The sequence below is a fragment of the Argentina silus genome (assembly GCF_951799395.1).
Source record: "Argentina silus genome assembly, chromosome: 16".
Classification (NCBI taxonomy): Eukaryota; Metazoa; Chordata; class Actinopteri; order Argentiniformes; family Argentinidae; genus Argentina; species Argentina silus.
In genome coordinates this window covers 15097566-15241744 of record NC_139670.1, presented here as the reverse complement: position 1 = coordinate 15241744, position 144179 = coordinate 15097566, and the positions used below count along the sequence as shown (strand labels likewise).

Below are 144179 nucleotides of genomic sequence, written 5' to 3'. Positions count from 1 at the left end.
GAGCTGCTTATGTTGTGTATTGTAAATGTGTTCATAATACAGATTTATCATGGGATGTCAAAGGTTGTGTATATCTTCTGTATTTTCTGTACGATATGATAAAATGTAATATAAAGTGATAATTTAGAAAAGTAATTCCTAAAATCAAATCATTTATATTACCACATTGTTAAATCAGTACCCAACAGTACCCAACAAACATCTGTTCTTGGTTGTACATGATCTATACTCAACTGTGAGAACACATTTCTTCTTAGAATATTATCTTTGCATTTTTAAGGCATTCAAGTTCAAAAGAAATGTTATGTTTCATGTTTAAGAAAAATAAATATATTGGAAATCATTCACAGCTTACAATGATAAAAAGACAAGACAGATAGAAAGTCAGGCAGGAAGACAGACAGACACACAGAGAAAGCTGATGGGCTATAGAAACTAAGCAAAAGTGAATGTAAGATACTTCCAACACTATGGGCACTAGAGAAGCACAGCTAGTTGAACTGTTGAAGGACAAGAGCACTCAATAAGAGACTATGCGTGCGTATGCAGCCATGGGGGCATTCATACCCTGTGGTTATATATTATATAAGGTTGTGAAGGATCCACAAGGTCCTTCATTAATGTGAATAGAGATATCACAAAACATACATTTTGTTTTGTCTGTTTTATTTGTATTTTTATTGACAAGGTTTTCTCTTACAAAGCTATTCAGCACTGAGTGGCAACCCTATTATGATGAACAAATGAACATATTACAACATTTACAATAGAAACTGTTTGGAGATTGATTACTGTTACATAAGGATAAATCTGATTGTCAACAACATTACAATGATTCATTAATTTCACCGTTATGATTAAAGATGTGTTTAATACAGACTACTACTAGACTATTTTGCAGAGCCCAGTGGCTCTTTTGCTTATACAGTATTGTCACATGCTGCTTTTGCCCAGGAGAAAGAGAGGTGGTATCTTGATCCTACTCACTGTTTTTACCAGTGACAGTACTGTCCCTCGAGTCAGGAACACTCTTCAGGCCTTATTTCTAGGTTAGTTTAGTGACCTTAAAAGAAGAAGTGAACTGAGATGGTTTCATCTGTCTTTATAAAGGAAATACGTTTATTTTTAAATCAAAATATAATCACATGTAGTCTAGTAAAATCAATAGTACAATACAAGATAAAATGTTCACTTACAGAACAACAATTCAACATCAGCTAACAGCCATTCACAAATAATCAGTTTAGGCTTGCTTCCTGGTCCCCTCAAATGCAAATCAAATGCTTGCTGCTTCAAATTGTGAAGACAATTCTATCTCTCATTGAACTGCCTTCGTTTATACAACCATATCATTTCTTATTACGTCATTATCCCAGCCCCCAGAATTAGAAGATTCTTGTCCATATTGAAAAGAACAACCAAGAGGGCCAATGGGAAAATATGAGATATTCAATATTGTATTAATTTAGCACCTTTTCGCTAGCTGTAGAAATGCTTATACATTTTCAGGGAACTCATCTAATCCACTACCGATCTATAGCACCCACATGGGTGGTGCGCGGCAGACAATTTCACGCTGCAATGCTCACCACAGATCAGCTATCATCACAGTAGGGAGGTGAGGAGTGACAGCAAGGGATGATTAGGTGGCCATGACAACGTTGGGAGACCTGGTTTGGAATGAACAGCAGTGTTACCTTACTCTTGGGATAGGTGCTACAGGATTGTTAGGGACCACACAGAGTCAGGACCTTTGGTTAAACAGGCTACAAAGATACAGAGACAGAGCACTGGTCTTCCACACTAACATACATTTTGCTGACCTTGGTGTATTATGAAAACTTTCAACAAACCAAAATGCAGGTGAACCTGGAAACGACCCAATGGAGTGACAACACAACGTAGAGTTGGTTATTGTGTACTGTAGGGTTCTGTGCAGAAATAACACCTAGCCTGGACCCCTTAAGCAAGCTGGCTAAGGATTAACCCAGTTTATCAGAGGACAAGATAGAGCTTGTACTATCTTGCTTAGCTATACCTATCCAATCTTGTTATAGTAGATCTACACAAGTGTCTGGGGCAACAGGGCCTAATGGTGTCCTGCAGTATCATTCTTTGACCAGAGGAGGCCTCTCTTTCACAAATAAAAAAAGTAAATCAGTTTCAATACCTCAACCTAAAATGTGGAGGCATTCATATAGCATGAAATCGGGGAGGGGACTGTGGATCTGTCTCCGTCAGGTCGTATGTTCGTATGTCACACGCAACATCTCAGGCACCACTGGGACAATTTTGACAAAACTTGGGTGAATGATGCGTCTTGCCATAAAGATCTGTCATTTACAAAATGACACTGCTTGGCCCAAGGGGGGTGCTATAGCAAACAACTGAAATTCCCAAATTACACTGATTGGCCCAAGGAGGATGCTATAAGGACTCACACCGGAAGCTTTAAAATCCCGGAAATCTGAAGACAAGCCCCTCTTCTGGGGTACAGAAGTCGAGTTACCCTATTGTCCCCACTAGGACATGTTTCAATACACTTTTTCATGGGTTTGGGGGGTTTAGTTAGCAGTCATCACCATCACTCACCTGCATTATAGTTAAAAGACAATTATAGTCCACTGGAAAAGGCATTGGAAAACCCTATTGGAAACCTCACTTCCGTACCGCAATAGAGGGGTGTGGCCACTGTGGAACATCACCCTGTGAAGGTCTATAGTAACAACTGAAATTCCAAACTTTGAACAAGCAATTCACGCAAGGTGGGGCTACATAATTTGTGGGGATAACATGTTTGCTGTAGACTTGTTTGAGATGATATGAACAACACATAATTGCCAGTACTCTTCACAGTGTCATGGAATATTTGACTAATTTGTGAAAAATGTTGTGTCTGAAAACCCATAGCACCCTACCCAGCTTAAGGTGTCTGTTTGCAGATCTGAGGGAAAGTGGATAGGCATCAGCAATGTGGTTAAGGCACCTCCACCAAGTCTTCTATTGGGTATAGGAGAGTATTGTCCGTAATTGTTGATTGCACTTACAATACTGACATTCATACATCACATTGATCCCAGGTCATTCCGACATGTGTTGGGGCCAGGGTAGGGTATGGAGCAATATACACTGGTGTAATGGTGTGGGGAATGTTTTCTTGGCACACCATTAATACCAATCAATCATCGCTTGAATGCCACAGCCTATTTGAATATTGTTGCTGACCATGTGCATCCCTTCATGGCCATAATTTACCCATTTTTTAATGGCTACTTCCAGCATGATAATGCACCATGTCGCAAAGCAAAATTCATCTTAAACTGGTTTCATGAACATGACAATGAGTTCAGTGTTCTTCAGTGGCCTTGCCAGTCACCAGATCTGAATCCAATAGAACACCTTTAGGATGTGGTAGAACAGGAGATTCACAGATGGAAACTGCACCTGAAAAATCTGCAGGAATTGTGTGATGCAATCATGTCATCATGGACCAGAATCTCAAAGGAATGTTTCCAACACCTTGTGGAATCAATGCCACGAAGAATTGAGGCTGTTTTGAGAGCAAAGGGAGGCCCTACCCAGTATTAGTATAGTGTTCCCAATAAGGTGAGTGTAGAAATGCATTTTATAGAATGGAGAACACCACTCACCGCGTGAGAAAAATAAGATTTGTTGCTCTACTCATTACTTTTCTATCTGTGAAAACCTGCACTGCATGAATATCTCTAAGGGAAGGAACCTAGACATTTTCCTCCAATGTGTTTTGAGTAGGAAGCATGTGGACCCAGAGGGAAGGATGCAAGGAATCATGTCTCTAACAATTGAGAAAAGGCCTCCTTCAGATGTGTGAAGTATCTTTGGTATCAATGGCCATTTTTGTCCTCCAATCAGGATGAGAAACGATTTCCAATAAGTCCCCAGGTCTTAAACTTCAATGTATTAAATCTCCCCTAGATTCTAATAAATGCATTTCACTGGCACAGAGTGGATGGGTACAACGTGTTAATGAGAACAGTCTTGCTTGCAGTGGATAGGGTTTGTAATGGGATGGGACATCATATCGATCGGTCACCTTGTGAAATGTCTGATCATAAAAGAAAACAGGCGAGAGATGGACGGAAGAAGGATGAGAGTGGAACAGGAGAGGTCACATGACACACACACTGACACATCTACAAACACACACACACACTGACACATATACAAACACACACACACACACACACACACACACACACACACATACACCAATGGTTTCAGAGACGGACACAAATTTGAATGCTTTATTTTACAGAGCCAAATTCTTCACTCACTCTCTCTCTCCCCCTCCCTCTCTCTCTCCCTTCCTCACACACACACACACACACACACACTCCTACCCACCCATTCAATCTCAAGAAAAGGTCAGCTCTGATTAGTTTTTGATCCAGCCACATCCGTCCAGTCACGACAACGCCCACCCTGTCTGGATTTCAAACCCAAACATTCCCACATTTCTGTGACATTTCCATGATCGGGGCTACTTTAATTTAGCTCCATCATATTCACTTAATGTAATGCATTACTTGCGGCACATGGGTATCTCACCTCATTGCATCCACTAGCCTCTACAGTGAATCATAAAAGCTCTCCGATTTTAATAATTTAGAATGCATTATAAAATGACCTTCCTCAAATTAGATGACAAAGCAAGATGAGCATGGAGCCGTTGTGAAGTGCCAACTGACCCCTTAGCAGTTCTATGCATGGCTACTTTCGCAAACATATACACAGCTTGAGTTACCCTATAATGCTGGCATATGTGATTTGCTAGCACGTATCGAGAAACGCTAATGTATGGGATAATAACTGTTATAGGCCCATGTGGTGGAAGTGGTGTCACTGTGGCACAAAAAAAAGCTGTTCTCACACATGCCTGATTAAAATGCAGGACATTCATTCATCAGGGCCTTCCACTTCCACTCTTGTTCATTAGCATTTGGGGCTCACATTTTTAGATCTTATCCAACACAATGTGTCCAATCATTCCCAAATTCCTCACTAATGAGCACTAGGCTGAGGATGGTTTCCGCTCTTAAAACAAGTTAAGCAGCAACACCGCTGGACCCAATATTAACTATACTTAGAAAATAAGACGTATCGATTTCTCGATTTGTTCATTCAAATAAACATGAATGACTTGGCCTTATGGACAACTCTCTCTTTCAAAAGCATGTGCATTACTTAACATTAATACATCAGGTTTTTTCTTTAACACAGGTCTACCACTTTCCTTAGACCTTCATGTCCAAATAGATCTTCTGGGCAAGTAGGTTAAAAAAATAAATAAATACACATACACAGGCTAGCATGTCACCAATACAAACACATTTTTATTTTTTATATTTATTTATGAGACATATTAAAACATATTCCCCAACATTTAGTCGGACAGACATACATTGGTTATATGTTTGCGGTAAGATAACACTGAAATGTGTTGTATAGCCAACCATTATTCATTTCCATAGCCATCTTTTCCTGCTAGGCTAATGTGTTAGCCATTAGTTAGCACTGTAGTGACACATTGTGTGTTCTTTTAGTGTTAGCCTTGTTAGCCTCTGTCATCCACTCGCTGAAGCACTTCTCCATGGCCTTCCTGTTACCCAAGCTACCAACGTTGACTGTTGGGATGATCTTGAGGGGCCGCAGCCACTGGACGAAACGCTTCATCTCCAGAAAGCTGCTGTGCTCACTATAGGGGATATCTGCAGAAAGAGAGTTCATGTGTTAGTGAGACTGAAGTTCGGACCCAAACCAACACCAAACCCCTACCGCCTTTTTACTTGTGGAGATCTGATATAACTGGATAGAGTACAGAGGTGTGTCATCATTTCTGGGTCCGCACGAACGTTTCACATTCATTTTCTCTGTGTGGATTATTTAGAATAGTTATAATAAATTCAATGTTTAATGAATGCTTTCAGGAATTCTCCAGATTGTTATTCTTGCCAGTATATTCAAAATGTGAAAAAAAGAATCCACATGGCCTCGTAACTTTACCATTTTAACAGTAGCTCTTCAAGAATACGAGTCAAAACAAATTAGTGATTAATCTGGGAAGTTGCTGAATGGGTGGGTTCATGCCTTCACATTTTATAAAAATCACCACTGATACCATGCCTATGGCAAAATTCAAGAGAAATTTGAAAGTGGACACAAAAGTATGTGAGCTCCTCGGTCCTCTGTAGGTATAAGCAATAAGATTTAGTGAACCTTACACCTTCAAATCCAAGATTAGAACAGAGTGCTTTAGGCCAAGCAAGAAGACCAAAACAACATTTCTCATAAGAGCTCACACTCCTCATGCCCAGTACCTTCTAATCCCTGAGGCCATTGTTGACTCCCCCCTATCTGAAAGATAAGTATCAGCAACCTTCTGGTTGGCCATCTTGATATCCCGCCATGTTCATGAGGCCCACGGTGCTTTCAGAATCATGAAGGAGAAGTCAACAAGCCCCTAGGGCTAGGGACTCAGGATCATTTTGGAACCGGGCTCAGGGTTCTTCAGACTACTCAATTATGAATGCGTTCAGACGAGTAGCTAGAAGATCGCTTCCATAATTTCCCCATTACATGCCATCAAGTCAAATGAATAAAAAAAGTGTCTCTTTGGTTGGAGGTAAAAACCTGTCAAAAGGCCAGATGTCTAACATATTAAAAAATACAGAAAAGTAGTTTTACTACTAGGGGCTAAACCTCAATGACTCTAGACAGCAATTCAAGCAATCCTTCCCTAAGTGCAATCTGTTCCTCTCTGTGACTACACTGCTGGCGGGTGGACGTGGTGTGATTTTCAAATGACACTCCCCAAAAAACCATTAAAAGTGCAGTTTAGCTTCAAAGTAACATCCAATGTTGCAGTTTCAACAGGAACCTTCGATTGCAACCTCTTTTTGGGTCGGAGGGCAGGGAGGGGGCAGAATTTGTGAATTTGTTATTGCTATTTTGTAAATTTTTTGTTCGTATTTTCTTATCGTTTATGTTCCATGCACCAACCTCACCAAGTCAGTTTCCTGTATATGCAAATATACTTGGCCAAATAAAAGAATTCTGATTCTGAAGGGAAGGGTGACAATCTGGGTAAGAGTTGCCCTTGGGATCAGCTCACCCTCCCAAAATTCCAACCTTAAAAAGGAGCTACACACTGTACTACAGCATATAATGGCCTTGAACAATTGTGGAATGGTGTTAAAAAGTCATAGCTCCCAACAAATGTTTTGATTGGCTACAGTATTAGCACATTGACTTCTCCTGGCTGGTCTGGCCACTCGTCAGATCGTAGCTCGTTACAGACAGTACACAAATCAAAACTATCCATAACGAATATTTATTATTACCTGTTCACTTAACAGGTCGGGATCTTATCCGGATAGCCGATTTTGTGATGGAAGCTAGCTAGTACCAACGACTAGTGTAAACAATGCTCATTGTAATAGCAGTTTCAACATGGCCACCGGGGGGGTATCAGATTTCATATACAGCTCCATAGAGGGAGGAAACAGAGTCTGCCACCCACTAAGGAGAGAAATAGGAGCTCCTGTTAGCTGCAGCATCATACGATGGCAGAGAGGCGCAGAGAAAGAGAGCACAAGAGCAACATGGAGAGAGAGAATGCTGAGGAGAGGAAATTAAATCCTTGGGTTTGCAGTACTGCAGGCAGGTGTACTGTATGTCTCTCAGGGTCAAAGCCCACAGCTGCTGATGCTGGACGATGGGCCGGACGGCTAGTGTTGTTAATTGAGATATTCAGCAGTTTTAACAAGGAGAGAAAAAAAAAAGGCCATACCAATGATATCGGATGAAGTCACGGCCTATTTAACACAATGTCTGAACACGATACTTGTCCCGTGGTACTGTCCAATGTCAGAGAAGAAGTGTGTGTGTGTGGAGGGGTAGAACAGGATATATACACTCATCAAACACTTTATTAGGAACACCTGTATACCTTCTCATGGTGGAGGTGGTGTAATGGTGTGGGGAATGTTTTCTTGGCACACTCACGTTAATACCAATCAATCATCGCTTGAATGCCATAGCTTATTTGAGTATTGTTGCTTCCCTTCATGGCCACAATTTACCCATCTTCTAATGGCTACTTCCAGCATGATAATGTACCATGTCACAAAGCAAAAGTCATCTCAAACTGGTTTCATGAACATGACAATGAGTTCAGTGTTCTTCAGTGGCCTTCCCAGTCACCGGATCTGAATCCAATAGAACACCTTAGGGATGTGGTAGAACGGGAGATTCACAGCTTGAAAGTGCACCTGAAAAATCTGCAGGAATTGCGTGATGCAATCATGTCATCATGGACCAGAATCTCAAAGGAATGTTTCCAATCAATGCCACAAAGAATTGAGGCTGTTTTGAGAGCAAAGGGTATTAGTATAGTGTTCCTAATAAAGTGCTCAGTGTGTATATACACACACACACAACCTCCCACTGTCTCAACAACATCACAGATTAGGCTACATTACTGTGCAATCACATACATCACATACCAGTTATAAGTGCTCGCGTCCTAGCCGGTCCATAGATGTAGCCGTCCACATAAATTGGATACCGCAGCCCTCAACATGCCAAGGCCTCTCACATAACCCATAGATAAGGCCTAGTTTCAGTATACCCATTTACATACCATACATGCCATGTATGCCAATGTCCTCACAGCACACTATGATGCTGTTAGCAGAGGTGGACATAGACTGTGCTTAAACACAATTTATATCGTAGGTGACATTATGTTGCATCCCGGATGCTGCGGTACACTGTAGATAACAAACATAGGCACCACATTATAACTAGCATCCCAGCAACCTTACCTGCCGACACAGATTCCCTTATTAAAGGACCTCAAATACAATAGCTAGCTTCTTTGATAACCTTCCATGTCTAATGTCATCTCGGAACCCAGAAGCTGTTGATTGAGATTCTGGGGGCATAGGAAGTAAAACACAGGGGGATTCAATTCCATGTCCCTGCAAAATCCATGCCTCCATTTGCAGCACCTACTCAACTCCTCTCTATTCATTATTCATATATAGAATCCATGACGCTGGTTCACTGGATGCATCATCAGCCTCCCAGACCCACCTGCATTACCGTTCGCTGTACCGTTCGCTCCATTTAAACGAGAGTCTGACTTAGTCCCACTATGCAGATGAGTTGAAAACCCCATAAATACAGTAAACATAGGTAATGTACTATACGTACCATAGATGCTGATGTTGTCACGGACCTGTGGTCGGATGTTCTCCACAGCCTCCACACTCCGACTGAAGGTCCAACCAGTGGGCTTGAAGGCCAACAACTGGTCATATTGACTTGAGAACCTCCTCAGGTGAGCCTGAAGATTCTGGAAATCACAAGAGACAAAAGAGGGTTTACTGGTTTAGTTAGTAATACATCTGTTGTGCTCAAGGAATTCTATTCCCTGAGAGCAGCATTACTTCTTCAAAAAAAGATTGATTGGACAAGGTGATTTGAAGCAATACATAATTTGTTGAGAGAATCTCCTCCAGTACGTCAACAGAAAACAATACAGAAATAAGTTCCTATTTCTTTGGTTCTGCAAAAGTACAACACTTGTTCTACTCTGATGAAGGCATTTCGGAGTCATATTATTCATAATCAGGGAGTACATTTAATTTGTTTTTATTACAAAAAATTATTATAAAAATAAAAGAAATCACTGGTGGCTGCTTTCATTTCAGAAGCGAATAAGAACGAAATTACATTTCAACATGTACAAATTCTAAACCATCATTACCTTGCTCCACATCTTACACATTATTTCCCCTCAAAGAACAACTGCAAACTTTCCAAAAATGCTATGTGAATCTTGCCCAGGGATTGCAGAGACACCAAAACTACCATACTCGTACAATAACTCTTGACAGAAAATGAAACAATTAAGATGAAACATTCATATTTGACTTTTACTACATCAAATACAATTCTAATTAAAATGTGCCAATCTTACATTGGCGAACATTTGCCAAACATGAAAGCCTCTTACATACATCATTTCACAATACCAAATGAATATTCAGGAAAATGTGGAAGAGTCCCAAAAGATATATTTCAAAGCTTCTTTCAAATTCTATTTTGGGTAACATCTTTGAGAAAACTGCCACTATATCCAAGGGTATCTCAATGAGATGCTTATATGCAGTATGGAGATTTTTCTTTTTCTAAAACTGGTCTGGTTTCAAATCAGCACTACTGTGGAAAGTATCTCAGGTAATGTGGGTCTGGTATGTACTGCGCTAGCTTTGAGTATTATCACATTGTGAATGGTAGTTTTACTGTTTTAATCCTTGAGAGTAAGGATGCTGTGCTTGCACTTGGTCATTGTAATTAGCATCTTAATTATTTGCACTTCTGTCCTTGGATTTGCATACACAGTCAGACATACGCAGAATTGGATAAGGTTGTTTTGCAGTGACTGCTAAAATAACAATTAGGCAAAGGAGTAGCAATAATATATCATTCGCCTCTGGATGAAAACCCCAGAAGTTTCCTATTCTTGCTTTGAGCTCGTCCTTCATGAAGATAAAGCAATACAATTTTGAAAAGTAATACTTGTAAATAAAGTTTTTGGGGTAAGGTAAGGCAATATTATTATCTGTAATAAAGTGTGTCTGAGTGCCTATTTCAATTTCCCACCCTTTTCCAGTCTAGCAAATCAAACATGCACACTCACTGAGCAAATGGGACACATTTGTCCCAGCAATAATGTCTGGTCATGGCTATTGATTTAACAACACCCCTTTTGCACTGTAAGGACACAGAAGTGTTGAGGACTTTGTGACAAATGGATCTATAACATCTATAAAAGCTCCTTCTGATACATTTTTTGATTGAATTAGGAGCGGAGAGTGGTGACATGGGACAGGTATTTACTTTGAAGTTGAGTTGCATCATGGATAGCACGTGAACCTGGGCCGCCTTCAAGTCTGTGGTGATGAGCTGTCTGATCTGCTCCGACTCCAAACAACACATGGTGTTGAACTTGTCCCGAGACAGGCCCACTTTGGAACCCAGAACCTCTGCCAGAGCTATGGGTGAGAGATTAAGAATGTATTATTCAGGTCAGGAGTCCATTACAAACATGGACCTGGTCCAGAACAAATGTTCTATACACTCAGAATAACATGACAATGCATACACAACGAGAAGCCTATTCTAGTGAAGCAAGACATCGGTGTGTTTTCATACACAGCTAGCTGAGGCCCAGGTGGTCGGTTCAGATTTCATCAGGGTAGCCTTGGTTTGTCAAGTGTGTTTTTGAAGTAGAGAAATGGTTGTGGTTTTTTTTTTCTTACACCCAGGTTGAGATGGTCTTCATCAGTGTATTTAGTGTGTGTTTTTTTTCCCCCTTTTCAATACTCAAAAACAGTTAACACGGTTCTTTATGTATGTCTAACACCCAAGTAGAGATGTTCTGAAGTATTGTGTGTGTAGCAAGGCAACGAGGCAGAATTCTCACAATGGAGGACAGGATATAACTCATTCAAACCAAGGACATGCTAGGAGGAGGAGAGGCTCAGCTTTGACATTTTCCTCTAATCCACAAATTGTCCACACTCCTTTCAAAAGAACTCTCCAGAAGAGCAGAGAGAAAGGAGAGTGTGATGTACAACCACAAAGCTGTCCCTAGGCCAGAGGTGGGCAATTGGTGTAATCAGATGTTGATGTAAATGCTGGTGAGGAACAAAAGTATGACGACCCATCCTCCCTCTAGGACTGGAGTTGCTCAGCACTGCCATAGAGGCTGATCTAAGGTCAGTTTAGCATTTTCAACCTAATGGAGAAAATTAAATTCAGGTAATCCTAGATCTGTGCCCATGTAATATAATATACCATTTAGCTGACGCTTTTATCCAAAGCGACTTAGATTGCAGTGCATACATTTCAGTATATATGGTCCCAGCAGGAATCAAACCCACAACCTAAGCGTTGTTAGAGCCATGCTCTACCAACTGAGCCACAAAGGCCCGTGTGTCACTTCTACCTGGAGTGAAGAAACCACACTTACCCAGGAAAACCTTCTCTTTGCCCACTGAGTAGGAACCACAGACCACCAGTGTGCGAGGGTCAAGGGTCACGCACTCAAAGGCTGTGTTGGCCGCGAAGGTTATGACTTCCTGCTGGGTAGGGAAGGTATACTCAGGACTGCAGTAGCTGGAGCGGGGGAAAAGACGAAAAGATTAGTGCTTTTGTGTGTGTGTGTGTGTGTGTGTGTGTGTGTGTGTGTGTGTGTGTGTGTGTGTTGGGAAGAATAGTCACGCAGCAAGATGGGTTAAGGACAACAGTGGCTGTGGAAGAAAGATGAGTGAGAGGTTCCTTCAGGGCCACATCCTGTCTGTGTGTGTGTGTGTGTGTGTGTGTGTGTGTGTTCAGGAGAATAGTTATACAACAAGTTGCATTGCGGACAGCAGTTGCGGAGGAGGGAAGATTGAGTGAAAGTCCTTCAGGACCTTCGGAGTGTGTCAGTGTGTACATGATTGAGTATAAGAGGGGTAATTGAAGCTGGAATGCGTGTGGTACTAACGTGGTGTCTAGGTATAGTGTCTGCACCCTGCAACTTAGTAGTTCAGGGTATTTCTCCATGCAGGGGTCAGCTCTGAAGTCTCCAGTGTGAAGGACAATCTGTCCATCAGGCAGGAAGAACAGCAGCATAGCAGAACCTGGACAGCTGGGGACGAGAGAGAGAGAGAGAGAGAGAGAGAGAGAGAGAGAGAGAGGCTCATACATAGTACCCTGAAAAAAAACATTCATCCCCTTGCATAGTCTTCACATTGTGTTGCCTAAGTGAGTGCAATTTTAATGCATGAAATATTTAATGAAATGAAAATTGTATTCAGTGTAATAAACTTTGGGTGCCCGGTAATAGAACAGAACTTATGAGGCAGGTGAGGTGTAGCAGGTACTCACTGATTGGCCTCCAGCAGTAAGACTCTGACTCCCTCCACAGTAACCTCAGTGTTCATGGGGAGAATGTGGACGTACTGCTCTTCCACCTTCAGTTTACTCTTCACCAGGTTCCCCGTTATCTGACGATAACAGACATCTGTCAATCAACCTGGCTGCTCACATTCACACCAACAAGGTAAGGATTATAGTACGGTGAAAGGCTACCTATAGCCCATTGGCTGGGTGGTTCCATCACCAAATTGCACCCATCTAGTCTCTTCAGTGGTTCCCAAACATACCTGTGTTGAGATCCACCTGAGGCCATTTACGTTTCCCAGTGACCTACCAAATAATCAAATATTTTTAGCCGCAACCCAAAAGGGAGTAGCTGCGGGTCCCAACCCATTTTCTGGGAGACAATGACCTACATCCCATCTTATCCAGGAAAGACGGGATGCTTTAACCAATCACAGACAGGACAGGGATCTAGGGCAAAGGGAAGAAACTAATTGACCTTGTACAGGAACAACGCCTAGAAGGCGGTGAAAGTCCAACCTAGTGAATCAGAGGGCATATTGCTTTATCCAATCAGTTTAGAATCTACACAAGTGTCTAGGGAGACGAGGCTTCTCGGCTGGGCCCAAAAATATTGGAATTCATCCCTTTCTTAAGTGAACTCAGAAAACTTGGACTCATTACCTTTAGTCCATGCAGCGTGGCGAGATAAGGAGGAGTATTTACCAAACAAACAAAATGAATATAATTAGGCATTCTGAATGCATAGAGCTGACGACGGACTGTATCCATGTTGTGTCTGGAAATTCAAAACAGAGGCTTTTATTAAAAAGATCCAGCTAACCTGCTAGCAACTTAAGCTAACACAGGGCTGAGGAAACATACAGCACACCCCATTACAATACAAGAGCTATAGTAGACTTCATTATCATCAATATGACATGTCTACCATGATATGATCATGGCAGAGATAAATATACTGTAAGCATTTACATTTATGGCATTTAGCAGACGCCTTTATCCAAAGCGATTTACAACAAATACATTGGTTTAAGTAAGTGAATCATCTATCCATCAGTCATCATAAGATAAAGTAATCAATGCTCAGACCAGGGGCCATTGGCAGTCACAATGCTAGGAGAGAAACTTGTACAGGGGGGTAGTGGGGGTGAAGAGGTCTTTAGGAGGGACAGTTAAGATGTAGCCTGAAGAGATGGGTCTTCAATCTACGGCGGAAGATTGGTAGTGACTCTGCAGTTATGACAGCAGTGGGAAGCTCATTCCACCAGCGGGGCGCCAGGACAGTGAAAAGTCATGACCGAGTAGTGCAACTGCTGCATCCACATAGAGGTGGCGGTGCCAGGTGGCCAGCTGTGGTGGAAGAGCGGAGTAAGCAGTAGCAGCAGGTCTCCTCACCCCCACCCTTGTGTGACTAGCCAAACCTGGGGTCTTCTGACTCAGAATTCTTTTATTTGGCCAAGTATATTTGCACATACAGGAAATTGACTTGGTGACTCTGGTTCTGTGCACCAGAACACACTCAGTTAGCCCACTGAGCTAAAGCCCATACATCAGCCCACACTGACTTCAGGTCTCAGCAAAGAACTGATCAGGCAAGCGAACCACCTACGGTACATCAGCAGTCCTGGATGTTGCGTCAAGGGCCTTTGCACTTCCACCAAAGTAAAGAAATAGGGAACCTAAATAAGAGACTGGTTGACAGGCTTACTCGGTTGCAGTAGATGGGGACGGTGGAGCTCTTCTTCAACCCCCCGTAGTGGTCAGAGTGGAAGTGGGTGAGGAAGTAGGCCGTGATGCCCTCTACCACCCCATAGCTGAAGGCGTCCACGGAAAACTTGGTGCCTGAACAAAAAAAAAAAAAAAACATTATAAACAAGGCATGACTGAATCTTCAGCAGAGTGTCAGCAAAGTTAATGGCAGTTTAGCTATTGTCTCCAACTTAAAAAGGTGACTTGTACAGCATTTACAGATGCAAAAACAACTATAGTGCTTAGCTATAAAAGGTATTTCTGAGTTGGATTCTTAAAAAAAAAGATCAAGGGAAAGTCTCAGGTAGCTTTAAAATGCTACATACAGTAGTGCACCTTTCACAGCAAAAGTGGAGACAAGGGGCTTACTAAGTACTCACAATGGTCACACTCACCTGGAATCTTTTTATAGAAGGGACAGTGCTTTGGCTCTCCATCCGCTCTCCCCCTGTTCCACCTACTCCTCCCTCCACGTCCCCTCCCCTCTCCATGAGTGCTCTGCGTACTCCCATCACCAGAGGTCCCTCCTGCATTATTAGAGGCCTCAGCAGCATTGGTACGCCTGCCTCTCCACTGACCTCTTTGGCTCTCCCCTCTGCCTCTGGAGTTCTCCCTGGACACCGGAGCCTGCTGGGGGTTCACTCCGGGCTTTACACTTCCTGCCTCCTTCTCCTTCTCTTTGTCTTTCAGGGGCTTGAGCCCAAAAAACACCCCAATGTCTGTCTGTTTGAGCCCAGAGGCCGCAGCCTTGCCTTGGCCCTTCCTGGGCGCCATGTTGGCAAGAGAGGGTGAAGTGGTGGAGGTTTGGGAAGATGAAGGCACTTGTTGAGATACTGTTGAGGTCACCTTTGTCTTAACAGGAGTGGAGCACTCATCAAAACTGTTGGAATGGCAGATACTTTTGTTGTTTGGGCTGGACAAACACTTCCGGAGTTGTTCTAGCACTACACTCTGTGGGGACTGGAGTTGAGGACGAGCACTGGTGGCATTCAAACAAGCTTCTGTTAGCTCTTCTCTTGTGGCTCTGAAGGAGGAGTTGAGCTTATGGGGCTTATCATCAACAGCTGTGGAGCTAGCTAACTGATTTCTAGGGGCTAATGGGATAATTGACAACACTTGGGTGTCACGGAAGGCTGGAGCGTCCACTCTCTCCTCTTCAGACTGAGCTAGGTCAGCGAAGAACTCGTTGTCACACGAGAGAGCATCACTAAACAATATCCCTGAGTCACTGATCTCATCTTCCGATGCACTGGCTGGAAATAGTGTTTTCCTTGATTGAACTGGGGACTGAGAGAGAGGAGAGTAGGAGATCTCCTCACCACTAGAGGCGGAGGACTCAGCTTTGATAAAACTGTCCTCAAGGGCTTGACCCACACAATATTCTTTCAGGGGGGTTGAAAACCCTGTATTACCCTCTTGTGAGCTGCTGGTAGAGCTCAGGCCTTTAACAGAAGGAGACCAGCCTTTCTTTTTTCTGATGTCCTCTGGACCAGGTGACCGTAGTAATAGGAAGGCATTAGACTTTGAGGGGGTTGTAGTTCCACTATGTCTGTAAATGGGAGAGGCATTCTGACTGGACAGAGTGGAGAGATTCATTGCACTTTCCTGTGAGCTCTCTAAGACTAAACAGGCCCCATCATTGGTAGCTGAGTCTGCCGGGAAGCTGACATTGGGTGCCTCATTGGTCGTTGTCTCCTGAGACAGACGGAAGAGCACTGTGTCATCGGTGGCTCTGCTGTGGGCCAGAAGAGAGTGGCTGTATCTTTTGAAGTGAGTCGGAATGGTGGAGGAGCACCGGAGACCGTCAGGACATTCTGAATATCACACACACAAAATATTATATATATATATATATATTATAAACTGTTTTGCAGATTTTTGGAAACGAATGCACATTGTGTGGTTAGGGATCCAAAAATAGGCATTATGATGTAATATTTTAATTGCTGTTACTGTAATCACTTACCTTTGCTGTCATCCCCAGGGGTGTCTAGACATTCTGCAACATGCCATCTATGAGACTGCACGACCAATATTGAGAACGGCATTTGACATACTGGGCAGAAACCCCCAGAGGATGCTGTCTGGACCAGGCTCTCTTCTGACAGTGTCCCATCTTGTGTTAATTGTGGACAGTCGACGTTCTGGCTTGAAAGTGTCCTTAATACCTCTTCGTTATGAATATACTCATGTCGAGGCTCGTTTGCTGTAGAATTGGCCTCTGTTCTTTTAATTGGATTAATGTCACACTCAATTTGTGTTCTCTTGACTTGTTGAGTTTCTCCTTTTGAAATCCGTTTATAGGCACGTACCGGTCCAGGTGGTGTCTCCTGTTTTTTCTTTTTCTTGAGAGGCTTGTATTCCCAAATGTCATCTTCAGTGTCGTTCTGTGACATTTGAAACAGTAGAATGAATTGCCCTAAAAAACTAATTCTAAGACCTCGCCTGTGCATGCATCAGCTGTTCTCTGTTTTGTAACATTCCGTGCGGCACGCATTGATGTTGACATTACAGTGCTACTAGTTCCGTGTCTTGCTTTGCTCACAATCCAAAACAACAATTATATTTCATAATGTCTGTCATAACACGACTATACTAGATACACGTTACCCTTTTACAGACTTGCCGCCATTCATTGTAGCCTACTGTTCTGAAATAACATAAGCACTTTCTAAACCAATGTTAAATGAGATGTTTGCATTGTACAATCTCCCAAAAAAATGTATGTTTCATGAAAAGCATAGGGGACAATAATGTGACTGCAGATGCAAATTTCGGGAATGACATACCTTGCACACGATTTTACAGGTTCCGCTTTGTGTGGATGGTGAAAATACGGATGCAGAAAGTTCAATTGGCTTTACCCAGGCGGTTTGTTGTGGAAAAGATGGCGTCCCAGTGCAGCCTCCCTGACTTACTTCCCATTCAGAACCAACTGGACTGCGCCCTAGATGACGCTGCCAACCAGCAAGAGAAAGAAAACCTTGTGTACCAATACTTGAGAGACCTAGACGAAAGAGAGGATTTGAAGATTCCCGATTTTGAGCAAGGTTTGTACAGTTTACAGCAGTGGAGGTAGAAGGGGGGAGGCGGGGGGGCTCATTGTAATACATGGAGTGGAGTAGGAAATGTTCTACTCTGATGACTGCCTCCACCAGCCTCCCCTGGTTGACAGTGATTATTGGGCTACTGTGAGTGTCGATTCGGGCAGCACTTGCTCTGTCCAAAGTTGTGCATGAACCGGCTGTGGTTGAACACATGCCTTTAGTCTATCCGCATGTCCATCTATATGCACGGGCAGGACAGTTACTGCTCTTATTGTGGCATGCCCAGCATATTTGAACAGGAAGCAACTTGTTGAGCTTGTTACTGCAACATTGTATTTAACGCTAGTTCTTATCTCATAAGATCGCATGTTATAGAGAGGCATAGAACCTAGGCAGTGCAATAAATGGTACATCCAGGTGTTTAGGGTATCCACATTTAATTTAAATACATAATTGCGTTTATTATTTGTTTTGCTGCAGGTCTGGAATGGCTGAACACAGAGGGTCCTCTTTCTTTGGCGAAGGAGCTCTCTGGCAAGGTGGTGCTGTTGGACTTCTTCACCTACTGCTGCATCAACTGCATGCACATCCTGCCTGACCTGCATCGGCTGGAGGAGAAGCACTCTGTCAAAGGTACACAGACCCCATCGACACCTGCATTAAAATGCTTCCTGTGTCCAGATACTGTCCACATTGTGATTGTGTCCAGAAGGTGTGAATGGAAAACATAGGCATTGTCATGGCACTGTGTCAAAGAGGACTACATATGTTTTACCTAGCTAATTGTATACCTTTTATTAATTTTGTTTGAAATGTCTTTCTTGCTTTGGTTCAGATTTTTGTTTCTCTTGTGCCTTGTAAGCAGGGCTCTCCTGAAAAAGAGACCCTGGTCTCAGACACACTCCCCTGTGCATAGATAAAGGTTAAATAAAATAAAACAATTAAATGTGATTGGAACCACCTCTGGGGGTGTACAAGCTCGCATCGCGGATAAGTGTAATTGCAATGCGGACACAGAGAACGTTAATCCCATTCTGTTTAACTTTATTTCAATGGCACACATGACAGCGAGCTGAATAGACACTTAAAGAAATTCAATGACAATGCAGAAGACACAGATATTTCAATGATGGCATAAATACAAGTGGCCAGGTCCAAGAATAGGTTCATAGGCACCACGCTTTCTGACCCAACTCATACCGTGGTGGTGGCACCAGCTGCTGTAGCCTAGTATGGATGCTGGTTGACAAAAAGGTAACTATTAGTTAGTAACTATTATAGTATCAAAACTAAGTGTAAAATGCTGCAAACTTTCACCCCCTGAATTCGCCCTGTGTGAGAGTCACGTTGTACAGTTTCCATTCCTGCACAATAGAGACACGGAGAGCTCAGGGTAAGATTCTGTCTTAATTTATAGTTTAGGATTGCCAAAATTGTACACTGTCGATTGCACGTTATCCAGCCAGCTTTATGCTCAAATACACACACTCACACACACACACACACACACACAGTGATACATTTCCATACTGTATATACTTGAGGGGCAGCAAGGAATAGTGAAAATAGTGGAGTAGCTGTTTCAATTTGAAGTCAGATTTATTTTCATGCAAATAAAGGTTTGTTAGGTTAAAAAGAATAAAAAAACAAGGATAAATAAATTCTGCAGCTGTCCAGGAGGAGGGTAGGTGACAGTGGGCCTGTCGAGAAGGCTGAAGTCTGAGACAGGAGCAGTAAACGGAGAATGTGTCTGACAGCATCACAGGCACATGCGTAGAGTTCACTAGGGCAGAGAGTGCTGACCTATCTCTGAGCGTTCATTTGTTCCAAGAACGTGTAGTCCTTATCGCAACACTGAAGTGTGGGAGTAGCTAAGAATATACGCTCACACACTCTCTCAATGAGCAGACGGACGAGTACTGTACCTTGCTGCGTCCCATTCTCGGTCAGTGGCTTATTATAGCATGTCCGTGCGAAGCGCTATCATGTTCTTGCTGTCAGTTGCCTGTTGCTAGCCCCCTTGCTGGGATCATCTGAGGAAACCAAGTGTCCAGCCCTTCATAGCCTGGCAGGCAATGATCCACTCTCTTTCCCCCCCCCCCTCACCCCATGACACACACACACACACACACACACACCACACTATCTCCCTCTGTATCCCTGGGCCTATCTCTGGCATTGCCCTGGGTACATTCTGTATGCTGCTCTGGCCAGTGAAGTGTTGAAGCCCGCCAGAGCGGCCTCCCACACACCAACCCCCCGTCCTCACTGCAATCTGTGCTACTGGTGGGCTCTACCACAAGATAGAGGAATCTTTTGCTTGTACTAAAATGGCGTTGGTGTTCCTTCTCCAAAATCTGTGGTGTTGGGGGTGGAGTTAGGCTGTCTTGTGAGCTAAAGCATCCTGTATTTTGAGGCTAAACGAATGGAAAAACAAGTCAATTTACTGAGTCATGTGCTGAATTTGTTTTTGTTTGTTTTTTCCACGGGCGGTGAGGGGATGTTACTGTAGTCATATAATTAGAAATGTTATGGTTGTAGTCATGTGACTATGTCTGAACCAAATGTTGTTGAAAGTTGCCACAGTTTGTGGAGTAGGCCTCGTTGTTGAGGAGAACCCATTCAGACAGGCCGTATGAATTATAAATTGAACTGACAAAACGCAAAGCTTTCTTTTTGATACTGAAAAAAACATTTCCAATTTGATTTGCAAAAAAGTGTACATGTTGCAATATGCAATAAATTGGCTACCTTTCTCTGCAAATGTGGCTTTGCACTTTTTGCTGCTCAGGTTATGAATTTTAATGTTTGATGGACCGCAGCAAATATGTTTCCGTCTGTCCTCTACATCTATCAGCCGTCGTGCCCCAGGGATAAATAAGGGGGTGAATGACAAGGCGCGAAAGTGATTCTGACATTTCAGTTAATTTAGACAAAGCGTGGTGTAGGGAGCGGCGGCCATATTGGAATAGGTTGGAAACAAGCTAACTAACTCTGAGACGCAGCCCGTCCTGAGAACGGTCATGCCTCGAGGCATTCATTCCCCAGCCTTTAGTCACGAACCACAGACGTCTGGTACTCTATGTTTTTGCCAGAGACTTCAGTTGGTATTGCTCGTTTAAGATGGCGCTATCTTGATAGAATGGCAGTTGTTCAAACAGTCCATACTATCAGTGTTTCAACTAGCCTACAGTAGATGTTGCATCTTGGGCCTTTGCCCCCTTCCTGAACTAGAATTTGAAGGAAAAACTGACAACGCTGCATTTGTTTACACACCATGCTGAATTTCATACTGATAGGCCCAGGCCCTTTTTTTGCACCTGCTCCTGAAAAGTTTGCAAGGCCTCTCTACTACTAATTAACAAATCTGTTCTTGTAAAGTATTGCAAAGTATCCCCTAATGCCAGAATCGGCTATCAAAGAGAAGTTTAAAAAACTACTCACGATCAAAGCATAGTACCCTGAATGTAAGGGGTTAAATCTGGAGTCAGACACTCTCGTATTCTACCTTCGCTTTGCCAGCCTGTGAAATTAACTTGATCAAATGTTGACAGGCAGAGATGTTGACAGATGTTGTCATACTGAATTAGCCTGGATATTGTCATCTCTAACCATAGAGTTATATATAACTCTGTCCCTAACGTAAGAACAACAAGTAATTGGATGATTGAGATGACCTCAGCTTTTTGCTACTAGAATAGCTTAGCTTCTGGACTCTACTTGGGAAGTTTATTAGTATTGTCAGTTTTACACACTGCACTTGAATGGAGTCTCGGCTTTTTAATTTTGTGTCTAAACCTGTGTCTAAAATGCTTTTCCTTTTAAGTAACCTGTGACCTTGTCCTTGTTTGCTACAGACTATATCTTATTAAAACAATGAAAAGCCACATGAGCAGAAAGGAAGCTTCAAACAAGATGTTATCGTCAATATGTGTCCGATGCCAAAATTAGTTCTTCACCACAAAATAGCCCCCAGTAACTTATGGTTTCTACAAACAGCCTACCCTCCACACAACGTTTGTTGCGTAACATTTTAAGAATATGTAATGATAAATCATGCATTTAAAATGATTATGGCATCCCAACTAACAGAAAAGGTCTGTTGTTAAGCACTGGCTGCTGACTCACTTGGACAATACACTGAATCAGAAGGGGACCAAGGGAAATTCTATATTTATGGTTTCATCTTGAACACTTGAAACCACTTCCAGAATATCTTTCTTTTACATGGAGGGGCCCATATTCTCTTCCAGGTAGTGTGATAATGATGACTTTTGAGACCCTTCAGGCTTTGAGTGAAACGTCTCATTTTGATTTATCTGAAACCACAGTCGGTTGACTTCTCACAGAGCTGAATGCTATGAAATGAGTGCTGTTTTCAGATCATGAACCTTTAATGGAAAGTTGTTGTTTTTAATAACATGTTACTTACGGAACATACTGAGGCTTGGGAAACGGATGATTCTTACATCTCGAAATTTAAATTCGGACCAGAAAAAACCTGGGCACTAGTTGTACGCTATAACTAGGGCCCCAATGTCTTTCTTGGTTAAGTCACATGTTCAGGGACATCTCAGAGCCCCCGTGATAACTGTTAGTGCTGTGGTCCTGAAGAAGAACCTTAGTTGGTAGCAGAGCATAAATAAAATCATTGAAGAATTGGTTTTCAGTTCCTTTGGTCTCATGCTCTTTATTTCCCTCTTGTTTTCTCCCTTGTTCCCTCCCTCCTTTCATCTCTCTATCAGATGGGCTGGTTATCGTGGGCGTCCACTCGGCCAAGTTCCCCAATGAGAAGGTAAACTTCTGTTCTCTTTCAACTGCTACAGGGTGTGCAGCCCTTCAGTTCCAGCCCAGCTCTAAGCCCACCTGCCTCTACTAATCATCTGCTCATTAGAAAACGTTCCATGATTGCAAAGTGAATTCAAACTTTGTTGAAGAACATCAAAAACGTAACCACATGTGAACCATTTGTTCGTGTTTCTTTGATTTTAGTTTTGAGTAGTTTGTATTCTTGTCTTTGCCACTTATTTTAAAGCCGATCTAGGGACTGATGTAAAAAATGTGTGCAAGCTAATGCATGATGGTGCAATCCATCGGACTCTTGATGAGTCATTGTTTTAATTGTAATTGTCCCTTACAATTAAATACATTATTTATTATTATCAAGGCATTGATTAGCTGAATCAGGTGTGATTGTGCTGAGAAAACCCCACACTTTAAACCTGATCTGGGGAACACACTGGATGTTAAGGTGCAAATCACTCCTTTTGAAGGTAGACGCACCCAAGCAAGACGTTTCGCTAGCTCTAGCCATTCTGTCACGGCAGTGCTGCGTGATTTAAAAAAAGGTGGATTATCTTGATTTCCACAAACTATCTCTACCGGTAGTCGCCTGCTATTTTGTGGCCACGTCATTTTGAGGAGTCTATTCTCTTCCATCCCAGGTCCTGCAGAATGTGCGCAGTGCCGTGCTCCGCTACGACATCCGCCACCCGGTGGTGAATGACGGCGATGCGCGGCTGTGGCAGGAGCTGGAGGTGGCCTGCTGGCCCACGCTGGTGCTCCTGGGGCCCCGTGGCAACCTGCTCTTCTCCGTGGTAGGTGAGGAGAACCGCGACCGGCTGGAGCTCTTCACCGCCGCTGCCCTGCGGCACTACGGGGACCAGGGCCAGCTGAGGGACCACCTTGTGGGGACCAAGCTCTACAAAGACTCCCTGCCACCAACCATCCTGTCGTTCCCTGGAAAGGTGGCTGTGGATGCCAGCAGGAAAAGGATGGTTATAGCGGACACAGGGCACCATAGGGTGCTGGTGGTGTCCATTACTGGGCAGGTGCTATACGCTATCGGAGGTAAGGGCAGACCGGGGGTCACATCGGCATTTGTTTACTAGGGGTACGCTTCCATCGGCATGCTTTGCATGCTGTGTGGGCAGGGTTTGCATTATGGGGACTATTCCATTTGATTACACTGGGCAAGCTAAATCCAATCCAATAACCGCATCTAAACTAATTAAAAGAAAATCATTACATAATATATTTAATTTTGACCCAGGTGCGTACGGGCTTGATAATAGTATGACCGAGCTGGTGGAGATGATAAGTCTTTGGGGAATATAACCTGCTGTATATGTGATATGCTGACCCAGTTGAAGCCAGGTCTGAATATGACTTTACCTATTTGTCCACACGGAGCATGCATTTATTTATTTTTTGCCCAAAAGAAATAAATATAATCAGAAAATGTTTAAATACATGTTGAATATATTTGCCTTAGCTTCAAGTCTTATGGTGTCTTGGCATTCATGGTGTGTAAGGTAGTCTACAATTACTTTCTTCCTTTTTCATTTATCTGAAAGCAACATTGCTGCGACCTACACAGAATGTTCTTGGTATAAATAATTTATAGTAGCTCAAATGAAGGATGGGCAAGACCAGAGGAGGTCACTTTAGATTATTCTGGCACCATTTTGTAACAGACCCAAGAAGTGAGCAAAAATGGCTATAATAACTCGTATTTCTAATAGACCTAAAGGGACATAAGACAATGGGTGTTTCGAATACTGCAATTATAGCAATTGTACAGTGTGGTGTGCACTGCATGTTCAAGTCATGATCAAGCATCACACATCATTCTGTAGTAAAAGTCAGAGTTGCCAGGTATTTTCTGCACAGTTCAGCACTGTTGAAGCACAATGGGGCCCTTGGGGTGCGTGCCTAATGACAAACCTGTCCCACCTGCCCCCTCACAGGGCCAGAGAGCGGGAGGCAAGATGGCGACCTCTCTGAAGCAACCTTCTTCGCCCCTCAAGGAGTAGTCATCAAAGGAGACTCAGTGTTCGTGGCTGACACGGAGAACCACCTGATCAGGAAGGTAACATGCACCCGATTAGACCCTGAATCTGCATCACCACTTCAGAGTTAAGCTCAACTGAAGGTAGTGGAAAGAGATGGACAACTGAGACTGTTCTATTGAGTTGTCATTACTGGCTGAATGAATAAGGTGTGGATTTTCTTAGCACAATAAGCACATCAGTTAAAATTAGGGCTGTCAGTAAATAAAATAAAAAATATTCACAGTATGATATCTTGGCATTTTACACATACTCAATTTTGTAAAATGTCATACACTGAAAACTCCTACTAAATAGGCGCCCCCCCCCCTCTTTCTCTCTCTTTCTCTCTCTCTCTCTCTCAGATTGACCTGTTGGAGGGGCGGGTCAGCACTCTGGCTGGAGTAGGAGTTCAGGGCACAGACAAGGAGGGCGGAGCCATGGGACCCCAACAACCAATCAGCTCCCCCTGGGACTTGGCTCTTGGCACAGCTGGTGAGTGACAGTCTTATCCAATTACCCAAGACACGTGTCCATGTCGATCTGAAAAGATTGGATCAATATGAAGAATACTAAAATAGCCGTCTGTTTTCATATTACTTCACCTATCCAATTCTTTCAGGTCGGATGAATTCTTGTCCCTCATCCACATCTTTTCGTATAAAACTTTTCAGTGGGGGCTGAATCTTTACTCTACTAAAGCATGCACAAGTAATTGACTTTCAATGCTACACAGCCATTTTTTATTTTTTTTGCTTAAACCTACTTCTAAATCGGTTACCCCCTCCCTCTTTGATCTACTTCATGAAATGTGTTACCTTTCTCATAAAGCTTCACTTTCATTATTCTGCCCGGGGCAATTTAAGTTCCTCTCTCATAATGTTTCTTTTGAGCAGTTCGCCACAAGTCATCCCGATCTAGCTTATCAATCTGACGGTTCTTTTTCTGTGTCTATTTTTGCACTCCCTTTGAAGCTCTTAGATCCTTCATCGTTGAACGTGTGAATTATTTTGATTTACATTTGTTGTCAATGTCAACAAAGGGGATTTTGTTTAGTTCATAATAAGCCATTGTTTTTGTCAGTGTCCCCAGTGAAAATGGTGACGTTGGGCAGTTGCCAGCCTGAGGCAGTCTGTGTGAAGATGAATGTCTGTGCGTCTGTGTGTGTTGTGTGTGTCTGTGTTTGTTGTGTGTGTCTGTGTTTGTTGCCTTAGCTGAACTTACCAGGTGATAAGATGACTGCCCTGCCAAATCTTGATGGCTTCTTGGGGAGAACCATTTGTGCAACCTCCCCCCCCCCTGCTCCCCCCGCACATTGATTGGCTCGTTCGGCCCTGGTGCTTATCCTGTGAGACATTCCTAGTGACTGACCTCATTCGACTTAAACAGCATTCTGTCTAAATGTTTATAGCCAGGCTCTAATGGAAAGCCAAAATGCACATAATGCATTTGAAGTAGAGGAGTGCGTGCTTGAATGCGCGCATGCATTCCGTGTCTATACTGTTCAGTTGCAGCTTCAGGGAGGGGATGGTCTTCTCGATTCGTCAAATAATTTCTCTGCTGAGTTTCTTGCTATTTTGCCTGAATAGAATAAAACATAATGATACTAATCTTAGATACATGAAACTCATAGATTATTCACCAGTTTGGGAAAGGAACCTAACAGACCTGTTCATATGTCTTCTTGTATAGTGTCATATAACTACTTACGAGTGTATCACGTTCTCCTTCAGTATGTCTCAAATCTGTTAGTTTGTAAGGCTGCTTGCTTGCGGCTCCTTGCTGCCTCTCTCTCTGTTCCTTATCCTTCTCTATTAAATACACACAGGCTCAAGACAACTGATCCCTGATAAGGAGAGTAACCATTAGAGCGCCATTGTTAGCTGGCTGCAACACCAACTGACCCCCCCCCCCCCACACACACACACACACACACACCATACTGGGTAGGGCCTCCCTTTGCTCTCAAAACAGCCTCAATTCTTCGTGGCATTGATTCCACAAGGTGTTGGAAACATTCCTTTGAGATTCTGGTCCATGATGACATGATTGCATCACGCAATTCCTGCAGATTTTTCAGGTGCACTGTCAAGCTGTCAATCTCCCGTTTTACCACATCCCAAAGGTGTTCTATTGGATTCAGATTCAGTGACTGGGAAAGCCACTGAAGAACACTGAACTCATTGTCGTGTTCATGAAACCAGTTTGAGACGGCTTTTGCTTTGTGACACGGTGCATTATCATGCTGGAAGTAGCCATTAGAAGATGGGTAAATTGTGGCCATGAAGGGATGCACATGGTCAGCAACAATACTCAAATAGGCTGTGGCATTCAAGCGATGATTGATTGGTATTAAGGGGCCCAAAGTGTGCCAAGAAAACATTCCCCACACCATTACACCGCCTCCACCATGAGAAGGTGTACAGGTGTTCCTAATAAAGTGTTCATCTTGGGAGTCTACAGTGCGTTCTGCTCCATTAATTTAAGCATGCATATGAAAACACCTCTATATCTTAGGGCTTACAACCTTTCTTGGGCAGTTAGCGTACTGGGGGGCGAAATTAATTTGGCTCACTGGTACAAAGTGCTTTAAGGCTGTGTTCGGATTGTACAGAAAAGGCAAACTTTTTCCTTTCCTTGTAACTTTTCCTTACAAGGAAAGGCCAGGATTCTCGACCATCGGAACACAGCCGTGTATTTTGGTGCCAGAGTTTGTTCCTCCATGTGTAATGCTGCAGATGTTGGCTATTTGAGGTCCATTCAAAAGGCTGAGATGGTTGTGGTCATGTTAAGTGCATCGTCAAACGTGCGCTTTGATGGATGTAAGGAGTCGAGGCTAGCGCTGTGTCAAGGGAGTTGTTATAACCTGACACAAGCTGTATAGACTGCTTATGACGTTGGTTACGTCACGCTTATGAAAGCTTTATAGCAGAAGGCTCAGGTACTGAGGTCTCTAATCAGGAAATATTTGAAATTCCTGTAATGTAACTTTTTGAAATGGACCAGAAAGATTCTTTATTGGAATTTACAAGATTGACCAATTATATGTCCATTTAGTGTCTTGCATTGGCTTGTTTTGCACTATTGTGCACAAGTCTTCACTGAGCATTTGGATGAAGAGCAAATATTGTAATGCATGACTTGTGGTCAAGAATGAAGATTTGTGTTTCTGCGAGCAAGAGATACAGTATGTTTGCCAGAGACTAAAGGTGTGTGTGTGTGTGTGTGTGTGTGTGTGTGTGTGTGTGTGTGTGTGTGTGTGTGTGCTCGTTCGTTCGTTCCCAGCCGGTGAGGAAGACAACGTGCTGTGGATCGCCATGGCAGGGACCCACCAGATCTGGGCTCTGTTCCTGGCTGACGGGAGGCTGCCCAAAGGAAGGTGAGAGACTGTGTCCTCCAGGTCCAGTCAGTATAGTTTTCTCCTAATAGTTGAATGAAGTAATGGGATCAATGGGTTATCAAAGGCAGCATGATGTCAGGCTCATGGTGGGGTTGCAGTCAGTTAAATCAGTTAAACTAAGGACATACCCCCCCCCCCCCCCCCCAGTGAGTCCAAGGCGGGCACGTGCGTGCGTTTCGCAGGCAGCGGCAATGAGGAGAACCGGAACAATTCCTACGCCCACAAGGCGGGCTTCGCCCAGCCCTCGGGCCTGGCGCCCGCCCCAGAAGAGCCCTGGGGTTGCCTGTATGTGGCAGACAGTGAAGGCAGCACCATCCGGACCCTCGCACTGAAGGATGGAGCTGTGAAACTGTTGGTAGGGGGCGAGAGGGACCCTCTGGTGAGTACCCTAAGGGGGGGGGGGGGGGGTTGGGGTTTCACTCAAGGGCAATGAGTAACATTTATCAGGCTATACCCTCTAGTTTCTAATTGAAGGTTGTTGACTACTAGGCAACCATATCAAGATACTCAAAGTGGAAACCAGATTAGCGTTCTGATTTGTTGTAGTCTGTACAGAGGGACACTAAGCCACTAAAACTGATACATTTACACCGGTGTCAACTGGCAAATTATTCTCATAGGCTCAGGTGATGCAGTAACAGAAAGCTAGGATGAAGTTGCCCCTAGAGACTAATCCCAGTTTGCAATTAGAGCTGTGTCTGAGGCCAGCTTCTTGAAAGCACTCTGTCTTCCTCTCCACAGACATATCAGGTTCTATAGAACTGAAGGAGAAACCACACCATTGTGCTGAACAAGCAAACTACGGAAGTTTTGAGTGATTTTATTGGAGCAGTAACATAATTATTACAGTGATTGGCGTGACAAGATTAGAAAGCCATTGCTGAGCTCTGCGTGAAACTGTTACAAATTGAGTTGGCAGTCGTGGAAGTCTCCAAGCCTATTAGAATTACGAGATGTTCTCTAACAAGATTGTTCTCCCATTGGTATGATTTATTGAGCTGGGTGAGATGGATATTTATTTTAATTCCCCAAATTCCACTATGCAATTTAGAACTTTTGTTATACATATGAATTGAGTTGTTGCTTGTTTTCCGAAGCGAACAATGAAATTGAATTGGGGTCTCATTATTGCTTGAAATTATAATTTGTGTTCTTCCGTGTTTATTACTTTACGTAATTAGTAATTCTACCACTCCTGTTATGACTCACCATAGTAGATGAGGGAAGCGAGACCCATTTTTTCTTCCCATGAACTCTTATTACTTCCTGACTTGTCAGCAGTGCAGCCACTTGAAATAAAATGCCAGTCATAGAAATACATTGAATAGTGGTTCTTGCCTTCACATGATGATTATTATTATTGTTAGTTGGCCCACCCAATTTGCCTGCGCAAGTGAATGCTTCATTAGTACATCATTGAATACAATTGATTGGCTTTTTTTTTTCTTTCTTTTTGTTTTGCTCCTGATAAGTACACAACGGATAACTGCAAACTCACTAACTTTTTTTTATCCTAGTTTTTTTGAATCCCAATTACAAATACTTACTTTTTATTTGTGTTTTATGCACAACCCAGTGAAGCACACCAATTCATGACAGGTCAAATGCATATATTATGAGGAATCACCAAAATATAATTTGATACTACAGTATGAAATATCAGCTCAACAAAGTGTTAATATAAGGAGGACTGTTCTATTCTTACTCCTCCAATTCCATGTTGGCAGCTACCAACTACACCACAACTCAAACATATCAGAAACATACTGTGAATTTCTGCATGAATCACTCAGCCATACAATTTAGCTGTTTTCTGATGAAACAGCTGTGTTGCAAGTTCATGTGAAGTTCAGTCACACAATTCATTTATGTATCCACCGTCACAGGATTCAACATTCCACTTCCATCCGGTTCTAATTTGATACTAAACACAACATGGTCATGCGTTCAACCCTGTCTCAGTGACCTACTGTGCCCCAACCTCCCTACAACAACGTTGACAGAATGTTCGTTCAATGTTTGGGGAGTGTTTTTTTATTACACAAGTAATCTGCCTCTGGAAACTGTAGATGATTTGTGTGGGAAAGGCTCAATGTAAGATCACTTGGAATAACAGCTAATCTTAATAGCAGCTTCGTTGTCAGGTCAAAATATGTGACTTGATACACTGAGTCAATTGTAGGGCAATATTGTTTTATATCAGATCAGAACCTAATACTCCAACCATACTTTCAACCATGTTTTGATGCAATACAGTGTTGGAGGTAAGACTAAAATCTCATGAGGCATTTATACGTTATATTCTTCAAGAATCAATGGCTACTGTATATATCATATTGCCCCTAAGGGGACTAATAAAGTAGTATTGAGTGTGAAGGCTGGTTTCATTCACAAATGCACATGTGTGTTTTGGGGACAGAACCTGTTTGCCTTTGGGGACGTGGACGGCAAGGGGGTGGAGGCCAAGCTGCAGCACCCTCTAGGTGTGGCCTGGGCTGCTGGTCAAGGCCTGCTCTACGTGGCAGACTCCTACAACCACAAGGTCTGTTGTTACTCTGGGCTCAACTGTTAAAGTGATGATGATGATGATACTTAATACATCTCAGTAGGATATGTGATAATGGCCACAATAGGAAGTATAACTGTGGTCTGAAAACCCATGGACGGTTGTTCTAATGCATCCATTATGTTAATTTATTCATGTTCTTCACCTTTAATGGTCCAGTATGTAACTTTGATAAGCTTTCTAAAAGCTTCCTAATGGTTGTGATGTTTAATCTGTAGTGCAGAAACACAAAACAGCTAATGTCCGACACTGCAAGTCCATTTCGGGGGGTTTATATTAATAGGGAGGATGTTGTTTGGAACTTCGAACTGAATCTTGCCGCGGTGGTCAGAGGTGGCAGATTTCTAACGATCTTACACCCTGCTCCTTTAATTTATCCAGGAAATCAGGTTGAGGTTTTCCATATCCAGCTGACCTTGAGAGCAGAATAGATTGTGTTCGATTGATGCATTGTTTGTTGTCTGTCATCTTATCTCGAACCTAGATAATAGACAATTGTCACAATTGATTTACACAGCAGACAACTCGTAGATGGGAAAGGCTTCAAGGCGTGTGTGTGTGTGTGTGTGTGTGTGTGTGTGTGTGTGTGTGTGTGTGTGTGTGTGTGTGTGTGTGTGTGTGTGTGTGTGTGTTTTCAGATCAAAGTAGTGGACCCCAAGACCAAACAATGCAGGATGTTGGCTGGGACAGGGGAGGCAGATGACACGCTGGGCCCAGGGTTTTTAGAGACCAGCTTCAATGAGCCAGGGGGGCTGTGTGTAGCCGAGGGGGGCAAGATGCTGTACGTAGCTGACACCAACAACCACCAAGTCAAAGTCCTGGACCTGGACACACAGACTGTTTCTCTGGTGAGGAGTGGGAGTGTGTGTGGGGGAGTTTCTTTATTATGTGTGTCCTGCCCTGTCCTTTGACCACTTGGTAAAGTGCCACATGCAATATTGGATTGTATTTATGTGGTGATATGTAATCTATTCCACAAGTCTTCGTGTTAAAAACTTGTTTTTCATTTTTTTCCATAACATTTTGTTTTGAAAGGATCCAGCATCTGTTCACTGATATTTTCTAATGAGAGAAAAACAAGAAAGCCCATAGCTGTTGCTTTTCCTTGGGCTAAGAGTGTGCTTTGCACACAGTTTCTTTTTCAGCCAAACAAACTAAAATAGTTTCCCTCTCTCCAAGTTCCCCATCGTAATAGGGGAGACTGTGGTTGACTCTGCAACAGCCATGTCCTCCATTCCTTGTAAGGCCCCCAAGCTCCCCAAATCAGCTACCAGGGTGGAGATGCCACCACTTGCCGTGTCCCCTGGGCAGACTGTCTCCATGGAGGTGACCCTAGTGCTACCAGAGGGGACCAAGCTCACAGAGGAGGCACCCAGCTTTTGGACCCTGTCAGGGGAAGGTAAGATCAACCGTACTTGCACCAAGTGTTCAGTAGCAGACAGTGTTGGAATGTGAACAAGGAAGCTGTCGCATTTTGTTTTCCGAAGCCTCCAACCTGTTGACTAATGTTAAGAGTTTGTCGCCAATCGCTTTGAGATAAAAAAAGGAACAGTTTTGACCTCAAATGTTTTGACTGGCAGAGGTTAATGGGTACAGTAGGCCCAGTTCCAAACCAAACCTTCCCTCCCTGTTTGTATGCCCTGGCTGACTTGCCCTCTTAATAGCCCAGCCCACCCCAGTACAGTAGGCAGAGTGGGGTTCCCATCATATCATGTCCAGTCAGATTCCTTTCGTATTGGTGAACCAGGGCGTGTGGGGTGATGGATTAGTTTGGAACCGGGCCATGATCTCAGTGAGAATGTTCGAACGGAATGCAGCAAAAAGAAGGCATTTTTTTCTTTTCTCACTCCCTCCCTCTCTTTCTCTCTCTCTGTTCTCATACTCACTCGCTCACTGTAGACAGGCTTTGTTTAGCCTGCGTTCAGCGGCCCGGGGCCTCATAATGAATGATGCCTGAACACCCGTCTTGGCTGCAAGACTGGGTAGAATAGCCTAACATGGAGCTAAGCAACACAGTACTTACAGCATCACTGTCGAGCACCATGCACTCCACTGGCCCAACCCTTAATTAACCAAAATGTTGTGAGAGTGTTGGAGGGACGTCGGGGGAGGGGTGTTCAGAGCTATTTGTCTATGACGCAAACGTGAAGTTGTTAAAAGTTGCGGCATTCCTGTTACACCTTTCTGCTCGCCTTTCTCAATCAATCATTTAGTTAATTAGAATGAATACTCATGCGTGGCTTCCATCATACATGCTTACACAAGTAATAAAGTAATTGTTGTATGTGTATGGCCCCCCCAAGTGATTAGAAAATGTCAAATGTTGAAAATGACAAACCCAGATTGTGTTGATGGGATCAATGCAGGTGCAGGAATGTCATTAAGTCAAGTTAGCCGTGCGCGCTAATTCGAAACTAGCATTTAATGGATTTGGATCCAATTTAAAGTTAAAGTAAGCCTCTGCTGTAGAGCCCTGTGGGCAGACTGCTGTCTCCACAGATCCCCCCCCCCCTCTCAACTAGACCGAGAGGGTACACAAGGTAACAGAAGAAAGAATGAATGTGTTCTCGGTGACTCAGCACTAGATTATCAGCACATCACGTTTTCCCTGCATAATACCCCTCAGCACAGTCAGCTAGGCATCTCTGCATCTCCATCTCAATCAGTGGGTGGAGGGACTTTAATGCCATCGTTAAATTTGATTGACAGGGCTGTCCCAAACATTGAGTCACAACACTTACGCACGTTTTGTGGGTGGATTTGTTTAAATACGCAACGTGATTCTTTTTAGCGTCCACCTTTTTACCTCATGCCTATGTTATGTGAAAATTCGACGAAAATAAATGGTTTGTATGAGAACATAATGAATTAATTCATATAGCGCACTATATGAACATATATGAACATATATGCATTTAGCGCTTTGTACAATAAGTTTCAATGCTGGCAGCTTTGTACAACAAGCGAAAAGGAGACACCTGAATGTGGAGTAAACAGCGGTTACATGTGTGCACTTTGCTACGGAAGTGGGGAATATTGATTTTAATTCAATATGCTCTGAACCGCATATGAAATGCTTGCTCTCTCCATCTGTCTCTCATCACATATCAGTGGGTGGAGGGACATTTGAAAGTTGAATGCCATCATTACATTTGATCGACAGGCTGTCCCAAACAAGCGAGTCAACGTCTTAACTCGTATGCAGGTTCGTGGGTGGATTTGTTCACATTTGTTAGCGCAATGTAGACAAGGTCACTGGAGATTTTTTTTTTTTTTAAATGTTGTTCACCGGAGATGTGGGTTTTCTTGCATGAGCTGTCTTTTTTGTTTTCTCGCTGGAATTGGAAACAATAACCTGTTTTTGTCTATAGGTGTGAGTGTATTCTGCATGCGTGTTTGGACAGCCCTAAGCCTGTCCAGATGTAGATTTGTTTGTAAGAATGCACTCCCTTCGGATTACACAATATATCCAACAAATTCCTTGTTCCCCCCATTGATCAGTATCAGATCCAAGTGTGATATTTGATTGTGCTAAATGCACATTCCACTGTTGTCTAATGTTCTAGGGTCAGCTCTAAATGTGAGAGGTTATCTGACTGTAGTGTGTTGGCAGGACAAAACAAGCCAGTTACCCTCGACCTGACCTCACCTGTCTCAATGGGGGTTGTTAGGTTAACCTAACTCTTCTGACCAGTCTAGGCACATGTTCTATGGGCTTGCCAGGGCCTGCCAGAGCTGTGTCCGCTCTGGTCAAGCCACATGGTCCCCAGCACAGCCGGAGCAGTGCCCCTCTGCCCACTCACAATCACTATTAGATACCATCTGTAGCTCTGCTGTAGCGATGTGCATCATGCATACTGAGAGAGGCCACACACACACACACACACACACACACACACGTGTACTTTGTACTATGACAATTAACTGCCATCACAAAGGGGTTATGGTTTTTGACGTCAACGTTTTCCCTTGATCTGGTAATACAATACAATAATCAATATTACCTCAGGATTTGCCATCCTCTTGGATTGAAAAGTTTCATGCTAATTATAATGAATCTTGGTCTGTTTGTTGAACATTATAAAGGGACTCCTGTAATAAAGCTGTGTGTGTGTGTGTGTGTGTAAAGTTGTCTATTTCCTGTCCTTGATAGGTAACGAGTGGTTGCTAGAGAGCAAGACGATTACCGGGGACATCCTGGACCTTTCCAAGCCCCTCCACGTCTCAACCACACTCCCAACGGTTACCAAGGCGATGGAGTCCACTCCCTCCCTCACACTGGCCGTCTGGGTGTACTGCTGCCTGACAGCGGGCGGAGCCTGTATGATGAAAGCCGCCTCCTTCACTCAGCCTCTCCAGATTGGCCCTGCCCCTGGTAACGGAGTGGTTACCGTGACGCTGACTCACACCTTCTGAAACCGCACCCCTTTAGCTCCCTCCACCCCTCTCCGGGGCAGTGGAGGATCAGCACCTTGCTTCATCATTTTAACGGCCTAGTTCCAGTTTGGCCTCTAATCTCTTCCCCTAGCCCGCTCCCCTTTCGAGAAGGACTACATGGTAGACTGCATGTAGAACATGAAGGTTCAAATGGAGGGTCTGAAAAATGACAATTGCCATGTTAATATATGCCATTTAGCTGACGCTTTTATCCAAAGCGACTTACATTGCAGTGAGTGCATACATTTCAGTGTATATGGTCCCAGCGGGAATCAAACCTAAGCGTTGTTAGCGCCATGCTCTACCCACTGAGCCACAGAGGACCACCATGTTCAACTCTTCAATGAAACATGGCATGCAACTGGGTGAATCCAACTGAATAGGATAAATGTGGGGGTGTAATACTCATTAGGGGAAGGCGCTTAGGGGCCAAGATGGAACACAGTCCACTTTCACACTCTCAAGCAGGAGGGAGTACTGTGTCTGCTATGCACAAGTAGTATTATAGCACTCCTTTGTTTTGGAATATGTCAGCACAAAAGTGTCCAATCTTGTCTTCTTCATTGTGTATTTATGAATGGGGGGGGGGGGGGGGGGGGTTACTGAGTAATGTTTACATTCATGATGTTTATATTACTCCAAAATGCCTTCATATATTCAGCATAAATATCTGTAAATGCTTATGGCTCTCTGGAAAACCCGGCCATACAGCTGTGAGAGGGTAACAATTGTAAAATTGATGTTTAATGTGTGACGGAAATGTAATTTGTTAAACAAAGCACTTTGCTGTTAGGTCTACATACAAGTGCCATAGGTCTAAACCATGGTTTAGGGCTTGACTTATTTGCTTGGCTTAGCTTGTGTACCTACTGAACATTTATTTTTGTCATGACTTATGTAAAGTCATTTGTAATGATCTAACATTGTCTGTCATGACGTATGACCTTTGATATTTCATCCTTCTGGTAAAGTGTTTTACAATAACGTTTTAAGCTAAATGATGAACAAAGTGCCTTACATGAGCAGCTGCTTATGACTTAACTCACTTGTTAAAGTCTGGCTCATTGCTGTGTTGTAGGTCGAAGGAACATTGTATGACAAAAATAAGCATTATAATGCTTTTATTAAGCATGTCGTCACCCGAATCAAGAGTTCACTTGTTTTTGTCACCGTCCCCTCTCAGCTCAAAAAGGGAACAGATTAAAATGAGGACAAATATGCTCTGTAACATAATATTAATATTGAGTTACTGTAATGTCTACTACTACGGATAATAATGTTATGAAGTGCTTGGCAAATTGGCAACTGTTTTACCTTGTGGTTTGAGTGTGGCAAAGGTATGAGGTGTTCTCAGAAATATTGTTATGATTATGGTTGCTGTCATTTGACTACATGGCCCAAGTGCCTTTGGATAGGGATGAATGGGAATGGTGTGAAGTATTTGCATAATGGTGTCAAACGCAATAATAATTTAATATATTCACATTAATACGGGAGAGGATTCTCTCACTCTTCTGTCTCTCTCGGTTCGCACTCTTTGCTCAGACTTGGGTAATCAATATCTCTTGGATGAGCAGCAAAAGGAGTTCCTTCTGAGCAACACATTGGCTAGCACCCAAATATAGCAGCTAGCGAGTGGGTCCTTCTCAATAGATAGTTGAATAGATAGTTTATATTCTTGTCGTACTACATCTCGTCACTCAACCGAAGCGTCTCTTGGTGCCTCCTCATGTCCCTTACTTCCGTTGGGACATGAGGATGACTACATTTGCAGCCGCTTCGTTCCTCATCGCCGAAACAATGTCACCCCAGCGTGAACGGGGAAGTAACACAGATTCACCTCCCAGTTTTAATTGCCAAGTGTGATTTTATACTCTCCAAGGGCAGCGCTTTTAGAAACCGGCCTCGAAATGCTGCACTTTGAGAAACAATAGAACAAGGAAAATGAAATAAAGCGCATTTTAACCAGCTTTTTGTGTGCTTGTCCTTCTCTCCTTAGCTGAAATCCATGTTAACTAAGGCCATTGAGTTTGCAGTCTTTCTTTCTTTCACTGTATGAGTGTGGATAAACCAGAGAGACTGCAAGTCTACATAGACACACAAAGACACTGTTGAAGGTGAAGTTGACTTGACACTGCAGGGCTCCAGAGTGTGTGGCTCATGTACACATCGCTGATCACAAACTGCAGCCATACTGGTCAGAACCACGGAGTGACTCAGGACACTGAGGCCAGACATCATCCACCTGCCGTCTGGAAGACGGATCTCCTTGGCATGCAAACAGTCTGGCACAGGGTCATGGCTCCAATGAACCCTACCTGGCTGGTTGCTCCTGCTAGACTGCTCTCTCTCTTGGTAGCCTAGGCTGGAAGACCGTGAGGGGGTAGAACCCTCTGGCAGCTCTGGTTCTCCCTCAGTCACCTGCTGGACCTCGGAGGGACCGTCTACCAGTTTGGCTTACAGGGACCTGAAAGGGGGGAATGTTATTTTGTATTTAAACTCATGGCCCACACAAGTATTTCTTTAGTATTTATACAATTCTTTTAGGCAGCTGGAGGTGCCTTCCCCCTTCTTATGTGCATCCCACTGCACAGTGGCTGCCAAATTTCTCAAGGCAAATTGTCTGAATAACGACTGCTGTTTAGAGGAATTGTCACTAAATTGGAGTGTTATGCTTTTTCATAACAGTTCTTGTTAAATGACGCCCTTTTCTGGGAAACTTTTCCCAGATGCTTATACGAATTCTATCAAGCTGTTAACGCCTTGCTTAAGCCGTAAACAAAGATCCAATTTTCCATTTTAAAAGCTTTACAGGGACATAACACCTGTTAAAAAGACGATTAGAAATCAGTATTGGCTCAATTCTTATCTTTAGGCCCACTTATAGGGGGTGTATTTCATGAAGGCCTTTTTAATGACTGAACAAACACATCTAAATGCACTTATCACTTAATACATTATGTACTACAGTGACAAAGGGGAAGTTCACTCCAAAATAACTTTTGCATGTTTCTAGACTCCAATAAGTCTAATTTTTGAGGTGAGTCCACATCCCACGCCATCTGTTGTTAACATCCAGCTATATGCTAAAAACCCAAATGAATGGAACAGGTTTGCATGGTCTGATTTCATGATTTTTGTTCTTCCATTCATCGTGGATCTAGGTAGGCATATATAACGATCTACGCAACAGGTAGCGAGGGACGTGGACTCGTGACATTCATGTATGAGGTCTGAAAACATCTGACAATACAAATTTATAGCGTAATGGTTCTTAGAATGACCTTGGGGTTGGGGCAAAAGGTCCATGGGTTTGTTTTCTGGGTGTTTTGGTTGTAAGGTCTCCGTGAACGATTGATGTGTGTCTGGACAACATACTTTCAGCATGGATTTAAAATGCATTAACATAACAGGAGTATATCAAAACAATATTCCCAAAGCCGTGGGGTGGAATGGATGGAATGGATGGGGAGTCTTGCAAAAGGATGTGCTTGAACATGTTGAATGTCAGCTGGCTGTGTATAGGGAGAAGAGGGAGTGGCAGATATTGGATCCATCTCTACCTCCCTCCCTCCCTACCTCCCTCCCTCCCTCATCTATCCCTCTCATCTTCTCAGCTGCTTTACTTATTCTCATTCTTCCGACAGCCCCATTACCCCTCTGTGACTCCACTGTATCTCTCCATCTGGTCTCATAACTGCCAAAGGACACACACACACACACACACACACACACACACACACACACACACACACACACACACACACACAGCTCAGTCAAGGGGGGTCATTCTAGTTAACTTGGAGCACACTCCAATCAGCATTGTACAGCAGAACACCAGACAGGCAGACATCACACCACACACACACACACACACACATACACACACACACGCACATACCCACACACTGGCAGTGATGCCTTTTAAGCACTGAATGAAACCAATGTTAATTAAATGAATCAGAAAATCCCCCAGGGAATCCACATGGCTCCTTTCTCCAGCTGTTGAACACGTCCATAAGCTCATATCCATAACCCTCCACCTCCCTAGAGCAAAACCTCCCTTTTCGTAACCCTCCACCTCCCTAGAGCAAAACCTCCCTTTTCGTAACCCTCCACCTCCCTAGAGCAGAACCTCCCTTTTCATAACCCTCCACCTCCCTAGAGCAAAACCTCCCCTTTCAGACACTTCCTCAAGAATTCACCAGTCATTCCCCAGCTGTGTATTACAAGAGTGCTACATCATGGCCAATGATGGGTGAGAACATGCCAACCTGTGGACCTCCAGAGGCATTTATCCCCAATAGCAACCACAGGATGAACACTGACCCTCACACAAACACACTCACCAAACTTGCCGCTATTGACTTTCATAGGGACCTTACCATTGCTGTCTATCAGATCATTTGCACTAGGGACAGATGTGTTGTACTTACTGTGTTTTTCACCACCTTGCCACCTACCCTCATACTGTTAATTGTAAATGTTTTGCTAATAACCAGTATTGTATTTGTATTTATATTGTGCAATTTAGTTAGGGTGTATTTTAGCATTTAGTGAGTTATTGTATATTATATGTGAGTTTATTGTATATTGTGTATGACATTGTTGAGGCCCTGTGCAAATCAAGCATTTCACTCCTGTCACTACAGTATGTGACATTTCACTACAGCACATAACAATAAACCCACTTTGACCTTTGACTTTGGTATTCCTATGCTTGAAAATCGTTTTCTGGGTTTATGCTAGTCTACAAATCTTTGTAGCATTAATGCCAGTCTATGAAGTGATAATGCCAGTCTGTAGTGATAATGCCAGTCTATGAAGTGATAATGCCAGTCTGTAGTGATAATGCCAGTCTGTAGTGTTAACGTTGCCAGGCTCCCTGATGTTAATGTGTTGTGAATATGCTTTGTTGATACGTTGCCAGGCAACGTTTTCTTTTCTTTTTGCCCACCATTACATAAAGATACCAATTTGTTCAAACAAATACAGTACCACAAACACACAGTATAAATCACTGTGCAAATCCAATCATATTTATATCTCACACTTCGTACATGGATGCCATACAATGTGCTTCATAGAAAAAAAGAAAAAAAGAAAAAAAAAAGAAATACAAGAGAGAGAGACTAATGCAAGGCAAAGTTTCAAACTGGCTCAAGTGTAGTAAACAAGATGTGCTAAAATAACTGAAATACTATTGTGTTTTAAGATAGAGTGTCCACAGATTCAGCCCCCCTCAGATCTTCTGGCAGGCTGTTCCAGAGGCTGGGGGCAGAACAACTGAAAGCTGCCTCTTCATGCCTCTTGGTTGAAAGGCCAGTGCCAGAGGAGCTTAGGGATCTACTGGCTACATACTGTATCTTAATAGCATGTCTTTTAAGATACTGGGGAGCACAACCATGAAGTGATTCAAAGACCATTAAAATAATCAATTCTAAAACTAACAGCCTGTATGCACACAAAACATATGACTGGTGGATTCCTAAAAGACAATATTCGCAATAAATTGAAATTGATTGCATCCTCCCGACATGAACTTGAATAACAATCTTGTAAAATGCAGGTATGTCTGACAGAGTTCTTTACCATAAAAATCACAGATAAATCCCCAAATTCTGAGGTAGATAATTTATTCAATTATTTCTGAGGATAAGGAGAGGTAAGTAAACGCCCAGAAGCGAGAGGAAGTCTGGTGGATTTCAGAGGCTGTTGGGCTAAGTAATGAAGTCAATGAGATAATGCCATATGGGGGTCAGTGGAGGGGAAAATCACAAACGCAACTTTTATTTTTATTTATTCTGGCAACATATTCTCAGTCTCTTCATTTTGGTTGAGTGAGTTCCATTACGACGACACGGGAGCAAATGGGGAGGTTTATTACAGATAGCATTATTACCATATCGCACAGCGTGCTTTAAGTCAATGTCTCAGAGGCTGCCTCCTCTGTGGAGTGTGTAGGCAAAAACAACGGTTTGGAGAATCAAAGTGAGGGAGGGAGAGAGAGGGGAGAATGTGTAAAAGGTGTGAGTCAAAGAGTGTGCAAGAGAAAAAAGGAGGTGGAATGAGAGGACAGAAGAAGGAGGACGGTAATGAAATATGTGTGTGTGTGTGTGTGTGTGTGTGTGTGTGTGAGAGAGAGAGAGACAGAGAGAGTGTGTGTGTGTGAGAGAGAGAGAGAGAGAGACAGAGAGAGTGTGTGTGTGTGTGTGTGTGTGTATGAGAGAGAGACAGAGAGAGTGTGTGTGTGTGTGAGAGAGACAGAGAGACAGAGAGAGTGTGTGTGTGTGTGTGTGTGTGTGTGTGTGAGAGAGAGAGACAGAGAGAGAGTGTGTGTGTGTGTGTGTGTGTGTGTGTGTGTGTGTGTGTGTGTGTGTGTGTGTGAGAGAGAGAGACAGAGAGACAGAGAGACAGAGAGAGTGTGCGTGAGAGAGAGAAGCCGAGGACAAGACAGTTGTACATTCTCTATCTTTCACTCAAACAGCCGCTTCCAGTTTATCCTCCAGGTTCTGTTTATCTTATCACGTCTCATCCCTCTGTCTCTCAGCACTCACCGGTCTCACTCACAGATCAATGAGCAGGAATTCCTCACTGGACAATGATGTATGATGTAGTCTTCCACCTTTGCCATGACCCCTGTGATAATGTTGACATGGGGAACTGGGTCCAACCCAAAGTCAGTTGAACTCACTCAATCCACAACCCATCAGCGTCTCTTCTGAGGTGAATGTCAAAATACTGCATTGCTGCATTTTCGCCTTGAAATATTTTTGCAATTGTGTAACAAAAAATTAAGGTGTAAACTCCCTACAGCTTACATCAATCGAATGGTTTTAAATCCATGAGGGAGAGTGGATGAGTGCTAATTTTGGGGAGATGGGTAGGGTGTCTCTATGCAGCATTTTGGTATATCCCCCTTGTGGCCCCGTGGGGAATGTGTCTTGTAGTATGCGATACTCTCATCGGTTGGGCTTGTCTGCGATTATAAACAGTCACACAATCATCACCTGGCTTAAACAGATGCTACAGGATTTTTTGAAATTTCATACGCGGATGTAACACAATGTGCTTTACAGGAATATGAATAAATACAATTAAAAGAGAACAAGACAAAACATGAGGATACAAAGGATAACAATCATGGGAGTTTAAGGACTGTAGAGATGAATGCATAATAAATAAAAGCTCAAGTGTAACAATACAAAATAAAAAAATAAAAATCAGGTAATTTCTCAAAATATTTCTGCCTATTTCGGGGACCCATTTTTGGCTCATGAGCGCTAGTTTTAACTAACTATCTAGTGACTGAAAATGATTTTCTAAATCTTGTAGATCCATCTCTTTAAGTCAAAGACTTAAGGCTACTGACTTCATACTACTACTGAGTCCTGCAAATAAGCATGCAACCGAACAAGACAAACTAGGACAACAAGTCTCTGGAGGGGTGTTTCACAGTCCACTCCTGAGGGGGATGTTAGACCAGCTCTAATACTATAGCCTGGTTCCATATCTGTTTTGTTTTATTAATATTATTATTATTTTATCAATTACAAAGTGTAAGTATTTTATTAATTTGTAATTAGCCATTGCTACTACTACTATTACTACAACTACACTTTACATACAGTAACTGACCCTAACCCAACAGAGTTAGTACAATGTGACAATGACTAATCATCATACATACCATTGTTGGTGCATGACAGTAGTGATATAGGATAAAAACAGTCATGGGACCAGGCTAGCACTAAAGCGCCTGATTCACTGAACAAAAGTCTTGATGATTAGTTGATTAGTAGAGCTGGGCTGCAATCCAAAATGTGCATTGCTCTAGAAGGCCACTCACTGCACACCGCTGACAACTGTTTCTGTCAGTAAACATTTCATTTAGGGTCACAAGTAGCTGAGGGAAAGCAGTAACAGTGTCTAGCACAGGGGGGGACAACTCAGGTACTGGGGGGCCACAGTGCACAATGACTATCATGCTGAATGTTTCGTGGGTATGACATCAGTTCATTCACAGCCAGGAACAGGCTGAAATGAGCAGGACTGAAATCTTGACACAGACAAGCACCTACCTAAAAGAAAGGCTCCATGAAACGTCACAACATCATGATAAACGTTGTAACACATGAGTGTGTGTGTGCACAAGCCGATATGTTTCTTGCTTACCCATCACAGTATTGGTAGAACAGAGATAAGATGCCTCTGTGTCTGTAGACCAAAGTAGCATACAGCGGTCCCGGTGCTACAGTAAGTATGATGCACTCACTGCCGGAATGCAGATGAGAGAGACTTGCTCCGTGACTGTGCAGCCCCTGATGTTCCCTGGCTGGGTTGCAGCTATAAGGAGGGGCAATTATGATCTTATCACCAGTAACAGCTTCCTACTGCAGAAAATGCCTCTCCTGACTGGCCTGTTCAGGTTTAATAAGGAAAGGAACCAGTACTCTGACGACTCTCTTTATTTAGCCTGGCTAAGGGAGATACTATGTCAGTGGAAAAGGCGAGGACTTTGTGGAAATTAGGCTCCGTTAAATAGGGGATGGTGAAGTTTGCAAAACGTGCATATTGTGTCCAGTTCCTTAACTTCTTGTAATTGGTTTGTGATGTGAGATCGTGTTGTGTGATGCTCTCCAAATATAGTACATAGGACATAGTTTGTTTTGTATGGAATTTAATGAGAGATTATTTTCACATATTGGTTTGTCAAATAAATGATCTGCCGGGCAACAGATGGTTTCAATGTTGAGGGTATATGTTGATGATACAATTAGTTACATGTAATTTGTTCAACGTCAAGAGATGTGAGAGCAAAATCATTTAGCCTACAATTGATGCGTTTTGATGTGGAATAGGGTACGGTCAATGGAAAACATCTTCACAAAGAATATTCACATCAAAAGGTGTAAAATAAATAAATAAAAGGAAAGACGTCTGTGGTTTGACGTCTGTGGTTTGCTTAGACTTCAAACATCATGCTGTTGAGTTACTTTAATGTTGTCTTAATCTCATAACAAAGCCGCACCTTCATTTAATACCAGCAAATCAAAGGCTGGCAAAGGCTAATATATTATATTAAAAGTGTGTATACTAGAAGCGGCTGTGCCCGCTTTCAGAGGTAAAGAAAGTTCATGTTACCTAAGCGAAGCATTAGGCTATTGGTGTACTGAATGATAAATGAGAAGAAGAAGAAGCTTTTAAGTTGCAGGATTTTTGGAAACATTATGCGATGCGCAATGACGCAGAACAGAAATACCAAATGCGGTTAAATGGATAGGTGATAAGATACTTGCAAAATGACAACAGCCGCGCAATTGGTTGCCAAGCGTAGTGATGTCACAGGTTTCGTGGACTACTGTTTGAGCAGACGGAGAGCAGTGGCCAGATGGAATTGGCGTGCGACGGGAGCACAACCCATGGGCGCGCAAAAGATGACCAGGAGTTCCGTGTACTGCCTTGATGAACTCCAATAATTTCTGTACAGAGCTCAGCCCATCATGGGGGATGGTCCATCATCCTTAAGCTTCGACAATGACACGAGAAGCGGGACGGTGGACGTCAACTCTCCGGGCGCCGGCGCTTCTGAACAGTGGATGGTTGGAATGGGATTAATTATGGGGCTGATAGTTCTGATCATTGTAGTTGGGAATATACTGGTCATTTTCGCTATAGCAAAGAACCAGAGACTACAGACCCTAACCAACGTTTTTATCGTGTCCCTGGCGAGCGCGGACCTGATCATGGGTTTGTTGGTGGTTCCTTTTGGTGCCGTTCTGGAGGTCAGGGGCGCGTGGCTGTATGGCTCCTTCTTCTGTGAATTCTGGATATCCGTGGACGTTCTCTGCGTTACTGCCAGCATCGAAACGCTGTGCGTTATTGCCATAGATAGGTATGTGGCCATCACCTCGCCTTTCCGGTACCAAAGCTTGCTCACTAAAGCCAGGGCGAAAGTGATAGTGTGCAGCGTGTGGGCAATATCTGCGCTGGTCTCTTTCCTACCCATTTTAATGCACTGGTCGCGGAACAACGTGGAGACCGACTGCTATGACAACCCTGAATGTTGTGACTTTATAACCAACCGGGCGTATGCCATCGCGTCCTCTATAATATCTTTTTACATTCCTTTATTGGTGATGATATTTGTCTATGCGAGAGTATACAGAGAGGCGCAAAAGCAGCTGAGGAAAATTGATAGGTGTGAGGGGAGGTTCCACAACAATCTAAACGGTGTCTCCAAGTGCAAAACAAATAGAAAGAGACCCTCAAAAATCCTTGCGCTGAAGGAGCAAAAAGCGCTCAAGACACTTGGCATTATTATGGGCACGTTCACGCTCTGTTGGTTGCCCTTTTTCATAGTCAACATTGTCCGGGTGTTCCGCTCCGATGCGGTGGACAAAGACCTATTCGTCTTCTTGAACTGGCTGGGCTACGTCAACTCGGCGTTCAACCCAATTATTTACTGCCGGAGTCCGGACTTCAGAAAAGCTTTCAAAAGACTACTCTGCTGTCCGAGACAGGCAGACCGGAGGCTCCACGTTAGCTCTTGCGACCTCTCCCGCTGCTCTGGCGGCTTCGTGAACTCATTGGAGCCGGGTATGATGAGGACGTGGTCGGACTGTAATGGACTGGACCACAGTGACAGCGAAGGGAGCGCCAAACTGTCTCACTCCGAGTCGCAGCTGTAGGGAATTATATCCAGGTGACCTGCATCCATCACAGACAATGATGCGTAAAGCTATTTTTTCAAGAGCAGCCGCAACCGTAGGTGCGCGTTTGTTCCATATCCTTTCATTTTCTTGGGACAATTAATGCCATCCAATACGCATCGAGTATGTGGAGTCAAATACTATTTTAGCACTGAAATAAGAGCCTATTTAATGCCCAAAATGAATATTTGTTTTGGCAAGGCAAGGCTCATTCCTAAACCGTGCTCTTGGATGTATGGAGGAGATGTAGCTATGTAAATACATCAATTTTCAGTAAGTGTCCACCTTATTATGTTTTACCTCATGCCTACTTTATGTGCAAATTGTACGAAAATAAATTGTTTATATTAAACATATATGTTAATATAGTGCACTATTTATTTAGCGCTTTGTACAACACGTTTCAATGCTGGCAGCTTTGTACAACAAGCGAAAAGGAGACACCTGAATGTGGAGTAAACAGTGGTTCCATGTAGGCCTACATATGTGCACTTTGCTACGGAAGTGAGGAATATTGATTAATTCAATATGCTCTGAACAATATGAATCTCTCTCTCTCTCTCTCTCTCTCTCTCTCTCTCTCTCTCTCTCTCTCTCTCTTTCTCTCAGTTGTCCGCTCATGCTTGTGTCATATTGTATACTGTGGTTGTTGACTAGTGTGCAATAAAGTGTCATAGTTGTTAATTAATCGTTCCTTTTCCTTTTTTCGGTATTTTTTTGCTTGTGTTTGTGCGATGAATCTTCCCAGTGAAAGAGTTAAAAAGTCGAATTACTTACTTTAAATTCTATATGGAAAGTATTGCACCAACATACTTGCATAATATGGTTCAAATAATTTTTCATCCGTTTGTAAGAAAAATAAAACAAAACTATGAATGTTTAGGCCTATTCCCCAGCCCTCGGGCCTTGTATGTAGGCATTATGAAACGTTTAAGAAAATACTCTCCAATATATTTTTAGTAGGCTACCTTTTTGTACGTTTATAATACCCTGCTATCACGCAATTTAATTGTATATTTTCATATTAATAACAGCGCTAATAACAACATTCAATTACAGTAATATGTTGTTACATAGTAATTTAGTTATTGAGGTTTTGAGTTGTGGCTTGAGTTTTGGTTAGTAAGCCTACACCTTTAAGGCTTAATGAAGCATTGATAAACCCTTCAGCCTAGGCATGCTACATAAAAGTTTGCACAAGGGTGCACAAAGGCATGTAGGATTTATTAAGGGTTTATGAATGCTTCATTAATTAAACCATTATAAGTTTCCAATTTGCAGTTGTGAAAAGAAGTATTATTTTTTAATTAAAGTAATGAGTAAATTACCACAACATATTTATACAATGGTGGTCTGATTTTACAGTCCACTTACTTGGGCAATAAACAAATATAGAGCAACTGAACTTGTGGTAATCTATAAATCAAAAGGGTGTTGTCAAAGGAAGATAAACATGGTGTATGTGCATAATGAACCACTCAATTATTTTGTATATTGCATCGCCATCTGTCCATGATCAAAGAGCATGTATTAATTAACATATTTGTCTGGTTTGTGCATATAAAATAACACACTGATTTAACAATATGTCCGATACTTAACTGCAATATGGCAATATGCAATATGGCAGAGTATTAGTATAGTCCTACTTTAAACCAATTATAACTTTAGAGGCTTAATAAAGGCCTACATAGACTGTAGATGCGTCACAGATGTCATGCTATGGTTATGCAACTTTTGGCAAAGCACCAGATCTAAGGACCTGTTCCAACATTACCTTATGGTTACCTATGTATATGGCCCCTAGAAGATAGGGGTCTAAGATTTTGGTTTGTTACACACTCTTGTCAGGAATAGCATGCCTAAAAAAGTAACCTCAAAGTCATTTCAAACCAATACATTTTCAATATTATTACAAAACAAAATCACAAGGTAAAAGGATCACAGGGCTTGGACATTTAAGTGAACATATTTTCACAAGTAGGCTTACTATCAAAATGTACAGTGTACAATTTCAGAGGTAAAAAGTTGCAGCAAAACTTGAAGTTACTTGGATATTACTTAGGTGATTTACATGTAGGCTTTCTTTTCAGAGTACCTTCCACTCCCATTGTTTTGCACTACACAATGCTAAATGCTACGCTGTCACTACAGTAAATAGGCTAAACAAAGTCAAATCTTAGGTCACTGACTCCGGTCCACAGAATACTATTCATGTATCCATGATGAGATGTATCCAAAATGTAGGTCCTGTATTATGTAGTTGAACATGGAGATGAGGAGATCCTATTCAAATGGTTAAATACGATCAATATGAATGTTATGGTGATACTCTGCATCTCTTCAGATTCTCCCATGACAATAATGTCTGAAGCTTTCTAACAGTACACCAAAGCGCCTGGTAAACAGCACGCCTGTGGTGCTTTCAAGTGGCTCTTAAGGGAACCATTCTATTTGTGCCCCACAGCTGGGCCCTATTAATCAGTTCCTGAGCCGGGCGTTTTTAAAATACATTAGCAGTTCTGTGTTCCGCTAATGCCGCTCTCCCGAGGGGCCTTGCGCACATTTCAAGTAATCTGAAAAAGATGAATGCAATAGGGCTCCACCATTTTACCTAATGAAGCTTGTTTAAAATATGATTGCCCACGCTAATGTATGCGAACACGAAGCCACGGTTTAAAAACAACAACAGTATCACCAGCATAGACGGGTCCTGGCACAGGCTCACCTTGTTATCAGGGATTATTAGTTTGGCAGGAAGGCGGAAACTCGTTTCCGGGCAGATTATAAATGGGCTCACAGATGGAGATTACCCTCTTAAAGAATAATTAATATAAATTGCATGTGTATCAATAGACAAGTTGGCTGCAACAACAGCTATCAGAGGAGAGTAGCTGTCTTAACCTGTTAGCGTGTTTTAAATGTGACAAGTAGTTTCCTGTTCCTTTAGAGTTCTCTAATCAACTTCTTTGCTGCCCTAGTCTCCTTTCCAGACACTTCCACCCAAATGCACCAAAGGTCAGGTGGACCAACGTGTCAAACTTCATTGAAAGATCATTGAAAATGGACGACGCATAGCCATTGGCTTTTCCTCGCGTCAATCATCTCCCACAGCACTCCCCCCCCCAGTGCTTGCACACCACACGTTTCAGATTCGGAGCTTTGGCACAACGATTATTCACTCAGTTTAGTCAGGACACTTACAGTTTGGCGTAATTGGATGGCTCCGCTCTGTAAAGCTCCCTGCCTGAGTTTAACTACATAAAATAATATAAGGCAGGGAGCCCATGACTTATCAACCCCCCGTAGGTAGGTTCAACACAGAGTGACCGAGCGGGTGGAGGCTGGGGCGGTGGGTGGGATGACCGATAAGTATAACTCTCATTGCCAGTGGCGTTACACTGTTTAACCGTGGTGGAGTGTGAGTAACAGCTGCTTTTAAGCCTGTCCCTAAAGCCTGTCCCTGAGTGTGATAATGTTGCATATGTGTGAATCAGCTGTTTGTCAGGTCGACTTAAAGTGTCCTGCCTGAACTAACGCAAGCTTTATTAAATGTACTCCCACAAAGGCCAGGTTTGAGTGGTTGTTATTCCAGGCTTAAATGCACTGTGTGGGATGAGGTTTTACTGTCTGAGGATGAAGTTATTGCCGCCCAAGCACAAGCTAGTACGAGACTCCTGTTGCTTCCACTGGCTACACCACAGAGATGGGAGGAGCCAGGGTTCATCCATTTCCGTCCGCTGTCTGTGGACAAATAAGGACTGGGCTGTATTTTCAATGCTGGGAAACAATAGGAGGGCTATTAACAATGTTTTTTTTTTACTAATATCTGCACATTGTCCTTATTGATTGAAGCGCGTGTAAGTCGTACAATATTTTCTCTGCGAAAAGCAAAATAATGACTTTATCTAATGAGACTCACTGCTACGCACGTGTGCAGTCTAACAAGATACTCTGCCTTCCTGAATAATTGCTGATACACATGAATAAAAACATTTGGGACACAATTTAAAATGTAAAATGTCTTCCCACTTACTTGCACTTGTCCAGCTACTTTCACACATTTATATTACGAAATCTGAAACCTCTTTGGGCATGCCTGCAATGGCTACGTTGCTAGTTTCCGAGGTGGACAGCGGCTACCATTGGATTTCAAGCCACTCAGCCGTCCTCTAATTGTAATAAATCTTTGGATACACAGACATCACAAAGTCTATATAGTCATTTCATCAAGTTATTTCCTGCGGTACGTGCACATGTATAGGCTCATGTTGCTTCCTGGTATACAAGCCTCTGCTTAGATGTCCAAACATTTATGATACATTTAGATTTATGGTATACAAGCCTATCCTTAGATGTCCAAACATTTATGGTAAAGCCATTTACCCAATTTGCTCGGTGATGTTCAAAGCCTCCTTCAACCCATTAAAATATGGATTTTAGCTCAACAAATTGATTTCTAAAATGTAAAGTAGACTTAGGCTTCAGAAAGGCATGCAAGAGGCGTATAGTATAGCTGAAGATGGAATGGGTGTTGGATTGATGTGTTTAAAAGGTATTTTAGACACATTTTCAGAAAGAATAGATGGTGGTATTAACAAAACAAAGTATGGCTATTCAGTCTCCAAGGAATTAAATAGTCAAAATAGTGATGATAGTACACTGCAAAGGCTAGGGTTGTTATTACATTAGGTTCATTTTCATTATGAATAAACTATACCTTCAATTGCTTAGCGCCAGGTGCTTTTCCTAACCATGCCACCTGACCAGGAAAAACTACAGTCACGGTTGTTCATTTCTGGGACTTCACCTTCCCCCATTTCACCAACTCATCATCAATGAATTATCTTCCAGACATACACTGCTGTGTGTTCCATTCACATTCTATCTTACTTGGTGAGAAAACATGGTCCGACCAACCAACCCCAAACTTTACAAAATATTTACTTATGGCTCTGCCAACCACGCCATGCTAGTACAACCATCTGGACCAGGTCAGAAACCAACACAAGGATTGTATTACATTATACACCACTGGTTAAGTGCATACTTAAAAAATAAGATAACGCTTGCTAATTTTATCTGTTCCATTGATGGCGAGAGGGTATTCATAGAGGTAGAACAAGTTCATAGGGTTGATGGGGAGTAAAAATAGCACATGTCTGAACATGTTGAGAGCTTGTCTTATAGTGGAACAGCATCAGTGGCTCAACACATTTTTGATGTCAGCCCATAGACGCCATTAACACTTTCACAAGATCAAATTCTCTATTGTTTTTTTTTTTTCTTTTTCCATTCAGCCTTGTACAATAAGCACTACTAAAGGGCAGGTACAGAGAGTGCTGAAGTAATGATAGCACGGTAAGACAAGTGCCAATTTACCCGCTCCATCTACCACCCTCCTCCCATGTGAACACGTCACGTTGTAGTCTGTCATGCTGTTCTTTGTGTAGTTACATTCATTGATATGAACTTACACTCACTGAGAACTTTATTAGGGACACCTGTACACCTTGTTTTCTTGGCACACTTTGGGCCCGTTAATACCAATCAATCATCGCTTGAATGCCACAGCCTATTTGAGTATTGTTGCTGACCACGTGCATCCCTTCATGGCCACAATTTACCCATCTTCTAATGGCTACTTCCAGCATGATAATGCACCATGTCACGAAGCAAAAGTCGTCTCAAACTGGTTTCATGAACATGACAATGAGTTCAGTGTTCTTCAGTGGCTTTCCCAGTCACTGAATCTGAATCCAATAGAACACCTTTGGGATGTGATAGAACGGGAGATTCACAGCTTTAAAGTGCACCTGAAAAATCGGCAGGAATTGCGTGATAAAATCATGTCATCATGGACCAGAATCTCAAAGGAATGTTTCCAACATTTTATGGAATCAATGCCATGAAGAATTGAGGCTGTTTTGAGAGCAAAGGGAGGCCCTACCCAGTATTAGTATAGTGTTCCTAATAAAGTGTTTGGTGAGTGTATATTATAGGTTTATAGGTTTACTATGTATTTAAATGATAGGCCTAATGACCACTTACTATCACATACACACACATACACACACATACACACACACACATGATAAACTAATACACAGTAAAGGTCTTTACTTGTTGGATTGTTGGTGTCCAGTTCACCACTGTGTGTAAAGGGAGCATACAGGTAATATTAGGGGTCAAAAGGTCAAGTCAAAATGTTGCTACTGTATACATTCAGTAATCAAGTTACAAGAATTTAAAAGTGACAGACTGAAAGTCAAGTTGGAAAAGATGGCAGCAATAATAATAGCATATATTGTATCTGTTTATCATTGATAACAATCAATTGTGTAGACGTTACTCTCAATAGTGGTGTGTGTGTGGTCAGTCCTGCGATGGAGAGAGTGTGTTGGTGCGTTATCTCTTACCCAGAGTGCTATTGACATCGTTTCCATGTCAGACGGGCACACGCAACAAGCAGAGGTTTATGAATTCACCAGCGGTCGTGCAGGCCGATAGGAGGGACAGAGTCTGTTATCTGAGCAAGCCAAAAATAGGCTGTGCAGAGTTTATGCAATACCCTGACCGCGTGAAGGGGATGCAGTATTCAAACGCCCCTGGAGAGCTAGAGATGGGAAATGTCACACAGGTGAGCAGAATTTAAAGGATGAACCAACCAACTCCTCAGAGTGTTTGACATTATACCTACTGTAGTTACAGTAAGTACTGTATATAGGATGTGTGTGTGTGTGTGTGTGTGTGTGTGAGAGAGAGAGAGAGAACCTGTGTGTATGTGAATGTGTCTTTAGGTTTAAGAAATAATCTGAAAGGGATCCAATATATACAACATAAAGAAACCACACCCATGGTAAATAAACTATTCTGACTCATAAACTCCCATCTTAAAAATTATATTAGTATACATTAGTATACATCTGTACATTGTTTTAATCGTTGAGGACATTGGGAAAAACAACAGTAACATATTTGGCAATTCTTTCTAGAACATTTTTTGCCAAAATAATCCCTCATAAGGCTGTGCACAGTAAGCTTGTAGGGAGACATCTTCTACAAACTCTGCCACTCGGTCTAAATATAACTATTTTTAAGCGGGCAAACAGGAAATGCACCACCTAGATTACAACCACAGTGCTCAATGTTGACAATGGTTCCTCTGAAATTAAGGAGGGGGGGGGAGGGGGGGTAAACATCTTAAATACTGGACATGTTGTCAAAGGAGCAGGTCCTTCTCGTAATTCTGTCTGTTGGTATGAGCGTGCCTCGAGGGTAGGGGGGGGTCACAAAACCAGCATGCATACAATGAGGGTGTAAACGTTGTATACTGTGTGTATGAGAGAGAGAGAGAGAGAGAGAGAGAGAGAGAGAGAGAGAGTGTTGGGAGGGGGAGGAAACGTCCACACAGTAAACAGAGCCGTGTTTGTTATGGTTATAACTTAGCTATGTTTGTAATATTACTCCCTGACAATGCTGGTGTTCAGTAATAATGGGTGGGGATGGCTTTACTGGTTTCCTAATGTCTCTTCATTGCCTGTCGGGGATGAATGATCTGTTGGCGGCTTCAACCCCTGAAGAAACTTCTTTGAAGTTTGACCTTTACCTTCTTGGCTGTCTATGAGATGACAGAGTAGTAAAATAACCCATCTAGCCCCCGAACCTCATCCCTTCAGTCCTCATCTAACCCCCTGAACCTTATCCCTTCAGTCCTCATCTAACCCCTGAACCTCATCCTTTCAGTGCAGATCCAGAAGAATATGATTATTGTACGGCCCTGTCCAGAAACAACGCCTAGATACTTGTGAAGATCTGAAAGTACTAGATGGGTATGACAAAGATAACACAGATAGCACCCAACCAACCCAATCAGGGGGGAAATACAGAGCTCCTGGACTACAATCTTACTTTTTCCTACCCAATCCTTTCAGATCTACAAGTGTCCAGACCTAACAGGCTAATTTCTTGACAGGGCCCACTATGTGAAATAGGTATTCTGAGGTAAACAGCCAAGAGGAAATGTTAGCTGTTAGTCCCTCTTTATATGGGATGATACAAACTTGCCAGACACTATTTAAGAGAAACAGAGATAGATCTCTTTTTATTCCCTGTAAACACCATATATACAGAATTAATCCAGAATGATTTTTAACATTTGACAATTTTACAGAATATTATATCTACAAATTTATAATAATCACAGTTTGAATATTTGACAGCAAGAGAACCAACAGAAAAGACAAACATCTTGCTTTAGGTCAGTTACAACTCGACACACACACACACAATAATTCTTCATGTTTGTTATTTCTGTGGGACGGGATACAAACAAAGAACTTCGAAAGTTTCAATTTCTGTTACAATTTGTTTACAGACTGGGTCCCAGGAAAATATTATAAATCATGAAAAACAGCTTAATTTTGTTGCCAATGTTGTAAGGACGCATGATGCACAACACATGGGGGACTGTTTAGGTCAAGTTAAGTTTTATCAACATGTTGCAAGTCATGGAGGTTTTTTTTTTATTTATCCCATAAGAATACTAAATAAGAAGTCCCTTCATATGATGCATTATCTATCGATCTATCATGCAATTACATTACGTTTGCCAGTTTCTTCACATTTTCCTTGGGGTTGGTTCTACAGGCTGAACCTTGGAATCTGCACAAATAATGATGTGCTGTTTGTAAATGCCGTCTTGAAGCTTAAAACTCCTAACCCCATCAACCAACAATTCAATGACAACCTTTCCCCCCCCCATACAGTAGAACACAACACTGCCAAGCTATAGGCTATACGGGTGACTCAGTGTATAATTATGACAGCTCCACCATCCTTTTCATTATGGAAATGTAATTATTCAGATGAATTATTAGTTAAATATTCCCTCAAGCTTAGTTAAATATTCCCTGCTCCTGGAAATATACTGATGTGCTCGTTCAAGCTGTAGATTCTTCATGAAGTGTCAATGCAGAGCCAGGTTGGGGATCCTGTGTCGTGAGCAAACATGTTATAGCTAGCTATATTAGGGGGTGATGAAGTGAAATGTTCCTTTTTAAATGTGAACTAATGAAGCCCAGGCTGGGAGATGAGACCAATGGGCTAGTTTGGAAGGAGGAGATGTCCTGCCTATGCAACAGATCGAGAAAGCACTGACATCTCAGAGGTATCCTCGGTTTGGGCGAGAGAGAGAGGGCCTCATTATCACTATGGTTTAAATACTTGCAAAAACCAAATAAATATAGGAGCAGGGGACCAACAAAGACAGCAAAGAATGCTCCTTCAGAGCTAGTCCTTCATATGCTCTGTATCCTTCACACTGTGTGTGTGTGTGTGTGTGTGTGTGTGTACTGGCATCCATACCTGAGGAGAAGTCACATGTTATCTTGTCCTGTGACTTCAAACAGCATGGCCATAAGCCACTGTGTTGCAGGTGGTCTGCTAGGGTGCGACAGGGCTACATTGTGAATGTAAATGTTGTTTACCCCCGCGGACTATTGCAACCTGGGGGTGGGCAAGGAACCCCTGTAGCCGTGACAGCTGAAGCACATGGTGGTGAAGAAGCAAAAAATCTACCCTTCCCCTCGGACAAACACGCATGCACCCACACAGAGAAATAAATGAAGCTAAAGAATTGCACTTTTGCCCGGGATATTTAGAAAAGGCTCCTTCTCGTGGCTCTCCTGAGCATAGCTGTGCCTCTTCCCATCCTGTTAGAGAACATTTAAATGAGCTCCAGCACTCGGGCCTTACGACAGAACAACACAGACGGTGAACGACAGAGGGGGGAGGGGACTAGGGAGTGTGTGAAAAAGAAAAATGTAGGAAATAATTTAGAAAATAATTCTGTTATTTTAGTGAACGGACAAAAGAATGAACTGACTTCATTTCAAGTCCCCCCCCCCTCCAAAAAAAACAAAACAAAAAAATAACATTTGGATTTCACTACAATGCCATTCAATCAGATTGAATGAAAAGAAAACAAACATGTACAAAATAAATAAATCACATTAAATCACCAACTAAAGACCAGCCCTAGATTTCATCACCTACACTTGATATTATGATCATTGATCATTATTTCTTAAATTAAACAGAACGTAGGCCAACTGGTGAAATCCTAACATGGGACATTAATTTGAAATGTAAAATCTAGAATTAATGGAAATCTAAGATGCTCTTGAGTATCTCAAGTGTTAGGACTCAGTCTTAAGTGCTTTCTCAGGCCTACGCAGATGTACAGAAACATGTACACCTGACCAACAAGTGTGTGTGTGTGTGTGGGGGCGTTGGTGGTTGAGTGCATGAATAAAAGTCTCAATGGTTTTACCTTCCCTTTCACCGCGGGAATACTGCATGCGCTATGCAGTAGGGGGGGGGGGGGGGGGGGGACTCACGGTCTTTCAAAAATACATTCAGTTATTGGCACAAAGACTTCAAAAGAGGAGAGAGAGAGGGATACCATGGATACCATGCTGGGCAGTGCAGCATTTTACATGGAGCTGCGTTAGCCATCAGAAATGCTAACACTATCCTTTCTATTCACTCAGGGCGGGGTGGAGGACTGTGGGGTCTCCAAACGCGCCATGACAACGAAAGTCCATTCGATTATGCAAGAGGAAATTCTGATGGTGTACAACAACTACCTTCATTTTCCGTATTGGATTTTCAGTACTGATGATTTTACATTGGCAAGACATTGGGGCGAAAATGGTAATCAACTTCAGTTTAGAGTTCTGAGACTCTGAGTGGTTTCCAGAAGCAGATATTATTTCATAGGGTTGATTTCTCATCTTGATAGGTGGAGAGACCAGAGCACTGCGTTGATTGGCCAGGGGCAGTGTTGTGCAGGCAAGAGGGAAGTAAGCAGAGTCATCCATTGGTCAGAAGATCAGAGAGTACATCCTACTGGTGAAGGGGGCTGGGCGTTGAAGATGGATGACTGACAGATCAGTTATGGTCCCCTTGACAGCAGAGTTGAGATAACTGGGGTCTTCAAAAGGAAGACCTACTGGCATTAAACATTCAAATCGCTCCGTGTGTGTGTGTGTGTGTGTGTGTGTGTGTGTGTGGCTCAGCTCAATTCTTGCTGTGGCACACCATGGTGCATGGAGTCTTCCACCCCCCCCCCCCCTCCCCCCCCCCCTTCACTTGGTACTCTACTCCGCTTCCTGTCCTCTCTCACGTGTCACTTCCTCCTAGCCCCGTCTTCTGGTTGTCGTTGCTGTTTGATAAGTCTCTCAATCTCGGCCCCTAACGTCTGAAGATTATCCTACAGAGACAAAGGGAGAGAAGGACAGATCAAACAACCCATTGAACACATATTCTGGCCTGGACAGAGGTGGGCCATTGGGAGTCACCAGCCTTTCTAGGTCATACATTGTATAGGAGTAACGGGGAGGGGGGGGAGGGAGGGAGGGGGGGGGGGGGGGGAGCAGATGAGGTTAGTGATACAGAAAATGAGAGAGAACTACAGAAAGTGAAACAAGGAAAAGAGAACTAGAAGAGACTGTTTAGAGAGACCGAGAAAGAGACACTGAAAGAAGAGTGTGTGATATGGAGAGAGGGGGCAAGGCAGTGAATGAATGAAAGAGAGAGAGATAGTGTGTGTGTGTGTGTGTGTGTGTGTGTGTGTTTGTGTGTTTCACATGGTAGGGATGGATGCATAACGCCATAGTACTTTTTCCCATTAGACAGTTTAACTCCAGGGGCTATGGGCAACTCCTCTCTCTCCCTCCCTCTCACAGTGTATCCCTGTCCACAAAATCTCCTCAACCACTGATCTCTGCAGGTATAACTGACCGGATATCAAAGGCAGGTCATCCACATGGTTTATGACTGGGTGAACTCTCTCTTTAAGGCAAGGGATTAGCTGTGAGAGCTGACTTGAGTCTTCAGGCCTCAGGCAAGGTTACTCATCACGCGAGCGTAGTTCATCGAACCACCGCTGTTAGCTGGACTTGTTTCTAATCCAGCCAACATCATTCTTTAACAGTAAAGTCTAGCCTAGTACTTCTAGGGAGTTCCATCTTTCAGTGACAATGTGTCCTCACGCTGAACACACCATTTACTATTTAATTTTAGTCATTTAAGCAGACATTCTTATCCAGAACGACTTCATAATAATAGTAAGTGCATTCATCTTATTAATAAGTACATTAGTCTAAAGTAAGTGAATCAACTTTACAAAAAGCCATACCTCACACTAACAACTAACATAGTTACCAAACAATGAACATGCACTACTCTGCTTCGTCCAACAGACATACATGCATATCTGTCCCAAAACAGACTGAACACTCTCTACCGTTCTAAAGGCAGGCTGAACACTACTGAACACTCTCTACCTGTTCTAAAGACAGGCTGAACACTACGGAACACTCTCTACCTGTTCTAAAGACAGGCTGAACACTACGGAACACTCTCTACCTGTTCTAAAGACAGGCTGAACACACTCTACCCATTCTAAAGACAGACTGAACACTCCATTAGGAGTCACCAGCCTTTCTAGGTCATACACTGTAAAGATAGGAGTAACAGGACTTTGGGGGGGGGGGGGGGGGGGCGATGGCAGATGAGGTTAGTGGTACAGAAAATGAGAGAAAAGAGAAAACAAAAAGGAAGTGAAACAAGGAAAAGAGAACTAGAAGAGACTGAAAGAAGATGATATGGAGAGCAAGGCAGTGAATGAAGGCAGTGAGAGAGATTGTGTGTGTGTGTGTGTGTGTGTGTGTGTGTGTTTCACATGGTAGGGACGGATGCATAACACCATAGTACTTTTTCCCATTAGACAGTTTAACTCCAGGGGCTATGGGCAACTCCTCTCTCTCCCTCTCACAGTGTATCCCTGTCCACAAAATCTCCTCAACCACTGATCTCTGCAGGTATAACTGACCGGATATCAAAGGCAGGTCATCCACATGGTTTATGATTGGGTGAACTCTCTCTTTAAGGCAAGGGATTAGCTGTGAGAGCTGACTTGAGTCTTCAGGCCTCAGGCAAGGTTACTCATCACGCGAGCGTAGTTCATTGAACCACCGCTGTTAGCTGGACTTGTTTCTAATCCAGCCAACATCATTCTTTAACAGTAAAGACTGAACAATTTCTGCCCGCTCCTCAGACAGGCTGAACACTACTGAACAGTCTCCACCCGTTCTAAAGACAGACTGAACACTACTATTACTGAACAATATGCCCACAATAAACACTGTTAATGGGATAGTTCACTCACATTACAGAATCACATCTAGAGTAAGTGTTCATGGCTTAATAATTGCAAAATTATACAAAATGATAGTGGAGCTGTACGACTTGTTTGAAGTTACTTTGAGATGATTTTGAAAATACATTCAAAATATGCTAAAACAGGGGAGATGGAATTCTAGTTTTTTGGTATATTAAAAAAAAATACAGTTAGAGGGTAGTGACAGTAGCTTTTTGGGTGAACTATCAATTAAAGCGCTGTCTGCCATCTCGACAGCTTGGGTCACAGTGGGGATCCTCTGACCCACACACAGATTCTAGGGAAACTCTTTTGGCAGGAGAAGCACTTTTCAATGACGAAAATCAGTGGGAAATGTTTCGTTTTTGAGTAATAGCAATTGCATTAAGACTTCAGGACACACACGCACTCACTCGAACATGCCATGCTTTCTCTTGACACAATCAAGACTGACACTAGACAGACACCAAGCTGTCGAGATGAGGTTGTCTGTCTGTCTGTCTGTCAAACAGAAACATTATACTGAGAGCCTCTCTAAGGCACAGTGAGAGAGCCAGGGCAGAGATGACACCAAATGTCAGACAATTTGACTACTTTGGCAGGAACATTCGGTCAATGGGAGAATAATTTGTAAGCTCAGACGGGCACGACAGACAGACAGACAAATAAACAGGGGAGTGAGAGAGAGTGGGAGAGTGAGATGTGTAGGCGGAATAATTATGAGGGTTAACTTGAAGGGCTTTTACTACACTGCACAAAGAGACGGCATGGTGTGAGTGTGTGTGTGTGTGTGGGTGTGTGTGTGTGTAAGAGTTATTAGCATGAGGCGCCAAGCCAGCACACAATGATTATGATGTTTTTAAACAGCGTGGTAGTGGTGTGTTTGTGTGTGTGTGTGTGTGTTAAAAGACGCTGGCCCACCTTGAGTGTGATGTTCTTGAGCAGTGTGTCCTCCAGCACGGCCTGCAGCTTCCTGTTGATCTCCAGCGAGAGGTCAAGGGTCAGGCCGCTGTCGGCTGGGTGGGAGGTGTACAGAGAGGCCATGATGCCCCCCCGCCGGCTCAGGTTGGCTTTGTTAAAGTCTGAGGCCTCCGTGGAGAGGGCGCCCGTCTCCTCTCTCAGCACATAGCTCTGGATGATCCTGGAGGGGGGTACACACAGAGACAACTGTCCAGTCGCACACTTGACACTAGTATAATTAGGCGACTGCCTTCCCATCCGAACCAGCCGGGCTACCATTTTAAACTGATGAGCATACTCAATCAGAGCCGTAATGGCCACAGTTGCAGCTAAAAGGATAAAGATTACTCCACTAATGAAGCTGGTCACCGCAGTAGAGTGGGCTGCCAAGACCCCATTCAACCAAATCACTAACATCGCCAAAGAACACATAGGGGAAGACACTGCAGAACAGGTAAGTGTGTGTGTGTGTGTGTGTGTGTGTGTGTGTGTGTGTGTGAGAGTGTGAGAGAGAGAGAGAGAGAGAACCTAAGGGAGGGAGAGAGAATGTCACAAAGCTTAATTTATAAGTTAATTTTAGCGCACATTTGATTAAAAATGAACTTCATATATACTTTTAAAAATTAATTAAGAGCCTTTCTTTAAATTATGATTATAGCAGCGATAAGAAACCCAAAAGTTTTAAAAGGTAGACCTTTTTTCAATGACAGAAAGCCCACACGTACTGTGGGACAGAGCCCTCATCTGAAGTTTTAATAAAAGATAAAAATCTTCTGATTGAGTTATACCTTTGAACGGAAAGACAGCAATAAAAGCGGAATTTACTTGAAAGTGGCTCCATTTAAACCAAAATGGAGCTCGACCTCCCCAGCGTTGGCAATTTCAAACCATTATTGCTTTTGCCATTTATTGTTTCTCCTTAATATGCATGAAACAATTCAAAGTGTTTTTTTTTTTTTAAACCACGGTTGAGGAGCTGGGAAGAGGAGCAGAGGAGAAACAGAAGCCACCTTTTAGTTTCAAGTCAGGTTTCAGTGTTTCTCTCCCATAACTTTCCAATCCCCATCTATTTCCACTGCGATGACACATGTCCCTCCATGAACCCATCTACTTTTAATGGGTTCTCTACCCCGCCAGTCAAGACAATGAGTCTGGAGACAAAAAACCTGCAAAAAGATTTCAATTTGGGACTGGGGCCCAAAGGGAACTTTCTGAATATCTAATGTCTCTTTTCCTGAGAGTGTTATCGGGGTGAAACTACACGTCTTTGTTTTGGAAATCCCAACATCAATGACTTTTTCGATATAGCCTACCAATGCTTCATACAAAGTTTGGGGAACTTTCAGCTCCACTCTTGAAACTTAGGAATATGAACTTGAGCAGGGGCGTTCCACTTCAGTTCATGGGGGGGCTTAGGTTGTTACAGTCCAGTAACTGTACAGTTGTCTCTATGACTCATGAACTTCTCTGGGCTGTCCGTGCAGAGATTTGGCTACATTGTTACATTGTTTCAATTGCCTTGACATATCCACTGCACAAACTTCCAGCTCATGTGGAAATGATGTATTATTGACTTGATATAGTAATGCAATTGACTTAGTGCCAGCTAAAGTTTTGGTTTTGGTTTAGCCAGCAAGCCAACTCAACTTTTGATATAGAAGCCTGCAACTCAGTATTTGAAAAATATGTATTTACTATAATAAAACTCCGTTTTGATAATACATTACATAAAAACAACATTGCCAAAGGTATTTTTCTAAAGTTTTCTTTCTAAAGAAAGTGCAGGTCAATTGGCCACAACCTCACTGTATAGGATATGTCAAGATAGGAATGAAGAGCATGTCCTTTCTTGTTTGGGTTGTTCATTGATTGCTAAACGCACTGACCGATGCCACTGTTATGTATGAGTGAGTATGTGAGAAACTGTTTTGACTGTCCTGTTAAAGAGTTGTATGGAAATCGAACATTAACACTGCCTATTGTGACATTTATTGATAACAACCCAGAATTAAGTTATTTGGATCTAAAATGTAAGGATATTAGCTTAATTACCATCTTTTAGTATCTGGAACCTGATAAATCAGGAGAATGGACTCTATAGCTAATCAATCAATGACACTGACTGATCAACTCGAGAGCAGACAAGGTAAGTAACATGTAGACACTTCATATCTGAAGGAGTGAGGGTGAGGACCTCTAAACTACAGCAGAAAGATATAGAAATGTCAAGGTATATTACTTCACTGTGAGGGACCTGGTAGAACTAATTGGTAAAACTGTCTGTGAACCACCTTTGTGGCCTAACAAGTATTGCCTTCTGATGGTCTATGGGGGGGGCACAACACATAGCATTATAAATACACTCATTATGCATTATACACAGGGGGTTTATACTGCAGAGAGAGTTGCCAAATCTCTACCTCAGCGTTTTTCAACTCCGGCCCTGGTGACTTCCGAGGATGACGCGTTTTTTCAGCCTTGCACAAACAAACGTGATTCGTTCAGCTACCCTAACAAGGCCCTTGACCTTGACCTACTTCAGTCAGGTGTGTTTGTGCCGTGCTGGAACAAAACAAAATAAGAAATCCAGTCCCGGAGTAGAAAAACAAATGAACCCTTGGGGGAGCAATCAATCAATCAATCAATCAATCAAACCTCTGGGACGTTGAACAGCTAAAGTATTCTATGGCGCATATCACGATGAGAGCTAGCTGTGGGAATACTACCAAAAGAAGTCACCACCACAAACACACACACACACCAATCACGGGAGGCCAACGTGGATCAGACTTACCTCTAACTAGTCTCAGGGGTCCGATCTCGGACCCCAGTTCCATCACGACAGTATTTAATAAAAACAAAACAAAAAGTTACAGAAATTAAAAATGTAGCTTGGTGGTGCGGTGACAGGCATGCGGAGAGGGGAGACAGGCAGGGGGTGGGTGGCATATGCTGGAGCATGAGTCATCTTTATGCGTGTGTGTGTGTGTGTGTGTGTGTGTGTATACTCTTCTTTGTCACGAGCAGTGGAGCAGAGAGCGATTGCGAGCAGCAAAAGCAGCAGATCAGACATGCATGAACAGGATGCAGCTTTGAGAAAGTACATGTAGGGCATATCCTGAATAAATAAACCATACAGGGCACAGAGCTTCGGGCTGCAGAACAAGCACATCCACTGCAATAGGGAGGGACGAGAGGCAGAGAGAGATCCTGTCCAGTTGTTGAATAGGACACCCATTCAAAGTTAAAATGGCTTCCTTTTTTTTTTGCCAATTCAGCTGAGAGATGACACTCAATCACCAAAGACAACCATGGCATGAGATTGTTTTGTTGACATCCAACAACTTCCCCTGGAGGCCTTCTCTTCAGTGTACGATAGTCTTAGATTCTAGAACATCGTCCCGTCCTTCCCGAGTGAACACGACCACTTGCCGGGGTGGGAAGAACGGAAAAGATGACCTTGCCAGTTACATTCTCTGTGTTTAACATGCTCAGCCATTTTGGGTTCCACATTTGCCTGACTGACTGTTATGATTCTAATTTGCGGTTAAGATTGACGAGATCTCTATCAGGTCTCTTGAGGGGCATCAATCTATGATCATCAGACAAGCAGAGGGCTCATCACATGGTTATTATCTAGAACTGGCACCACTCCAGTCAAGGCTAAAGATCTATTTATTTGATTTGATATTTAGTTGTCATATTGATGTTGTCAGCTGGAGTTAAAAGGTGCAGTCTACCATAAATGTCAATGGCGCTAGTAAGTCCAGAAATTCCTCGGAGCGTGAGCTAAGGAATGCAGCCTACGTCATTTCTTAAGACTTATATTTCATGGCTCAATGGAGTGAGAAATGGACTGATTGTGTATATTATTAATCCTGTCATAAACCACCAATGTACGTTCATTTGACAAGCAACTCAGCTTCCGATATTTGGCTTTAACTATCGGGGTTGAATGCATGTTCCATTTCCCTTCCACAGTCCTTGGGCGCATGCCTTTGGCGGAGATGGGTTGCGGGAGATAGACAAGGACAATTGGATTTATCGCCCGCTTCAACTTAGCCTTGAGTTATTACCTGCCAAAATCAGCCGTGGAAAATGGCCAGAGGTTTTTCCCTCATGTCTACATCATGTTGTTTATCCCAGGTAACATACCGTACTGTCCCCTATAGGGATGACCCGGTGACCTTGAGTTGGTCACCATACTGTGTGAGAGAATAGAACTCCCTCTCTTTCGGTTACTCATTCTCGCTCCCATTCTCTCCTTTGCGGTCATTCTGCCCTGTACATTATGTTGTTATCCCAAAGGGATAGGGACAGAAAGGCAAAAGGGACAAATTCACATCAACTTGCTGGATAAGATACCCCCCGCTTAGCTTAGATTTAACCCAGCTAAATTAAGCCTAACCACCGTGGGATTCGGCCTCGATTTTAACTTATGAATGTAGGTTGCGGCTGGTGGATACGATCCAAGCATATAGAACGAGAGAGACAGGAGAGAGAGAGAAAGAGAGGCCATCTTGGAAGAATTCAATTAATCTAACAGACAAGGGTGCAAGTATAACGCAGTCAAACACATACATTGTTTGTGCCAAGCGTAACACATTATTTCATATATAATATCATATATTGGTGGCGACAGACAACGTTTTACTTAACCCATTGTCATTTCAGAATATTGAAATACAAATTCAAAACATAAGTCTGACTAGCCCTTCACCCTCTCTCAATAGCCCGGCTACTGCTAATGTATCAAGTTGATAGTGGACATGGTCTCTTTAGTTAAGAAGGTGAAGGTGGGCATGAATAAAGATATGACATCATTAAGCTCCGCACTAACGCATCACTTCCCCCTGGACCAGCCGGCTATAAATAACACTGACAGAGTCTTGTCTGTCAGGAGAGGGGATGAGTGTGTGGATCTAAATATTTCATGAGTATGTGTGTGTATATACTTGGAAATGTGTGTGTGTGTGTGTGTGTGTGTGTGTGTGTGTGTGTGTGTTATGCCTCCCAACTCATATTGCCTGACTCGCCGATCATAATGAAAGGAGTAGGATGACAGAGAGAGGCGGAGAGGGGGAGAGAAAGAGAGAGAGAGAGATGGGGCGGGGAGGGGGGTGGGGGATGGTGGGGGGGGGGGGGGGTGACAATTGACCTGCCAACATTCACCCAGACAACACTGTCAACAGCATCAGAGAATCCCCCCAAGATTTCAGGGTAAAACCGGCGTGACGTACGAGTGACAGCCAATCAGAGCAGAGGGACAGGTCTCGGGAGGCTGAAGCCAGGCAGGGGCGAGATGAAAAATGTGAGGGGACTTGCAGCTAGCTGTTAGTGCCACGTTTTGCTATGCCTCCGCTGGCAATTAGCCAACAGTTAGCTGATAAGCCTCTGCTAGCCAGCAGTGTCGTTTTTGCTAGGCTGCTTCCTTCAGCCGTTAGCATCAGACTCTGACGTCTCTGCTAGCCACGTATCGTGTAGCATACTTTAATATAGCGTCTGCTATACGTGCTATGCTTTTCCTAGCTGTTAGCATCATATCTTACTCTTCCTCTGCAAGTCATAAGCACCATGTTTATCCATTACATCCTGCTAGGTTGCTTCTACCAGCTTCTAGCACCAGACTGTCCCACGCCGCAGTTGCAGCAACATATTTAAAACACATCCACCCATTCCAACCGAAGCAAGTTGACCCAACAGTCGGTAAAAAAAAAGGAGGAGAATCCAATAGTGAGCCAACTCGCAAAAAAAAAACCCCAACAACCTCAAAAGGTTTTCTTATGTCTCTCTCCTCCGCTTCCTCTCTCTCTCTCTCTCCCTCCGTCCCTCCGTCCCTCCACCACTCACTTGGTCTTCCTGCGGATCTCCTCCACTAACTGCCGAATGTGGTCCTCCATGAACTCGATCTTCTCCTGCTTGCGGGCCTGGGCCTTCTGCAGCCGGACGATGCGCTCCACCAGCATGGCCTTGTCCACCTCGGGGAAGCTGTCCACCACCATCACAGACGGGGTTCCAGACTGGCTCTCTGGAGAACGCTCGTCCAGGCCTCCCCCGCCGCCGCCGCCGCCGTGCCGGGCGTTCAGGGAACCTTGAGAGAGAGAGGCCGCTTTTGAGGGGTTAGGCGACAGGACTGACGCGACACCAGTGGTCACCAACCATGCGCCCACAGCTCTCTAGGACCATGGTTGCTGACCAGAGTTGGGAATTGATTGACATCTTGCGGTCTTTGAATATCTAAGGCTACTAGATAGGAGAATACCTGAGGAGCTGGAGCGACTGCCCATGCTGCTGACGTCACGATCGTTGCCCCCGTTCTCCACCTGTTCCAGCCTCTTGCGGGCTGGTGGCACACAGACAGGGGAAACAGAAAGGTGCATTAGACTGATAACCTCTAGGCATGGTGTGTACACACAGACACACACACAGACACACACAGACACACACACACACACACACACACACACACACACACACACACACACACACACACACACACACACACACACACACACACACACACACACACACACACACACACACCTTGATTTGGATCAATCAATCTTTGTACTGCTCAGAGTGACATCCCAGTGATGGCAATTAAGCTTACAAGCAATGATACCTTCCCGAGAACCCCAGTACCTGTACTGCATGTCAACTACATTCAAATGAAAGCTTTTCTCATCAAAAGGTAGGATGAAGCTTAGTTCCCAGAGAGGAGCAGCAGAGAGAGAGGCTCTTTAAAAATAAGTCCATGTCCTTCCCACCGTCATAAGAATGGGTCCCTAGGCACGCTCTGGTCCTCCTTTCTCCTTCATCCATTCCTAGGAGCTCAATCCCTCCTTTCTCTCTCCTCCACCTCTTTCTTTATCGCTCAAGTGTGTGGAGCAGACTCGTGACCTCCCAACAGCTCAGAGCTCACTAGTCTGTAGTCACAGGCATTGATGCAGCCCTTATCTGCCAACCCAGACTTTCTATCAAAGTGTAATAGTGTTACACACAGACCAGAGGTTCTGGGAAGCAGGACTACATGACAAGTGAAAAGATATGTTGTAGGATAGAGGGGAGACAGCCTACTGAATAGTGAGTTTGACCTTGCCTTAGCATTCTTGGTTAGACTGGAGTTGGTCTCTGATCTCGTCTTTGACACTTAGATTGTGGATTAGTTTCTGCATGACCTTGTATTAGCTACTTGGTTAGAGTACGGTTGGTTTCTGACCTCGTCTTCGCTGTTTGGTTGGAATTTGGTTGGTCACAGACCTCGTCATAGCTGCTTGGTTGGAATTTGGTTGATTTCTGACCTCATCCTAGCTAATTGGTCATAATGTGGTTGGTTTCCGACATTATGCATGCTGCTGGGTCATACAGTTGGTGTCTAACCCTTTGTTATCTGCTTGGTTACTAACCTTGCCTGAGCTTCTTGGTTAGATTGTGGTTGTTCTCTAACCTTGAATCAGCTGCTTGGTCAGGTCCTTGATGTTGGCCACCTGTTTCCTCTTCTGAGTGACCAGTTCGTCTCTCAGCTCCTCCACGCGGGTCTTCAGCTGGGCCATCTCCGTCTGCAGCGCAGTCCTTTCCGTCTGCGAAACATGGACCTCTTCTTCCCTCAGGGCCTCAGTCTTCCTCAGGCGCTCCGTCTGCGTAGCGCAGGACCAGACCAAGAGAATGACACATTAGCTCAAACAGATACTTGAACTTGGGAATACTCCTATGTAACGGCCACAAATTGGACCGCATCCGTGTCCATTATATTGGACAATGTGTCTGCTGGAAGTGGCTAAACATATGGACTTAAAAAGCGTCTTGGTATATCGACTGGAGTATGTGGTCAATCACATAATATTTGATTTGAGAGTGAACTATCCCGTTAAGACGGGAAAGTCTAGTTTGATGTGGTGTGGTATGTAAACTGTAAATCTGTAAACCTCAGGTTCCACAGCTTTTCCACAGCATCTCACCGATTCAGCCAATGATATCGTTCTCTGTGTCTCCTCTAGTACAACAGTAACCACACAGAGTAGTTCCCCTGGACCAGGAGCCCACCCTTGCACGAGTCACTACCCTGCTGCCTCTCATCTCACCTGGTCAGCCAGTGCTCTCTGCGTCTCCTCCATCCGCCCCTGGAGTTCCATGTTACTGGTGCTGAGGCGGTCCAGCTGGGACTGCAGCCCGTTGCTTTCCGACTGCAGCTGGGCGTTTTTACTGGTCAGCTTCTCTGTGAAGCCCAAGAGTTCCGCCTCCCGTGTGCGGCTGCCCGTGACGTCACTCTGGAGGTCGTTGTTTTGGCCGTTCAGACTTTCCACCTCCTCACGGAGACTGGCCATCTCCTGCTCATCACTGAGAGATACACACATACAGCATTAATTAACACACTAAAAATATCTTATTTACACACCCATATTGTTTACACACACACACACCACAGACAGTGTGAGGAAAGACCATTTCAATAATAATGTCTTTTCTCTCAAGTTCCTTCCTTTTCCGATGTCCCAGTTGTCCTTGAACTAACTTGCAAAGCTTTGATAGGCGAGAGAAATGGGACCAAAATACAACCTCTACCGCACGTGTTCACACCTTTCCAGAGCTGTCAGACCAATTAGGATGGAATTGGCCTAGAATACCTCCACAAGGTCAAACTCAGGGCCCCACCAAAGGAGGAGCATAAGATACAAAGTTGACAAATGTATGAGGGTGTGTGTGTGTGTGTGTGTTGCATTAATATGGGGTAACACACTCATATGCAGGTGACACAAAATGATCAAGCAGGACTTATAAAGGGCCCCTTATAGGGCACACTGGCACAGGATGGCACAGGATGCGATTCCTACCTATTTACAGTGTGTATTTCTATACCCCAACATTGACCCCATGCACCATAGTTAAAACCACACCTCAAAAGAGTGCAGTTCAGATCCAGCTCTTGGAGAGTGGACCTCTAGGGTTGGTTTAACTATTTATAGCAACAGGAGGTCAGTGGACTGGAGGCCTCCAAAGATACCCTAATGAGAAGCACTGCCTCTTTAGTCCTTTAATCAGAGGGACGGACACTACTCCAATGCAAAGTGAGTGTGTGTGTGGGTGTGTGTGTGTGAGAGTGAGTGAGATTCAGAGTGTTTGACATTACACCCACCGTAGTTAAGTACTGTATATAGGGCATTGTATATCGAGAGAGAGTGTGTGTGAGTGTGTGTGTGTGTGAGTGTGTGTGTTCTCTCACCGTTGGTGCTGCTCCTCCAGTGTGTATATCTCTCCCAGCTTGTCTCTCTGTCTCTGGATCTCAGCCTTCTGTCTGTTGATGATCCCTCTGTAACTGGACAGCTCGTCTTCCCAGCGGGGACGCTCCTCCTCCAGACACTTCAGCTATAGAGACAACACACACACAAAATTCATCTATAGAGACAACACACACACACCAACTATAGAGACAACATACACAACAGAAGTCATTCTCACACACACACACACACACACACACACACACACACACACACACACACACACACACACACAGACACACACACACACACAGACACACACACACACACAGACACACACACACACACCTTGGTCCGCAGGGTGGTCAGCTCATCCATTCCCTCCTTGAAGGTCCTTTTTAGTTCCTCCAGCTCTTTGGCTTTCACTCGGTGCATCTGTCAATCACACCATGGGACAGTGGACACACATCAGCTTTCCACTCACTTGTGTGCTCTTGTTTAACCAGTTCACCTCACTGACAAATCTCTACAGTTCACCAAAGGTCCTGAAGAGCAACTGGGTGTGCAGACTTTTGTTCCAGCTCAAAACAAAAAAACACACTTACTTCAACAAATCTACTAATACACATAAGATCCAGTCAGGATAATATATATATATATAGATATACATAGATATATATATATATATATATATATATATATATATACACACACATTTGACAAAAATAAATCTGGGTCTCTGTCAATACATGAATGTGTTGAACATCTGGTAGGAATACACCAGGTTTAAACAGGGAGTGAATGACACACATTTGAGTGGGGCAGCAAAACGCCAACATTATAGCAACAGGCAGCAAACAAACACCGCCATAAAAACAATCTTCCCCAAATTCTATAAATGGCCTTTAAACTAAGCAGCCTGGGATTGCCATGGCAACGGGCCATTCGTTAAATAAGGGGAGAGAGGAGAGGAGGGATAGGTGATGTCTTTTCGCTTGTTGTTGATGGCTTGATATTGATCATTTCTCAAGTGTGATTCCCCTGGAAATTGGGCGGATTGAAAACAGGGCAGTTTGAGTGTGTCCTTGTTTGTGCGTGTCTGTAAAAGTGTGTGTGTGTGTGTGTGTGTGTGTGTCAGACCTCCAGCTGGTCTGTCTGTTCCTGCTTGTGTTTCTCCAGCTCTCCTTTAGTCTCCCGCAGCTTGGCGTCTAACTCATTGGACTTGATCTCTTCTGACTCCTGCGACAGAGATGGGAGGAAGGGGAGAAGGAAAGTGGGGCCGAGAGAAAGAAAGAAGGTGAGAAAGAGAGAGACCAAGAGAACAGAGACAGAGAGACAGAGAAAAAAAAAAGAAGTAAATCAGGCTCAAAATCATTGAGTTCCAGCATGGCTTGATAGCCCTTTACTGCACTCTAGTGGACCAACAGAACAGAATTGCTTCAAAATCATCACTCCATGGTCTGGTTTTTTAAACATTACTATCCCCACACGCACGCACGCACGCACGCACGCACGCACGCACGCACGCACACACACGCACAGACGCGCACGCACCCCTACACACCTGATATGTTCGGATCATGTCCTGACAGTTCTTCCGGATCTGTTCAGTCTCTTCCTTAGCCTGAGTGAGTTTTCCCGTGGTCTCTCTCAACCTGTCTTTGGTCTCCTGTGGATGAGAGAGAACAGAGGACTCACAGTCAGCTACGCAACGTAGACACAGTAGAGTAGAGACACAGTAAATTAGAGACAGCAGAGTAGAGACACAGTAGAGTAAAGACACAGTAAATTAGAGACACAGTAAAGTAGAGACAGAGTAGAGTAGAGACACAGTAGAGTAGAGACACAGTAGAGTAGAGACACAGCAGAGTAGAGACACAGTAAAGTAGCCTACTGTACTGTAGGTGCCAGCAGATGTTAAGCTGTGTTACATCAGCTATCACTTTTTCAGAATGTTGCATACACTCTGCTTCATTAACCCCCCCCCCCCAAAAAAGCAATTCCAATGGTTTTTACAGACTTGGTCTAAATGCACAGACACACAATTTTCACGACCCAATCAGGCAAAATGAGCTTTAATATACTGTTCCATTTAATACTGGGTCTATAATGGCAGTCACTGCCGCACATTTCCTCTCTGCAATTCTGAAATGACCCAGTTTACCGTTGGAATAAGAAAGGAGGAGTGTTTATGATAAACACTGCAACAGCAGAACGCCTCGTTAAGTGTCGTTAGTGAGTCGTGCCGTTACCACCAGTTTCATTACGCTTCGGGAATTGAAGCAACATCCATTTTTTGGGTGTTCTACAACATTTAATGACTTTTTCTAAAAAGGGGAACACTACCCCAAATGTACCTGTTTTGAAACAGACTGATGATATGGTCAGTCAAAAAACAAAAACAAAATAACCCGTTTTGGAAGGCATCTGTGCAGAGAGGCCATCATACGAACAACACCTTGTTTACTTCCTGGAAAAGTCTTGCTGCGCAGTGAAATGTGTTATGAGGGACACCCCACCCAAACATGTCCCCGCTCTAGAGACGCGTCATCTCCTTTTCAAAGTCATTGCCGACTAACGAGAGGATCTCCAGCAGTCTTACCTTGTGGCCATCGGTCTCGCTCTTGAGCTTGTTCTGGGCCCATTTGACCTTGATCAGGTGAGAATTGATCTCCTCCTTCACTTTCTCCAGCTCCCGACTCAGCCTGGTCACCTCCCCCTCCTAGGAACACAAGAGAGATGGATGGTTAAGTATTTTGACAAAAAAGGCTTTTTTTGCCCTTTAATTCGCTGAAGGTTTTTACACAATCATTTTAAGTGTTGTGCAACTTTTATCACTGATATTTTGCAACAACAGATTAATCATTGACGCATCCGTTGGCGGGTGATGCGGCTGTACGTGGCGCTATGTTGGCTGCTATTATGATGTGCCAGTGTTGCCTTTGCAGCAGTGTGTGTGTGTGTGTGTGTGTGTGTGTGTACATGCTTGTTAGCGTGCACATGTATCTATTTACGTCCCTAACTTGGGATCATGTAGCTGCTGCAGCCTGCTTTTCTCCTGGGGTAGCTGGTTGTGTGTGTGTGTGTGTGTATAAATCCCTGCCTTGGCATCATGTAGCTATCGCAGCCTGCCTTTCTTCTGGGGTAGCTGGTTGTGTGTGTGTGTGTGTGTGTGTAAATCCCTACCTTGGCATCATGTAGCTGCTGCAGCCTGCCTTTCTCCTGGGGTAGCTGGTTGTGTGTGTGTGTGTGTGTGTGTGTGTGTGTGTGTAAATCCCTACCTTGGCATCATGTAGCTGCTGCAGCCTGCCTTTCTCCTGGGCCAGCTGGTTGCCTCGGAGCGCTTGGCGGTCCACCTCTTTGGTAGCCTCCCGCAGCCTCTTCTCCAGCCCCTCCTTGTCCCTCCGCAGGTCCAGCGCCTCCTTCTCCCCCCGCACGTACTTCATCACCATGGCCTCTTTCTCCTGGCGCGCCTCCTCACACTTCTTGCCTGCCTGAGAAGGGGAAGGGAGGTGTGTTAGCATACCTTGGGTACGTATACAGACATTAATGCACACATAGATGTGTTCAAGGACAACCAGCGGTCACTCAAATGCCGTGGTGGTCACATGCTCTCACACATACGTGCAACAATCTATCACTACAGATGCCATCTTGCAGACCCTTCGTAATTCCAGCAATATCAGTCTGGCATTGCCGACAGCGTAATACATCATTGGTGACTAACGAGCAACACGATCGGAAGACAATAATATCAACAGCAATATCTAATAGCAATATCTAAGAGGCAGTTTGTCTTCACTGGATGGCTTCATTTATTGTGAAGAACTTCACTTAATTTCCATATATATTTCCATAGATATCCATAGACAGTATTTGAAAGCATCCCGACTTTGGAGGATAGTGAATTAGTCTTGCGTCATTGGTTACACTTTGAAATATTAAAGAGTAACGGCCCCAGTTTGCTTCCCCTAAAGAGCACTGCGCAACACTACATTTTTTTTAGGGGCCATGGACCGTTAAGTTGGTAATTTCGTTCAGCAAAGTTTCTGCTAGTGTAGAGGCAGAGGGGGCAGGTCTCTGGGCAATGTGTGGGTGGAGGATAATTGAATATGATATAAAGATGTCCTCACCAAACCAGGGTTTCACTGCCAATTTCGGAATGGATAATCATTTTGGACAAACAAAACACCCATACTATCATTTGTAGCTTTTGGGAGTGTCTTGTGACACTGCAAGTAAACGAAACATCAACCCACCAAACCTTTCAGATGTAGAGCCATCTTCCCGTGTGACTGATTGGCTAGCTTTTTATATGTGAGCCAGAAAGACCCTCAACCATTGGTCATCCCTCTTTCTCCTTACCATAGAGACTTTCAGTGAATGGTCAGAATGTTTCCACAGCCATACAGTAGCTGCCAGCTGGCCCCGTGACAGCAGGACACTCTCACACAGGTATGTTTGTTTCTCATGAGAATGATATCCCCCTTATGCTCTCTCTCAATCTGTCAGGCAACGTAGACACAACATTATGATACTAGCCCTAGACAGCTTCCTCTGTTTGCACAAGCCCACAGGTTACCAGGAGTGGGGACCAGTATGATTAGAGGTAGAGAGAGAGAAAGAGACACAAGGGGTTGTCTAGATAGTATAAGCAATAAGTAGCCTTGCAGGCCAGACGTGTTGCCTCCCAAGAATTGCATATAGTCCCGTCACACCGTCTGACCTAACTGTCTTCTGTGTTTTATAGACGGATGGGGAGGGACATACACACGCAGGATATCCGGCTATTGTTATTCGCCTTACGAATCTGGTTGTGCATTCCCCCACCCCCCACCCCAGAAACAAAATGAGTCGCTAACCTCGAGAAGCTTGCCGACTTTCTGTACCAGCTATAGAGATTTATAAAGAATCATTTCGATTTATAGAGAGCGCAATTTCCAACTTCATTCTGAGCCCCATCGGTGTCTGTCTGTAGAAGACCCTACCCGGAAGATTTCTTTCTCCCTTCTCAAGGCGTACCGCGTTAGCTGATACGGATGGCTCGAGAGTAAGCAATAAGCAAACTGGCGAAATGTCCACCTGGTGGCAAGGTGGAGCTACTACCATCTTGCTAAAAAGCACCTACCAAATCTTTTCAGGTGTATCTAGGGCTAGGAGTCAATCAGGTGAGGAGAGCCGGTTTAGGTGATAGGGCTCCTCTTGACATGGGGTGGTATTTACAACTAGATCATTTAACAAAAACTGCAAGACAATGTCCTATTATTCAGTGAACAGTCAAGCGTAACTGGTTACGCTTCCAAAACTGAGGGTTGCAGCCTGAGGGTCTCAAACCAGGTGTGCAAAAAAACTAAAGAATCAGAGTAAAAGAAACATCCATTGTTCACTACCGCCCTGCTCACCTGCTCCAGTCTGTAGGCCGTCTCTCTCTGCATCTGCTGCAGGGCGCCCTTGGCCGCATGGTCCTGGTGCACTAGTCTTTCCCGGGACTCCTTCAGCTCCATCAGCAGTTCCTCCACCCTGGTCTCAAACTGGGGACAGAACAAACAGACAGGTTTGACTAAGCCTAATCTTGATCTTGTCTGGGCCTAATCTTGGGAACGCTGTCTAGCTCTGTGAGATTAGATTGAGCCAGAACTGGGTTGACCAATACTTCTCTCACACTCCTGTGCCAAGCTGAACCGCACTGTGCCGGCTCAGATATGTACTTGCATTGTCTATTTCTAGCAACGCCTGTGGGTGCTTAACCAGGTCAGTGCAGTACAGCTCAGCAGTAGTGAGAAAAGGGTGCTTACAACTCCTCCACCCTGGACTCAGACTGGGAACAGAACAATTAGACAGGTTAGACAGGGTCATCAGACCTGGGTTAACCTGCCTGATGGGTGTGTATGCATACTTGGGGAAATGACAGGCTTAATTCAAGACAGGTAGAAATGTTGAGGACTGGCAATGCTTAGAGACACGTGTACCAGTATAATACTGCCATGGATGACACCTCCAAATTATAGAGTACTATGAGACATTAAAAAAAGCTTAGCAGTTGACAAAGTTTGACTGGATATCATCTACAAATGCCAGTTGTTTTTTTTCCAACATCAGTGAATGTTTCACCAAATGTGTTAAAGTGATGTACAGTAACCCCACATGTAAAGAGCAGGTGGACCAGAGACAACCATCAATGTACTCCCCAAAATGACCTCACCACTGGATCTGTTGACTGAATTTACCATGGTAACAGTGGTGGTAAGAGACACACAAAGAGGATAATTGTTTCTCGTGATGGACAGTTGATAAGCATTCGATAAGACAGCACACATGCACACAAACACACACGTTTATTGCCACTACTCTGACGAACGCCAGTAGCTTTTGACGCATTTGCGATAGTTTCCTTTGTACCAGCTGTGTACCTGACGTCTGATTTCAGCCCTGGCAGTCAGGCTTTGTTTGGCCGCCATGGTTATTATTACCGGTTTGACGGGGCCCGCTTCTTGATCAAATTAGGTTGTAATCTCACTGTGAGCAGGACTGCTCTAAAACACAACACCATTTGTCATTTAATGACACAAATCATAAACCACTCAGCGATGGGAAATGGGCTAGGTACATGTTCTTGAGAGGCTAGAAAGCTTGGTTGAGCTAACCTATTTTCAAAGTAATTTATTGGGGACAAGGACAGCCATTTCACAACACCATTTTCTGGTGTAAATAAATTTCCCCCCAAATCAGTACATTTCCTTAGCCTACCGTTCCAGGACAGGTAATGACTAGGTAGAGATTAAAATGAGTTAAAGGGACACCTAAAACTAGCAGCCAATCCAGCTCTGTCCTCGATTTCGAAAACAACCATTGGTTCAAGGGCTGCAATAACAAGTTGATTCATATTGATGAGGGCCTATTGCCTCTATCAATATATGGGATATTGACTGATATTGCATCATTAGGCTACATATCTTTACACAAATGCAAAAATAGAATCATTAAACCTGAAACTGAAAAATTGGAGAATGCTGCTGATTGCATTTCAAGAGAGGTCTTCACTAACTCTGAATAGAGAGTACTAAAGTGTAGGGCTGGGCGATATTGGCTGAATATTATATCACAGTATCTTCTACACTTTTTACAATATGAAGGTATTGGATGGTATTTTTGGTTTCTTAATAATTAAAGTTCTAAATATGTGTAATGTGTATGCAGGACTCAATGCATAGCTCATTTCATAGTGCATAGCTCATTTCATTTAATTTGTATAGTCAAATGCCATACCACAGCGTGGATCGCACCGTTAACTGTTAATCTGTATACCGCCCAGCTCTGCTAAAGTGTTCAGCGTACCTTCTTGATGGTAGCCATGTGTTGTTTCTCTGTCTCTGTCCTCCTCTTCAGCTCCTCCCTCATGGTGTCCTTCTCTGAGCAGATACCCAGGATCAGTTCCTGGTGCTTCTTGTTCTCATCCAGCAGCCTGAGAAGAACCAGTGCTTTCAGTACAAAGCTTCATAGCCCCTAGGCCCCTTTTTTTTTTACATTTCCTCAATGGATCAGAAGTATTCACATTGCAACCCTCACATGTTGACTCTTGCCTATTACCTAGCTGTTACCTGTTAGGTGGCAATGCATCACCCATGGGCAGGGTTTTCCACTCACGTTGAAAAATGCTTTGAGGCCTACTGAAAAAGCCACTCCTTTCATCTACTTTACGTAAGTGGACCAAGCAATAGGCATGGTACCAGTTTCTGCATTCAACAACGCTAGTTATGTAACTCAGATATGCTCATAGCAAGCCTAGATTTACTTCCTGTAAGTATCATGGTGATGTGTTTTGACACAAAAATGTCATGTATGAGGATGTCTATGAGGATTGTATGTAGAAAGCAATGATATTTTAGGACCATGTCAATTGTGGACAAACTGATTTTAGCGAAACATAATAACCCTTCCTAACTTTGATGTCATGTGATCATCATAGCCTACCTCTTGACCGCCTTCTCCTGCTGCAAGTACTTGAACTGGGCGCACTTCTCAAAGACCACCATGGAGCCTTCCTGGTCCGTCTGCATCCCATTGACAGGGGGGCACCCCTTCCGGCCCATACCCCTTCCCTCGGGCAACTGGCAGGACAGCAGCTCTGCCTCGAGCTCATCTAGTAGCGACTCCTGGGACACCGAGCGGTGGATCTGAGACATGAGCTTACGGCTGCAGTCTGTGTCATAGGGGCTGGATGAGCAGTTGGAGTCGGGGGCGGTGTCAACAGCTTGGGGAGGAGTGGTGCTTGAAGGAGTGGTCGGGCCGTTGGGGACAACGGGGTCTTGTGTTGAGTTTGTCTTTGAGGGGGAAGGGTCCACAGAGCCTGTGAGGGGGGCGGGGGATGAAGTTTCAATTGCTCCATCAACAATAGTGGCTGGAGATTCAATGGAACAATCCAGAACAGAGGATGAGGATTCTACCACCGGATCCAGGGTAGCGGGGGGAGGTTCTTTCACCTCCTCGGAAACCAAGGGTGAGCTTTCTATTGTCCCCTCTAAAACAGAGGATGAGCTTTCAACCACCTCATCTAAGTTTGTGGGTGGAGGGTCGAGAGGTCCACCTGCCCCATCTAAAACAGCAGGCGGAGTTCTAGCGTCTTCCATGGAGGCTGTCCCACTGTCACAGCTGGTGTCCACATCCACTCCCTCCTCTCCACTCTCTCCCTGCCTCTGTGTTTGGGTCCCAGGTTCAGTCTGTGTGTCCAGCTGTGTATCCGTCCTTGGTTCTATTGAATCCCCACTGTTGTGTTGTGTCTCATCTCCTTCCAGGCTGTCCAGATGTGGGTCTTCTCCCCTTTCAACACTGGTCTCCTCCTTCTTTGTCATGTTCGTCCAATTGCTGTCCATCATGCTGACCTGAGACAATCCCACTGGTGGGGATTTGACCTCTAACCCGTCGGGCAGGTTGGTGGCTGAGGCAGGGTCAGGATGCTCCATGGTCTCCCTCAGCTCCACACCTGAGAGAGAGAGAGAGAGAGAGAGAGAGAGAGAGAGAGAGAGAGAGATAAATCAGTCAATAAGGACCAGTTTGTTTACATTCTGCAGTTTGCAAGTTGGCTAACTATGAAGACACTAGCAACACATCAAATTATCTGGTTTCCCAAAAGGTTCTGGTAACTTAAGCACTGTATTTGTAAAAAGTGCTATTGAAATCCATTTGACTGTGTAGTTACTGCATGCTAACCTGGATCATGTTTGCCACTCATGCTAGCCAACTAAAGCACTTGGATGATACTCTTGACCGCGCCCCTGGCCCTAATTGATCTCATAAGGACCAGGGGGGGTAAAGGAGGCTAAAAGCCTGAGTTTTAAGCACCAAATAGGCCTGGAGTAAGCTTTGTTGAAGCCCACGCACAAGCGCTGTGGAAAGCCAGCTACTGATACCCTGTATTTGACGCACTTCCAGTCTAAATGACATTAAGCACGGCTGCAACCTGCACAATGGCCCTCTGTGACCTTTGATGGAGTAGATGTAGCAGTTTTGCATAATGCCACTTCCTTTTTACAGTAACAATCAGTCAGAATGTTGGGGCTTTAACTTGGCTCCAACCGGACTAGTAATGTAATGCTGACTATTTCACACATGTAGTATCACATAAACACATCGATACACAGTCTCACATACATGGGCCACAGCCTCACTCATTCTCTCTCTGATAAACACACTCTCTCTCTCTCACTCTCACTCTCACACACACACACACACACACACACACACACACACACAATGCAAGGAATGTGTGGTGCTGCCAACGACATGGGTGTGGGCAAACATCACCAATACCAGTCCTACACCTTGGATGGACTGCAGTTTCAATTCATTCATATTCATTGAGTGAAGCAGGGAAGGTTGACAGTACACAACAAGCACAAATAACATGATACATGAATCAGAGCCAGGTCTTGTTTTCTACTACTTAGAATGAGCCAGCATTTGTTAGAGTAAGTGTATGTGTCTGTGGTAATGAACTTTGGCCAGGAACAATATAAATCCTGATAAATCTTTACAGTAAGGCTGCCTCAAGTGTTCCCTCCAATGCTCCATAAAAACACAGTGTACACAGTGTAGCTATTGTAACAGACTAGGCCTACATGATAAACAACATTGTCCCCCAGCTCACAGAGACATGTTAATTAGTCAGGCACTTGCACTGTGCTGACTTGGAATATGGAATATGTCAGTGAGAAGTGATAAAGACATACTGTTCCAGGCATTCGGACTAGCCTATACCACTATACCATACCCCACATACACCAGCCTTCAATACCTTAGTATTTAGCTGGTTAAGTAAGGTGAATTGAGATGAGATGGGTGGGGCAGGGTGTGGAAGTTTGGCTGTAACAGCTCCCCCCAGATTTAAAAGTAAAATCTTGCTCCTCTGCGTGAAAAACTGCACCATCAGCATTTACCCTAATTCATTGCTGCAAAAAAAAAAAAAAAGGACAGTACACCTTTGCCAATCATTTCACGTAAAAGTCCTCTGGAAAAGGGGTGCCTCATATACTGGCATAGGTCTTTGGAGCATGGCTCTTGTGGTTCACTCATCTAGTAACTGTATCATGTAATGAACAGTGGTAATTCAGATTCAGCGTAATGAAAATAGCCAAAATGGTTAGGGTCCCTATACAATCCAGATTAGAATAGACATAAATATCCGATCCTTACTACACATGATATTGCAGTTGTTCCTACCTGTCTTCACGGCGGTCACATAATCATGGCAGTACACAGTACACGCCCAACTATAGTATAGTATAGCTATTAATCAATGTTTGGCTAACGCTTAACTTGAAACGTCAGCTTGATTGAGAAGAAAATGACTGATCTGATGTTGTCATTGTTTGACAGCTGATGATGACAGCTAGCTGACAGCATAGATTAGCTCGCTGGCTAACTAATCATCATGAACCAAGCCAGCGGATTATGAACACATTGTGACAGTCAGTGACGTTACCTAACTTTGCTTACTACTAGATCGTATTTTTGTGCAACCGATTTCCTTTACAACAATCAGAGGGGCTTAACTTGCTAGTGAGCTAACTTATCTGCTACCCATAATGTTAGCAAGTGCTAGTACTAGTAGCTAGCTACCATTTAATGAGGCCTAAGGTAGCAAGATAACAAATCAAACTTGTTATAGCTACTGTCCATAGTTTCCTATGCACCCACCTTATAGGATAAATCCATGATCTCGTAAGTTTCGAATGTAGCTAGGGTAGCTAGTAAATTGAAAATGATCCCTTCCTTGATCGCTCAGTCCAGCTGGGTATCTTCCCAATTTTTTTGCTTGCTTGAGGTGACACATCAACAAATATGGCCGCCGTAGGAGAGGAAACTGCGTGAACTTCAACCAATGATGGGCTCGTCTAGTTGTGACGAGTGGCCCGAGAGAAGCGTCAAATCTTCCTCAAATCCTCCTGTCTCTGTTTTTAGTGCATTAACTTACTTGTGTATTATAATTATGAATCATTATTAAGTCTATGGTTCAGTCATTTTTTCCCAAAAGTGTAGTTTCTTTTTCGATTTACTTCAATTATTTTGTCCACTTGAAACTCAATGAGCTGACTTAGAAGTACAGTACATATATGTTAAGGCTTTGGACAAAGTCATTGATTTAGTGGTAAACCTTTTTTATTCTCTGCATACAAAAACAATTACTTCTACAACCAAATTGAATGTCTTTTTACTTGAAGTACAATATCTTTTAAAATCTTTGAAGAAAAAAATATTATAATCAAATCATAGTATCATAATCAAATCTGTACACATAACCCAGGAAATATCTTATGTTTATGTATTTAAAAAGAGCTAACATTAGAAACTAACTAACTCATACTCTGATGGTTCGTTGTGTAGTTGCCCCCTTTGACGGGCATCAAGCTCGCCAAATGTGCCTTGCAAAAAATAAATAAACGCACTTTTGAAGTACCCAAGGGGCCAGGGTATACTGCAAAGCAAGCTAAGGGTCTTTGGTCAAAGTTAACTCCCTTTACTTGCTATTAAATTACTTTGCAAGAGACATTCGGCAAGTTGGATGCCTGTCAAAGGGGACAACCACCCGAGGAACCATCAGAGGTCTCATTTTACTGAGAGAGGAATGCCATAGCTCTGCCATATTATTTTTTTATCAAACCTAGCCCATGTGCAAAATACCTAAAGAGCCTCTGAAGTGTCTTGGAAACCAATATAACGTTTTACTTTGTACGTGTTAATCATACATGAAGTAGAAAGATAGTCATTTATAACTATTAACAGATCAGTAAATGCGATGGGGGGGATCAAGAACATTTTCACTACACTTGGAAAATTGAGATCGCAGCGACGGTACCGTATTACGCATGCGCACCGAGGTTCGAGACGGGCACTGGAGCACAAAGCCACGTGTACCATCAAAAGACAGGTAAAAAAAACATAGCTAGATTCAATCAAATTCAACACAACATAATCACATTGTCTTTAAAAAGCCACACATAGATGTAACCCATAAAATCAGCACTTTTCGAGTTTTACTGTAAAACAATCAAGCGATGCAACTTAGTGTTTGTTGGAGAGGTACAGTGAGAGTAACGGAGAGAACTTGTTAGCTACCAATGCTTTGGCAAGCTAACACACTCAGTAGCTAGGTACCAGAAATATACATTAACTATTTCTTCTCGCTGCATACTTTGCATGACACAGTTTTGAATGAGCGATCATGTCCGTGCACTGATATAACTGGCTAACTCGCTATATTGTTTGCCTGCCTGCCTGCCATGTTTGATTCAGAAGGTTTATCTGCAGCATGGAGCGCACGTTTTCTCAGATGCAGGTTCGACCTAATCTGCCCCTGAGAAGGCCGTTGACCAGTCCGGCAGGTGTCCCAGCCGTTCCGAGGACTCTCACGCCGCCTATCTCAACCTCTGAGCGGCCTCTAGCGACGTGCAACGGAGAGGGTATGTGAAATGTCCACTCTTAACAGCCAGTGGATGATGTATGATGGACGAGTCAATGACGAAATGCCACATTTAAGTCGTGGCCATGCAGGTCCCTCACTTGACATGTTAATTTCAGTATTTTATCTTTTGTCTTTATCAAAGTTGAAGCTAATTCCACTTCTATGAAGGATGGCTCTTTGGTATGTATAATGGCAGTATATTTTAAGATCAGTTGATATGAAGTATTCAATACCCTCACATCCCAATGTAATATTTGCAAATGGCAGTGTAACTTTGCCTTTTTAGATGATTGGTTCCATGCCCCCTGCAGTGACTGTGAAATTGTGTAACTACTGCAGTCAGCAAGGTTTGTCTCAGCTCATTTGGTTTTCATTGATTTAGCCTTTCATTTCAAAATGTTTCAGTTCACGTGGCTTCTGTGATAGTGTTTTACTAAACAAGTGGGTGTTTTCCAGGGAACTTTCGTTGTACACGTTGCAAGAAGACGTGTTACTGTTCGGTGGCGTGCCAGTCGGAGGACTGGAATGCCCACAGGCACATGTGCAAGCCCATTACCCTGGACACACCCGCAAGGTCAATTGGTTCAGCCCATAGTGGAACACCCCTCAGAGAAAGTTAGTTGAGTCAGTTCATAATCACCCCACCTCACTAATGTACTAACTTTTTCATACCTTATGCGATAAGTGAGAAGACAAAGGAGAACCCCGATCCCGCTCTGCCTCAAGTAGGAAGCAGCCCCAACCCAGCTGAGCCCACCAAGGTATTATTGTGTTGTGTGTTGATGGGATTCTGGGATGCTCTTTGCGCAAATGCAATGGTAATAATCAACGCCAGTCCCCATGTTAGTGTTGGAATAGAACATAGGGCATGGAATTTCATCATGAAAATGAACGAGTTAACGGACAGCTAAAGCATTATCATATTAGATCCGTAACAGTCACCTGACCCATGCAGGTGCAGCACAGTGATGTGACTCACCCCCAGAGAGTCTACCGACGGGACCTGGGGAAGAATGACTTCACCAAAGGAGCCCAACTACAGGTGGGCAACCTCATCCGACCAAATTGGCCCCTCCGTAATCCTGTGTGCGCGTAGTCTGGGAAAAATGTCTGGCGAAAATGCCATTATAAAGGTGTAACAAAGTCTATGTCCAAAAATGTATCGAGGCTTGAGTAACACTATATCTCATATTGATAATTCACAGGAACTGCCCTGTTCAAAATAAATAATTTCAAAGCTGTGCTTGATTGAGTTTTCCTGGCACAGTGGAACCAATGAAATCGTCCCAAAAGTGCAAACCCCGCCCAACTGGCACTCTAGGCAGGCTTAAGCAAACGCTCCAAGTATTTGAATTACTTTTCCACCCAGGTCTGCACAGGTGCTCCAAATGGACCACGATATTACACCCACCTACATTGAATACATCAGGAAATAAACTGTTTTGTGGCCTGTGGGCGTGCGTGTCTCTAGGCATGTGTGGTGGAGCTGCAGAGCCCTGGGAGGTTCTTCATCCAAGTCCAGAGCCCAGAGCTGACGGAGGCTCTCAGATCCATCACCGTGGAGCTGCAGAAGACCTACGGCAACTCGCTAGGGACAACCTACTTGCCCGACATTGGAGAAGTCTGCGTCGTCAAATACTCCCTGGATCAGGTGCGTCTCAGCTGTAGTCTGGTTGACGCATCCACTCACTCAGCTGTAGTGACTCATTGATACCATTCATTCATATGGTGTTCGTATGGTATATTACTCATTTTATGATTCTATATATTTTCTTTATGTATATATGAGTGGACCACTTCTTATAATTAATTTAGATGGAAAAAACGATTTTGTTTTTAGAAGTCAGAACCTTTTCCACGCCTAATCCTCCTCCTCCTCTGTCTGTTTCTGTCTCTCTCTCTCTGTGTATCTAGAACTGGTACCGAGGTGTAGTCCAGTCACTCTCTGCGGATCAGAAGACTGCTAATGTTCTCTACATCGACTTTGGCAATGAAGAGGACGTGACCCTGGAGCGGATCAAGCCCCTGGTTGCCAAAATTAAGCTCATCCCACCCTGCGTGAGTTCACTGGAGGATCTTACATCATCTTACTGGGAGTAACACCTTACACCTGCTTCGATGAATTTACCCATGATCAAACAGTCTTGTGGCAAACGTAAAATTGGTTGAATGGGCATTTTCTTCTAATAGCAAAAGCCAAGATGATTGGGCCGAGATGAGAACGGGTGTTGTCGCCCAGTCACAACCCAAGAGGAGCGTGTCATGGTCCACCATTTGGGGAACGCTGATAAAGAGATATACACTAGCTTTTGGTTTTAAACAATGGTTGACAACTTGAGTCTGGGTTATGGCTAAATATAAGGTTTTACCAATCTGGTGGCGTGACTAGAAATGTCCAAATGCTTTTGTTGGGTCAGAGCAACACTAGAAAGGGTTTGTAGCCACTAGCTTGGTGTAGTACTGTTTCCCATCCTTCTATCATAAGCTCCTTCCGTCGCCAGGCATTGGAGTGCCGTGTTGCCGGGGTAACGGCACTGACTGACAGCTGGACGGGGGAGTGCTGCATCGCCGTGCGACAGCTGGTGGCCGGGAAGAGCCTGACTTTCACGCTTGTGGAGGCGTCGGAGTTTGACCACACCTACGCAGTGGACGTCGCACTGACTACTATCGGTAGCGTATACGGGCCGGTTACGGGTCAGTTACAGTGACGTGATGAAGGAGATGGCTGAGCACGTGGTGAACACAATGGGCAGATTTCGCAGCTTAGGGCATCTCTCTTGGCTCTCCTAGTATGGCTTATAATGCACATGGTGTTCAATGGCATCTGTCAGTAGAGATTGTCCCAAAATGCATTTGCCCCTCAATGACTTACCTGTTTCTCTAGTGTGGCTGAAGGGTGTCACTCTCTCCCTCTTTCTTATTCTCTACCCTCTCTCTCTCTCTCTCTCAGGCAAGCAGCTGAGTACGTTCCTCTTAGACCAGGATTACGCCATGAAGGAGGTCATTACGAAGAAGCACACCGAAGAGGACATTGGTGAGGATTCAGTCCTCTGACAATAACAGGTTAGAAGCATGACGCAAGATATAGCTTTACTCAATTGTATTTCTGTGTAAACCTCTCCCCCCCCCCCACCCCACCCCACCCCACCCCACCTCCCCGGGCTGCAGACTCCCTGGTGAGCGCGTCTCTAGAGAACTTCCGGCGGTCCGGGGGTAAGGAGGGGAACACAGAGGCCCGGACCCCAGACTCCCTGACCCAGGGGCTGGGCGACTCCTTTTCCGCCATGGTAACCCACCTGCAGACGCCCTACGACATCATATGTCAGAAGCTGGACAACGCCCGTGAGTGTGACCTGGAAACCCTAGAAGTTCTAATGAGGGATGTGGCCATCTCATTGTAATCATATGTGTCTGTTAATTGAGACTTGATTGATACTCGTGATTGAACAAGCGATGAGTGCATAAAGTGGAAAGAGTGCTTAAAATGATGGGGCTGCACAAGTCGGCCAGAACGGATATAAGTGAGTGCCTGTCACTATTCCTCCTCACAAACTGTTCCTTCCAGTTATTTATTTAACCCTGTAATTGACCAAACAGTAACTGTACATTCACACTGGTCGCGATTTTAATTACGAGACATCGCTTTGAGCCTCCACTTGGAGGCGTTCCTTCCGGAAGACCCAACTACTAAGTTGTGTAGTTGGTAGTGAGCGTTGCGTCTGTGCAGGTGTGATCCAGGAGCTGCAGCTCAAGTTGTGGGAGCACTGCTCTAAGGCCCCGGCCAATGAGAACTTCAGACCTGCCCCTGGCACCGTCTGCTGCTCTCTCTTCTCAGGTAAGAGTACACACACACACACACACACACACTCACACTCACACTGGCAGCACAAGCATTGTCAGCCAAGTTAAACGCCTTACTAAGAGCCTGGCGTTGTGATTATTGCTCTTGCGTCGTATCTTTTGGAAAGGTGACTCTTCTAATGTGGGTTGAACTTGTATCCACCTGTCCCCCCTGCTAGAGGACAGCCAGTGGTACAGGGCCAAGGTTCTGGCCTACTCGTCAGAGGAGAGGGTGTGTGTGGGCTACATCGACTTTGGTAACTCTGAAGAGGTGGAGCTGAGCCGCCTGCGGCCCCTCAGCCCTGAGCTCCTGGTTCTGCCCATGCAGGCCATCCCCTGCGCCCTGGCAGGTAACATCACCCAGCGACCTCATGTCTTCTCACGTTGCACTGAAACGGTGTTGATAGTTGTTGTGGTCGTCAAGAATACAACCATTGTCACTGCTTTTTTATTTATTTATTTTTTTACATACACTCTCACACATTTCATCCCATGACACACTCACATATTCATTCACTCACTCTCTCACACACACACACACACACCACCAGGAGTGCGTCCAATGACAGCGGTCTGGTCTGAGGACTGCGTTCAGCTGCTGAGGCAGATGGTGTGCAACCGCTTCCTGCGAGTGGAGATCCTGGGCAAGAGGGAGGGCACGGCGCTGGTGGCCATGATGGACGAGTCCAGCGACCCCCAGGCCAACGTGGCCGAGCTGCTGATCTCCTGTGGCCACGCCCTCCCCGCCGACATCGACGCCCAGGGGACGCCAGAAGCGTCCGCGGAGGAACCTCAGGGTAATATTTAATCACGCCCCGAATTGTAGACAGAGATTTCTTTTCAGATCCATGTAAATTGAAATGAATTGACATTACCGTTGACATTACTGTTACGATTAGAGCCCAACCGATTTTTGGGTCCGATGCCGATTTATGGGGGGCAACATTAATATATATATATATATATATATATATATATATATATATATATAATTCTTTTTACAGAGTTCCTTTTTAGCACAGTTTTCATGAGTAAACAATTGCAAAAAGATGCTCCTAATACTGATTAGGCATATCTCAATAATGACCTGAAATGATCTCCATTGACAAATAGAGAAATATTTATTTATTTTATGTGCACAGTTACTTATGCCAAATCAGAATTTCACATTTTACGAAACATTAGGTGGCATCAAACTCTTGCATCTCAAGTTGAAGTTTGTAGTCACACACGGGAAAGCAGAGCTATACACGTTGAAATGAGGCTTGAGAAGGTACTAGGATAGCTTTTCCAGCTGATTCCGTTTCAAAAACGTTAGCGAGCCGCTTATTTTGAGCGTCGTCTCTCGTTGCCTGCAGTGGCCGTGCCGGCCGTGTCTGAGAAGCTGGTGTGGTCCTGTGTTGAACCTCCATGTGGCGGCCAAACGGTGGCGCTGGTGGTCAGTGTGATGGAGAACCCTGGAGAGTTCTACTGCTACATCTACAACCCAGAAGGTACTACCAACCACTCCACCTTTCAATGACCATCTCTCACCAGATCATGTGGTCATGGTCAAGAACACCACAAACAGCAGTGTTGGGTGTGTTTTATCAGAGTTGATCGTGTGTGTGTGTGTCTGCACGCGTTTGTGCAGACCTACAGGTGCTGGTGGAGCTTGGGACAGAGCTGAAGCAGCACTGTGAGGCGAACAGCGCCCCCTTCAGTCCCAAGGTCGGAGAGCCCTGCTGTGCCCTGTTCTCTGGTAAGAGAGACGCGCCACTATTACATCACTAACTACTACCACAACACTACACTGGACCCTTATGCTTAAGCTTGGATGGTGTCTAAGTCTTTGGTCCCCCCCCCCCCACCCCTCCAGATGACAGAGCGTGGTACCGTGGGATGGTGCAGGGGGTGTGGGTGGAGGGCAAGGCCAGGGTGTATTTCGTGGACTACGGGAACAGCAGCGAGGTGGAGTCTTCACACCTTCGAGCCATCACACCTGGACTCCTGAAACACCCCTTCCAGGCCATCCGCTGCTGGCTTGCAGGTACGCCACACGTGTGTGTGTGTGTGTGTGTGTGTGTGTGTGTGTGTGTGTGTGTGCACGCTCGCGCGTGCGTGAGAACGTCAACATTAACACCACCTTGGGTGAAGAATTGATGTATGCAACAAGTTGGTGTGTGTGTGTGTGTTTCCTCTGTAGGTGTGGAGCTGCTGGGCCCCCAGTGGAGTAGCCAGGCCATCCAGCGTTTCCAGGCGCTGTGCTTCGGCCAAAAGCTCCAAGGTCGCGTCCTCTCCATCACCGAGCGAGGCTACGGCGTGGAGCTGGAGAGCAGCGGCGTGGACGTGGCCGCCACACTGCTCTCCGAACAGCTGGTCAAAGCCCCCAGTACCCCCAAACCACCCCCGACCAAGACCCCTGTTACCACTACAACACCCCAGACCCCTGAAACACCCCAGACCCCCGCTACCCCCAAACCACCCCAGCTTCAGCCCCCCATCCAGAGAGAGACCCCCGCCACCACCGTTGTGGAACCACCCAAACCCACAGCCGCCGGTCAGACAGAGGCACCCGTCAAACCAGAGGCACCCGTTCAGAGAGAGGCTGGTTCTGAGCAGCAGGCGATCGCGGCCGCTGCAACGGGGACCGAAGCCAAAGGTGAAATGAGCACTGGTCTGTGTTGTCTTGAGGTCGTTTAATAAGTTAGATAATGTTGTTGTTGTTTACCTCTTCCCTCAGCAGCCGCCTTCCCTCTGGACTGGAGGACCGTGGAGCTCCCTCCTAACGAGACCTTCCAGCCTCACATAGCAGCCGTGGTCAGCCCCAGTCTCTTCTACCTGCTGAACCCCAGTCAGGGTGAGGATGCACACGCTCGCACACACACACACACACACAACACACGCTCCCACACACAACACACACTCCCACACCCACGTGCCCCGGCAAACCTTACCTTTATTCACATCAGACATGCCCTTAAAAAGACCTTTATTTATGCTACTTGCTGTTATCAGTTATGTTTTGGTGTGTGTGTGTGTGTGCACGCGTGCGCTATATCCAGTTGATGTGCAGCAACTACAGCGAGTGATGATGGAGCTAGCCGTCTACTGCACCAACCAGACCTCTCCCAGTCAATGTAAACCCATGCCTGGAGCAGCCTGCTGCGCCCGATTTTCTGGTGAGTCTCTCACACACACACACACACACACACACACACACACACACACACACACACACACTCAGTCCCTCACTTCTGGATGCAAATATCACCATGTCATGACTGAACATGCCCACACACAACAAATAAAACAAACACCCTCACTACTGGACACCACCTGTGCACACACTCCCTCAAACACACTCTTCCCCTCCCCCCCCCCCCCCCCCCCCCAAACACGCACACACTCCATCAGAACATCATCACCACCTCATTGGCGTTATACCTTTCCTAAATTCTGATGTCAGAATTGTCCCAACAGGACCTAGGGGATAAGTCGTGCGATTTGAGATGCACAACGATCTATGGTAGTGTGCGCTTTGAGCGGGGTATCCTGAACGTGATCATTTTCATAAACACTGTTTATGAGGGAAAAGTATTTCCAAACACCGGGTGAGACTTCCCGACTGCCGACCCCTCAGTCAGATTACAGGTTAGTGTTCCTAATGAGGACAAGACCAGGTGATCATCAAAGAACAGGCGAGTGCTCTCTCTCTCTCTCTCTCTCTCTCTCTCTTTCGCTCTCTCGCTCTCTTAACTCTGTCTGTCTATCTATCACTCTAACTATCTATCTCTCTATCGGTCTCCCTCCATCTCGTTAGCTCTCACCCCCTCACCTCCAGTTGTTGCCATTCCAGGCTAAAGCCAGTAATTTCATGTCTGCTCGTAATATAATTACACAGCCTGGATGCAGCCGAGCGTCCCTCTCCATGGAGGTTTGTAGTGTGCATTCCACCGCCCAGGTAACAACAGGGTTGGTTTAAACAGCGTTTTTACACAACACAAAGTAAAACACAAGTGTCGTGGCCAAGACTTACCAGTCCTGTCCGTCAAGACCACTTTACCTGAAAGGTGTTCATAGTTGTTGTGCATCCAGACAGTGTTTTTTTGTGTTTTTTTTGTAGTTTTCTGGTCATTGAGGTTTTTTTTGTTTTCTGGTCATGTGATCAGAAAACTGCTAGTCCTATTGATCCACATCGTTTCCCCCCCTCCCAGACGTGCGTCTCACATCAGCCCCACACGAATTGTGCGCGTTTTTGTGTGTATCCACGTTAAATGCGATCAGGACGGGTGAGCGAAGATGACAAAATGGCAGGTGAAGGCATGAGATGGTTCACCTGGCGTGTCACCTCTCAAATAGACACGGTTCCTATATTAGTGCTGCCGCTCGCAGACCCAACATGGATAATGTGGATGGCAGAATTGATTAGAAGGTAAACCTTTTACTCTTTTTCTGGGGCTGGTGTCACTAGGTGACGTAAAGCTGTTTCACTGTTTCACCCCCGTCCATCCAGGTGACAAGAAGTGGTACCGAGCAGTGGTCCTGGAGACCACGGAGACAGGAGTCAGTGTGATCTACGCTGACTACGGCAACTTAGAGGAAGTCCCCTATTCCTCTGTCCTGCCCATCCCCTCAGGGCTGCTGCAGCTGCCCTTCCACATCGCCCGCTGTGCCCTCACAGGTAGGAGCTGTAGACCCTGTCCAGACACGAGCCCCGGCCCCAATGCTCCCTGAACTGTTGTGGCTCCCCTTCCAGATCACTCATGTTGCCCTTAGTGGTCCGCTGGCTGTAAAGAGTATGGCCGTGTGTGTGTATGTGTCTGTGTCTATCATGTATCTGGTCAGTGTGACCTTTGTTCCCTGTAGGTAAGGGGTGTTTTGAGACCTGTATTTGTCTCGGTGGCCTGACTGCCCTGTCTGTCTGGTTAAGAGTATGTTGAGATGCATGTCATCTCTCTGTGTCCCTGGTAGGTAAAGAGCACTTCCCTGCAGTGTGGCCCAGAGAGGTTCTGATGCTGTTCGGGGCCCTGCTCTCTGACGGGGTCGTGGCCTCCGTCCAGGCCTTTGACGGCAAATTCAACCTGCTCTCCGTCACCATGCCCACGGAGCGGGGCAGCGGCCAGCTCAACGCCATGATCCTGGAGGGGCTGCCAGGGGCACAGGCGAAGCTGAAGACCATCACTCCGGCCACCGCCAGACCTGAGCCTGACCGGGCCATGACCATCCCCACTGCTGGTCCAGTCAACACTCCAGGGCAGAACCAGGCCACGGAGCAGGTCAAACCAGCCCCAGCTCCCGGCAACGGTATGAATGGATGGATTTGTGGATGGATGGACGGATGGATGGATGGATGCTTTGTGACACCTTTCACCTTTGTCTATTTGTAATGAGTGTTTGATTGCTGCTGTCTTCAACAGGTGTCTCTAGCTAGAGATTGTTTACCTCAATGAGACAACCTGTATAAGAATACAGTGGCTCCATGTATGGACACGTATTACGATATTGTTCACTATTCTTTGTAGTTACTTAATTGCTACTTCCTTATTCTACCAATCCTCATTAACGACTGGTCTCCAGTGACATAATACGTAGTTAGCTTGCTCATTTAGAGGGATAGTGAACCCAATTTACTAAATTAGTAAGATGGTTCCTTACCTTGAAAGAAGTCTATGGGCAAGGAGCAACTGTAATTTACTTAACTTTAGCCACTGCTACCAGAAAACAATCCACGTGATGGGGGGGCAAGTAGATAAGGTACCAAATGTGTAGCCAAATCACAACCAAGTCAATGTGAGTTGATGTGACCATGCAATTTCTGAACTTATTTTACTGGCTATATTAACTACATTGACTGTCTTGATTTCAGATGAGGCTGCACAGAAGATGAGTGAACCAAAGGAACCACAGAGCATAACACACTCAAAGAGCATCAACGGTACGCCTCCTTAGTGCTCTACCCAAGGAGTCATCAGACCCTGCTTCCTGAATACTTTTCACACTTCATATCGTCTCAAAATCTCCTCAAGTTAAAAAAAAAAAGGTTTGGGCCTTGGCTTTGTCCAATGTTGGGTTGCCAGTGCCTCTGGTCTCATGACGGGTTACCAGAACCTTGTCTCCAGTTGTCATTTCTGATGCCTCCATGTTTGGGGAAGACCGTGTGATTTAAATGGTATCTGGCAACTGGTAAAAGTACAGATAAAACTTCAGTAGTTGCTGGTAGGTAAGTCTATGGAAAAGAGGAGAGGTTTCAAACATATGTAGCTATACCTAGTCTATAAATCTTGTCAAAATGTTGAGGTTGGATATCATTTTGGGGAAAATCCTAAAAGGGTGAAGTGTGGGAGAATGAGGTGATGGCTGTCCCTATAAAACTAGTGAGAGGAGACAAAAAATGCAGTTAGGAGTTAGCGTGCGCACAAGATTTCTCACAAGCCTATCAACGTCATCACGTTACCAACTACGTGTTCTGAGCTCAACGTTTTTAATTGACAATCAAACATATTTTTTTCAGGAAAAATAGTCATTCTAAGCTTCCATGTATTTTATTATTGACACAAAATTGTCACTAGGAATTACTGACTCTGCCAATAAAATAGAGGGAAACAATGTAGCCATCCTGCCTTGTTTGAAAATGATGGTGACATTTTATATTGATTTGATTTGAGTGATGTGTTTTATTTCAGGTCCTCACAACTCATGCTGCTGCCTGGACTTGAAGATAAAGGTGAGAACCAGTAGTCCTTTCTTCCCAAACGTCATTGGACCGGGACATTTGTACAGATAATCGTTATCCTCAGAAGGATAGGCTCTGCACAATGTTAACTTGATTTTATTTGTCTTTCACAGATTGATCAACTGGAAGAGCATATTCTCTCCCTCATGAAGCTAATAGGCGGCATCTCAAAGTGATGATTGTAGTGTTTGTTTTATTCACACAGCTATGACAGTGTGCTACGATATCATTGAATATGTGCATGTATTCAATTTAAGTGATTATACTTTCAAGGAAGACAAGTTCAGTTTAAATGTTTCTCGGTCTTTTGGTGACAGTTGACATATTAAGCTATGGAAAAAAAGTTGACATTATGGAAGTAAATGTCAGAACATGACATCTTGATCACGATTTAGTTTTAAACTTTTGTTTAAAATAATACATTGTTATTTTTTTTCAGTTGTTTTAACTAAATACTGGAAATAAAAAAGAAAAGCAAAAAAAAATTAAACCATATGGGAAACAAAGTTAAACCCTTAACATGTTCTTTGTTTTCTGACCATGTGTTCAATATCAGGCATGTTACCATTGTTAGGTAGGCCTACCCTAGTCTTTTGATTTCTTTTCATGTTCTGTACCTTAATCCAGAATACAGTTGTTATGGTAGCTTCCATTGCTCATGGAGAACCACGATCTTGTATGATTATGTGTGGCCTCATTTACTGTACGTCAGTACCTGTATTCATTGTTTGCATTTTTAAATTAAAGTTCAGTTTGTAATATGGCAAAGCGTCAGAAATTAGAATGACAATTTTGCATAGGTACCTAAATTGTTTGGGAACAATTCATGCAGATTCTGTTACCCCTTTTTAAAGCAACAATCTGGGGTTCAAACAACACCCCGCCACTGCCACTCAAATTCATAGACTGAACTATGAACAAGGACTGGCCATTCATGATATCAACGTTATAGTTTTAACCAGGTTTTGAAGCTACAGTGTTTGTTTACAGAGAATGGAGTAAAACGACCTTATATTTTTGGTTTTGATGGGGTAGACGGTTCATGAGGTATTGTTCAAGAATCAATGGTTATCATTCATTTAGTCCAAAAAAAACCTCGCACCAAATACGTTTGGTCCACCACCGCAGGGCACCACACGGGAAATGAGGCCGTTCTTCGCCACGAAGTATTGTCATTTTTAACAAGCGTTTTTTTATTCCGGCTTTGCAACATGCTGGGATGGTGGAGCGCACCGATCTGGTCGTGTCCTTGAAATGGGCAGGGCGAAAGACTGGTCTCCCATCTCCAAAACGAAGGGAATTCGGTTACGCCGGCTCCTTGCGGAAGTAAGAGGAACCTGCATCTTCGGCAGAGGTCTTTTATTGCCTTCGGGGAGACGCGGAACCTGTTGCCCAAAGGACGCACTTGTGGAAAGGAATCCGCGCGTAGTCGGTTTACCAGTGTCCGCTGTCGGTGGATTGAAAAGGAATTCAGCCGAATAGCACATGGTGTGTATTCAAGATGTATGCTTAAAACTGTTTATATACAGGATTTTAGGCAGGTCTGAATTTGCTGAAATAACGTGCCATATATTTCAAAGCTTTGTCCATCAGAATATGCTGCTGCGTCTGCTCATAGAAACCGGCGTTGTGTGAAACCTGTTGTTTTTAATTTTATTCAATCGGCTGTGCGTATTTTTGCGATTTGATTTGACTATGACTGGCAGACGAGCTACTAAGTTATGGTTTATGGAATTATTTACTTTGAGTTCTGATTCCAGTGATTTATTGCATGAGCAAAGTAATGGCAAGTGAAGTTAATGAGACTTTCTTGGCCTGCTGTTGGGACCATATGACGCTATTGGAGCGAATCGCGTTTTAAGGAGGGCGCACATAGGTTGGCAATTGTCTCAAAGGCTGTTGCTTGGTTTGTAAGGAGATATTGTCCGAATGATACAGTATATGTTTGTTTTGAAGAATCAAAAATCTTTTTTAAATGTCAGGTTATTCAATCCCCATAATGGGTTATTTTATTGTATAAGCATCCGATCACTCTTGGTTAAAAAAAGGTAATAGTAGTCACACTGAGGACTGTCTTCTAATAACAATGCTGTAACCAGCAGTACTATTATGATCCTTGATCATAACCCTTGACCTGACCCAGCTGTGACCCCTCACATTACTAAACTTGAGGGGTAGAAACAGCCGAGCTGTTAGCCTAGTCTGTCAGGTCAAGAAAATGAGACAAAACAGTTGAGTTGGAGATAATTCTGATCTTAAAATGTTCTTGTTTCTTTGAGTAAGTTTTGAGTGTTTGGTGAGCACACCCTTGCTAAAAGCAGGAGGAGGAGACGCTTTCATCTTATTCACCATGACTTTCATGCTCAGAGTCCTCTGATGAGCAGAGTCCTTTGAAGTATGTGTGTGTGCACACGCACACACTTTGGTCCTTCTGTATGGGTAACTTGAAAGGAATTTGATCAGAGCATTCTTTTCAAATTGATAAAGGATTACGTTTCAAAGCAACTTAGGGGGACATTTTGTATGGTGCTGAAATAGTTGCCACTGCCATGAGCCTTGACCCTCGTTTCCTTCTTTTAGACTCTGTCAAACATACGTGTAGAGTCTTGATGGCACGATACACTGAAAGAGAGTCCATCTTCTATACCATCTTCCCCCGGGTAGATCCCACCAGATACCGGATGCTTTAGGAGAATGCATTCCTCAATCTGTGGTCCTCTTTGCCAAATGAATGGGTTTGGCTCCATCTAATTCATACTGGTTTATTAACCAGATGTGAGTTTCAAACTGGGAAAACAGAATACTGACAGTATCAAACCTATTACAGTTCCAAGAGGGAGTCAATGGATGCAAAGGATATCAAGGAAATAAAACAGTATAGCCTAAGATTTTTCCAAACATAGGGGAGTGCTTAAAGTGTGTGTGCACGTGTGTGTGTGTGTGTGTGTGTGTGTGCATATGTGCTAACAGGTATGCTGGAGTAGCTGGTGTTTAAGATCAGGTTAGTGATCCTAGTATTGTATGAAGTAAGTCCAAGAACTCCCCGTTCTAATTATGTGGTGTGGAGGAGGCAGCTTCTGACTTGTCACACATTCAAAACAGAAGGCAACTTTAATGACTGAGCCGTTTCTGCCTTTTGTGTGGTTTTCGGAATTCACGTTCTACAATTTACACAATACTCCCTCTGGGTTTGTCAAGAATGTCACCACATCTTGCGTTTTGATTTTTCTGTACAGCAGTAATGTGTTCTTTGGATCTTAACGTACACAAAAAAACAGGGGAGGCAGGAGGAGGTAGAAATCAGGAGGACAGGCTCATTGTTAATGGGTTTGATTGCCGATGGGACCATATATACTGAAATGTATGTGCTCACTGCAATGTAAGTCGCTTTGGATAAAAGCATCAGCTAAATGGCATATATTATTATATTATTATTAATGCCTGCAATGGAATGAGGAATGGTATGAAACGTGTTTTTGATACCATTCTTCATTCCGTTCCGTGCATTACAACGAGGCAGTCCTCCGATTTCTACTTCCACGAGCCTCTCATGACAAAGATACAACACAAAGATGATGGGCTAACGTTGAATAAAATAGAGGCTAATTTCCAAATTAAAAGTTGAATTTCACAAACAGGTTTTGCATCGACATCGTAGATTGTGACAAACCACTTCCAAGAAAACACTTTTAGAAAAAATTATCTATATTGAGCTTGCTTGAAAAGGACCTCCGGGACAGCGAGATGAAAGTATTAGAAGGTAATTCTACTCTACGTTTGCGTTGTGTTTCTATTGTGCACTAGACTCCTTCGTCGGAGAGAGCTGAGTATTTACTACCTCTGCTCACCCACAGCAACTGCACTGAGGACTTGGAGGAATGAGAGAGATGCTATGAAATCCTCCCCCCCTCCTCCCCCATTTGCCATATTATGGGAGAGGTCAGAATTACAACTATGTACAGGTCAGCGTGCTACACACACACACCATCGGCATGTTGGGAGGAAAACGGAAACAACAACCAAGAGTGTCACCGAGAGTGTCTACAAGTAACCTCAACATCATACCCGCCTCTCCCACGAACAAATACTGTATGTTGTACATATCTGGAATGGAGAAAGGAAATCTGTGCCTGGATGCAACAGAATATTCTTTCAGATGTTACCTCGGAGGAGTTGCAGGAGAAGTCAGGCCACTCGTTCGTGCATCCTTCCTCTCCCCCTTCCTTGAAGTGATCACTGATCTGAACGGGAGTGGGTGGCTTCATGCAAGCTTTTCATCGCTTTCACCGACCGAGTCATGTCAGATCAGTGATTTCCTCAAGGGAGGAAGGGAGGAAGAATACTTTTTTAAAGGCCAATGTCTGTGATAGAGATGGAATGTGTTCATCATTGGAGAGAGAGAGAGAGAGAGAGAAAGAGAGAGAGAGAGAGAGAGAGAGAAGAGGTTAGGCTGCTTGAAGGGAGCAAGAAAAGGTTAGTTAGAGGGTAACCAGAGAAGGATAGGACCATACAGGACTGTGTGGATGTGGAAGAATGGAGTGTGTGTGCGTGCATGCATGCTTTCATGTGTGTAGACCTGTGTTTGTGTGTGTGCTCATTTGCTCTGTGTGTGTGTGTGTGTGTGTGTGTGTGTGTGTGTGTGTGTGTACTAGAGACTAAACCGCCCCTTACTCCTTAATGAAATCTCTGGTCCTTGAAACGCTCCACCGAGCACACAAAGACCAATGCAGGCCAGCGATAGTTATCTGAAGGGTGCTCCTGATTCAGGCAGCTTTCTGGGCAGGCTCTCACAGAGCCTCTCCTGTGGCAGGTCCTCAGATGGCTATCTCATACTAAAGGGAGTCCTCTTAAAGAGAGGTCTCTCCTCCACGCAGGCCTGTCTGTCTGCCTCACGTTCCCACACACACACACACACACTTCCTGACTGACATTCACTCCCCAGACAGGAAATATGGCTTGGCTTATCGGCCATAAGCGTCACTATAATAACCCTTATCTGCAGACCCTCTCTAGAGGCTAGTGTTAGAAGTGTATCTGGTCTCCCCCCCCCCACCACCCTTTACTCCTTCTAGAAGCAAGCTACATTATGTGTGTGTGTGTGTAGAAGTCAACTTTCAGGAAAGGTAGGTGTGTGTGTGTGTGTGTGTGTGTAGAAGTCAACTTTCAGGAAAGGTGTGTGTGTGTAGAAGTCAGCTTTCAGGAAAGGGGTGTGTGTGTGTGTGTGTGTGTGTGTGTGTGTGTGTGTGTGTGTGTGTGTGTGTGTGGATAGTTCAATATGTCATCTCTCAAATAGCACTGTAAACCTCCAACCTATAATCCCTCTGCTGTAAAACTGCCTCAGACACCTGCAACACCAACAATCACTGTCCAGAACTAAGTAGGCTACACACACACACACACACACACACACACTCACTCTCATACTTTCTCAGGCACACTTGGAAGGCCCCCCCCATCACAGACATTCAATCTTATCATTCTATCTTTTTGGCACCTCATCCGCTTTGAGGCAGACTGTCAGAAACACTGTCATCTGTCTTTGTTAACCACAGAGACATGTAGAAGGAAGTCGATATGGTGGTTTAAACTCAAAGATTGTGTTCGTGTGCCTGTCTCTTTGATGAGTAATGCGAGTTTCACACACTTCAGTGATCTCCACTGGTGGGTGTTCCTCCTTTGTAACATAACAAGTGTATCTTGCTCTGAGTTTTTCACTATTCATGTTTGAAGAAAAACAAGTTGTGTTCACACATTATGTCAACATGGCAGAAGAATTGTAAATATCTCACAACACTTGTTGTCATGGATATGGCATTATTAAGACCCCAACACAACAAAGCGTAGTCTCAGCTACTGTGTGTTAGGTGAAAAACTACTGCTGGGGGTGGAGGTAGTAATTGGCAGACACACAAACACACGTATCAAAGACACCATTCCTTATTCCATTCAGGCATTACAATGAGCCCGTCCTCCGATTTCTACCTCCACCAGCCTCCCCTGCTGCACATGCACCTCAGAGCTTGAGAGCTGTTTCATCATAATCGGTAACTTTAGATTATCCCCTCAGGTTTGTCCAGAACTAAGTAGGCTACACACACACACACACACACACACACACACACACACACACACACACACACACACACACACACACACACACACACACACACACACACACACACACTCACTCACTCTCATACTTTCTCAGGCACACTTGGAAGGCCCCCCCCCCCCCCCCCATCACAGACATTCAATCTTATGATTCTATCTATCGGATTGCAACATTTGGCTATTTGCAGATAGAAATGAGGTGTATGAAGTCGATTCCACAATTCCCTGTTTTACGTGATGGAGGGTGATGTCTTTTACCCGACACCATTATATTTCAATGCTGTGCCTCATTAAAAAGCTCCGCTGTTTTGCTGGTACACTGTCTACTTTGGTTATCTGGTCTAGCCGGTGTCTGGCCATGGCCCGGTTCCAACACTTTCAAAACATCCCTTTTCCTCCACTTTCTTTTTTTTATTATTTTTTTTTATCAGTGGATGGACTAGGTTGCTATTTGGGCATATTTTGATGCAGTGTGTAATTTACAGTACTTCCTTTTTCAACCCTGGTCCTGGGGAGACACAGAGTGTGCAGGCTTTTGTTGCAGCCCAGCTCTTGCACACCTGATTCAACTAATCCACTACTCATCCAGCTATGTCATTATTTGATGCAGGCTGGAACAAAAGCCTGCAACCCCAACTCTGTCGTTCTCCAGGACCAGTGTTGAAGAACTCTGGTGTAGAGAGTATATGCAAGCGGTGATATTAAAACCAGTCACTCAAAGCACTACCTGACATTATGTGACACTGGGGGGGGTGTCGTTTGTCAACGGTTTCTTAATTTGATTCTCCCCCCCCCCCAGTCTGGCCCTTGAAGTTTCAACCTTTGACCTCCAGCTGTGACAACCGGCCAGGAGTCTGAGAGGAGCTGTGGGTGGAAGTTGCCCTTAAGCAAAGGTCTAGGATCAGCGTACCCAACCCTTTGTCGTAACCTTGACCCTCAGTAAAGTGCAAAACAGACCTTAGATCAGCGTCTAGGGGCAAGTTCAACCTGACTCCCTGTGGGAATGGTGGTGATTCAGTCTATGATGTCCAGAGAAAGAATGCCCTGATGCCGCTCCTCCTCTCCTCCCTACATGCTGACATTCACCCCCCCCCCCCCCCCCCCCCCGCTCCCACACCCCCACTTTGTCAATGATTAGTCTAGTTAGAATGAATAAGGGAGCTTCTGTTCAGTGGTTTGCCGGCATGCACTGGTCACTCATAATACCTTGAACTCTCTCAACTGTGGCACTTGAACTTGTGTTATCAAAAACAGGATGCCTGTGCAGTAAGCTCTTTGCCTCGTAGCCAAGAGTATGCAGGATGTGCACGCTTTCATTCCGGCCTAGCACTAACACACCTGAGTTGCTCATCCGCAACACTGCGTCGCTATAGGCAACGCATACTCTGTAGTGAAGTGCATAACTCCTTCTAACAGGCCATAATAGATGGCATAAGTGCCTGCGACGCATTCGTGACGCATTAAACGCAGGTGATTCAAAAGAGACGACTTGCTGCTGGGAGACCGTGTCCATTCTCGGCATTCCATTCCATAGCATGCCCACTTACCAAGGTCACTTTCCTCCCTACATTCTCTACAGACCGGCCCTATTTTTGGAGATGAGACTAGAAGCCTTAGTCGTGCCCATTGTCACCCCCTATTAAGACCCACATGTGTCTACTTCTGTGTATTTAGCAACTTGTGGAGGGTCAACTGAAAGGTAGTTGGTCTTAGCTCTGGCGTGTACAGTATATCTGCATTTAGACTAACCCCTTGAATGACCTGACCTGTGGTTTTATACATGTTACTGAAGCCCTATGTTAAAATAGCTCTGCTTTAGTCAAGCCTCTGTTGCCCCTATTGCTCACAGCTCAGAATAGAACAGAGATTTTTTTTTACCAGGCTGTGCCCAGGACATTGTGCATCTTTCAAGAGCAGGAGTGTGTTTCTCTGTCTAATTCTCTCTCTCTTTCTCTCTCTCTCTCTCTCTCTCTGACTCACTCCCACACTCTCTCTAAAGATCTGTCTTCATCTCTAGCTCACTCTCAAATACATTCTCACACACACACTCCCACTTTTCTTTCTCTCTATCTCACCCTCTCTCTCTCTCTCTCTCTCTCCATCTCAAGTTTTCTCTCCCTCCCGTTCTCCTTTTCTCTGTCGAGGGGCGTGATTTGTTCTAGACCATCTAAACGGACTGTTCTTTGTTGGTCATTTCAGGTTTCCCAACATGCATTCTGCAGGCCAGCTCTCCCTCCTCCTCGTACTGCTGCTTATTCAAGGTAGGTTGATACTCAACCATAACTAATGAGAGGGGAAAGAATGCATTGATAGTGTTTGGTACATTGATTGTGTGTGTGTGTGTGTGTGTGTGTGTGTGTGTGTGTGTGTGTGTGTGTGTGTGTGTGTGTGTGTGTGTGTGTGTGTGCGCGTGTGTGTGCGTGTGCATGTGCATGTTTGTGTACCAGCTTGCGTGTGCAGGTAAAATGTAAGAGAAGATTCATAAGACAAAGCGTTTAGTTATGTTTAAACCTAACCATAACTCTAACCTTAACCTTAACCCTACACTTATGAGAGAATCTGAGGTATTGTTCAATGACCACTGACTGACTTATTTTTTTTCATCTGTTCGAGGTCATAATTGTTTATATCCTCGTTGAACAATTGGGAACAATGTTGAATCTCCTCCTACTGAATTCCTTCTTCTAGTTAAGTGGCACTTACTTCCAGACAGCGGAATTTTATGGAGCTTTTATAACCCATCCACAATAACACACGTTACAAGTTACTCCGTGACTATTCGCCCCGAAGGAGAGGTGGGTGGCTTTGGCCAATATAACAGTTGAAGTGTGTTCTAAAATGACAGCTTTAGAGCTATCCAAAGTATTTACTATGCTCTATTAACAGACTTTGAACTTCAACAAACCAGACTGGGGTGTCAGTCTAAGACCCACCCCCCCTATTTTGCTCAGAACACAAAGAGCATGTTCCAGTGCTTGAGGGACTGAAATCCACATAATCCTTACAGTCTATCCAGATCCATGGGAAGATAAAAACGTCATGACAGTTTTCCTCGTAGATTCCTGGGAATGTTCTCCAAAGCCCCTAGTGCTCCTCTCCGACTGACACAGATCATCCCGACTGAGACGTTGTAAGCTCCCCTGCGGCATTTTCTCCCTCAGTGTTTTTTCCCCACTACGCGTTTCTCCACACGCAGTATTACGCACACGCCGTAAATCTGTAAGGCCTGGTTCAGGGAAGGCCTCAAAGCGCACAATAAAACTGCCTCCTGAGGTCTTAAGCCCTCACTGTCAAGAGGATTTTTTTCAGCCTGGAATGAGGCTGGAGTTCGGCCAATATGAAGAAGAAACCAGAGTGTGAAGTGAAGGGGGAGTTCAAGCTGCGGCCCTCGGGGGTCCAGGTGCCACTGTAGGTGCTAGTTGTTAGTGATTTGTGCACCTTGTCCATCTGCAGGAGCTCCCTCTTCCATGGACTACACAGTTAGGGAGCACCCACAGGAATGTGAAGGTTAAAGTGAAAGTTGGCTCCCGAAGCTGATGTTGTTGGACGGGGAGGGTTAAGACTTTAAGATTAAGACTTTAAGGTTAAGATCCAGAACGGTGTTAACCTCAAAGCCCGATGTTAAGGTCAGGGCCAGGTTACTTGTTAGGACTGTGATGAGGTCCGAAGAGGCCTGTTGTGTTTGTGACTTGTCACTGCTGTTTAAAAGGAGTAAAAGCACCTCCACCTGAATACCGACTTTAACAATTACGAGAAGGAGAGAGACGAAACGGAAGGGAAACTGTGCCTTGGGGCACAACTAAAACATTTTTGTGAGGTGAGAGTGTTCAGGAAGGGCTGTGTAGATTTAATGAGACACCAGGACAGGAGAAAGAGGTGCTGATGTAATTTAAAGGTGCACCATGCAGCATTTTGATAATGTCAACTTTCCCTTGATTTTTGAGGAATATGACTCAGAAATATCTGAAGTAGCTCAGTACTGCTGTCTCACCTTGTGGTTAACATCCATCATTTAGAAATATTATTGTATAGAGAAGCGCATATGAAAAAATGGTGAATGACGGAGATATTGTCTGTATACTCTGAAGGTATTCGGACCGAACCGTTAGCGGTAAACAAGTTATTTTGTTCTCTCAAAGAATTGTGTTCATTTACAGATTTATCATAGGCATTAGGGGATATTATCACGTGGAAATGCTGCAAAAGCTTGAGAAAGCTGAGGCAGGATAGATCTGGAAAAAGTTGAGTTTCAATGTGACTGCACAATTTACAGTATGTCCCGGGCTAGTATCCTAAAAACAAGTCTTTGTTGAGGAGAGAGACAGATAAAATAAATATGATGAGAGGAACAGGAAGGCGAAGAAAGCATGTTTCTACTGTAGTATCTGATGCAGACATGCCCTCAGTGATAAGGCTTGTGGTGAACCCGGAGAGTGACTTTGGTGTGTGTGTGTGTGTGTGTGTGTGTGTGTGTGTGTGTGTGTGTGTGTGTGTGTGTGGAAAGGCTGTTTGAGTGTCCATGCGTGCTGGAGGGTTAGATTTGTCATAATGGTTTGTTTATACAGGTCTCAAATCATCTCTGCTTTAAAGTGGGAGCGTGAAAGAGTGGTCACAACATAAGCAGTCAGTGTGAGTCTGTGGTCGTGGACTCGTAATCCCTGTGTGTCATTGGTTAATTATGTCAGTGCTTAGTTTAGGGTTGTGGTAAGAGAAAACCCCCCCTCTCTGTTGTTTTCATCCATGAATGAGTGACTGTAAGCCACCTACCCCCCCCCCCCTACGTGTGACCAGCCTTCCCCCTTTTGATGCTGTGGAGATATTTGCCTGACCCTGTACGGTTACCATGGAGAACGGTTGAGAGCTAGGCCCCTTCCCACAGCGTTTATACACAAAAAAGTCACTATATATGTCCCCCTCCAAACCACACACCTCCCTGAAAGAGTGATGCCCATCCCGCTACTACAATGAAAAAAATGAAGCGCTCTTCTTTCTTCTTCTTGCTCCGACCGCTCAATCAGCTATTGTGAGAGAGCAGAGGAGAGGTGCTCAATCAAGCGGCGAGTCGAATCCTCTTTGAGGACGCATCATTCCCGGGTTTTCCCAAGGCCTGGTGGGAGGAATGTCGGTACCTCTAAATTATGTCCCCTTAAAAGAGTGCTAAATGGTAGACAGAGAGGTTAAGGGCCTCTCGGCCCCAAGGGTGTGTGTGTGTGTGTGAGTGTGTGAGGAAGGAGGGTTAAACAAACTCCACTAACACATGTTAATGAATGGTTGTCATTTTGCTGCAGTTCTCTGGCATCAAAGTCGGCCCAGGCAGTAAGTAATATCCTAGTCCACATGCTTTGCGATTGATTCTGTACTCAGCATTGTATATATCAAACGTGCATACAGAGGGAACTTAGGAAACTGAATGACTGTTATGTTCTTAACGAGTGTATAACCGACCATTACTAGACTTCACATTACCATATCACTGTTCCCACTGTAATATCCAAGTTACTGAACTGACTGGTTGCTTGCTAGCAGTGTGTTACTGTGTTGACTGTCTGTCTGAACTACAATAGAAAAAACTATTTTTCTCACCTCTACCACATTTTTTCTCACCTCTGCCACGTTTCTCCTCTCCAGTTGATCCTGGACACTCGGTACAGGAGATCCAAACAAGCCATGAAACCATCACCAAGATAAACTCAGCAGGAGAGAGTGAGTGGTATAAATCTGTACAGATACCTGCTGTGTGTGTGTGTGTGTGTGTGTGTGTGTGTGTGTGTGTGTGCGTGTGTGTGTGTGTGTGCGCGACATTGACAGCTCTTTTATGCCTGCATAAATGATGTGACGGAACACACTTGACTAACCAGAGACACCTGTCAAACCAATTTTCCAATACTTTTGTATGTATAAAAAGGGTTGTCATTTCTAAATGGTCCAAAACAATCTGAAAAAAGAAAACATTACATTAAAGCTGAGGATCTCTACCTTAACCTAATTGTTTGATTTCAAATCCAAATGGGAGTATAGAGTGAAAATAAGACAAAATGCTTCCTCTTTCCAATACGTCTGGAGGGCACTGTATATGCACGTTCAGTATGTGTGATACTTTCATGTCTTGTATGACAGTGAGAGAGAGGGAGAGAGAGAGAGAGAGACAGCAGCAGGTCTGTGGGATCACTGTCTTTATGATCAGCGGCGCGTTCTAACATGACAGCTACACCACTTATCATTTACCTTGCCAGCCAGTACAAACACGCTTGTGTGTGTCTGTATCTGTATCTGTATCTGTATCTGTGTGTCGGTGTGTCGGTGTGTCAGTGTGTTGGTGTGCACATGCACGCATACTGTATGTATGTATGTGTGCGCCTGATTGGCTGTTACATTACTGTGTGTGTATGTGTGTGTGTGTCTGTGCCTTCATGCGTGAGTGTGTGTGTGTGTGTAGGACTGTGTAAGACCACAATGAGCAGCTTAGACATGCTACTCAGAGCTGTTGTTGTGTTGAGGTATGTCAGACTGAAGGCAGGGCGTTCTGCCACTGTAGCTTGTTTACCGTCACTCCACAGTGAACGTCCTGCTGAGAGGTAACAAGCAGAGCTCCCTGGGCCGCTAAAGGAGCTGTAGAGCTGTTACTGTACGCATTACTGTACCGTATCATTTGAGACAACTTGTATGTGTACGGGGGGGGGGGAATATGTATATGGGGGGGGGGGGACTTTGTATATATCTATTCACATGTTTGTATTGTTGTGTGTGTGTGTGTGTGTGTGTGTGTGTGTGTGTGTGTGTGTGTGTGTGTGTGTGTGTGTCTGTTCAGTGATGAAGTGCTCTACAGCCATGGACCTGTTCTTCCTCATGGATGGTTCCAACAGCGTGGGAAAAGGAAGCTTCGAGAGGTCCAAACATTATGCCCTCAAACTGTGTGAGGCGCTGGATATCAGGTCTGACAAGGTTAGCCTTTATATCAGCTTTTGCAACTGACAGTTGTGTGATTCTGGAATCGCATTCAGAGACGAACCGTCTTTTGTTCACGGTCATGAAAACAGTTTTTTCTTTCTGTAGCTAGCCTTTTTGTGATCCCACTACGCTAAGATCAATGTTTCAGTGTTGATACCTGTGAAATACCTTTGGAATAAGTATGTTTTACTGTTTTACTGCCCTCTAGTTTCAATCTTGTTCCATTGGGGATTTCAGTTATTTTGCACCACCTAAACTTGACATTTCACATCCTCCTCAGAGGAAAGTTGTAGTTCTTTGTACCTTTGCATGGTTCTCTTTCTTGTCCAGGTGCGAGTGGGGCTGATTCAGTTTGGCTCCTCCCCCCGACTAGAGATCTCCCTGGACTCCTACACCACCAAAGAACAGCTGAGGAAACGCATGAAGAAAATCTCCTTCAAGTGAGTCCACTCCTCTACCATCCTGAAATTCAATTCATGGGAATCAAATCAAATCAGTACTGTTGGTTCAATGGTCCTATTTTGAATTCCTATGTTTGAATTGAGTTGTATGCTATTTCCCGATGTGACTTATATCTACAATACAGTAGAATGTCTATATTATATACAGTACCCCAGTTTTATATAGTGAATGAATTGACTAAATCCTACATAATTTACTGTATCCAGCATATAATGTGTTGAGAAGTAGATTTACACCCTGCGGATGCAACCTAGGACAGCTGGACCAGGCCCACTTGCCCAACAGGACATACCATCTCCACACACAACAGGGGTGAAATGCAAATTTCACATGGCTTCTATAAAAACATCAGCACTTGTCAGTCCGATGGAACAACTGCTAGTGTTGGCCACCAGACCCCTACTGCGTACGAAGCTTACGAGTGCCCAAGCTCAATTGGTCTTTTAAGAATCTCTCAATCGGTCTTTTCAGAATCTCTCAATCGGTCTTTTCAGAAAGGAGGGGTGAAATCTTGGGATAAGGAGGAGTGGGGAGAGACATCTGGTCCATGGCTAAATAACTCAACCAGGATTTTTCTTCAAAGGCCCACTCCAGTCCTCTCCAATTGCTCTGATTTCAGTTGCTCAGTTGCAAACTATCTCTGGGTAACAACTGCTATGTAATATTTGTTCTTAATCCAGTGGATATGTCAAAAATTCACACAGGCATGTGGGGGATGAAATCTTGGGATGAGCGAACCAGGAAATAAATGTCTAACAGACTATCAATTCCATTCCCTTAGCAGCTGGTAGCTTTGCACTGGAAAACTGTCTATCTAATCTTATGGCCGGTGTTCTCCCCTACATCCAGAACTATTTTCCATGACTATAACATTTCATACTTCTATCTTTTCGACATTCAACAATTGTACTGCTTATAACCTCTCTTCCCCTGTTTGTACTTTGTTGTTATCTTATTGTGGTGATGATATTGAGGATGCCGTGCTTCCTATGTGTTTTCTCATAACTTTCCACAAGCCAGTGTAAATGGTTTGTATGTACATTTAATTTATTTCCAAGTGCAGGGTACAAAAATAGTACCCTGTTGAACGTTCCCATGAAATATATTGCAACGTTTCAATGTGCAATATGACTTCATGGTGCGTAATGTGTCATGACTTTAGAAACAATGCTTTCAACTACACCACTAAACCTCTGGGACTCATCAGTCAAGAGGACCACACTAGAGGACAATGAGAGAGAGAACGTGTTTGACAGGATAGATGATCAGTACTGGATTTAATTGTACCCAATGAGGCTTTTACACACACACACACACACACACACACACACACACACACACACACACAATGTTTGAGATCAGCCAAGGACAGAGGTGGGGGGTCTCTAATCTGAAATTAATTTGTTTCCAGTACCAGAGATGGGTGGTCTAGTGTGTGAATCCACTATTGGCTCCATTTTGCTTCAGCAAAAACTGCTGAACTGAGCAAATAATAATAATACATACAACAGATTTGACCTTGTGTTTTAACAATGGTTTTGAAAACAGTGATTATTAAACCATAGTTATGCAATCACTAGCTGCAGTATGAAAAACTCCCATTAGATTATGTCTGGTTTCGTCTACAAGAGAGAGATGGTTATCATGGCCCATGGAGCTCTGTGTGTGTGTGTGCGTATGTGTGTGCGTATGTGTGTGTGCGCGTATCACTGTTGAGTTACTGCAGTTAGTCTTTTAGCTTCCCTAACACATACCTCATCCACTTGAAATGAATAGTGCAATAAAGTATAGTGTTCATGGCTGCACCACTGTTTTGTCTGGTGGCTTGAATTTTCCAGACAGTAGACAGCTTGTTGTTCTCACAGTTTGGAAATGGAGAGAGGTCAAACGCGATAACACAACTATTATATTACATCCAAACGACACAAACACACAACCCACATCAGTATGTACAGGCAAGCTATGTTCTCCAAAGTAATGGACCATTTTCCACATCGTAACCATTCTAAAAGGATTCAGAGGGAATAAAATACTGGAAGCCAAATTCTCGAAATACAATACTTCATGAAGTTAAATTCTCTCAATTCTTGTCCCCTGTCCCTCCCTCCCTCTGTCTCCCCTCATGTACTACCCACCCCCTGTCACTACCTCCCCCCCCCCTCTCCCAGAGGAGGTAGCACCCAGACAGGTCTTGCTCTGAAGTACGTCCTGAGAAAGGGTTTTCCGGGTGGTCGGAACGCCACCGTTCCCAGGGTAGTCATCCTGCTGTCTGACGGGAAGTCCCAGGGGACCGTGCAGCTGGTCGCCACTGAGCTCAAGCAGACGGGCGTTACCCTGTTCGCTGTGGGCCTACGCTACCCCAGGTAGGAGAATGTGTGTGTGTGTGTGTGTGTGTGTGTGTGTGTGTGTGTGTGTGTGTGTGTGTGTGTCTTTTCCAAATGAAGCTCAGCTACCACAGGTGTGGTAGTGGGTGTGTGTTATTGTTTGCATTGTATGAGGCTGAATCTTTGTGTGTTTAATGCCACACAGGTTTGTGGATGTGTTGGGAGTATGACAATACAAGGTGTACTTGCAGTATATTATAATCCATTACATTGATGTGAATTACGGTGTTGAGTGAAGAGTCAAGAGTGTGTTGGGTGGAGTCCAAGCAAGAAGATGGGAGAGCCCTTGAGAATAAATCCTCTTAATCACCAGCTAAACAAGGAATTGGGCAGGCATTTCCTCCGCTCCGAACTAAACACATACTTTTCAAAGTCGTCGCTGTTTGGAGACGTAATAATTTGGTTTCAGGGCTGTGGAAAACATGCATTAGTCTACTGCGAGTGCACTCACTCTGCCCTTCTTCCCACCTCTCCTCCCTTCTCTCTCTCTCTCTCTCTCTCTCTCACACACACACACTCCCCCCCCCCCTCCTCCCGCTTAGATGGGAGGAGCTACATGCCCTGGCCAGTGAGCCTATGGAGCGACACGTGTTCTTTGCCGAGCATTTCAACGACGCGGTCAACGGGTTGTACACAACCCTCACCACCTCATCTGTCTGTACCGCGGTACCCGCAGGTAACACTCGACAAGACAAAATGTATTTGACTATTGACAGAGTTACATTAGGTATTGCGTTGGTGTTTTCCAAGTGGTTTGTCGGTGAAGTCACACACTCCTCTCTCTCTGTCTCTTTAGGGTGCCAGATAGAATCTTATCCCTGCGTGAGAAAAACCCTGGAGACGGTCAAAGAATTACAGGGGAATTTTATGTGCTGGAAAGGGGGAAAGGGCTACCCACCAAACACCTCCCTCTGCCCTTACTACAGGCAAGTACACACACTTAGAGTAGAAACTCTGGCAGACAAGAACCCTGTTGCTAGGTAAATGTACCCTGTCCCTCTTCATCCCTTTTACCCTACTTCACACATTTAAATACACTCTTACTCTTACACTATTTCCCTCTACCAACTCCTTCATCTACCATAGACACTTATACTCTCAGCCACTCTCTTTATATTCAAGCATTATAATAACTGAGGGCTAACACACACACACACACACACGCACGCATGCACATGCATACACACACACACACACACACACACACACACACACGCACGCACGCATGCACATGCACACACACACACACACACACACACACACATATGCACGCATGCACATGCACGCACACGCACACACACACACACACACATATATACACACACACACACACACACACACACACACACACACACACACACACACACCTGTATTCTCTCCTCCACCTCTCTTGGTGGTCTGCTTCTCTCTCCCCCCCACTATAATGTACAGTGTGCAACTTAGAAATGTTTTCCATAGTGATGTCAGTCCCTCAGGCACAACAACAAACAACATTGTTTGTTAGGTTGAACATCTGGATGTACAGTACCACTACATTATCATAACATAATGTTTCTGGTTCATGTTTTTTGCATAGGTTTTCCCTTTATGTTAAGAGCCATTGTTTAAATTCTACCACTGGTTGATGAAAGAGATAATTTTATGTCATTCAACATTGTTGGGGATTTTTCGATGACATAATCTCTGTGTTGCAGGTGGAGCAAGGCTTATAGGAGACACCAGACAGTCTGCCACCGAACCATATGTCCAGGTAAGAATATAGCAACACACACAGCGTTGTTGGTGTTATTTCCAATAAAAAATAATGATGGCCCTTATTGTGTCTGTGTCTGTGTGTGTTATAACCTCCTCTCTCACCTCCAGAGCCCTGTGACTCCCAGCCCTGTCTGAACGGGGGGACATGTGTGTCTGAGGGGCCAGAGGGGTATCACTGTGAGTGTCCCCCAGGCTACGGGGGAGACCCCCACTGTGGTGAGTAATGTGGGTTTTCGTTTCATTCTCTATGACTGAAGAATGAATCCAAATTTAACAGAAATTGAATGCCAGCTCAACATCTTTTTCATTTTTCATGAGTGGCCAGACTGTAGTTCACTCTAGATAATGTATGTCTAGTACGCTTTTCACAGTCCAGTTTGTTGTTGTGGGGCGCTTGGTGGCGGAGAACACTAATGCGCATACCACATAATCGCAAGGTTCCTGGTTCGATTCCGACCCTCAACATATCTTGCATGTCATCCCTCCTCTCTCTCTCCCATCCTTCCTGTCAATCTCCACTGTCTCTATCCCAATGAAGCAGAAATGCCCTAAAAACATTTAACAGTTTGTTGTTGTATTGGTATTTGTCAGGTCTCCAGCTGTCACACCTATCTCCAGCAGGAGTCCTCAATCGTTAGCGTCACGTTACAGTGAGGCTTGAGTCACATAACATTATCAGAAGCGGAACGCTTCAGGAGGATGTCGTTATTGTGCTGCTTTTTGTCCATGGAAATGAGTAAACAACTAAATGTGTCATCCACTGTAACTGAACCTGTGCTTCCCTCCTCTTTCAGCCCCCAGGTTGACGTTGGACTGCTCCGTGGACCTGCTCTTCCTCTTGGAGGGCTCTACCACTATCACCCTGGAGGGGTTCCTGCGCCTCAAGGCCTTCCTCAAGCGCTTCCTGCAGGCTGTCATGGGAACCGAGACGCCTACCAAAGTGGGCCTGGCTGTGTACGGGGGGCAGGCGCGTGTGGAGGCGCGGGTCGGCCAGTTCAAAGGGGACGTCACGGGTCTCCTTAAAGCTGTGGACGGGCTAAAACCTGTGGGCGGCGAGGCGCGGACGGGCCAAGCGCTCCGCTATGTGACGCGCCACGGCTTCCAGAGCGCGCCAGTGTTCGCAGACGTGACGGATGACCTCCCCCGCGTGGTGGTACTGCTAACGACCACCCCCGCCGTCGACGAGGTGGTAGAGCCCGCTAAATACGCACTGGACCGGGAGATCTTCCTCGTGGGGTTGGGGCCGGACACCTTGAGGGTGCAGTTGAATAACATCACTAGTAATCCTCAACGTACGCTCACCTTCCCCTCCTTCGATAGGCTCAACACCAAAATCCCTGAGCTCCGGGCCAAGATCTGCAGCGTGGACAGTCAAGGTACCGAAAACCTCTTTGGTCTCTGAGATCAAATCTGATGCGGTTTATGACTGTATGCTTTATGCTTATGGTAAGTGCATATACAGTACCAGGCAAAAGTTTGGACACACCTTCTCATTCAATGGTTTTTCTTTATTTGTATTATTTTCTACATTGTAGATTAATATTGAAGACATCAAAACTATGAAGGAACACATATGGAATTATGTAGTCAACAAAAAAGTGTTAAACAAACCAGAATATGGTTTATATTTTAGATTCTTCAAAGTAGCCACCTTTTGCTTTGATGACAGCTTTGCACACTCTTGACTGGTATTGTAGATGAAACAAACAATGATTCATTTGTCATTTGAAACTGACCAAATTCAGAGGTGGTGATTACAGCTGTTATACAGTACCTTCAGTAAGTATTCACCCCACTGGACTTGTTCCACATTTTGTTGGGTTACAACCGGACTTAATTGAATCCGTCACCGATCTATTCAAAATACCCCCATCATGTCAAAGTGTATCTAAAAAGCGTGACCATTTTAGGTATGACATCGACTTCAGCTACTGTATTTTGCCACGCATGCATGTTTTACAACTGTGATCGACAGTTTGGGACATGGTCTTACGAGTCAACCCAGACATCACCATGTGTGGAGTAACGTGGTGTGGTAATGTAACATGGTATGATAATGTAACATGGTATGATAATGTAACGTGGTGGGTCTTTGTTTCTCTCAGGTTGTCTGGGCCAGGCAGTGGACCTAGTCTTTGCGCTGGACAGTTCGGGCGGTGTGGGCCGTGACAACTTCGCCATCCTCCTCGACTTCGTCCGCAGCCTCAGCGTCCAGTTCGACATCAACCGTGACGTTGCCCAGATGGGCCTGGTGGTCTACGGCCGCCGACCCGTCACCGTCTTCGACCTCGACGACCACGACTCGGGCTCCGCCGTGCTAAAGGCCATCGCCACAGCGTCCTTCCTGGGCGGGACTGCCTCCACAGGCTCCGCCCTCCTCCACGTGCACTCTGAGGTGCTGACCGTGGGGCGGGGGGCGAGGCCGGGGGTCAATAAGGCCGTGGTGGTGATTACGGACGGGTCAGGAGGGGATGACGCGGCAGTGCCGGCCCAGAAGATAAGGGATAACGGGCTGTCGGTGTTTGTGATTGGCATCGGGGACGTGCAGAGGGAGAGGCTGCTGCGTATCGCGGGCACGGAGGATCACATGATCACAGTGGCCTCGTACGAGGACCTCAAGTACTTTGAGGACGTGCTGGTGCAGATGGTGTGTTCAGGTGAGAGCGTACCCCAAAAATACGGAAAAAGGGCGGCCTGAAATGTCTAATTCCAATTCTATAGGTGGTAGTCATTCACCGGTCATTGGGCGATTTTTTAACCATCTTTCTGTCTCATCAGAGGTGAAGAAGCCAGTCAACCTGTGTAAGCCAAACCCCTGTATGAATGACGGGGCCTGCATCCTATCAGGAGGGAGCTTCCGTTGCCAGTGCCGGGGCTTCGAGGGACCACACTGCGAGACACGTCAGTACCCAAACGTTCAATGATCAGTTAAACACTACTGTAGTTATGAGGAAAGTACAACAATTATACTCCTACTGGAAGTTGAGTAGGCTGCTATGTGTAAACTAGTGTTGAATTCTGTTGTTGTGTGTGTATGTGTGTGTGTTTTTAGGGAGTTCCAGGAGGTCTTCGCCCCGAGGAGACCTCCCCAGACCACCTGCAGGACTCAGGAAGAAGAACAGGCAGAAGAAGGGCCAATCAGAACTACTGCAACACTACAAACAACACCGCAGGAGACACACGGCACGGGCAGCCTAACACACACACACACACACACACACACACACACGTGCTAAACCGAACACTGGAGGAGACTACACACACATAGACAAAGGAGTAAAGGGAAGAGTTATTGCAGGGGATTTGCATTTTATCAGATACGAGACACAAGTTTCAGTGACACATCCAGTTACCATTCACATGAGCAACTTGTCTCATTTACAGTAAACTGTAGCACAAGATCCTAAAGGACCGACATGGAATCACTCTAGCCCCTGTTTGAGACTGTGGATTCAGCTGTAACTGTTACAATTTGACACTGTACATATTGTTTTCACTAAGTGCCTTTTATCTGCTTTTATGTTCAAGTATACTTGTGTGTGATGACTTTGAGCATTGTCAGTATGGTTATTTAGTAATTGAATGTTCCTGCCTTTCCACACTATACTGCTACCAACCGCTGATAATATGTTTGGCCTTCTTCTATCTTATCGCTTATCTTTTTCAGAGGTCTGTTTATTTTGAAGCCTCAGGGAGCAAGGGCACATTTTTTCGTCTTTTATTTTAGAATCCTGGACAATTGTATTTGTGACAAGCGAAAATTGTACAGTATATGGTTTAACACAGTTTGTAATTATACCGCATAGTATGAGGTATGTTATCGTGCTTGTTTCAATAAGTCATAAAACCAACAGCAGTATTCATGTCTCATTTCTCCAGCTCCAGCGGTCTGCTTGGACCCCTAATTACTGTAGTTAATTATCATGTTATTAACATTTGTCAAGTTCCCTTTTTCTTCTCGTAGTTTTTACTATGAACACCTCATTGTGACTGAGTATACATACTGTATTCTTCTCTCTAGAGTATTTTTTGACTGAAAAATATTTATTTTTTATTCTTGGCCACTGTAGTGCTGTATCATGAAAATATTAAAATGACTTGTTTTCTATACTGAGAAGTGTGTTTCTGTGACAATATGAATGTGCTGTATTCATCTTATTTTGCAAGTCAATGAATTGATGAATAACGTACCGACATAGTACCTACCTACAGTATTAGTAAGAATTAAAGGTATGTAACAATGTAACAATGCCGTCAGTCCGTGAATGCATTATTTAGCTAAGAACCTCAGATTTGATCATTTTAAGAAATTCACACAAAATGTATCAGTCAGTGGATATTGCTGTCAGTACTACGTTTTTATTTGAATAAAAAGTGCAAGTTTTAGCTAGCATACAACAAGTCAAAAGGAGACGGAACGGTTTAATATGTATTTACATCATGGCAACCAGCATACAGGAACCAAATGACATTCTAGACTGTACCAAAAGGCCCACCTAGTAGGGGGCTGCTAACATGTTACACGCTGGTGTAGGAGGGCAGTGGCTCTCAGTGGTCTTTTCCACATCTGTTATTTCCAGACCTGAGTCAGAATGGTAATTGTTCTCTTCCAATGACTTTAAGTGCACTTGGTTTAGCTTTCCTGCAATGGAACCAATGGAAAAGTCCCAGAAGTTAAAAGCCCCTGGCACACTACGCAAGCCAAATCAGGCACACCTAAAGTCATTGGAGAAAAAACGACTTAAAAAAACAACTACTTATTGATTTGACTCAGGTCGGGTTATTCCCATGTTTTAAAGTTATCAAAAAACATTATCAAAAATGGTTGAAATGCAACTATAGCAAATCCCTCCCTTTTAAAAAAACAAAAACATCTTAAATAGTTTTTCAATCGAAAATTGTCCAGTGGTATTGGTTGTCCAGAAAACAGGTGTGCCTCTGTTCCTGATTGGCTCTTCCCAGAGGCACTCATTTCTGTCAGTCTCTGGTTGGAGGACACAGGCAGGGGGAGGGGGAGGGGCAGCGGGGTTGTTGGGGGGGGGCGGAGAGTACAGGTCAGAGAGGATGTTCATTGGCTCCCCGGTCCCGAGTGTAGCCGCCGCTCCAAGTCAGAGCAGGCGTGTATTCAGTGAGGTGAAACGTTCAAAGAGTTGCAGATAGAAATAACGTACAGCATAGAACAGACATGACTGATGTCTACATGACAGACACTCATACCTGCTCTACACAGCACATTTCTATCTGAATGCTCTGTAACGTTCCATCCTCCTGAGTAGGCCCCCAGGTCAGGTGATGTACTTCTGACCTGGCCAGTGGTCATGGGATGACCTCAAGGTCATCAGAGATCATAGGGGAACCTAGGTGGTGGTTTTCTTCTCCCACTCCTGTGTGTGTGGAAAGAGAGAGCGAGAGAGAGGGGGGGGGGCAATGTTTTAACAACAGTGATAAAACATACTGAAAATATATTCTATTATAAACTCTGGTCCTGGAGAACTCCTGGGTGTGCAGGCTTTTGTAACTGCCCAGCACTAACACACATGATTATGCATATGCATAAGGTAATGAATGAATAATGGTGTTCGGGCTGGAACTCACTCATTGAATCAAGTGTGTTAGTGTTGGGCTGAAGCACAAACTCAGTAGCTCACTAGGACCAGAGTATGAGACTCCTGCTCCATGAGTGCCCCCATCTGGCCAGAATAAGAACAGTGCGAAGTCTCTGAGTACACATGAGCTCTGTCTGTCTGTCTCTCTCGCTGTGTGTGTGTGTGTGTGTGTGTGTGTGTGTGTGTGTGTGTGTGTGTATTTGTGTCTGTCTGTCTGTCTGTCTGTCTGTCTGTCTGTCTGTCTGTCTGTCTGTGTGTGTGTGTGTCTGTGTGTGTCTGTGTGTGCGCGTGCATGTGTGTGTGGGGGGGAAACAACCTCTGACCTTAGCCTTCTGCATGACGTTGCCTTTGTTGGTGGCCATGATGGACGATGGTCTGTTCTTTAGGGCTGTGGCAGAGTTGACCGGAGAGGAGGAGTCTCCGTTGTCGGTGTTGTTGGTCAGGGGTGTGGTTGCTTGAGGGGGGGCGACGGACACGGCTTTAGGCTGAAGAACAGAGGATGGAGAGAAGACAGTGTCACTGTACATCCAATCCATTACATTTCGGACAAATTATACCCATGAAAATATGGTTCCGAAAACACACACAAAAAAAAAAGAAAATTGTGTGAACCTCATACTGACCGTGGGCGTGTCCTGGAGGCTGCTGTCCAATGTGGTTCCCAGGGTGAATGGCCCCGCCTCCACCTTCCTCAGACTCTCCTTCACTTCCATCAGTCGCAGCTCAACCTCCACCCGTCGATTCTCCGCCTCCCGGCACGCCTCCTCCTTCTGCTTCAGACACGCCTCCAGGGAGGCCTGCTTCCCTGGGTCTAACGGACATGTCAATCATGATGTCACATAGGAATACGGTAATAGGAACGTATGCTTATCATGATGTCAAAACTTCATTAGGACAGTGGATATGAGTGGCCTGGGATGGTCCAATGGTCTAGGACCATGGCCCATGGTTCGAATCCGGCCATGCTTATAAAAAAGGATAGTGGATATGTATTCATTGTTATGTCAAGTATCATAAGGATAGGTACTGAATACGAACAACAGGAGGCAGAGGTTGATTTTGAAACGCACACGTAACGCTGGTCAGTTTCCTCCACTAGAGGGCACTGCAAGCTTACCTTGGCAGGTGTTCAGTTCCTCCTTGGTCTCCCTCCTCTCCTTCTTCAGGTTGGTCAGGCTGCTCCTCACCTCCTCCTTCTCTCTCTCCAGACAGTCTCGCTCATCCGTGTAGCGCCGCATGTCTGCCTCTGTGCGGTTCTTCCCCAGCTTCCCCTCGCAGCCTGGGGAAATACACAAGGTGCTCCTCTGTGGCTCAGTTGGTAGAGCATGGCGCTAACAACGCTTAGGTCATGGGTTTGATTTCTGCTAGGACCATATATACTGAAATGTATGCACTCACTGCAATGTAAGTTGCTTTGGATAAAAGCGTCAGCTAAACGGCATATATATTACAAGGTGTCTCAATCACAGACACAGAAGTTGCCGCTGGTCCACCCATCAAGGATAGTTGATTTGAAAAGGAATGTCCGCTCTATGAACAGTCATTTTATGGTCTTAATAACCTCCATGACTCATTACTCTGTTTGCACTGATCTGATATCCCCCCGTTCAGCCTCTGCCTTACTTTCACCTATTTGCATTTGACTGGAATCAACCTTTTAAGTCATGTCTCTTTTCACAGGTGCATTGGAGACCTAAAACCTTCCACACTGGGTGAACTGGCACCATAATACAGTGTTAACTTACAAGATAAACATGTATTCACTTTGACCAGAAACTGTGTGACTGAATGTTTATTTAGCGAAGTGAACATAGTCTGCAGGGGTCTATTAATCCAGTGTAAAATTTATTATTTACTATATTTAATTTTGAGGGAATTGTTTCTCTGTGGCATTGCTTATGACCTCAAACTCACCTGTGGGCAAGGCTTTGATCTTGTCTCCACTACTGGCAGCCCTACCTCTGGGAGGCTGAGGGCTGTGAGGGGGGAGGCTGAAGGTGCTATGAGCCGGCCCTGCAGGACTCAGAGTGGTTTTCGGGGTCTGTGTGCTGGGGGTGGCTATGTTGGGTCCCTTTGAAGAGGCTGCATTGGAGCCCTGGGGGGTTTGGGCTCCGGTGCTGGCCCTCCTCGAGGTGTCCTGGCTGGGGAAGGTGATCTTCTGAGGCTGGGTCTGGAGCCGCAGGGGGCTGGGGGTCAGGGGCCGCTCCTGCTCCGGCCTATTGGTGGCAGCTGTGGGATTCACCTCATTTGGAGTCGTCGAAGGCACAGGTTCTAACTGATTGGTTGAATCAACCTGGGAACAAAAATGTACATATGGGGGGCGTTCAGTGGCGTAGCACACTAAGGCGCATGCCATATCATCGCAAGGTTCCTGGTTCGATTCCGGCCATCGACATATCCTGCATGTCATCCCTCCTCTCTCTCACCCATCCTTCCTGTCAATCTCTATCCCAATAAAAGCAGAAATGCCCTAAAAAACGTTTTTTTAAATGTACATATGATGACATACAGATATATAATATATATATATATATTTTTTTTTTTTTTTTTTTTATTATGTGATGTGTGCAGATTCGACACTTGAAACATTACAATCATTTCATTTGACTATCTGATTGACAATGCAGAAAAGTGATTGATACTTATTGAATTGAACTAAGAGACCCTGATTAAATTATACAATGGTCAGATGGTTCCAATGAATGATGCATTCACACAGATTCATACCACATTAGGTCTAGAACCAGATCAAACCTCCCCCCTCCCTTAATACAGTACCTGGTTTAGGGGATCCTGCTGTTCTTGGATGGGGGCTGATGAGGGGCTGGGGGGGTCTTTATGGGAGGACGACGTACCACAAACAGTATGGAGGAATGACCGTACAGGAATGAGATCCAGGTAGACCCTGTCTACAGCGTCCTGCCCTGCTCTGACCCCAACCTCTGCGTCCAGACCGTGCGGTCCACTGTTCTCCTGACCGCATGGTCCAGTGTTCTCCTGACCGCATGGTCCACTGTTCTCCTGACCACACGGGCCGTCCAAAAGACCACTCTCCTCTGCGTCCTGTCACAACAGGAACAGAGAGAAACCCAGCACTGAGACATGGCAGGCATGACAAGTAGAAAAAGCAATCACACTTTGCTGTATGCAAATACTATAGCCAAGAATACAATGAGTGTTTGCTGTTGTAATATAAGTACATTACATCACAACAACCGCCAAGTACCATTTCTGTTGATCTCAAAGATCGGACAGTGTTTTTTCCCCACGCAACCCACTAGACTTTAGTTCTGTGTAAGTTGTAGTACATTCGAGTGAATTGTGCTGAGCCGTGGTACACTAAAATGAGTGTTGCTGTGGTGAGCTTACCTCTGGGTCTGCTTCTATAGAGGCCACGTCATCGTAAAGGTCATCTGAGCTTTGGGGGATGGAGGGGAGGGTGTCTATGTAGGTGTTGGGCTCTGAGTACCTCCTCTGCATCAGGCTGGAGAAAACACACACTTTACGATAGGTTCGCCTCACACACTGACTGCACTAGCAAAGACACACACACAGACACACACAGAGACACACACACACACATACACACACACACACACACACACACACACACACACACACACACGACTACAGCGTATAATTATTTGACTCACTATAAGGAGGTCTTGGCTGCATTAATGATGCTGGAGATCCTCTCAGAGTTGACATAGTCATAGGTGAGCTCCTCAGGGTCAGTCTTAGTCCCAGTCTGAGACAGCAGAAGACCCAGCCAGTGGCCCATGTCAGCTGATGACTTAGCCTGGTGTGGGGAGGAGAGGAGGTGGGAGGAAAGATGGGGGGGGGAGAGGAGGGGGGAGGAGAGGAGAGGAGGGGGGAGAGACGGGGGAGGAGAGAAGAGGGTGAGAGAATAACACAACAGATGCAAACTTACATAATTGCCACTGTAAATCAAACAAAAAAAACACAAAGTCAATTATTGGAAAAGAGTCCTCAATTCCTTAGACGAGCCTATAGGTGGTAGTCATGTCAAGGCTTTAGTCTCTGAAGATTCACCACTCTACCACCCCTCTGAAAACAATCCGTTATCATTGGACCTCCCTTCATTTTCCCCAAGATTATGCTTATCAGTGTTGTGTCATAGTTTCCACATGTACTTAACCATGTAACAATATTTACAGGAAGTTGGTTGTTTATTTAATGTTCATATCAGTTCATGGATACAGTAAATAGATTTTTTTTTTAAATTGATCTGAAAAAATCCATCGGACTTAACAAAGAATTTCATTGACCACAACCAAACATAAAACAGGGTAGTGCTGAAGCTTAATGAAAAAGGTCTCCAAATTCCAGTGCATCCCCCATCTCTCTCTCTCTCTACACACACACACACACACACACGCACGCACGCACGCACGCACGCACGCACGCACGCACGCACATATACATTATAGAGACTGGCTTTAATCCCAGAAAAGAGGGGAGGTGTGTGTGTGTGTGTGTGTGTGTGTGTGTGTGTGTGTGTGTGTGTGTGTGTGTGTGTGTGTGTATGTCAGACAGTGAGGCTGGAGTGTTTAGTGTTCTTGGGAGGAGCACTGCACCATCAGCACAGTCTCAGTGTTAGGAATGCTAATATGTGGTTTCTGTGTTAGCTGCGCTACATGTTCTTCCCCACAACAACATTGGCCAATACTAAGAGAAGTTCTACGCCCTTTCCCCTGGGATAAGGCTGATCTGAGCTCAGATGTATGTGCTGATGTCAGTATAAAAAGGGGAATAGGGATAGGCAGGAGCATGTAGTGTTTGGGGTGTGTGTGTGTGTGTGTGTGTGTGTGTGTGTGTGTGTGTGTGTGTGTGTGTGTGTGTGTGTGTGTGTGTGTGTGTGTGTGTGAGAAAGAGTCAGTTAAAAGTTTATTGTCATATGTACAGGGATACAGGGGAGTGTATGACTGTACAATAAAATTCTTAGAGGGGGGTGGGGGCGCGGCCTACAGTACTGTACTTGGCAGGTATAAGAAGTGTTTTACTGATTCCCATGAAATCAGAGAACACAGATTGCAGTGTCAAAGCAAAAAAATGTGTTACGTGTATGACTAACGTTCTTGAGTCACACAGACCGCCCAGGTTCAACCCCCTCGGCTTTAGCTCAGCAGGTTTACCCGATAATGAGACACACCGACCGCCCAGGTTCAACTCCCTTAGGCTTCTCCTCCAAACTGTACCTCCAGGGTGGCTATCTGCGCCCCGTCCATCTGTATCCTGAAGGAGTAGAGGTGTTCTGGGCTGGGGTCCGGCAGGACCACACACCCGTCCAGGGGTACTGGCTGCTGGGACACCTTGGACTTGCCCTTGTCTGGGTAGAAGAACAGCTGGCCGTTCTTTATCAGACACCAGCGGGTCCGCCACTGGCTGTTCACCAGCACGTTGAGGTAACCTGGACAGACAGACAGACAGACACATACACACACATACACACGCACACACACACATCAGCAACATGTCTGGTAAAACCCAAATTATTATTTTTTTAATAATAATTTTTTAACTTCCACTGGAAAAGGATTCCCTTGGTATTCTGCACATCTGTTCCTACATGCGTTCAAATAATGACAAATACTCCACTCAGTAAGTTCACTACCCCCGAAGGCCAGGTTTGAGTCGTTGTTATTCCAGGCTTATACAGTATTCGAATCACCGAGATGGTGAAGGGCAATGTCTGACCAGGCTTTGAGCACTGCAGATGGTGGATCAAAGTCTGGGAGAGATGAGGTTAGCTCCATGTTAACAGGTGTATTATTCATTGCTGCTACGTCCGGAAAAGCCTCTCCTCACCTGAGGTGTCGACAAATTTCTCTGGGCTCTCTAAGGACAAGGTCTTCTTCTTGCCGATGTTCATGAGGTTACTGAACTTCAGGCCTGCACCACATCTCTTCTTCACTGTGGAGGATGAAGGAGGAATTACATCCGATGACCTTCAGCTCGCTTGACGTGACAAAATACTCATCTTTACTGACAGGGAACGGTCACTGGTTTACACACTGGTTTAAGTATGACAGTATCAGATGTCATTACAACTCATTACTTAATGCTTCCCAAGAAGAAGTCGTACGATTTGTGCTCTCACCATCTTTAGTCTCGGGGGTCTCAGCGTGGCTATCTGTGCTGCTGCCACTTTCTGATGCGACAGAGTGCCTCTCACTCAGCTCTCCCTGTGTGGAGAGAGACCATCAGATACCTCCGATAAACTACACTAAATACACCACTATCATATAAGCCTATAAGCCATACATACACACTCTTAAAAAGGGTTCCAAAAGGGTTCTCGGCGGAGGAATAGGGTTCTCAATGCAATGGAGGATCTCCATTGAAAGTGCTTTCTGGTCTAGAAATAGGCTTAATCTGTGTGCAGGGAACTACCCCTATATGCTGCAATATCCATGCCTTCTGTATACTGTATTATAATAGGGAGATGAGCGGTTCTTCATAACTGTACCTTGGTGCAGATGAGTCTCGGGGAGTCCGAGACAAAGTGCTGCATGTCAGAGCCATCTGCCGGTTTGGGGCTGATCTCCTGGATCACCTGTTGGGGAAGAGGAGAACTTGGGGAAGAGGAGAACAGCAGCACGTGGAGAGGGGAAGCTGGAGCTTTGGAGCCAGACTCCAATGGTGCATCCCAATAGTCTTTCCTTTTACTATTAATCCCATCCTCTCCCCTCGTTTCCTTCTCAAAACCCATTCTAGGAGAAGATCTTAGGTTCCTCATCTTAGATATTTTCCTCCAATGCGCTTTGAGAGAGAAGCGAGAAGTGAGGATGCGAGGAATGGATGAAAGACTATGGGGACGTAACATACCATTGACCATGAACCTTAAATAAGCGTGTGGGGGCCAAATCGTCCTTGTCCTTACCTTGAGCCATTGCTCAGCTTGCTCTTTGCTCTGCAGGCCCAGCACGATGGCCTCTCCTCCCAGAGGGATGATCTTCAGCTTGTGCTCCTTCCTCTTGTTGGCCTGCTTGTCCTTGTAGACCACGCCGCAGCCTTGTAGACTTACATCCAGCAGTGGAGTCTGCTCCTTGGAGCTCTTGTAGCACTGTAGCCAGCAAGTAAAGATTTGATTAGATTTGGGGTTTAGGGTGTAGCTACAGTATACTATGTCTACAGTGCCTTCGGTTCTATGCAAATCAGAGACCCTATGAAAAACAAAGATATTAATTCCAAAATTACTTGAACCTTGCATTAAGATGGACTCAATTCGACTCATTGAGTGATTTGTTGATGACATTTTTGCATTTTAGCTCATTTTAAGAGTGTCATAGCAAAGGGTCTGAATACTTATGTACATGAGGTATTTCTGGATTTGAATTTTCACGAATTTAACACAACAAAATGTAGAAAAAGTGAAGGGGTCTGGATACTTTCCGAAGGCACTGTACGTTCTAATGTCTACATCCGCCTTCTCTTGTCAAGCAGACAAATCGTGATAGTCTCTGTATGACCCGAAGATGTTTTGAGATATCTTGTATCGTCTTGTTACATTTATTGATGAAATTAGCAAGTACAGAATACAGAGGAAAAAGATTTCAATGAATAATTTGTAGTAACATGGTTTTTGCACAACATGTTTATGCACTTCGATGGTTGTAAATATATTATTTTGGCCACATACTAAGTCAGGACCAGACACAATGTTCTAGACAAGAGAAGCACAAGGGGCTTTCCATTTCAAAGATGATTCATGTTCAGTCAATCCACACTGGGCCATACTCTAATGGTGAGACACTGGGCCATACTCTAATGGTGAGACACTGGGCTGTATTCTAATGTTGAGACACTGGGCTGTATTCTAATGTTGAGACACTGGGCTGTATTCTAATGGTTTCACCTGTTACCGCCAACACAAATTGCCAATATGCCTGCGTTTGGACTTGCATCCGTTTTGCACCGGCTGAAAATAGAGCCCTCTGCGTTACACCCCATTACTTTAGGGATGTGCATGTACAGTATTGACGCATGCTACCTGGGATCCATTGACTGCTATCATTTTTGGTCAAAACATGCTTATGTTAGCGGTTGGTGGCTGTGGCTGTGGCAAGGTAGGAAGCAACACATTTTGTGATTTAGGTGAACTATCCCTTTTAAGCACTGCTTTGGGACAAGCCAATCACACTATAATTGACTGAATAACTGACTCTCATTGACCCTTCACAGGACAAAACTCAAACCTGTCCTCATACCAGCTATCAGGGACAATTTGTCCTCTCCAGTCCTCTCACCCACCAGGAGGCGATGTTCTCGGATGACACACAGCTGTTTGGCCCACTGGCCCAGCCACTTCTTCCTCCAGAGGAAGGCGCAGATCCGCGCGTCCTTCATCAGCTCGATGGACGCCTCCGTGGACGGCCACTGGTGCTGCGCCGAAGACAGCGACGACTTCCCCTTGGTCACTTCCTCCTCGTCGTAAGACTCGTAGGAGCTGCTCACCGCTTCGCCGTCGTCTGGGGAGCGAGGAAAAGGGAGGGTCGGAGGTCAAATGAGAATGAGGAGGAGGAGGAGAGTGAGTTTATTCCAATAGGGCGTTTGAGAGATGATTTTGCGTTATCCGGGTAAGTAAGCGATGTGTTTGCTAATGGAGATGAGGAAATGGGAGGGGGGGGGGTGGAGGAGAGAGGAAGAAGAGGGCAATAGAGAGGAGGGAAGGAGATGAGATGGGAGAAATGTCATCCTCCGAAACCACGTTCATGATGTTCACCTGGAGTACCATCTGTACAGTACCATGAAGACAGACAGAAAGACATGCTGTACATGCAGTCATGCATAACTTCTCTCTCTGTCACACACACCACACACACACACACACACACACACACACACACAAAACAAACACATGCAAACATGCATACGCACACACACTCCCCATACACATACACACACACACACACACACACACACACACACACACACACACACACACACACACACACACACGCAGTGATAGGAGATAGGCAGGTACCCCTTGTGATCACAGCATAGACCACATTGTCTGAGCTCTCTACCCGCGTCCATGCCCCCGAGAGGAGACGGAAACAACCTACGGCTACAGGGGAAGAGAGAGGACAAAAAGAAGAAGGACGAGGAAAGAAGAAGAGGGGGATGAAGAAAAAGATAGTGAGGAAATAGCAAGTAACACACAGGAGACAGGATTTCACTACAGCCTAGAAGTGTATGCGATATAGGAGGAGAGAAGGAGAACAATTGGTGGCATTTGTAGTGTTTAAATTGTTGAGAAGGAGATGACATTTCACAGTAAAGTGACAATCTTGGATGAATTGAATACCTGACTATTGTAGCAATACAATGCTAGCAAGCAGAGGTTCAGGTCAATTACCTTACTTAACACCAATAGGGTTTTTTATACATACAAATGATAATAACAAGGCCTATTTGTGTAGTAATGTATACATTTTTTGTAGCTCAAAGTGCATCATATTAAAAAAAAAGGAAAAAAAAAAGAAGACGAAGAGAAAGAAAGAAAATCATAAAAGAAAACCACAATGGATCTTATACTTAGGGAAGTGGAGCAGAAATTCATTTAAGAACATAATAAATATAATTACTGGACCACCATTTTGACTGGTCTGAACGTGCGCCTGAAGTTGAATATTTCTAACGAATAACCAGAAACCACAAACCAGCATGCATCTGTATACACGGCTAAAAGTGTGTCTGGTGTTAACTTTACCGGCAGGGACGCTTCTGCTGGAAAGGTGGTTTGGTAATTGTGACGCAGGTCGCATTTCCTGTATGAAAGTCTGAAGTTGTCTATGTTGTGGTCAGAGTGAAATTCACAGCCTTTCCAACGAACAAAGTATTACTGACTTTCTTTTCATTCTGATCGAGATGAAATGTTTAAAAATACTGGGCCTAGTAGTCTATACATGTACATAGCACATACCGTTCCTCATTCCATTCCATGCGTTACAATGAGCCTGTCCTCCGATTTCTACCTCCACCAGCCTTTACTGGTACATATAGAATATAGATAGATAGTACATGTTGCTTTCTTCCATGCCACAGCAGCTGGTGCTTCAAGACTCAAATACCGCAGTGTATCTAATAGAATAGAGCTCGCTGTCCACTCAGTCAACAGCAAGTGGTGAATGTCAGTCCATATCTCGGGCCCAGTTCCATTTAGTCTCCTAACCCAGTCTCCTGCCCCCCTTTAGTGTTCATACATCAGAAATGACAGCAAAGGAATAACCGATACTCTATATAATGGAATAAGGAATACAGTGATGTCTTCCAATAGTAGTGTGATGTATGAGTGTTGCTTGACAAATAAAGATCGTAATACGTGCTATAATATTGTTTTCAATATATATATGTGTGTGTGTGTGTGTGTGTGTGTGTGTGTGTGTTCACTATCCCTCGTTCCCTTGGGCTATGGTCTCTGTTCCTTCCCTGTGTGTCCTGTGCCAGAGTACCATTTACTGCAGAACAAAGGACACCACTGTTCTCCCTGCTGTCTCTCTCTCTCTCTCTCTCTCTCTCTCTCTCTCCCCATCTTACTTTCTCTTTCTTGGCTTCTCTATTTCTGTCTCTCTTTCTGCCCTCTCATTCCCCCTCTTTGCCTCTCCTTTTCTCTCTTCCCCTTTCTCGCCATCGAGTAAGAGAGAGAGAGAGAGAGAGAGAGAGAGAGACAGAGAGAGAGATAAAGGGAGAGAATGAGAGAGAGAGAGAAAGAGAGACAGAGAGAGAGAGAGAGAGAGAGAGGGGGGGGGGGAGGTATACCATAGTCTCTCCCACTCAAAGGAGAATGTGCAAAACATGTTTTCAGCCCTCCTAAATGAAAGTGTATTTGACGTCAATATGAACTCATTTACAAGTTCTCCTCTGTGGTAGCAGTGTTTTGGTGAGGGTGGGGTGAGCTTAAGCCTTTTTGAGCGACCGTCATTTTGAAATGTGGGTCAACTAACCGAACCCAATGACATGTTGTGCTCAATGACTGGGGTAACAGTGCAACTTTGGTCTAGCCTGGTCCCAGATCCGTGCAGTATGGTTTTTTCTTGCTATATTGATATGTGTCACACATAACAACAGCCGTCATAGGGAGTTATCTAGCTTACACAGATCTGGGACCAGGCTTAGTTCTGAGTTGGGGATGTGAGCCTCTGTGAGGAGTTCAGTCATGTACTGCAGGTGCATGGAGCAAGTCATGCACTGACAAAAAGGAGAGGTGAAAAAAGGTCTTCAGACTATCAAAACTAAATATTTTTTTCTTTTATAATTAACATGTTAAATGGCACAAAAGTGCCAAAGCGCATAGTGCTAAAAGTGAAGGAACCAGTTTCAGCGTAGTAAGAATATGCTTTTCTTCAGCGCTCGAGGAGTAAAGCGCTTCTTCACTTTGTGGACGATGCAGTTTGTCACTTTTGCCACATTTAGCACTCAGTAAACGATGAGATTTGATCAATCTAAATCCGAAGACCTTGTGCGGACAGCACCTCTCCTTTTAGCCTCTGTGAGAGTGGTGGTGGTGGTGGTGGTGGTCACAGTCTGTGAGAGGTGGAGGAGGGACAGGGGTAGGGAGGGGACTCACCGTTGATGGTGGACTCATAGGGCTGAGCCTCCTCGTAATATCCCTCTGAAGACTCCAGACAGGCTGGGGATGGGGCCTGGGGCAGGGGGAAGGGCTCCCTCCCTACCACACACTGGGAGAGTGGGGGGGGGGGGGGGGGGGGGTGTTATAGACAGATGGAGGAGGATAGAAAGAGAAGGAGAGAGAGAGGAGGGGGAGGTGAGAGAGAAAAGAATGAGGATGAGAGGAAAAAGGGGGGATAGGGAGGGAGAGAGATGAGAGAGAGGGGTGGGAGAGAGGTTAAAGAAGAGAGAGAGAGAGAGAGAGGTGGGAGACAGACAGGGAGAGAGTGATTCACATTACTCACAGAACACAGGAGAACTTGTCTTGGTCTCTCGCAAGATTTTCTCTTGCACTGTACTGTACCTCTTTGACATTAACACACAAAGTCAGAGTATCCACAATGAGTGACACACACACACGCACATACGCACACACGCACACACACACGCACACACGCACACACACACACAGTCCTACACATACACACACACACACACACACACACACACACACACACACACACAGTCCTCTGTTCTTCTCATTCAAAACTTGGAACCTGGGGGCACCCCTGAAGCGCAACGATTTGCCAATGCACCTGCCACTCAGGGGAATTCTCCTTTCGAACTTAAGGGGGGAATTCCACATGTAATCAATCCTCCTCTGACCTCACCCTCTGGACCAGGATGGGAATTCCACACGTGTTTGCCTTGGAGGAGGAGGAGGGAGGAGGGAGGAGGGAGGAGGGAGGAGGGAGGAGGAGGAGGGGGGGGGGGGTGGACGAGGTTGGGAGGAAGGGATCCGCAGAGCGCAGGGTGGGCCGGTGGCTTTTCCCAAATCAATCATGCTGCGTTTCACCTCTTTCCCCTGGGGGCCACTCGTCTACCATTCCCACTGTAACAACATCCCCCAGGCTAGCCATCTACTTAGTTTCCCCACAACGTCTACTGCTCTAACCACACGCCGTGTGGGAAGAAGAGTCGCTCTCCGCGTGGATGTATGGGCCAGATATATTGAGCGCTCGCTGCTGCAAAGTATGATGTATTATGGCAGTCCTGATGTAGCGGTTAGTGACTTCAGTCTGAATGATCGGGATTTCCCTGGTTTCAAATGTGTTCCCACAATCCCATGATGAATATCTCACTGTACAAACACACTGGTAAGGCATATCTCATCGTAGATCGAATCAAATGTCATCGTTTACAAATGCTAAAGCTGACAAAAGTGACAACTTTCAAGACTTAATGAATGTTATCGATACCTTTAGAATAACATTGTGATGTCATGTATAATGTCTTGTGCGACTGACCCTATAATGGTGGCCAAAACGTCCATTTGACCCTAAATGGACAATAATTATTTAGATTTTGAATTTGAACTGCATATGTGTGTTACTGTATGTCAGGTTTATTAACAGTGCTTAGACACCTTATGACGAAGGGTTACTGTCAGTGACACGAAGGGTTACCGAAACCGAATCACAATGAAATTATTCTGGATTCTAGAGAGGACACCTGTTTCATCTGGTCCTCCATCTATGACCTCACCCCATCTTTGAATCTCACACCATGAATATCATGTATCACTCCTCTAGTCTTTGAGCTACGTTTCTAGGAGGCTGAAGGAGTGAGCAGGCTAGATGTCCACTGTAGACACAAAGAGTGAGACAGAACACCACATGAATCAGAGAGAGAGACAGAAAGTTCAGACTCAAAGTGAAAGTCTTTGAAGGCCCCACTGTCACTAAGTGAAGGGATGGGAGGTTGAGTGTGGGAGAATGTGGGAGAATGCTTTAAGAAAAAAAGGAAAATACATTCTTGAGCAAGAGGGTTTTGAAGGGAGAAAAAGTAGCACACCAAAAGGTTTTTGAATGAAGATATGCAGAAAAGTCTTAAAAACACCAAAACATACAGTAAATATACTCCTAATTACAGTACACACAGGGCTGAACCATTGAACACTGTTCTGTTGTAAAAAGTAGTGTCTGAGAGTTGAGGCATCTGTCAGTGATTAAAACAAAAGCTCAGGCATTCCAGGGCAGCCCCCTCTCTCCCTCTCCTCTCTCTCTCTCTCCTCTGTCCTCTCTCTCTCTCTCTCCTCTGTCCTCTCTCTCTCTCTCCTCTCTTCCCCTCAATCTCAATATGCCTGTTCTTCTGGTCAAGGCCAAAGGGCAACATGATGAGCCATGCTACAGCCCAGCTGGCCTGATATGATAGAGGTGTATATAGAGTGTGTGTGTGTGTGTGTGTGTGTGTGTGTGTGTGTGTGTGTGTGTGTGTGTGTGTGTGTGTGTGTGTGTGTGTGTTTTCATGTGTGTGTAGTATGATACCATATCATCCCATATGTGTGTATTGCTGTCTGTCTGTGGCTGCCCCTCCTTAATATCTGCTCCCACTCATCCTGACTTCACCCTTCTGAGCTCAAACAGTCTCTATTCAAACCCAGGATCCCCCCTAACCCCCCCACCCACCTCATCACCACGGAAACGCCAGGCCAGGGAAGCAGATCAAGAGTCAGGGCATAAATAACAGAAGGGGGGGGGGGCTTAGAGAAAGAGTGGGAAAAAACCCAAACGAACACCCAGAACATGGAAAATCCCTCGTTCCCATGCCAGGAATCCAGCAGCCCAGTGAAAACACACTGGTGGGGCTGGGAGCTAGGAGCAGAGAGAGGGGAGAAGGTAGTGATAAAAAATAATCAGCAGGCTTGCTGGGAAGGCCAGGTCCTGAGCCCCCCCCCCCCCCCCCCCACCCCCTCCATGCCTGTATCTCTCTCCTAATGTACAGCATCTGTTTGAGTGACAATAGCTAAATAATAATGAATAAGATGAATATTGTTAAGTTGTTAGTTTTAAAAGCATCATCATTATTAGTAGCTATAATATTAGCAGTAGTTGTAGTCACAGTACCAAGTAGTTGTAGTGCGTTTTGGGTGGTAGTAGTAGTAGTAGTAGTAGTAGCAGTAGTAGTAGTAGTAGTAATAGTAGTAGGCACTGTATTCAGGTAGACGCAGTTGAAGAATTAGAGATAGTTTAGTATTGGCTGACATTACCATCCTGATTATTATTCATGATCGTGATCATAAATTATTCAACAAATTAATCTTTCGACCAATGGCACGGCTGCTATGATATGAACTATATCACAGTTGCCTGTTGCCACATTACCACTCAGATGTCAGCAGTTTGCCTTTCCTATCTGTCGTTCACGAGTGCGACTGCATCTATGTTTAGCTCCACTCTATTTTCAGCCCAGGCATAGAGGAAGGACGCAATGGAAGTCTGCACACCCCTGACACACTTCTATTTACCGTCAAGTCTGGGGAAAACTTTACCAATCCAAGCCTGGGTCAGTTTTTCCTGAGGGCATTATCACTGAGGTGGTAGACACTGGGGTGGTAGACACTGGGGTGGTAGACCCAGGCTGGAGATGAGATGGAGGCCTCAAGAAGCCTGGGGCTTGACGACACCGAGGGTCCGGCGCTGGAGGAGAAAGACCTGCAGACAGGCTCTTTGACAGTGAGGGTGGAAGGGGGCCTGTTCACTGTGGATCGGGCCTTGCTGGGTCAGGGCAGTGAGTACTTCCGTGCCCTCTTCCGCTCCGGTATGAAGGAGAGCCTGCAGGATGAGCTCCACCTTAAGGGAGGGGTGCGGGCGCGGGGTTTCCTGATCGCCCTGGCTGTGTGCAGGGGCGAGAAGCCCGCCCTCCAGGACCCAGATGAACTTGTAGAGGCTGCAGAGTGTGCTGCCTTCCTCCAGGTGGCGCCCTTAGCCGAGCACCTCTGTGACATCATCGACTCGGACAACTGTCTCTTGTTGTACCACACGGCGGCCATCTTTGGTTTACCCACGCTGTTCCACAGTGCTGCCCTCTTCCTCCGCGATTCCTATAGCGACCTGAAGGAGGCAGCAGAGAGTAGTCTACCCGAGGAGCTACTAGAGTATGCAGAGTGTCTGTCCCCGATATCTTACATCGCTCTGGGTACCCACTCTCCCTCTATGGAGCTTCTCCAGGACTCCTTCAGGACAGTGTGCTATTTGGACGAGGAAGAAGGAGACTGGAAGCACCTGACAGACCTTCCCACCCACTGTAGCACAGCAATGGCGGGGGTTACAGTCCTGGACAACCAGCTATATATCATAGGGGGTGTTTATGGGTATGGCAAGGATACAGTGGACTGCAGCTTCTGTTACGACCCGGGCACTGGAGAGTGGAGTGTACTTCCTGGACCCCAGCAACCCCGCTCTGACTTCACCCTACTGGGACATGAGGGAAAGCTCTACGCCATTGGTGGAGAGCACCAGAAGAAGACCATGTCTTCCGCAGAGGCCTATGATGTCGCAAAGGGAGAGTGGGCGTTCGTGCGCCAAGCTCCGCGGCCCGTGACCTCTGCGGCATGTGCCGTTGCAAGGCGACGGATCTTTGTGTGTTTCTGGAAGCCGCCCAACATCACAGATATCTACGAGTACATACCGTCGAAAGATGAGTGGGTGCTAGCCACCACCATGGTGAAGCCACAGAGCTACGGCCACTGTATGGTGGCCCACAGGGACAATCTGTATGTGATGCGCAACGGGCCATCAGCTGATTTTCTACGCTGCCTTATGGAATGTTACAACATAACCACGGGCCAATGGACCGCCATGCCCGGGAACTACATCAACAGCAAGGGGGCGCTGTTTAGCGCTATGGTCAGGGGTGACTCTGTGTTTACAGTCAAACACATGCTAACTCTGGAGTACACTATCACTGGGGACACATGGAAACCTTGTAGGCAGATGAAGGGTTTTCCTAAGAGTGGTTCACTATGGACATGCTTACTCAGGCTTCCCAAAACTGGACCAGTTCAACCAAATAAAACAGATAGACCAGAGAGGGCAGCATTAACAGACAGAACTGAGCAAAGTGTGGAAGCCATCTTGGAACTATGAAATTACTCAATAGGTTTGTAAGAAAACTAGGGCTGTCAAACGTTTAAAAACATTAATCGAGTTAATTGTATGGTTTGCTGTGATTAATCACAAATGAATCTCAATTTTGGTTCGGTCAATTTAGTCCTAATTAAAATTTTAAAAATTACTTTAAAAAACTCTACATTGGGCTGTAGATGTCATATAAAGGGTAGAAAACACAAAATAATCTGTATCAGATGTGTTTATGAGCATCTTCTCAGCCAATAACAATTCAGCCAGCTGTGATAATGTATAAAGTCTATGTACCTCTGTAACTGGTTGAATAAAGTTAAATGACATAAATAAATACAAAATGTTCTCACTTGTATCCACTCCTCCATATCCAAGCTATTCAACATGACAAGCTACTGCATATAATGGGGACGGGATCTTGCATGGATCTTCTCAGCTGAGAGTCACAACAACAACACAAATTCAAAGCGAATAGTAAGTCCCCCATGTTTCTGATTGAATTACTGTACTATAGGACCCTTACTAACTGTCAAATATCTTCAGCCTATGACAAGAATAGGCCTATATCAAAATGTAAGGAGTGGAACATAGAAGACAAGTTAACCACTCTGGGAACAGACAGGGCACTCAACATGAGTGCTGTTGCAAGACTACTGCCCTTTGAGCAGAGTGGACCCGGTGTAGGTGGGCGCTGGCCTTGTCCTTTAGATGTATTTTAGATGTCCCTTAGATGTGCCTCAGGCCTCAGGCCACCTGCTTTATTCTGATTCTCTCCTACTGTTTAATGTATCAGTTTTTCAGTTTGCAACAGCCTCTAATCTTGTGTTGTCCTCTGTGTTGTTGTTGTGTTGTTTCGGCTTATTAGTTCCTGAATTCTTCGAGGCTGAGTCTACTCTGCTTTATATCCTGGTCCAATATCAGTGAATCTGCGCAGTGCCTTGCTGAGACTGATCATCTCAAATCCGGAAATATCGATCTAAATAGAATCCATGTGTGCGATCAGGAAAAATAAAACGATGGTACAAACTGGGTCAAACTGGGGAAATTGCATTCATGGCATTAAAAAAACCGTGAACAACTCCATTGATATGTATTATAGTGCATAAGCCTCTTGCATATAGCGAGGAGGTACTGTACAGACAGTAATAGGGTGGTAGGATGAGCTTGCACACACACACTTACATTTACATACACATACACACACACACATACACACACACACACACACACACACACACACACCAATCAAGCCAGGCTCTCAAACCGCTGAAGCAGCTGTTGCTAATCAGGACCAGCGATGTGAGTCGGTGTGTGTGTGTGTGTGTGTGTGTGTGTGTGTGTGTGTGTGTGTGTGTGTGTGTGTGTGTGTGTGTGGGCGTGTGTGTGTGTGTGTGTGTGTGTGTGTGTGTGTGTGTGTGTGTGAGTTCAAAGGCGCTGAGGGGATGTTCTAATTCCATCCTCCTGTCTGTCTGTGCCGATCTCACACAGCGCTAATACAGGAGCCCCCTAGCCTCCCCCGGTCAACATTAAACACACCATTCCTCTCTCACACACTCGTTTCCACAGTCATTTCCCCCTTTTATCACTCCAAGAGGGATTAAATACCTGTTTCTGGGGGTGATTATAGCCCATATTAAAGCCTGGATTTATAATGGAGCTGCAGGTCTGGGATTTATAGTTGTGGGACTCTGGGTTGATTTGTGTGGCCTGTGAAAACACATGGTTGTGCTACTGCTGAATGTGAGAAAAAACAGGTTTGCATTGTAAGAATGCATAAGGAACTATGGTGGTGTTCTCAAGGATGAGCTGTAACTGATCAGGGGGTCCAACACTGAACCTACACCGCACTGAAGTTAGAAATGTGTGGATACCTGTGCTCCAATTACACAACCCTATGTTTCTACGGTATACATACTGTATGTATGTTTGGAACCACTCTCCTGTAATCACTAGCTTTGCCTGAGACTTAAAGACATGCGTGAGCTCCCCGAGCTTTAGTTTAGCGGGATACGGTGCTACAGTCTTCCATGCGGGAAACCCAGGTCGGAATCCCGGTCGGACAAACTGGTGCCGTGATCCAGATAGGTCTTCCCATGGAGAGGGAGGTCAAGGAGGGAGTGAAGTGTAGAGGAGGTGTTTTGGATAGTAAATTAGTAGCCTTGTCTGAGACTTGAAGACATGCTTTAGCTCCCCGAGCTAAGGCCTAGGTTTAAATTAAGCGGGCTACAGCGCATGTCTTCCATGTGAGAGAGCCTGGTTTGGTCACACACAGGCTGCTTCAAGGACCTTAGCATCTGTAACTGTAGGCCTATCATGTGATTGGCTAAATCTTTGGCAAGCAAATGACATCTATGCATAGAATAGATTTGGCAAGAATTGGTACAGTAAATGTGTCATAGTTTCAAAAAGATCGAACATTACTCACTGTTCTGGGTGGAGGCAAGTCTGGTAGACTCTTCTGGGGGGCGGGGACATGTTTTCCTGCTTTCCCATTGGCCAGAGCGTCCAACCTGTTATCTAATGATTTTGACATGCAGACACCAATTAAAAAATATGTTAGAATGGAGCCTACCAATGACCATTTAAAGAGAAATATGGAATATCGAAAATGTAACATGTAACATGCTTCAGCTTTATATTTAAACACTTACAAATATCATACACACGTCATAACAATTAAGTACATCTATACAGAACTTTTAACAAATGCTTTTCTAGCTACAATACCATATGTTAGCATTTTGTCTTGAGTTTGCCCAGTGATTAGCCATTGGAACTGTGTTTATGTCTGTGGGTGCTTGTCTCTAAGTTACTGTATGGCTGTGCCATAACTTCAGTCTTCCCCTCTCCTCAGACATTCCACTCACTTCCTGTCAGCATGCTGACATCTGGGTTGCCGTAGGAACACAAGAAGAGTGTCTTACACAGTGGAGTCTTGCAGTCATAAATTCATTCAAGTGAGCAAAGTCACTGAAAGTTGCAGAACTGACCCCCCAGGAAAGCTTGTTGAGCTCCAAAACTCAAATCCATCTGGCTGTTGAATCACTGTATGTCTCAACACTTGCATGCTGTTCAGTTTGCACAATAAATTACTTCATTATATTCCCTACACATTGGGACAAATACATTATGATTTTGACTTCAACGCATTCAAACCCTCATATTGTGGTTGTTAAACAGTGAAAAGCTTTTGTCTGGCTGTGGGGGTAGATAAGATGTAAAAGATACCCAATTTAACAGATATATCCCTTTTTGTGCCTCTCAAAGAGCTAATTTAGCAGTCTATATTCTGTTATGATCCTTCCATTCAGAGGAGGAGAATGGCCTTGGTCCATGACGACTAGGGGACTTGTTTTGATCTGAGGTGATAGCCGTTACATGCTGGTAGTGGCTGTAAAAGAGACCCGGAGCTTTACTAGCCTCTCTGAAGAGTGACTGTGTGTTAAGCCTAGCGTTCGCTCAACTTCATTCTTCATCCCCATCCAAACATAACAGCCTGGCCTCAGATGATGTTTTTTTCTGACCGGGGGGGTGGGGGTGGAGGGGGGGGGGTTTGGAGGGGGGCTCTGAGGAGAAACTACTTAGAAATAGGCAGGAAATGGGGGGGGAAGAGGGGGGAAAGTGGAGGAAGGGGGGAGGATGGGGACGGAATGTTTGTGGTGACTTTTTCACACTTGTACCTTCTCCACACCACCACCACAGCATTGTGGTACCTTCACACCCTTGTAGCATCGTCACACGCTTGTAGCCACAGAAACAAAGCAACAAAATGGACTACCTGGGTCTACACATGCTTTCTGTGTCCTTTCGCTTTTGTTCTTGCTGCTTTATTTGACTGCTTTATGTATCACTTCATAAAAAGTTCTCCAAATTGACTGACTCATTGATTGATTGAATGATTGTCTTCGACAATAGGCAGTTCTACTCTTTGTCACTCTTATTTGCCCAACTAAGCAGGTTCCACCTTAAAGAGTTGACCTTTGAACTCCCACCTCTGTCAGCTTTGTCCTGACCCTGACCAGGGACGATGACTTTGTTCATGTAGATGTACTCCTCATCACCACCACCTGAAACGGCATGGAGAAACAGGTTATATTATACAGTACAACATTATAGCAAATATACCTGCTTCTCTGATCATGCTGAATCACTTCCAGTCCAAAATATGTAGACAGTGTTGTATATTATATAATACATGACATCTATTTTTTTTTATTGTTATTGTCTCAAATTATGAAAGGGGATACAAAAGCAACAAGCTATGCATTGTTGAAACAGTCCATTCACGTCCATCATGTCTGTGTGTGTGTGCGTGTGTGTATTCATCAGACATTAGTCAGAGAGCTCTATGTGAGAACAGATAGACCCTTGTGTCTGGTCTCTGTTTGAAGGCTTTATAGATCATAAGCCTGACTACACCTCCTGGTCCTCAACCATCTGCTCAGATGAAAGGTGGCACTTCTTGTAAAGACTAAACTTTCAGCAGAGGGTCCGGGTTCATTCAATTGATCAAATAAGGTCACACATAAAAGCAGCTCTCCTTGAGGGGGTGGTTACAGAAGGCAGAATGAAAATAACTGAATGGTAGTTACTTTTGCCAAGACATTCCCTCTGTTTACATACATAAATGTTTATGGGTCAATGTGGGTGGAAAGATAAACTTATCTGCTGTTTATTTGTACATTGTGGTTACCTAAGTAATCATAACCTGACGATAGAGCAACCCAATCTTATGTCTTGGTCCAAATAAATGTCCTGCTATGGGGGGGTAAAACCCCGGCAATCTGGGATTTAAACAACAACAAAAAAGTGATCTCCAAGCCACTTTTTTGGGTAAACAGCTGAGGGATGGGGCTGGAGAAATGTTACCACTCTCTATTTCATAGACAGAGCTATGGATGCAAGGAATAATCATCCATGAATTAAAAATGATAGTTTTATCATGTTTTGGTAAAACTATCGTAAAAAACGATCTGGTAAATCTACCCAAAGCTATTTGATAAAACTATACAGTGTGTTTACAATGACATTGTTTACAAACAATGGAAAATATCACGCTTATATTTTGGGTTGTGATGAGGTAAGACAGTTGAACTAAGTTCATGAGGCATTTATAAGTTATACTCTTCAAGAATCAATGGCTATATATCATTACTTTAGTCAAAAAAGGTATATACCAATCCCAGATTGCCACTTTAAAGAGGCTTCAAGCAGAGATTAGTGACTGTAGCCAGTCTTGCTAATATGTTCTGGGCCAGAGAGCTTTGGGAGTGCCTTTCAGGTTGAATTAAACATTTGACTTTTAGCTGACTAAGGCTGTACACTGAAATAAAAAATATATATATTGAACGTACATATTGACCTTGGTGTAACCTAGGGTGAAGCTCTAGAGACAGTCTTTCCTTTGAAATGGATATCAGGAGATAACTAAAACAGCACCGAAGTGAAACTATGTTTTGCCTATACAGTGAAAACAGATTTTGGAGGATGGAAATGGATGCTATTTATAAACTGCTACTCAAAGGAAGTGAGTGTCCCAGGAGGATAAATGTAGCCTTGGAAAAATGATACAGTTTGGAGCCAGGGGAGGAAGTACGAAGAGCCCGAGACCAGAACATGGAAACGCACCACTGTGTCTGTATGAGAGAGTCACATAGACTAAAGATACAAAAACACACTGCTTTGTATTAGAGATTTTCCCTACTAGAGCTAGCATAACCTAGCACGACATATAGGCATACATAGTTGAATCACACTCGTACACAACTGTTGTCCATATATGAGAGAGACATCCACCACAATTGCTCTCCAAGGCTGGCGAGCCACAGTGAGAAAGACACATGAACAGCAGCATGACAGCAAGTTAAGTGTCAGTTAAAGGGGTGATTCACTATTTTGAAACTTTCATTTTCTTACAGTGCCCTTCATAAGTATTGGAAAGAGTAAGCATTTTGTCTTCTTTTAGCTCTATACACTAACAGTTTAGATTTTAAATCAATTACTAAAGTAGAGATGCTCAGCTTTAATTCAATGTTTTCTTTTTTCAGATTGGTTTTACCATTTAAAAATTCCAACCCTTTTTATACGTACTCCGCCTATTTCAGGGCACCACACGTATTAGACAATTGGCTTGACAGGTGTTTCTGGTTAGTCAGGTGTGTTCCGTCACATCATTTGTGTAGGCATAAAAGAGCTGTCAATGTCTAGTATTGATTATAGGCTTTGTATTTGCCTTTGCAGTCTGCTATTGGTGTCTGTCAAAATGAGGACCAAAGAGTCGTCAATGAAAGTCAAGGAAGCCACTATGAGGCTGAACTATCAGAAACATAGACAAAACATGGACTTACCAAAATCAACAGTTTGTAACATAATTAAAAAGAAAGAAAGCACTGGTGAGCTCAGCAATCACAAACAGACTTTTAGGCCAAGGATGACTTCTCCAGTGGATGACTGAAGAATGCTAACCATAATTAAGAAAAAATACAAAACAACTGATCAGGAATTTAAAAAGTAATGCTAAAAAGTACCTAAAAAGCCTACAGAGGTCTGGAAAACGGTCTTGTGGACAGATAGGATGAATATTATCATGTACCAGAGTGCAAGAGGAAAGTTTGTGAAACATGGTGCAGAAGGGGTGCTATGGTTTGGGCATGTATAGCTGCCACAAGAACTGGCTAACTTGTCTTAATTGATGATGTTACTGATGACAGCAGTAATCTTGTCTGCTCGAGTCCAAACTCATTGGATGGCGATACATCCATACAGTAAGACAATGACTCCAAACATACTGCCATAGCAACTAGGGAGTTTTTCAGGGCCAAAATGCGGAAAGTTATTTACTGGCCAAGTCAATCTTGAGATTTAAATCTAACTGAATATGCATTTCATTTCCTGGTGATAAGATTTTAGGCAAAAATACCACAAAACAAACAACAACTGAAGATGCCTGCAGTACAGGCCTGGCAGAGCATCACCAGAGAAGATACCCAGCGTCTGGTGGGGTCAATGGGTTGCAGACTTTTCAATACTTATATTTAAAAAAAATTGTACTTTCTAAATCTGAAAAAATAAACATTGATTTAAAGCTCATTTAAATCTCTACTTTCACCCCAGAATAATTGTTTCATTCAACAGTTTGGATTTGGAATGAAACAATTACTCTGGGGTCAAAGTAGAGATTTAAATCAGATTTAAATTAATGTTTTTTTTTTTACAGATTTAGAAAGTACAACATTTTTTAAACATAAGTCTACTCCGAGCTAAAAGAAGACAAAATGTTTAATCTTTCCAATAATGGAGGGCACTATATATATAGTATCTGTGCTGACGATCCAGGTGGTTTTTACTGTCAGTGCATGTCTTGGTTATTTAGCCATTGTATGTCCAGACGCCCGCTCACTCAACTCTGTGAATAGGAGCTATAACAGCAAAGCAACTTCCTACTTTAAAAAGCACATTGATTTAAAGCTCATTTAAATCTCTACTTTCACCCCAGAATAATTGTTTAAAAGAGCTGTCAATGTCTAGTATTGATTATAGGCTTTGTATTTGCCTTTGCAGTCTGCTATTGGTGTCTGTCAGTAAACACAGTAAACATTCTTTAGAAACTCCACTGTAGCAATTTCTCCAGATGTTGCACATATAAACCAATGTCTTTTGTGGTTTTTTCGCTTGCGGTTTGTAATTGTTAATGTATTTTGTTGAGAAATATGAAGCAGGGCACCTGTTATAAAATGTGTACAGTCTAACAAAAAAAAACTCTGCAGTCAAAATCATCTGGATAGTTTGACAACAGCACAGATATATCAGAAAACTAATGTCCAGTAAAGTGTCAAAAATAGTGGAGCTTCCCTTTAAGTTAGGGGCATAGATTAAATAATTTCAAGAATTTAATCTTCATGCCGTAGAACCTAAAAATCACATTTTGCAATCACCCTTGCTCAAATCCTTGTGTCCTGCTGTTGCTCTCTCCAATATGAGGGTTCTCACACTATACAATTGAATTCAAACATTGACGTATACGATTTTGATCATCAAGATCTCTGTCATCATCGGTTGTGAATGTTTTCACAGTAGTGAGAGATGACAGACAGTAAGAAAGCTTCAAAGCGGTTGAACAGAGCATTGAGATATAGACTACTTTTAAGGTAAAGAACCATCTGACTATAAGGTGTAAAAACTATCTCTTTAAGATAGTTACTACAAGTCCGTACCATTGGATGACCTGTAAGACAGGAGCAGGTCATTGAGCAGACCCTTCTGGATGGTGGCATTCCCACTCAGATTCTCCCGGTCCAGGACGAGGAGGAAGCACTGGAGCTCCTCCAAGAGCTGGTCCAGCACTGGAACGAAAGAGGGAGAGAGAGAGAGAGGACATCAGTCATCAGCTTTTAACAACTAATTCTAACTAATACACCAGCACACAACAATCAAGGCCTGGTCAAAAGGCCAAAACACAAGAAAGATTAAAAAGAAAGTTTTGTTTACTCCATTATACACATCCTGCACACCACAAAATAACAACAACGCTAGGTCAACAGCAAGCGCTAGTGTTGTGCAAACGAAATTCAAGGACAGCTTAGACATTTGATACTGTTTGACACAGGTCCTAGCCTCACAGACAACAATAAAGATCGCATCCCAGTGGCGTCTCAGAAGCACAGCAGTCAGGGACATCCCAGTTCTTTACATAATGAATTGACATACATCCTTCATTTTTGCAACAGAGAGGCTATGCCTCACATATTACCTCACAATTTGACAGTTGGCTTGTTTTTGTGTTGCGGTTCAAGAATGTGTGCCCTTTTAAAGACGGTAGAAAGAAATGAAGGTAGTAAAACTATTCTGCCCGTATTTTCTTGTGTTCTCTCGGTCTTCACTGCCCAATCTCTACTTTAACTGTGTTTACTGTTTTGAAGTTTGTTTGAGGCTGTTATGGCTGGAGGTCGGAGTCAGCTCTACTGTAGGTCAAGGGCTTGGGAGGGAAGGGTGTGGGCGTGGTTAAATAGGTCCGCTGTCTCTGCCAGCCTATAGGCGCTGCCCACACACATCCTCCAGGGGGTCAGAGACGAGCTTGTGGTTCTCTGGTCAATGTGGGGGGCTCTTTGTATATTGCTCCACTGTCTTATCTCCATGAAAGAGTCCACTCTATCGTGGGCTTCACTGTATGACCACTTCATAAAAAGCAAGGGATGGAAAAAGAGGGGTAAAAAATGATAAAAGGGGAAAGTAGGTTATTCATTGTTTGGGGGTGTTGTGGGGTCCTCTGTGGCTCAGTTGGTAGAGCATGGCGCTAACAACGCTTAGGTTGTGGGTTTGATTCCCGCTGGGACCATATATGCACTCACTGCAATGTAAGTTGCTTTGGATAAAAGCGTCAGCTAAATGGCATATATATTATATGTGTTAAAGGGGTCTCATTGTGTGGGATACTGTACTTACATTACAGTTCTTCTGAATATAGTTTGTGAAATGTTTGTAATCCAGCCAATGTGCTATCTACAAACAGAGAAATGTGTGCTGTTCTGACAAATCACAAGCGACATACTACTTAAATTTCCCTTAAAGGTGCTACCGTATAGTGAGGATGAACAGATACAGTATAATACACTGAAACTCATGAGTGCTCAACTTTATTCATGAAAAAAGTTACTAAAATGCTTACTCAGTGCTTAGTGGTACTAAGAGCTGATAAAGGCTACATAACCCTTAAATCGTAGCATCAAAGCATCTAATAATTACATAATTACACTCTTCCAATATTCCTACAATCCTCTTACTTTCCAGGATGCAATTTCCAGATTCCAGAGAACATTGAGTGTTTGCTTACTTCATACCAGTCATTCCCCACTTCCTGTAAACATTTACTCTCAGTTTGAACTCTTTTTACTGTCAGCTCCTCTAGTTATTAGAGGTTCCTTCCGGCTCCAACTCATCTTTTCTTCAGGGGAGTGAGCACTGTAGCTCCCACTCTTCAAAGGGGCCTCTGAGAAGGGGGATTTTTGCAACGTAAGGCGTCAAACTCCAGTCAACTATGGCTGTTGGAGATGACGCCTTGCCTTAACCCAGTGTTAGTTCTTCTGCACCCACTCCAGCTGAGTCAGCTGTTGGAGCCTATGAAAGGAGCTCCACTGCAGTATGTCATCATTTTAGACTCCCGCTAGGTAAACACAGGCCTATTCACACATGTATGCACACTGTACGCACACACAAGTAGGTCTTAGAGTAGAGTTGCAGACACACACACACACACACACACACACACACACACACACACACACACACACACACACACACATACACACACACACACACACACACACACTGGGGCAAATGTTGTACTAAGAGAAAAGACAACATCTCCAACAACCCTTGTTTTGCAGTTCATTGGCTGCTTAGTGAATCCAAACATTTTCCCAAGCCTTCCCCTTGTGTGTTTGCAGAGATTGACTCAGATGCCCTTTCAGAGAGGAGGACCCTGGGAAACAGAGTCAGCTGACAGGACAGGGGTCCAGAGTGGGCTGTCTCTATGGGTTACGGCTTGGCAAGGCGCCCAATCTCCGTCCAATGCAATGAGCTAGCGCGACCAAGGTTACCACAGCATACACACTCACACTTCCCTAGAGAACTGAAACAGAGGGCTACGTCCTGGTCCATCAAGAACTCAGCCAGCCTCATTTCAATACTCATGTAGCACGTTCAAGGATAGAGTAAATTGCTTGTATACTGTAGGTAAAAAGGTGTTAAAAAGTCAATCTAGTGAAATGCACAGACAGTATGGAATGGCATTCACTGAATAATATTCACTGAATAATTTTCTTCTCTTTTTGAGGAACGAATGATACGTTTCCCAGACATAGCCAGGAGGATCTAGGTCTTTACGGTTGTTGTCAGATGTTGTATGACCGAGGCTTTTACACATTGCAACCAAAGGCCAGAGGCAAAAGAGTTTTTGACACTGACTGACTCCACTACATTGACTCCACCATTCCGGTGTTGTGATCGATGGAGATGAAGGAAAGGAGAAGGGTAGAAGAGGCCATTTTAGACTATTGAAATGCATTGTCTGAGAAAGGTTTGCACACCTTAGCTTGCACACCTCCAGGTTCTCAGAGTGAATAAATAAACTTAGAAAAGGAAAACAACTCAAGAACATTGGCTTTCTTGCTATTTGGAATTTATGTGGAAAAATACCAACATTTTGGTCAACAGAACGTCATTAGGGTGTTATTGAACTTCACCTCAGATTAGGGGATGTCACACCCAGAGCGGTATACTTCCAGTTCCTCTGAAACAGGTTGGTCACAAAACGTGTTCTGATACAACACCGAGTACTGATAAGTATGATCTGTCTTTGAACCACAAGATAGCAAACTGATGATGAAGGCACAGTAACATGCTCAACCTAGATTTGAGTTATCAGGGTTTGACTCGATTAGAAAGGACTTCATGCAAACTACATTGGATATTTAGATGTTTTTTTTTCTTCCATTCTACACACACTGAGTTGTACCATGAGAATGTCTGTACTTTTCAGTTTAAATTCACAGTGAGGCAATGAAATGTTCAGAGACAGTAGTACCAGACCCGCTGTGCCTCCGGCCCTGTGACATAATGGTAACCATAATGATATTTCTAAACTGTGGGGAGAAGAAAAAAACCAAATACAGTTTTTACATAAGAGCACTCTGGCAGACTTTCTTGT

General features: G+C 44.3%; 9 protein-coding genes across 12 annotated transcripts in view; 6 read left to right on the top strand and 3 right to left on the bottom strand.

Moving 5' to 3' along the window:
- LOC310817044 (pleckstrin homology domain-containing family S member 1-like) overlaps positions 1-343 on the top strand; it is a 12936-nt gene extending 12593 nt beyond the window's left edge. For all 3 annotated transcript variants that reach the window (XM_083687451.1, XM_083687452.1, XM_083687453.1), the window contains one exon: positions 1-343. This exon is cut by the window's left edge and continues 2027 nt beyond it. The gene's annotated coding sequence lies outside the window, so the exon portion shown is untranslated.
- Positions 344-5345: 5002 nt separating this feature from the next.
- dclre1a (DNA cross-link repair 1A (PSO2 homolog, S. cerevisiae)) lies at positions 5346-17357 on the bottom strand. Its single transcript, XM_083688245.1, has 9 exons — positions 16712-17357; positions 15141-16559; positions 14705-14838; positions 12982-13100; positions 12599-12742; positions 12083-12228; positions 10948-11102; positions 9256-9397; positions 5346-5747 (listed from the first exon to the last, which is right to left on the bottom strand). Exons 1-9 carry the CDS (start codon positions 17196-17198, stop codon positions 5548-5550), a joined length of 2946 nt encoding a protein of 981 aa, XP_083544371.1. The 5' UTR covers positions 17199-17357; the 3' UTR covers positions 5346-5547.
- A 269-nt stretch (positions 17358-17626) lies between these two features.
- Positions 17627-36995, top strand: nhlrc2 (NHL repeat containing 2). Its single transcript, XM_083687303.1, has 12 exons — positions 17627-17795; positions 18273-18425; positions 22538-22587; positions 23237-23642; positions 24542-24663; positions 24988-25117; positions 27908-28001; positions 28170-28401; positions 30442-30564; positions 31227-31436; positions 31768-31987; positions 34742-36995. The coding sequence occupies exons 1-12, from the start codon at positions 17633-17635 to the stop codon at positions 35002-35004; spliced, it is 2166 nt and encodes a 721-aa protein (XP_083543429.1). The 5' UTR covers positions 17627-17632; the 3' UTR covers positions 35005-36995.
- Positions 36996-44439: 7444 nt separating this feature from the next.
- Positions 44440-46338, top strand: adrb1 (adrenoceptor beta 1). Its single transcript, XM_083688059.1, has one exon. The coding sequence runs from the start codon at positions 44529-44531 to the stop codon at positions 45714-45716; it is 1188 nt and encodes a 395-aa protein (XP_083544185.1). The 5' UTR covers positions 44440-44528; the 3' UTR covers positions 45717-46338.
- A 10385-nt stretch (positions 46339-56723) lies between these two features.
- ccdc186 (coiled-coil domain-containing protein 186) lies at positions 56724-80465 on the bottom strand. Of its 2 annotated transcripts, none has more exons than XM_083687442.1 (16): positions 80334-80465; positions 77112-78120; positions 76476-76602; positions 74543-74671; positions 72422-72634; positions 71743-71862; positions 70705-70809; positions 70281-70379; positions 69489-69575; positions 69143-69285; positions 68004-68259; positions 67370-67559; positions 66185-66265; positions 65773-66031; positions 59884-60103; positions 56724-57012 (listed from the first exon to the last, which is right to left on the bottom strand). In XM_083687442.1, exons 2-16 carry the CDS (start codon positions 78098-78100, stop codon positions 56929-56931), a joined length of 3102 nt encoding a protein of 1033 aa, XP_083543568.1. In that variant the 5' UTR covers positions 78101-78120; positions 80334-80465; the 3' UTR covers positions 56724-56928. The 2 variants fall into 2 exon arrangements, with proteins under 2 accessions (XP_083543568.1, XP_083543569.1); XM_083687443.1 differs by having other exon boundaries at positions 65773-66013.
- A 1480-nt stretch (positions 80466-81945) lies between these two features.
- Positions 81946-91869, top strand: tdrd1 (tudor domain containing 1; the record flags this gene model as incomplete). Its single annotated transcript, XM_083688210.1, has 23 exons — positions 81946-82096; positions 82241-82278; positions 82385-82445; positions 82555-82672; positions 82784-82859; positions 83054-83140; positions 83570-83749; positions 84013-84156; positions 84600-84792; positions 85049-85132; positions 85267-85440; positions 85826-85933; positions 86118-86288; positions 86490-86735; positions 87297-87431; positions 87572-87679; positions 87797-87967; positions 88124-88579; positions 88661-88777; positions 88983-89099; positions 90434-90601; positions 90892-91224; positions 91787-91869. The coding sequence occupies 23 exons, from the start codon at positions 81946-81948 to the stop codon at positions 91867-91869; spliced, it is 3519 nt and encodes a 1172-aa protein (XP_083544336.1).
- A 2163-nt stretch (positions 91870-94032) lies between these two features.
- vwa2 (von Willebrand factor A domain containing 2) lies at positions 94033-114428 on the top strand. The gene is made up of 14 exons (XM_083688240.1): positions 94033-94141; positions 100964-101025; positions 104393-104467; positions 105573-105706; positions 106043-106152; positions 108343-108537; positions 109101-109234; positions 109355-109484; positions 110253-110308; positions 110422-110529; positions 111108-111689; positions 112419-112970; positions 113092-113214; positions 113366-114428. The coding sequence occupies exons 2-14, from the start codon at positions 100974-100976 to the stop codon at positions 113509-113511; spliced, it is 2397 nt and encodes a 798-aa protein (XP_083544366.1). The 5' UTR covers positions 94033-94141; positions 100964-100973; the 3' UTR covers positions 113512-114428.
- Positions 114429-114663: 235 nt separating this feature from the next.
- On the bottom strand, positions 114664-143164 carry afap1l2 (actin filament associated protein 1-like 2; the record flags this gene model as incomplete). Its single annotated transcript, XM_083688209.1, has 19 exons — positions 114664-115697; positions 116243-116404; positions 116543-116730; positions 117037-117198; positions 117834-118212; positions 118698-118982; positions 119289-119403; positions 119573-119718; positions 121139-121350; positions 121749-121853; positions 122041-122125; positions 122410-122496; positions 122824-123006; positions 124194-124411; positions 127513-127624; positions 134901-134992; positions 136468-136542; positions 140689-140817; positions 143089-143164. The coding sequence occupies 19 exons, from the start codon at positions 143162-143164 to the stop codon at positions 115671-115673; spliced, it is 2838 nt and encodes a 945-aa protein (XP_083544335.1). The 3' UTR covers positions 114664-115670.
- On the top strand, positions 130985-132481 carry LOC310817107 (kelch repeat and BTB domain-containing protein 13; the record flags this gene model as incomplete). The annotated part of the gene is made up of 1 exon (XM_083687541.1): positions 130985-132481. One exon carries the CDS (start codon positions 130985-130987, stop codon positions 132479-132481), a length of 1497 nt encoding a protein of 498 aa, XP_083543667.1.
- Positions 143165-144179: the final 1015 nt, after the last annotated feature.

Bases quoted from the DNA above. Each gene is read 5' to 3' on its own strand.
- adrb1 (XM_083688059.1), top strand. From the start codon at position 44,529: ATGGGGGATGGTCCATCATCCTTAAGCTTCGACAATGACACGAGAAGC.
- nhlrc2 (XM_083687303.1), top strand. From the start codon at position 17,633: ATGGCGTCCCAGTGCAGCCTCCCTGACTTACTTCCCATTCAGAACCAA. The intron at 23,643-24,541 runs GTAAGGGCAGAC...GCCCCCTCACAG, and splicing joins GGTGCTATACGCTATCGGAG to GGCCAGAGAGCGGGAGGCAA. The intron at 25,118-27,907 runs GTGAGTGACAGT...GTTCGTTCCCAG, and splicing joins CTTGGCTCTTGGCACAGCTG to CCGGTGAGGAAGACAACGTG.
- vwa2 (XM_083688240.1), top strand. From the start codon at position 100,974: ATGCATTCTGCAGGCCAGCTCTCCCTCCTCCTCGTACTGCTGCTTATT. The intron at 109,235-109,354 runs GTAACACTCGAC...CTGTCTCTTTAG, and splicing joins CTGTACCGCGGTACCCGCAG to GGTGCCAGATAGAATCTTAT. The intron at 113,215-113,365 runs GTCAGTACCCAA...GTGTGTTTTTAG, and splicing joins GGGACCACACTGCGAGACAC to GGAGTTCCAGGAGGTCTTCG.
- dclre1a (XM_083688245.1), bottom strand. From the start codon at position 17,198: ATGCACAGGCGAGGTCTTAGAATTAGTTTTTTAGGGCAATTCATTCTA. The intron at 14,839-15,140 runs GTGAGTGTGACC...TTTTTTGTTCAG, and splicing joins CTTCTATAAAAAGATTCCAG to GCACCAAGTTTTCCGTGGAC. The intron at 9,398-10,947 runs GTAAATACCTGT...TGTGATTTCCAG, and splicing joins TGATGCAACTCAACTTCAAA to AATCTTCAGGCTCACCTGAG.
- ccdc186 (XM_083687442.1), bottom strand. From the start codon at position 78,100: ATGGAGCATCCTGACCCTGCCTCAGCCACCAACCTGCCCGACGGGTTA. The intron at 74,672-76,475 runs GTACGCTGAACA...TTCTGTCCCCAG, and splicing joins ACATGGCTACCATCAAGAAG to TTTGAGACCAGGGTGGAGGA. The intron at 69,576-70,280 runs GTCTGACACACA...TGTGATTGACAG, and splicing joins AACAGACAGACCAGCTGGAG to ATGCACCGAGTGAAAGCCAA.